We start from the raw sequence: 144179 nt of genomic DNA on the forward strand, positions 1-144179 counted from the left end.
TCAGAGGGAAGATTGCCGTAAAATAAATAAAATTCCCCCTGTGGAGGAAAAGAGAGGCAGGCAGGTGTGTAGTGCAGTGGATAGAGCACTGATGTGGAGTCAGGAAGAGCTAAGAACAAATTTGCTAGGAAACAACATACTACACCAATATTTTTGCGAGGAATACCCCACAAAGGGTTCGCAAACAGTTGGACGAGTCTGAAATGACTGAACCGCAAAAATGGGGGAAAGAGAAAGAAGAAAAAAAAGTTGAACTCCAACGAAGAGTCCTTTCCCACCCCTATAACGGAAACTGGTGAAACAACCTTGTCCTGGCCTTAAAGGAAATAGATAATAAATCCTTCGGTGTTGGTGAATTTCTGGAGATCTTCAACCCTTCTGTGGTTTCAGTTATCTGCGCTAGAAAAACAACGTGCGCTTGTGGCAGGCCTTGTTCCAGGACCTAGCCAAAGGCTTCATCTTTTTCAAGTGTAAGGGTATTTTAGAAGGAGAGGGGAAGGGGGTCTTGATCAGCTCTCTCCCCCAGCTCCCCATGGTATACTCTGGAGGTCTTTGGGACAGCAAGAAGACAGAAGTCTGAAGTTCAGGGGCCTTGAGATGTCAAGGAGCCTGAGATATAATATCTATTCATATTTCTACTGGGGGTTAAAGTTTATAAAATTATAATTTTTCACAATCATCTGGTATATCTCCTAGTAGCAGAGGGAATGTGTTAACATTAAGAGGGATTGGGAAAGACTTCCCACAGAAGATGGGGATTTAGTAGGGCTTTAAAGAAAGCCAGGAGGTCAGGAGTCAGAACAGAGGAAGAAGAGCATTCCAGGAATTGAGGACAGTCAGAGAGAATGGCCTGAACTGAAAGACCACAGTGTTTTGTTTGTGGAACAGCCGGAGGCCAGTGTCCCTGGATTTAAGAGCACAGTTCAGGGAGTGAGGGATAAGACCATGGAATGGTAGGTTGGGTCTAGGTTAATTTGAATGCCAAATAGAATATTTTATATTTGCTCCTAAAATCAGCAGGAAACTGCCGACTAGAGCTTGTTGAGTAGGGGAGGGACATCTTCTGACCTGAGCTTTAATGACTGAATGGAGGCTGGATTGGAGTGGGGAAGATTTAAGGCAGGCTGACCCCTCAGCAGGTGATTGCAGTAATCCAGAAATGAGGACATGAGGACTTAACACTAGAGTGGTGGCAGTGAGAAGTCGGGGTGTTTGAAATGTGGTGCCAGGTATATTAGGGCACCTTGACAATGAAGTGGATAGAGTGCCAGGCTTGGAATCAAAAAAACCCCTCTTTCGAGTCCAAATTCTGCCCGAGACACAAGCTGTGTAACCCTTCAGAAGTTGTTTATTCCAGTTTACCTCAGTTGCTTCATCTGTAAAATGATCTGGACAAGGAAATGGCAAACCACTCCAGTAACCCTAAATGGGATCCCAAAGATCTTAACCTTATATGACCTTATATCTTATATGACTGAACAGCAGCAGTGGGAAAAATAGTAGGATTGTCTAATAGTAGTTGAGGCTATATAGCATGAATTTTTAATGGATCCAGTCTCAATGGTTATATGAAGTTTTCTGCCTTTGTTCAGCAGCATGCAGTAGGAGCAAAGGTGGTAAATGATAGTCATGGTGGGAATAATTCAAGGCTGAAGTGTGGCTCCCAGTAATAAAGGATAGAGTTGAATTGGCTCATTGAGAGCAAGATGGGGAGAAGAGAATGACTGAGTGTAGGGGGAATGATCCGGGAAAGAATTGAGTGGTCAAGGGATTGAAGGTCACAATACAGATGAAGAGTAGAGTTATGTAAAAGGAAGGCAGAGGGAGAAGTGAAAAGCCAATAGATTATGAAGGGGAAAGGGGATTTGGAAATTTTTGGATGGAGCTGGGCTGTATTTGCGGGCGTTGGCCAGAATGGCTGAACACCCACTTTGTGAGTTGCTGATGTGGAGTGGAAGAGTTGCTCATGGGAGGCGAGTAGGGTGAGGAACAAGTCTGTGACCAATATCTACAGAGTTCAAGGGAAAGTGGGTTCACACTTAGCAAGACAAAGTTAAATGTGTCCAAGGGAGAAGTCCTTCTCTTTCTTTTAGTTACTTTAAAGTTTCTCCTTAGCTCTCTTGGTTGGGCTCTTTGTAGATATGTGAATCTAGCCCAGGATTGTCCTTGGCGCACATTGCCATGAGCTGCCGCTCTCCCCCAGGGATCAAATGAGCTAATGTATATAAAATACTTTGCACATCTTAAAGCCCTATATAAATATTTTATTTCTGAGTTTCTTTGGACAATATGATTCCACTCTCCTCTTTCTCCCTTACCTTTCTAGTTGACCTCATCACTCAACTGAAACTACCCTTTCCAAAAATATTGATAACTTTTAGTTGTCAAATTTGATAGTCTTTTCCTAGTGCTAATTCTTCTTAATCCATCTGACAAATTTGAGCTTTTGAACTGAGAAGGAGCAGTCAGATGGAGAGGAGGAGAACAAGGACAGAATCATCCCTCCTTTGGATTCTTTTTATGATACTCTTCTCTCCTGGTTCATTCCCCTTCCCATTTGACTGCTCCTTCTTAGTCTCTAGTGATCTAGAATGATCTAGTGATCTAATGATCAGGGTGTTTCCCAAGATTTTGTACTGAGCCTTCCCACCTTCTTTGATTACACCATCAACTCTCATGGGGGTTTATAACTTCCACAATCTGTATTTCCCAACCCCTTGAATTCACACCATCAATTTCAAACTCAGTGCCCTAGAGACATCTTAAACTCAACCTGTCTGAAACAGACTATTAGTTTTTACCCCAAATATCCCTTTCTTAACTGTTCTTATTTCTGCCAAAAGCATCACCATCATTCCAATGTCTCAGGTTTGTAATTTAACCTGTTTTCAATTGTGTCCACTCTTTGGGACACCATTTGGGATTTTCTTAGCAAAGATACCTGGAGTGCTTTACCATTTCCTTCTCCAGCTCATTTTACAGACAAGGAAACTGAGGCAAACAGGGTGAAGTGACTTGGCCAGAGTCACACAGTAAGTATCTGAGGCTGGATTGGAACTCAAAAATATGTCTTCCTGATTTCAAACCCAGTGTTCAATCTACTTCACCACCTGCCGACATTTAAATTAGCTATTGTTACTGTAAAAGCCTTTGATTAGTTGGTTGTGACATAATCTTGCTTCATCCTTACTCAAAGCTAGAGGAGGGTGACAGTCTATTTAATCAATCAGTCCTTACACTTGGGTGCCAACCTACAATTCTGTAACTTCGCATCTTGGAGAATGGCTGGGGGCTCAGAGTCGGATCACAGCCAGCCAATGTCAGAGGCACGGCTTCAACCCAGGCCTTCCTGACTCCAAGACTAGCCTCCAACCATCAGGCCACAGTGCTCCTTAGAAATATTATTTACTGTTTAGTGGTTTGCTCAGAGAAAACCCAGGACAATGAACTGCCCTTGTTATGTGTGTCCACCGAGAGGAAAAGCTAGTCTTCAGGGTATTTTCTGGCTATATGAAATTCCCTTAATGATCTGTTTACAAAAGGAACAGGAGTTAGGGGGTATAAAAGCTTGTGACTTTTGTGAAGGTAGCTCTGCTCAGATGCCCTGGGGTGCCCTCATTATTTCTCCTTCCTTTCCTTCTCTACTACCCCCACCCCATTGCCCTTCTGCTCTGTTTCCCCTCATCCCCCCTTCATCTCCTGGTTGTCATTTCATCAGCAAACCTGGAAACCTGGGATGCTGGAGGCTACCGAGAGGAGATGAGGAGGCTCTTTGTACTTTAGCGTTGGAAGCTAAGAGGGAAGCTGCAGGGACCTTGGGGATGCACAAGAATGATGGTTTCACTAGAAAGCCCCTCCATGCCAAGACCTGCGAGCCCCCCTGTCTTCCCCGGTTATTTCCCACTTCAGTTCACATCAATGCAGGAAATAGTGATTCAACTGTTTCTCGGAACATTATGATGTCTGCATTGTCAGAGACTTTCAATTTCATCTATTCTGACCAGTTCAGCTAGGAAGTAATGGAGTTGAATCTAGAATCATAAGCTTTTAGAGCTGGAAGTGACAGGCTAGTCTGAGCCTCTGATTTTGGACACTGAGGTTCACAGAAAGGAAAGGACTAGGCCAAGAAACTAAGTGGTGGAGCCGAGACTTCAGTCCTTTTCATTCCAAATGTAATTCTCCAACCCCTAAGTGCTTAGGCCAGAACCTCCCTAGAGATGTCACATGTGATCTCATCTCCTCCAGGAAGCCTTCCTTTATTTTGAAATCCCTCCCACTTTGCAGTCCCTTAAATTGATTCATTCAAAGATGATTCAGGACAATTCCGATAGACTTGTGATGGAGACATCCATCTGCATTCAGAGAGAGGACTGTGGGAACTGAGTATGGTTCACAACATAGTATTTTTACCTTTTTAATTGTGGTGGTTTGCTTGTTTTTTTCCCTCATTTTTCCTCTTTTTGATCTGATTTTTCTTGTGCAGCACGATAAATGTGGAAATATACTTAGAAGAATTGCTCTTGTTTAACCTATATTGGGATTACTTGATGTCAAGTGGAGGGAAGAAGTGGACAGAGAGGGAGAAAAATGTGGAACACAAGGCTTTGCATAGGTGAATATTGAAAACTATTTTTGCATGTATTTTGAAAAATAAGCTAATATTATTTTAGAAAAATAAATAAAAACTAAAATCATTCATTCATTCATTCATAGAATGGAAAATGACATCAAAGAAATGTGATGTCACAGTTTGACTCTCACATGCTCCTGGAAGCTGAGTCCTCCTTTGGGCTGTCTGTCTCTAATGTGTGTGTCCTGCTGGTCCCCTTCAAAACCTCATGGTTGATGTGGAGCTGAGGGAACAGTCAGAGAGGAGAGAGAGAGAGAAATTCCCTCCTGTCTCTGCTTGCTTCCTACCTCTTCACAGGCAGTTTCTGCCTGCGGTCTCAGCTAGTCTCAAACTGCCCTGAGATCCTTAGAGATTGTCCCTTTAAAGTCCAAAAGGTGTAACTAAGTTGTTTCCCCAGTCAAAGGTACTGTTCTCTTCTGGCTCAGTCAGAAAGGTCTTCTAGCAGGAGAGAGGGTCATCTCTTAACATGAATACCAGAGTCTGGACCTTCTGTGATTGCAGGCAGCTGGGGAGTACCATGGATGGATCAGAGTCAGAGAGACCTGAGTTCAAACCTGACCTCAGACACTTACTTACCAGCTATGTGATCCTGGGCAACTCACTTTAGCCTCTGTCTGTCTCAGTTTTCTCATCTGTAAAACAGGCATAATAATAGCACCTACCTCTCAAAGTTATTGTACTTTGTAAAGTGCTTTGCAAACCTTACAATGTGATATTAAATTCTAACCCTTATTATATCAAGTTGGGGGGGGGGTAGCTTCCCTTCCACATTCAACAATAATTTTCTATCTTATCCTTATTTTGCCCACAGTAAGTATTTAATAAATTGCTTTTATTTCATCATTTGTAAGGTAACAGCCAACCATAGTGCACTATGTAAACCTTAATATGCTATTGTCCCTTCAGAAGAAAATAAGTTCAGTGAGGGCAAGGACTGTTTCCTTTTCTGTCTTTTATGAGTGGTATCTAGGACAGTGTCTGGTACATAGTAAGTTCTTAATGTTTATGAATTAATTTATATTCCCAGAACCTAATGTATGTAACATGTAGTAGTTGCTTAATAAATGTCATTTATTTAAGAAGACAAAGCCTCTATTTTGATTTAATTCTTTCTTTCTTTCTTTTTCTTTCTTTTTTTTTTTTTGCTGAGGCAATTGGGGTTAAGTGACTTACCCAGGGTCCACATAGCCAGGAAGTGCTAAGTGTCTGAGACCAGATTTGAACTCATGTCCTGCTGATTTCAGGGCTAGTACTCTATCCACTGCCCCACCTAGCTGCCCTTCTCTATTTTCATAGCGTTTACCCTTTGTACTTATTTATGCCATCTGTAAGCATTCTTTAATTTGTATCCAAATAGACTCTAACACTTATTTCTCCTCCAGCTTTGTGCTCAGGACAGGGCTATGTTCAATAGGTGCCCAACAGCTGACTGTTGTTTACACCAAAGAAGAGAATCCTGGAGAGAAAATTCTGAGTATTTCCTGTGATCATAATCACACAGTGATAGCTCTCTCTAGTCCTTTCAATCACCCAAAGGAATTGAAGTTACCTTCTTTACCTACTTTACCTTTCTGGGTTCAAGTTCTCAAGCTTCAGAAAATCCTTTGTCCAACCCCAAACTAAACAAAATATTCTTCTAAGACCCAACTCATGGCGTTCCTTCCCTGATGTCTTTGAGAACACAGGACAATCATCACCACAAGAGCTATTGAGGAGTAGTATGGCAATGAATCTGAAAACTTGCATTTAATCCTAATGTTAACATTTACTTGCTGTGTGACCCTAGCTAGATCACTTCAACTCTCTGAGTTTGTGTTTCCAGTCATCCAAAGTTTGCCTGAAGCTTTCAATGAGGAGGACTCCTTCAGGTGCTTAAATTTTACTCAAGCGTCTTTTCTGGCATCAAACCTATTTTTCAAAGTCCAACCATCTTTCTTGGATCTGCCCTCTGGGGCAGAAGAAAACAGATCTCCAGCTACTTGGAGACCTCTCCCTTGACTCTGGCTTCAACAACATCCCCAATCTTGGGATGACCTGAGATTGAGAGATTTCATCATTCCAGGTTTTTTTCTTTTCGACACAATGTAGCTTAAGACTATAGTATAATGTGTATGGCACCAGACTTGGGGTCATAAACCTGGCTTTGAAACTTGCTTCCCATAATTACTAGCTCTGTGACTCTGGTCAGATCACTTCATCTCTCCTTTCTTCAACCTAAAAAATTGACACTTCCCTCACAATGGACAAAATTAGATATTGTATGAAAAGAGCTTGAATGAACCTTAAAGAACTCTAAAAATGTGAACTATTGCTATGGGAACTTTCAAAAAAATTTTAGATTTAGTCAAATACAGAAGAATTTCCATTTCTTTAGTACTTCCAGTACTAACATCCTCCCAGGATCCTGTTCCATTTTGATTTTGTTTTCTGTCTTGTATTTTTTTGGGGGGAGGCAATCAAGGGTATGTTATTTGCTCAGGATCACACAGCTAGAAGATGTCCGAGTATATATTTTCCCCCTGAGGTTTTTGGAGTTAAATGACTTGCCTAGGGTCACACAGCTAGGAAGTGTTAAGTGTATGAGATCAGATTTGCACTCAGGTCCTTCTGACTTCAGAGCTGGTGCTCTATCCACTGCACCATCTACCTGCCCCCTGAGTATAAATTTGAACTCAGATCCTCCTGACTCTAAATCTAGCTGAGGCTAATTCCACTTTTTTGACTGTCATATCACATCTTTTTTAATTGATAAATCCCTACATCTCTTTTAGGGAAACTTCTATAGCCATGTCTTTCCCAAATTGTATTTGGGAAATTCATTTTTTCTCCCTAATCTCAATATAACTTTACATTTATTTCCTTGTTTCATCTTATTATTCATCTTACTTTTTTTAGTCCAATATCCTAGGTTTTTTTTTTTTATTTATTTAATAGCCTTTTATTTACAGGATATATGCATGGGTAACTTTACAGCATTAACAATTGCCAAACCTCTTTTTCCAATTTTTCACCTCTTACCCCTCCACCCCCTCCCCCAGATGGCAGGATGACCAGTAGATGTTAAATATATTAAAATATAAATTAGATACACAATAAGTATACATGACCAAAACATTATTTTGCTGTACAAAAAGAATCAGACTCTGAAATATTGTACAATTAGCTTGTGAAGGAAATCAAAAATGCAGGTGTGCATAAATATAGGGATTGGGAATTCAATGTAATGGTTTTTAGTCATCTCCCAGAGTTCTTTTTCTGGGCATAGCTGGTTCAGTTCATTACTGCTCCATTGGAAATGATTTGGTTGATCTCGTTGCTGAGGATGGCCTGGTCCATCAGAACTGGTCATCATATAGTATTGTTGTTGAAGTATATAATGATCTCCTGGTCCTGCTCATTTCACTCAGCATCAGTTCGTGTAAGTCTCTCCAGGCCTTTCTGAAATCATCCTGTTGGTCATTTCTTACAGAACAGTAATTATCCTAGGTTTCTTAAATTGCGGGTCACAACCTCATATAGGGATTCATAACTGAATGTGGGGGGAGTCACAAAATGATGATTTATTATCAGAAAATGTTTTTATATTTTATATACCTATATATACAAGGTCATGTAAAAATTGCTGAGATGAAAAGAGGTCACAAGGGGAAAAAGTTTAAGAAGCCCTCATCTAGACCAAAATATTTTTGAATCTTGATTGTGGTACAGTAGGAAGTATGCTTGGTAAATGTCAAATACAAATTTTAAAAGAGATGAGCAGGATGTTTTCAGAATTACCTGGAAAGATTTACATGAAATAATGCAGAATAGAATGAGCAGAATTGAGAACATTGTATATGGTAAGAGCAATATTGTTTGAAGAGTAACTATGAATGTGAATTATGAATTTAAGTCATCTACAAAGAACTTATGAGGGAAGATGCTATCTCCCTCTTAAAAAACCTGATATATGGAATAATGTATTATGTGGTTTTTACAAATATATATCTCTGCCAAATGTTGGCCTTCTCCAGTATGGAATTGGAGTTCAAAATGCAACAATAAATAAATGAGTGACTGGAAAAAAGAAAGTATACTTGGAGTCAGAGGCCCTGGGTTCAAAGCCTCACTCTGCTTCTACCTGTATGTTATTGTTGCTGTTGTTCAGATGATCGTGTCTGACTCTCTGTGACCCTTTGAACCAACTGGTCATGGTTTTCTTGGCAAAGATTCTGGAGTGATTTGCTATTTCCTTCTCCAATGAATCCTTTTGTCAAGCAATAAGGTTAAGTGACTTGCCCAAGATCACCCAAGTAGGAAAGGTCTAAGCTGAATTTGACTCAGATTCCTGATTCCCGACTCCAGGTCCAGTGCTCTATCCACTGAGCCACCAGCTGCTTTTGGGGAATGACCTTCGTCTTTTTCTCATTTGCAAAATGGGGGCAAAATGGGCTAGCAGATAGCTAGATCTATGGCCCTATGAGTTAGTTTTGCCTCCTGTTTTTGTAATCTGTAAATCTGATAAACATGCTAAGACAGAAGTTCTTAAATATTTTAATAACAAGTCCCTTTTAAACTCACAAAATATTGAGGATGTCAAATCAATTGTGTTTATGGGGGCTTAATGATATTTATTATCATTACTGAAAATTGCAACTTGATTCAAAAATATTTGTTAATTCATGTAAAACAATAATAAATTCATTGCATAAACATTTTTAAAAAGAAAAAATAACTATAGTAGTCCACAGGTGTCACACATTGCATATATTTTTGGACCTTTTTCAATATATCAATCAGTTGTGCTGATTTGTCACATGCTATGGTTCCAAGGGGTAAGAAGGAGTACTTGGGATAACCATGGTGATGTAAGACACTGAAAAAAAAAAAAACTTTAAAAAAAAAGAAAATAACTGTATTTTCCCAAACAAAAATATGTAGTGAGAATAACATTGTTTTATATACTTTTGCAAATCTCTTTAATGTCTGTCTTAATAAGAGAGTTGGGTTCCATTCTCTGCTCCTGTATTTAGTCTGTTGCGATGATTACAATTATGTTGTTTTGGTTGAAGTATGTAAAGAAAATCATTGGAAAAGAGAAGAATATTTTAATAAGTAATGTCTTAGTATTATTATGAAAATAGTTTTGACCCCTCATATATTCCCCTGAAAGGCTCTGGGACCCTCTGGACCATATTTTGAAAGCCCATCTAAGACACTGATAAAAATGCTAAAATAGCCCAGGGCCAAGGATGGATCCCTGGGGCATTATACTAGAAATCTCTTTTCAGGTTGGTATATAATGTGATTTAGAGATCATCTCATTCAAACCTTTAATTTTAGAAATGAGGAAACCAAGGCCCAGAGACATTCTGACTTGTCCAATGTCACACAGATAGAATTGGGTAGGTCTAAAGGCAGAATTGGGATTTTAATCTAGGCCCTCTGCTTCCATGCCATGCTCTTTCTCCTGCGCAATAGAATGCTATCTCCTTGAAGCCAGAGGCCTTCTTTTGTATTTTCAGAACTTAGCCCAGGGCCTAGCACATTTTAAAGGCTTAAAAGATGCTTGTTGACAGACTAAATGACAATTCTTTGGGTTGGGCTAGTTCTGAACATACCTACTTGGAGGATCATTTAAGCCCATTGATCCATCTTTTTCTGTAAGAGAGACTTTTTCAAATGTTTGGCTGAAATTGAGATAAGGTGTATCACTATGGTCTTCCTCAGTCTAGCAAGCCTATTGAAAAAGGAAATGTGGTTAATCTAGAATGATCTATTACTGATAAAGCCAGGAAACTCCCTATGATCACTGTTTACTTTTTAAAAGATGTTCATTATTTTAATATCAGATTCTAGAATTTTGCCAGGAATCGGTCCAATTCACTGATCTGATCCACAGCTTGTATACTCTGTTACTTCCATTTTTCTTTTTGAATGTTGGGGCAACATTTAGCTTTCTTCAGTCCAGCAGGGATAATCCCTATGCAATCATGGAAAATTACTGGAAGTTGAAGGAACTTAGACTTGGAAGGGGAGAACCTGGGGCCATCTCATCCAGTGCTTTTATTTATTACTTTTTATTTTTCAAAATATATGCAAAGATAATTTTCAACATTCACTCCTGCAAAATCTTGTGTTCTAAATTTTTATCCCTTTCTTCCATTTCTTCCTCCTCTCTCTCCTCCCCAAAACAGCAAATAATCCAATATAGGTTAAACACGTGCAATGCTTTTATTTTACAAAGAAGAAATTTGAAGTCCAGAAAAGTGATATGCTTAAGGTCACATAAAAATGAGCAGATTTGAAATGAGAACTTCTAACTCTAATTCGGCAATTATCCTCACAATTTCCCCTTTTATCCAGGCAGTTGGGGTGAAGTGACTTGGCTAGGGTCACTCAGCTAGGCAGTGTGAAGTGTCTGAGGCCGAATTTGAACTCAGGGTCTCCCAATCCAGTGCTCTATCTATCTAGCCGCTCCTGCACTCACAATTTTCCTCCACCTGAGTGGATAATACTGAAGTCAGATCCAATATTGGCTCTGAAATTTTCAGTGTGAGAACAAACAAGTTTTGGTTGTTTTGTGGATTGTCTAAACCCCCATCTTCTTTTTCTGAAATGGGACTATTTAAGCAATTTACTTCCTCCTCTGTTAATCTGGGAAGCCTATGTTTTTGAAGGTAGCCATCCATTTCATTTATCAAATTTATTGGCATAAAGTTGGAAGTAACTCATTATTGCTCTAATTTCCTCTTCATTGGTGGAAAGTTCTCCCTTTTCATTTTTAAGACTAACAATTTGATTTTCCTCTCCTTTTTCTAATCAGATTTATCAAAGATTTATCTATTTTATTTTTTCATAAAACCAACTCTTAGTTTTATTAATTCAATAGTTTTTTTTACTTTCAATATTATTAATTTCTCCTTTTAATTTTAGAACTTCAAGTTTAGTATTTGATGGGGGGGGGGGTTAATTTGGTCTTATTTTAGCTTTTTATTTTGCAAGCCCAATTCATTGATCTTCTCTTTTTCTATTTTATTCAAGTAAACCTCTAAAGATATAAAATATCCCCTTATTAGCGCTTTGGCTGCATCCCACAAATTTTGGTATGATGTCTCATCGATGTCATTTTCTTGGGTGAAATTATTGTGTCTATAATTTGCTGTTTCACCTAATCATTCTTTAAGATAGATTATTTAATTTCCAATTACTTTTTGGTCTATTTACCCCTAACTTTTTGTTGAATGTAGTTTTTATTGCATTGTGATCTGAAAAGAATGCATTTACTATTTCTGCCTTCCTGCATTTTATTTTGAGGTCTTTATGTCCTAATATATGTAGACCCCCATCTACTTAAATTTTAAGAGCTCAGAAAGAGGTCTTGTAACTGAATATGGAGGGAGGAGTTACAAAATCATGACTTATTATCAGGAAATGTTTGACTTGTATAACTATTTTATATACCCGGGGTCAAGTAAAAATTTCTTGGACAAAAGAGGGTTGTGAATGGAAAGAGTTTAAGAAGTTATAAAGGTATCAAGTAAGTGGCTAACACGTTGCAAGCAAAACAAACACATTACTAGCCCAAATCAAATTAAATGTAATTGGGAAACATGTAGCAAAATTAAGAAAAATACCAAAAAAACCACAGAAAATGTTAATATGCAGTTTTCTAAGCCACTTAAAGGGTTAGTGGCTCTATTTCTATTTGAGTTTGACATCATTGGTCTAGATTTAGAAAAGTGATGGAGAAATTGTTAATGTATATTAAATTTAAAAATATGTTGTATATGACTAATATGGATTTGCATGGTATTCAGGACTACACATGTATAACCTATATCAAATTGCTTGTCTTCTCAATGAATGGGATGGGGTGGGAGGGAAAGAATTTGGAACTCAAAAAATTTGTAATAATGTTAAAATTATTTTTATGTATTTGGGGAAAATAAGATATTAAATATTCTTTTAAATGTGTTATATTGTATACCAAGATAAGGTCAAATTGTCTACATGATTTAGATATAAAGGGTGATGCCATAAGCAAATTAAGAGAGCAAGGAATCGTCAGATCTATGGAGAAGAATTTATGAGCAAATGAGATGAGAGCATTATGAAATGCAAAAGGGATAATTTTGATTACATTAAATTAAAAAGTTTTTGTACAAATAAAACCATTGAAAATAAGATTAGAAGGAAAGCAGAAAATTGGGAAATAATTTTTACAGAAGGTTTATCTGATAAAAGCCTCAGTTCTCAGATATATAGAGAATGGAGTCAAATATAAGAATACAAGTGATTCCCCAATTGATAAATGGTCAAAGGATATGATCAGGTAGTTTTCAGATGAAAAAATTAAAGCTATCTATAGTCATATGAAAATGCTCAAAATCACTATTTTTTTAAGAGAAATATAAATTAAAACAACTCTGAGGTACCATCTCACAACTATCAGATTAGCTAGTATGACAGAAATGGAAAATGATAACCTTGGAGATATGGGAAAATCGGAAAGTCTTTGTTAGTGGAGTTGTAAACTGATCCAACCATTCTGGAAAGCAATTTAGAACTATATCTAAAGGGCTATAAAATTGTGCATACTTTTTGACCCAGCAATACCATTACTAGGTCTATATCCCACAGAGCTCATTAAAAAAAGGGGAAAGGATCCACAATATTTGTAGCAGATCTTTTTGTGATAGCAAAAAATTGGAAATTAAGGGGATGCCCATTAATTAGGAAATGGCTGAATAAATTATAATATGTGATTATGATGGAATACTTATAGTGCTATGAGAAATGTTGAGCAGGATGCTCTCAGAAAAACCTGGAAAGATATCGATGAGCTCACACAAAGTGGACTGTACTGGGTACAAAGTAACAGCAATATTGTAAGATGATCAGCTATAAATTATTTTGTTATTCTCAGCAATATAATGATCCAAGGCTACTCTGAAGGACAATGAAAAATGCAAACCATACCCAGAGAAGGAACTGATTGTGTCTGAATACAGATTAAAGAATACTTTTTTTTTTTTAACTTTTATTTTTTCCGGAGTGTTTTTTTTTTTTGGGGGGGGGGGGGGAGGAAGAGAATCTTTTCTTTCACAACATGACTTTTATGGAAATGTTTTACATAACTTCACATGTACCTTCACAATGGGGATAGGGAATGGGGAGAAAGGAAGGAAGTCTGGAACTCAAAATTTTAAAAATGGATGTTAAAAGTTGTCTTTCACATAACTGGGGAAAATAAAATATTAAAAAAAAAAAGAGGGGAAAAAAAGAAAGATGAGCTGGCAGGTTTCAGAAGAACCTGGAAAGATTTAGATGAACTGATACTGAGTGAAGTCAGCAGAACCAAGAGAACATTGGACACAACAGTTAACAATAACACTGTGCGACAATCAACTTTGAAAGCTCTTCTCAGCAATAGCGATCCAAGACAATTCTAGAAGACTCATAATGGAGAACACTATCCATATCCAGAGAAAGAATGATGGAGTCTGGATACAGACTGATGGAGGTTAAGTAACTATTTTCACTTTCTTTTTTTCTTTCCATGTTTTTTTCCTTTTGTTCTGTTTCTTCTTTCACAACATGACTGATGTAGAAATATGTTTAACATGTTTGTACATATATAACCTATATCAAGAGTGCTTATTGCCTTGGGGTGGGGGAAGGAGGGTAAGAAAAATTTGAAACTCAAAATCTTATAAAAATGAATGTTAAAAATTATCTTTACATGTAATTTGAAAAAACAAAATACTATTTACATTAAAAATGAAAAAACACAAAGAGAAAAAAACGTGTTTTATACTTTTTGGTGTATATTGGAAAGTGGGTTGCCATTTCAGAGAGAACTTTTAACAGTTTGTAAAATCCTTCCCTCTATAGTGGTCTCTCTCACCAGGTAAGATATGATTAAGAACTCTAAGGTAGAGAAGTTCTAATGCAACAGTAGTAAATGACAGATTTTTCTGCCCCATTTTCGATCCTGAGAAAACATCCAGTCACTTCTAGATTTGATAGTGGAACTTCTGACTTCAAATTCCCTTTTAAACAATTCAATGGGTTCAGGTGCTCTGGTCAGAAATTAGACAAGGCCATTCTTGCATTGCAGCAGAAGAGCTGAAAAGAATGCAAAAAATAAACCTACTATAAGGAATTACTCTTTTCCACACTAAAAAACGAACCCAATTCTCAAATAATCACTGGAGGAAAACCAAAAGCTAGTAGTAGTACTTCTGGACATCAAACATCTACCAGGGGACTTCCAGTCCTTCTTATCTATTTGTCCCCTAATTTTTTTTCTGCAAAAATCTTGATTCATAGACTATAGAGTGGCACTTTGCAAAGTTTCAAGGTTTTCTTTCCATGTGGAATCCTAGAATCTCAAAGCTAGAAGACTCTTCAGGGGAGGCAAAGTGGAACGATGGATCAGAGGACCTGAATTGATTGGTTAATTAGTTGTTATCCTTTGTGTTTGAAGAGGACCAAAATGCATCACTGTGCAGTTATGTCTGACTAGCTGATCAGACCAATACAAGCTTGGAAGGGTCTATCACAAGTCAGACACAAATAGTCCATAGAAACATTTGGAGTGGAAATGGCTTTAAATTTATGCATCTCACATTTGTTTTGTGCTATTATTTTCCTCAATAAAATTGTTCCTCATTCCTGAAGAGGATCATGACATCAGGGAGGTAATGAAGTAAAAGAGGACTATGCAGTCACCTGCCTCACTTTCCCCTCCACTCACCTTTAGCCAGATATAAACCAGGATGATTGGTGATGACTCTAGATGCCTCAATAAAATAGAAGTTCCTTGAGTTCCTTTTTTTGATTACAGATGTACTTTTTTTTTTTTTTTTTCATATTCCCATATGAGTCATGTCGGGAGAGAAAAATCAGAAAAGTGAAAAACCATGAGAAAGAAGAAAAAAAAGGTGAAAAAAGTATGCTTTGATCAGCACTCTTCATAGTTCCCTCTCTGGACAGGGATGACATTTTTTATTCCGAGCCTACTGAAATTGTCCAAGGGCTTTTCTTAATTCTCCCTCTCCTTGACCTCTCTGTGGTCAACTTTTCTGATTCTAATTCCTTTCTCTGTCTCCTTTGCTGGATTCTCACCTAGAATATCCCTCTAACATAGCTATCCCTCAGAGTTCTGTCTTGGGTCCCCTTCTCTTCTTCTGTTCTACTTCACTTGATGATCTCATCAGTTCCCAGAGATTTCATGCAGTCCAAATCTACCTTGTGGCCCTCCTCTAATCAGCATCTCCAATTGCCTTTCACACATCTAGAACTGGATGGCCAATAGACATCTTAAACTCAAGCTATCCAAAACAGAACTCAATCTCTTTCCTACCAAGCCTTCCCTCTTATTTAAAATTTCTTTTCACTAAATATTTCCTATTTATAGGTAAACTTTTTACATATTCAGTTTTCAAAAAATTGAGTTCTAAATTCTTTCTCCTTTACTCCTTAAAAAGGCAATTTGATATAGATTATATATGTGAAGTCATGTAAAAGTCATGGTGCAAAAGATATATATATATATATATATATATATACATATATATACACATACACACACATACAGAATAAAGTTTAAAATGTATGCTTCAATCAGTATTCAGAGCTCATCAGTTCTGTTAATGGATAACATTTTTCATCATGGGTCCTTTAAAACTGGCTTTCCTGTTACATTCAAGGGCACCATCATCCTATCAGTCAATGAAGCTCAATGGGAGTCATCCTTGTCTCCTCTGAGCCCCCAAACCTGCTCTCCAATGTTTTGCGTCTCTCAGAAAAGCCTCCATCTCTCCTCTGACACTGCTACCAACCTCATCATTTTCCTCTCATTGCCACAGACCCTCATCATCTCACACCTAAACTATTGCAACAGCCTGCTAGTGGGTCTGCCTCCTTCAAGTATCTCCCAATTCCAGCCCATTCCCCATGGATATTCCTAAATGCAGATGTGACTGTCACATATACTGAACCCCTCTCTTCCTGCCCTCCAAGATCAAACAGATTCCTTTCTGGCATTCAAAGCCCCTCTCTTCCCTCTTCCCGGACTCCTTATGCCCACCCATTCTAGTAACTGTCCAGCTTGCAGTTCCTCAGACAAAATACTCCATTTTCTTAACTCCAGGCATTTTCTCTGGCCCATTCCTGGAATGCTCCCTCCTCTCTTCCTGACTTCCTTCAGGTCTCAGCTAAACTCCCATCTTGTCCAGGAAGCCTTTCCCAACTCTTTCCCAAATATTTCTGCCCTTAGATTGTCCACAGATGTTTGCCTCCATCAGATTGTGAGCACCTGGAGACCCTTTCTGTGGATGGAGCTCTAGCACTTACCTGTGGGTAATCCGGACTTATTGACTGTAGTGCAATGACAGGCATAGAGATGCCTCATACTTTTTGACTGATTTGAGCTAAAGCTTATTAGCCATGTAAACTTGAACAAGCATCTTCCTCATCTATAAAATAAAGGGGTGGTGGTGGGGGAAGTGCAGACCTGAATGTCTGCACTGGCACCTCATTTACCTCGACTTCCACAGGTGATCATCTAGCAATCAGTTGGAAGAACAGGGGAACCCCCTCTTTCTCCCTTGTGACCATTCTGGTTATCCAGACCTTGCCAAATGTCCTTTCCAAAATGTGACATCCAGAACTGGATGGGATCTTCCAAATGTGGCCCACCAAGAAAAGGTGGGGAAACATTTAAGTCTTTAAACCTCTTGTCTTTTTTTTTTTTGGGGGGGGGGCTGAATCTGGAAGCCCACACTTGAGTTTATTAGAGGGCTAGCCCAAATCCACCTGACTGGAAACCCTATCTGCCCAAGGAGAAAGCCAGAAGCTGCTCTGTTGGGGCTGTCTTCTAAAGGGGGTTCAAGAGAATGGCTATTTTATCCATAAAGTTAGATTGGACTAGGCTGTGTTCTAAAGGGGGTGCCTATTTTGTCTGATTAGACCAAGATGCATAAAGGACTGAAAATTATTCCGTCCCTCTGCCTCTCACAAAACAAGCCCACAAGCTTTCTCTTCTCGGAGACTAGCAACTTTCCATCAGTTACCTGTTTTACTTTATGTTCAGATGAATTTTCTTTGCCCGAAGCTATTTAGAAAGGCAGATGCTATTTTTGTTTTATTCAGATCAAAGCCCAGATCCCCATTACCTCCAGAAGCAAATATAAAATTCTCTATTTGGAGAGGTGGTGCTGGGCCTAGAGTTGGGAAGAACATCTGACCTCGGACTCTTTCATTTAGCTGGACAACCCAGAGAGCAAGATGTTTAAATTATGATTTGCCCCTGCCTTAACAGGGCTGTTGTGAAGATCAAATCAATTATAAAGAGCAAATCAATATTTTATAAATGCTATTTGATATAGCTTAAGCCCAGCCTACTTTTCTCCTTCTTACACCTTTCTGCTACTCCCCTACCCCTATTCCACCTGCCAGCTTTATGATGAAACAGTCCCTCTTTTCACAAAAGATCCATCTCCAAAGTCTACGCATTTCTATCGGCTCTCCTCCTCCATCATCTTCCCTCATACTTGAAAATTTCTCATTCCTAATTCCTCCAAGTCTTAGCTAAGACCCTGCCTCCAACTGTTTTCTGCTTCTTAGTTAACTGCTTTCTCTCTGTGGTTAACTCCAACTTATCTTGTTTTGCCTGTTATCTCTACTAGAATGTGAACTCCTTGAGAACAAGAGTTCTATCTATCTTGGGCACTCGACAGTGCCTGGCACACAGCAGGCACTTAATGCTCACCAACTCAATTAGATCAACAAACTGAGAACTTAGAATCACTGGATACAAAAATTGCTGGCTACTTCTACTTCTGTGATATTAGAACATTCTTTAAATGAGCAGAACAGGTATAGTAAAAAGAGTATTAATCTTGAAATATTGGGTTCCAGTTCTGCTTTTCTCAAATGGCAATGTGAAGCTTTGCCCTAGTAGTACTTAGTAGGTACTTAATATGTATTTCTTGATTGGATCTGTTTCCTATCAGTTTCCTACTGAGCAGAATGGGAATATTCCTTATTATTCACCCCCCAAGATGGAACTATTAATGTTAGTCCAAACGTAATGTGCTATAGAAATAGAAACCATTATTATGCCTGAAAAGGCTATCCTCCTTAGGGGCTCTTCTCAAATTCTTTTTTCCAGACCCAGTTCTCTCTCCCTTCCTCGATTTTCCTCCAAACTCTCTAGGTTGCTCCCATAGATCTCTCGATTTTGGGCTCTCCGTGTCCCAACCAGCCTGGACCACTAGCCAGCTGCTCCCTGACCACTTCCAGTCCTCTCTCCAGCTGCATTCCTTCTTTGGTTCCCATGGGCCGGCTCCTCTGGGAGATCTTTGCTAATGTTCTACCTCCCCTTTACATTTTTATGTTTTATCCTCTCAACTGTGAACCTGCGGCGGAGGCAGCAGTCTAAGAGCAAGAGTTTGGAGTCCTGGAAATCTGAATTCAAATTCTGGCCTTTGACCAATGACTTGAGCCTGGTTTCTCTTCATCATTAATGGAGAGAGCTGGATTAGATAAATCTTGGAAGGTCTCCCTTGGCTTTAGATCCACTGGTGTAGTAGATAAGCTGGGGAGGAATGGGGGCCTTTTTCCATCCAGGCTGGCCAAGAGCTCTGATGTTGATTCCTCTTTGCTCCTTAGAAAGAAGAAAATGCAGCGGCTCAGTTTCCTGAAGAAGGCGGCCACCAGCACAATGACCCTTTCTGTTAGAAAATAAAAACCCTTACAAACATCTTACCAAGATTTAATGTACATTTATTCTTAACACGTGGAACATATAGTATAAAGATTTCATACTGAATAAATGATATTCATTAAGCCAAAAAAGGAAAAAAAGGAGGAATTTACATCAAGTTTTTAGCTACATTGTTTGAAATACAAATATGCAGAATTTATCACTGAAAAAATCTCAATTGTGTTTCTTCATCAGGAACTTCAACTGAACCTAGAACTTTTTCACACCTCGATTAGAAAGAAAACAAAACGAAAACGAAAACGAAAAAAAAAAAAAAAACCCAGGAAAAATAAACTATAAGTTGATTGGCTGCTGAGACAGCAATGACTTTTTACACAGAGACCTGTACAGCATCACCTCCAAGAGGAGAGATGTCTGGCAAGAGATTAAATAATTGTGTCTCGCTTTGGGCAGGTCACCAACTTGTTATAACTCGTCATACTATAAAGGAGGAGGGAAGGGGCGTGGCTAGGGACCAAACTGTGGGGCTCCAGAGGGTATGTGCAATGTACAACGTCATCTATATACACACGCAGCCGCGCAGGGCACTGCGGCTAAAGGTTAAAACCAGTTCTAAGAGGTGATCTCAGGGTTATTCATACAATCAAGGAGGAAGAGAAAGAGGTCAGGGTGTTGTAGGTTCACACATGATACTTTGGGGGAAAAGCCTTTTTTTTCTCCTCAACGTTTAACTAAAAACATTTTTAAAAACTACAGCTTGCTGCTGATCCAGCGTTTTCTCTTTTTTCAATGTGAGACATTATTACAGTATGTTTACAGTATAAGGTGTACAGTACAGTACATGAAGGTCCTACACTCTACTGCACAGGCCTCTCCATTGAACAGGGTCTGTTCACAACTGGTAACTTCTTGGCTCCTGCAAGATTGTGAATGTACAACAAGAAACCACACACAGTTCAGCAGTCACCTTTTTTTTGTCCTTCAGAGTTTTTGTGTTTTTTTTTTCTATTTTTTTTTTTTTTACCATTAAAAACAGTTATGAAAGGTGGCGTCCCATCGATGCAAGAACTGGGCGAGCCGTTATTTTATTTGTTTTTCCCCAAACTCACTGTAAACGACAGTAACTTTGGTTAAAATAAAAAAAAGTCTTCTATGTAGGCAGAACTCTGTCTTCTTGAGAAGGGTGGGGGGAGGGGAAGAGGAGGAGGAGGAACAGGAGGGGAGGGGATGGGAGGAGAGGCAGGAAAGATTTCCCCCAGGGAGAAGCAGGACAGCGCAGGGCGGGCTGGATTCTGAGGTGGTTTTGCATAAATAAAGGACAACAGTCAGTTTCTAAGTTCTCCACGCACGCACACACACACAGGGGAGGTGTCCATCCCACGGCTGTCATGACTGGCCAATTAAAAACAGTACGTCACAAATGACTTGTGAGACCAATGAGTTCATCAACGGCGACACCGAGATGTCCAGCAGCCGTGACTCGTACAATGTGAACTCCGAGTGGTTCTCGTCCACCTTGGCCAGGGCGAGCAGTGCCCGGGCCGCCCGGCGCATCATGTCCACGCTGGTCGGCTCAAAGGGGGGGTTCTGCATGTGCAGGAGGCTGGCCTGGCTCTGCTGGAACTGGGTGGCAGCCAGGCTGTCCTCCAGGAAGCCCAGCAGGTTCCCGACACTGCCCTTCTGCACGGCGATGGCCCGGGCGGCCAGGCTGTCTCCCTGGGCCAGGTTGGCCAGCAGCACCACGGCCATCTCCCGGCACACGGGGTTCTTTCGGTCACTGAGGAAGCGCACCATGGTGCTGTACAGCTTCTCCAGGCGACTGAAAGGGGGCGTGGCGAGGATCAGGTCCACGTTGTTGTCTTGGATGCTGAGTTTGCTGAGGGTTTCCAGAACCAGTCTCTGGGGGGAGAGGACGGCATTGGGGCCCAGGGTGGGGAAGGGGTCTTGGGCCTCGGCCGAAGGGCAGACCGCCCAGTGCAGGAGTCCGTCCAGAACCGGCAGGCAGATGCTCTCGGGGTACGGGGAGAGGTCCAGTTGACCTGAGATGTTGGCGAGCGTGACCAGGGTGTTTTCCCGGAGCATCTCCAGGCAGTCCCACCACCACTCTACCTTGTTGCAGCTCACCCCTTGGTCCTGCTCCTCCTCCTTCTCGTAGGTCAGCGGCGCTTGCTTGCGCTCCGGGTGCTTGTGGTGCAGCAGGATGAGTTTGCCGAGGATCAGCAGCAGCCCGGGGTGCTTGGACATCTCGAAGTCGTTGCCCGGCACAAACGACAGGCTCCGGATGGTGTTGGAGACACAGACGCAGCGCTTGGCAAGGGAGTCCTGCCAGTCCAGAAGGGTGCACAGTGGGGTCTCGTCCTTACTGTGGGGCTCATCTTCAAGGATCTTGATGTTCCGGTGGCTCTGCACAGGATTGATGCCAAAAGGAAACTTGCCGCTCTCCTTGGGGGTCTCGGCATTCTTGGGGCCCTCATCAGACAGGGTGCTAGGCCGAGACGACAACATGTCATCCATGGTGGCAGTGATCCGCTTCTCGGCGGGGCCGTCGGGCAGGGGGGCCTCCTTATCTCTCCCACCGGAGGTGCCCTCGGCAGCGGGGAGCCGCTTCTGAGGGGCCATGGGCACCGGCTCCCGGGACTGGCTCCCAGGCAGCTCCATCTTGCTCTCAAAGTGGGTCTGGATATGCTCGGTAGTGTCCCCGCCGCCGATCCGCCAGTGCAGCAGGCCGCTGTCAAACTCCTGTACTCGCCCCAGTTTGTCCGAGCAGTCCACCACAAAGGGGTCGTTCTTCTGCACGACTTTGACAGGCAGCTTGTCAAACTTGCTGACAAGCTTCTCCTCGCTGCTCTCCGAGAGCATCTTGTCCTTGCCTGCAAATGCAGCCTCCTCCTCTTCCTCCTCTTCCTCCTCCTCCTCCTCCTCTTCCATCTTGGGGCTCAGAAGCTCCTCCTCTTCCTCCCCTTCCGCTGGGGATGGGCTGGAAGCTTTCTTGAATCTCTCCGGGTCTAGCAATGTTCTCTGACCTGGGTCACCCACCTCATACTCCTTCAGAATGCCAAAGATCTCAATCAAGCAGCGCCGGAAATATTCCACAAGGAGCTCCAACAGTCCCGGCAGCTGGAACACAAGCAAGAACAGCCAGTGAGGAGAAAAAGGGGCCCAAACAAGGAGTCTGACGGGGGGAGTGCCCTCCACGGCCTACACACACATCCCCATCCCGCGCCTGTCCCAGCTCCTGCACGTGCCCTGCAGCGCACTGCCAGGGATCTCCCTCAGAGCCCTCCAGAGGGAAAGCCCAAGTCCTCTGAGCCATCCGACCCCAGGCCATCTAGGAAGCATGTCTGCGTTTTGGGCTGGTCCATCAAGGGATACAGAACAATTGGCCAAAAGACTTCTCAATCTGCTTAAGAGCAGGTATTATGCTGCCCCAACCAACCAAACAATCCGAGCTCTGGCAGTCACTGGACCTGCTCCCTGGCTCCCTCCCCTCCCCGACTGGCATTTCCTTTCACTTTCTCTGGATCTTCTTCACGTCCTGTTGGACAGTAGGGCCCAGAATTGTACAGAAGGGGATAGATGGCCAAGGATCCAAATCACCTGCCCTCCGCCATCCTTGGTCTCCCAGAAAGGCCTCAGGAGTCTACAGAACATCAAGGAACGTCCTTTGCTCTCTAAAGGCCAGGAGTACTGGTGTCTTCACAGAAAAACAATATACTCATTGACTCTATATTCTGGGCTTTTGTATCCTCTTTTAAAGAATTTGAGGAGTAGGGGTGGAGAGACAAATGAATACAGGGACAAGATAAAACTTTAAGGTTCCTTCCATGTTAAGCATTTTACAGATCTAAAAGTGTACATTAGCAGTCTTATTAATGTGACCATAAGTCTATTCCCATTACTGGAAAAGGTCAAAAAGTTCATGTTTTCCTGACAGAAGGTCAGGGGTTTCAGCTTTGTAAATAGACAGTACTTAAAAAAAAAAAAAAAATCACTCTAACATTAATTATGACCTTTCCCTACATTCTCATAGCAGAGCTTGAAAACATTAGGAGCACACAAGGAAAGAAGCTACAGAACAAAGACATGTGGGCTTGACTAAACTAAAGGTGAGAAAAGAAGCTAAGAGAACCTGGGGTGCTCGGAGGGAATTCAGAAAGTCTGTGAGCTTGGAGAGGAAACAAATTCATGTTTTTATTTTCAACAACTATTATTTGAAATTTAGCCTCTCCTTTGACTACAATTGTAGGCAAATTCAAACCCAGGAGTGTTACAAGCCGCACATGTGACTCTGTTACCAACAGAAGTGACAGGTGCCATTGTATCACATTCCAGTTGTTACCAATGCTCAATAAAATACTTATGCTCATCACTGCTTTGAGATCAATTGTAGTTATGAGACCTGCTGCTAGATCACACATGATTACAGACTGTATTTCAAACATAATTGATTTCCCTTTTGATCCTATATATTCTATTTTAGGCATTCAAAAACATGCTTGAGAGGAGTCTGTAGACTTCAGCAGATGCAAAGGGGTTCAGGACACAAAAATAGGTGTATTTCACATGGCAATTTATTTTTACTGATTCTAGGAAGAGAATCTGCTATTTACATCAATATCAATTAAGGAAAAAAAAGTTTTTTTTAATTTATTCCTTTTCATTTGTCATATTCTCCAAACTCCTCCTATACAGACCAAGTTCAAGGACAAAATGATAAAGTTTCCAAGTTCTTTAGTCAGAAGAGTTTAGGGGGAAGATGCTAGAAGTGGTGAGAAAGATATTGCTTTAATGGCCCATTCTGGGACCTGAGCGGAGCCCCTGGGACCACCCATTCAGTGCCAAGCCTCAGGGACCAACAAATCCAGACCCTGCCCCTAATTCCAGCCCTACGTCATGCAGCAAACACTAGAGTGCTTGACTGCAGACTCAATACCTTCCTCCAGTTCTATCCCAAGGCCCTCTCCCCTAGCCACGGATGCTCACCTGGCCCAAGTTGAAGGTCATAATGCTGTTGTCATCATACAACAAGATGTTGATGGTGTCTAAGGCCCACGTACTCTCTGCCAACAAGCCCGACTTGAGGGACATCATCACTCGCCATGCCTCTGGAGTTCCTGAAACACAGTACCGCCCTCCTCCCCGTCAGTGCTTTGTGGACCCCAAGTGGTTGGTCAAGACTTGCCCAGAAGTGGGCTTGTAGAAGTTCTGGGGAAGATACCTCGAGTACCCACCCGAGAGGCTTCTCCCACCAACCACCTGCCCAGAGGAACTACTACGAGTACCACATCATTTGGCAATTACGTGCCATGAGCTCCTAGGGCTTCAAAGGGACCAGAGCTGGAACTTCTATTAGGCTGAAGAATCTCCCTTCTTCTATACGGATGGCAATCAACCCAGAGGTGGAAGCTTGAGAGGGGTCATTAAATTACTTCTGGCCAACCAAATAGAACAAAAGCCAATGGGGTGTCCAGAGGAGAGGTCAACTAGTTCTTCTGAATCAGCACTAATCAAGAATTCCCCTTGGCAACTCTCCCTTGGGTGTGGAGAAGAACATCATTTAGGCCTCTCCTCATCTAGATATCAAAGCTGATGAAGTGGGAGGTGAGGGGGTCTGGGCTCTAGAGCCCTCCTGCGAGCAGGAGCACCTCCGGTCCTCCCGACACCATGCACTTGCCCAGCTCATCAGGGAACCGACATTAGCTTGGTACAAGAATTCTCAAGCTTCCAGACCAATGACCGCTCTCAAGGCCGAGAGGGAGGCTGAACATAGACTGAGTTGAACCCTCTGTCAGTTTTGGGAAGGGTTAATCAGCCCTCATCTCCAAATGGGGAAGCCAGCTTTCAGCCAGCTCTTCTCGGGAATCTCCTTACCAATATCTTTCGTCGTGAGCCGCCTCCTGGGTTTCAACACAGGCTGTGTGGCTTCCACGGAGCCAGGAGGGAAGGTGATGTCCCGCCTGATCAGGGGGGGCTGCACGGGGGCAGGTGCTATGTGTGAGGCAGGCACTGGAGGACCTGCCTTCTGCATCTTCATCCCCGAGTGTAGAAATGGGGACTTGCTGGGCGATGTGCGGTTCTCCAGGGGCCGGGGAAGGGGCGCGGGACTGGATACCTGAGGAATGTGATTCTGCATGCTGGGCGGGGGCTGATAGTTAGACTGAGGGGGCCTTGTCATGGGGGGCACAGGGGCCGAGGGACCATACGGAGGCTGGCGGGTGCCATGGGAAGGCCATGGGCCCTCGTGATTGACCCTCTGATCTGTGTGCAGCATTTCATCTGTTCGGTTCACTCCATGGTAGGCAGGCCCCTGGGGGGCAGAGCCTGTGTTCTGCCGATTGGGGTAATTGTAGCCCATATCATTGCGCCCCTGCCACATGGTGCCCTGTTGGGGACCCTCTGTAGTTGGCTGCATGGGGCCACCCATCATCTGGGGTGGCATGCTCTGCTGGGCATTGGAGCCAGGGGGTGCCGAGACCCGGTCTCGGCCAAACTGGAATGGGAATTGGTTCTGGGGGCCTCCTGCCGGCCGGCGATCAGCACCAGCGGTGGGATAAGCATTCCCATACTGGTTGTACACGTCCTGTTGGGGAGATGGCTGCGCTGGTTGCTGTTGGCTGGCTGTCTGGGGCTGGGCCGGGGGCAACTGCTGCTGTGGCGGCTGGCCTTGTCCGCTGCTGTACGGCACGCTGTACATCTCCCCTTCGTGGCGCTTGGCTGGAGGGCCATAGGTGCCATCCATGGGCCGCTTATAATTCTAGGAAATGGACATAGAGGGAAAGGTGTATGAAGCATTCTGGGAACCAGAGGCAACGCGAGGATGTAGCCAAGATGGACACCCTGGTGAGGGGCTGCAGACCTGCCTTCAGGAACGTTTCCTAAGGCAGTTTCTGAAGATGACAAGGAGTTCTTCCTTCCCCTTGGGTTTTCTGGTTTCCCTTAACTTTTTTTTTTACTGTTTTTTTTTACTGGTATACTTTGTTTTTATATCACTTCCATTTCCCAACACAGACCTCCCCGAACTCTAAAATTCAGCTATCGATAATATATGACAGAATAAAGAGCAAGAGGAAAAAAGCAGTTTACCAAAACAAATCGATTGTTCAAACCAATGCAATATTATGGGCAATTTTCATGCCCTTAGACCCCACGCCTCCTATCTCTTAGAAAGCAAGCAAAGCAGTCACTGTGGCAGACTGATTCCAGGATGGGCCTGGGACTTATTTCCTAGTCACTGAGGAGAGCTCTCAGGAGTTTAATAGGGTAGACACAAAATACATATGTTCCTAAACACAAACTTCTACAAGAGGGTTGTGTTATCACTAAACAGTAGAGACAAGTTAAAAAAAAAAAAAATCAGTTTTTAAGAAATCAAAAACATCTATTGCTTCAAATCAGGCTGGAGGAATTCATCAAGAAGGGTCCACATTTGAAAGGCAGGCTGTTTCTCTGGACCCCTTCCTCTTCCCCAGTGGCCCCCACTCACCTGCTGCTGCTGTTGGTACATTGCGGTTTGCTGGCTGGGGAATGGGCTGCTGGAAGGGGTGCCTTGAGTGGAAAACTGATTGCCATAGGAATCGTGCCTGCAAGACAGAGAGAAGCGTGTGAGGGAGGGCAGGAGTCCAGAGCACCCAAAAGCTGCCCGACCCCGAGGTTCGGGCCATGCTCACTGACCGCTGCTGCTGCTGCTGTGGCTGTGGTGGCTGCTGCTGCTGCTGCTGTGGGGGATAGCGGCTGGGAGAGTACATCCCCGAGTCTGGGTTGGAAGGCATGAGGTTTGGCTGTGGGGCCCCTGTGCCCAGGCTTCCCTCGGGTCCGAGTCCGGACTCCGCCCTAAGTCAGACAGAAGCAGAAGGACTCTTACTCTGGGTTTCAGTCACCAGAAAGGAGAGTGGTTTAGTTCTGTGGAACCCATACTGCCCTGTTCTGTGCCAACTGTGCCCTCAGTCGCATCACAAGCTCTCTGAGGCAGTATCTATAAAATGAGGAAACACCACTTGCACTATTGACCTCTGAGAGCCCCAAAGTGCTAGAAATAAGTCACTATTATTCCCAGAGGCCTTTCATCTACTCCACTCACCTCACTCTGTCGTAAGGGCCTCCATATGGATAATGCTGCCTTTGTCCCATTGCCATATTCCCCAAACCAGGGCCTGTGGCACGGTTGTAGGGGTCCCCCATCCCACTGTTGGGGCCCTGCCCTGAGGACACGAAAGGATCATTTCCTGGAGCTAGAAGTAGAAGACAAGAAAACAGTAAGAAGGGGAGAGAGGGGAAGCCGGAGCTCTAGAGACAAGGGAGGGGTATCTCAAAGCTCAGGTTTGACTTGGTGCCTGACGGCTCCACCACAGGCTCAAAACACATGGTAAGTCAACACAAAAGTCTCAGTTGGGAGGATGAACCGAGAGGAGGCGGGACAAGGAGTGAGGATGGTGCTTGGGAAGGTGACCTCCTTAGCATGCGATGGTGGAAGCGGAAGGGGAGGACACCAGGGCACAGTCACCTTTCCTCATGCTGCCGTAAGGATCCTTATTTGGCTCATAGGACATGCGCCCCATCATGTCAGAGGTATTCATGCTGGGCTGGTACCCAGGGTTCGGAGTCATGGAATTTCGCTTTTGGAACGTGGGGTCACTTCCATCAGCAAAAGCATCCTGGATCCCCACAGAGTTGCTCCTGCTCAGGAACCAGAAAATTTGGTGAGAAGCAGAATCATCCCATCCCCTCCTCCGGCCTTCCCTGACGACTGCCAGGAAAGGCTGAGGGCAGACCTGGCACTGCCCAATCCCTGCTACCTGGGTGTGAGACAGCTTTTGGGAGGGGAAAGGAAATTCCCTTGGGACAGCCTTGCGGGGGGAGGCACCACCTCAGCCCTGGCACCGATCAGGTGCTCCCTCCCACTGTCACCGAGGCCCCACGTCCAGTGCTGTTACCTGATGCCTGGCAAAGGGGGCATCTGACTATGTGGGGTGGATGCTGGAGTTGGTGGCTTCAAGTCTCCTCCTTCTGCCATGGAACTGCTGGTTGACTGAGGGGTTTGTGGCCCCTGCATGGACCCTGACCCCGCTGCAAATAGAGACAGGGACAATGAACACTTGGCAGAAAATGCCTACTCTTTGTACGTCTTTCCACAGAAAAGTCCATGGATGAGGAAAGGTGCCTCCCCACCTGTCACCAACAGAAGAAATCGTTCCCCTAGAATTAATTCTTCCCTCTTTACTTCTCTTACCCATTAGAAGCGTCGTGAAAAGAAATGAGGGCAATTAATAGGGACGGATAACTCTGGACTTGACTGGTTCTTAGCTACTCCCTTCCCGCGGGTCAAGAAGGGCAAGGTCCCAGAGGGCGCATTCATGACCGCAGCACCCAGCCTGGAGCCGAGAGGCTGGGGGCAAACTTTTTCGGAAAGCACGCTGACCATCCAGCACCAAGGCTCCCCCTGCCCCTCCCTGGGCTCCGCGGCCCCCAGCCCCGCGCCTCCGCGGAACCTCCGCCAAGTCCCGCTGCAAGGCTGGGACAACCTGCCGGGCCCGGCTCGGGCGGCTCTCCGAGGCTGGAAAGCGGCGAACTCCTGGTAATTAATGTTTCCATTAGTTACCATTCCCAGCACCCGATATCCCATGGCTTCAGCCGGGCGGGCTGATGAGTCATTCCAGCTATTCATTAAAATCCTCAGAGGTCAGCACCAGGGCATGTTTGTTTACACCCCACCTTCCTGGCACCCTGTCCGCGCTCCCCTCCCGGCCACAGCCGCGGCTCCGGGGAGGGTGGGCAGAGTCCCTGGCAGCGGGGAGCTTCATTCATAACCCCTCCCCCGCCCTCCGGCCTCCCCATTCATCTCCATCTCGGCTCCCCTGGGAATCCCGGGCTCGGTCTGGGCCACATTCTAAGGCGCTGACATCAGTGAGCGGAGCCTCCCAGACATCCCCAGCCTCCCAGCCATTTGTTGTTCCCCCCACCCCCCACCGCCCTCCCACTCGCTGGTTTACAAACACTTGGCACCTGGCCAGGGGCGCACTGAGCACTAAAACCCGGTGGCGGCCCCGATCCTGCCTGAGCAGCCCGGAGCAGCCTCGGGCTCCGCTTCTGAGGGCCCTGGGGCGCAGAGGCCGGCAGGACTAGGAGGGGCCCTCACTGTCCCCGCCCCGGTCGCCGAGCGGCTCGGGCTCACCTGGTGACGGCGGCTGGATCTTGGGCTGGGACTTCTTGGAATCTGCGGCGGCAAAGATATCTGGGGGAGGGTCTTCTCCCCGCTCAATCTTGCACTCAAACGCGTAGAGACACTGGATGTACTGCTTTTTCAAGGAGCTGGCGGCGCTGCTCGAGGTGCCCACGTTGAGGTTGGTGGCCAGCTCCCGCCACTTCTTGTTCTTATTGACCTGCACAACCAATCGGGGGTCAGGACGCACTGGGGCCCTGCCGAAGGGCCCGGTGTTCTGGGAGGTCCCAAGGCCGGGCTACGCGCCCTTACCAGGTCTCGAGCGTGAATCCCTCCCCGTCCCCCCCCTTCCTTAATGAGGACAGCCCGGCCCTCCCTGGGATCCGAAACCAGTCAGAGAAGGAAGTACATTGTGGCAGAACTTTGAGGATAAATATGCTGGAGAGAACTTTAATGCAGACGTCCTCCATTGTTGTGACAGAGGCAGCAAGAGGGGTTGGACCTGGAGTCAGGGGAGACAGGCTCCACGAGTCACGTGACTCTGGCCAAGTCCCTTCCACACTGCGGGCATCCATTTTCTTTTCAGTAAAAACTGGGGGTGATCATCCCCAACCACTTCCGAGAAACTCCTATGTTAGGTAAGCTGTTGTTCCGTTAATGGAATAACTGCACACAGACTCTTTTAAAAGACCCCTCTTGGGGCTCACCTTGGGAGTGAGGGGATGGTCACACCCCAAACCATGCGTCCCCCGCCCCAGGAGGAGGGCTAAAGATGGGACCCAAACACAATAGCCGCAGACAATGCTTTTCTGGGGAGTCTCTTTATAGATGTTCCATGGCTGCTTTTATTTTTAAATTTGTCTCTGCCGTCTTATTTATCGAGGACTTATCATTAAGCAGTCTGGGCAATGCACAACACTGGCCGACTGGCCCTGGGGGAGATAAGGAGTAATGCAGTCCCTGACCTCACAGGGGCTTATAGTTTACAAGGGAGAAACAAATACAGACCAAGATAACAATACAAGTCCAAAAATGTAGGGATCTGAAACTCCAAGAATGAAAACTCTTTTCTGAGGAAGGTGCCAAGATATTAGCAGGAAAAGCTAGGAACAGGAAGTGGGGTCTACAGTGGCTGGGACCATTCCAAACCAGATTCCAAGATATACGCTTCGCAACCTGGAGCAGAATCTCCTTGAGAACAGACTTAGTCACTTTTGTTTTTAGATCTTCCCCCAAACCAGCTCAGAGCTCTGTCCACAATGTGTTCTCAGCAATTCCTGACGCCAACATGATTTCCCACTGCTACCCAAAGCACATCCCTCTCTGATCACTTTAAGCAGGTCTCCCAGTTGTTCGTGGCACGGGTTTCTCTCCTACCTTGTTACTTATACCAAATGTCCTCTTCAGATTACTTAAACCTCTAAGTGATATACACCCATTAGGATTTGAATCAAGTCACTTCCCATTTATTACTCTTTTCTTTGAATTACTATTGTACTTATAGTCAAAAGCATATAATCTAGTAATTCATATTCATATGGTTAGTAAGGACCTAAAAGATACTCTAGATCAACAAAATGCAAAAGTGAGGCTCAGAGGTGTGTCTTAACTTGTCCATGGTGCCCATGATTGAAGATGAGTAAGTGATAAGGCTGGAGGAAAGTGTCCAGAGACCCTGAAGACTTGCCAACAAGCTCTCAGTCTCTGATGTTACCTGGTGCTGACTTTCCTCTTTCCTCCCCCCTTCTCCCTCCACAAAACCTAAGTTCTTCAAGGATCAGAGCCATCTTGTTTTTATGTCTACAGCCACAGGATCCAGCACAGGGCCTGGCACATAGCAGGCAATTAATAAATGCGTACTGATTGATATCTCCTTTTCATAAAGAGTCTTAACATTCTAAGTATTTTGGCTTTATACCCTCAAAATATATATTCCCTTAAGGCAGGGAGACTGTCTTGTCAATAAATTCTGAATGATGCCCATCCCAGTGTTATTCATGACATCCAGATGCAAGGGAAGAAGGACCATTATGTTCTACAAGACAAACTCAATCAATTATTGTTTTTTTCTTCTGTCTGAGGGAACAAAGTGTTGAGGAGCATCATACCATGTGCAAAAAGCAGGATAATTCTCAGGTGTCAAGCAGCTGCCTTCCTTGAAAAGAGGAGGTCTAGGGAGATCACTAGAGGAAAGGATATTTGGGTTTGTGGGTATCTGGGAAGAGGGGAACTGACAGTTCAGAGGATGGGAACTCATATTCCACAGCTGGTTGACAGGTTTTGAAGAGACACTTTCTAAAAAAGCCCTCCTTCATTTGGGTCACGTATCACTCCAAAACTCACAGCTCTACACCATCCAGACACTGCTCTAAGTGATTTCAGACTCACATGAAGATGGGTATTCTGGAGGTTGTCGTTCATTGCCCACCTCCTGTTTTGTCAAATTAGATGTCAGAAGATAAGACCCAGAGCTGTCTTTTTAAAGACTAAATACAGTTTTTAGCATGGTACCTTATAAAGAGATTAGGCTCTCCTTCATTAAGCCTGCTGTGTAACTTTTAGGATTAAATGCTACTCAGGTAGTTGACCGACACTGTCTCTTCCAAATAGCTTTGAAATCTAATTGCAGAGAGGAATATTTTCTGAGAATCGAGGACATGTCTTTCTAGATTCACGTGTGACTAGAATGCGCTTTCCGCCATAGCCCCGAGCCTTCCATTTATCCCACATTTGGGTCCTCTACGACATTGAGTTTTCAGAGAGCAGGGACTGTACAAGCTTTGGAGGCTCCATCAGACCATCACTTAATAAACCCTGTGAGTGAAAGGAGGGAATCAGAACATCATGTCCTCACCTGAGTCAGACCGCCAATCTCCTTCACAGACACGTAGAGGCGGTAGAGGTCCAAGGGTTTCCTGCCCACAGCAGGCAGGTTGGTCATTCCCATTGCTTTCTCTTCCGTGAAGGCAAGGTAGCGGTCCACCCAGATCTTCCTCTCAGGCTCACCCCCTAATTCGTACAACTTGGTGATCTTCTCATTGGTGGTAGTGGAGGAACTGGACTTCTGGAAGGGGAGGGGGCAGGTCAGAGGGTCATGGGAATGAGTCCTAGATCCCAGGCCTGTTCCAAGGCTCTCCCAAGGTTCTCACTTAGGGGTGGAGAAGGGCAAGAATAAAGACAAAGAAGAATACAGGGTTTTCCCACCCTGAGTTTAATTGAGAATGGGAATCGTTTTTATTCAAGGTTGAAAGATTAAAGGAGAGCCAGTTCTTTGGCTAGAGTTTGGTGGAAAATAAGTTGCCACTGTAGAGCCCTGGCCACACATCAGTACATACTCTCCAGAGGAGAGCTTGAAAGTCCCAAGAGGATTCAAAGAATGACCCACATTCAGTTGGAATAGATTAGGTACTTTTTCCCAAGGACTTGGGACCCAAGAAAATGAATTAGATGACCTATGAATAGGGATTTCTGGAGCCCAACTTTGGGGGGCTAACTTTTTCTTTTTCCCTATTCAATTTAGATTAGGAATGGTGCAAATCCACATGAAGCTGGATTCCAAGCTGCTGTCCTATCATACCATGTTTCTCATAGCTAAAGTAGCTAAGGACCCAAGTTTCATCTTCCACGTCTCTAAAACTGTATGTGGTTAGGCACGGATCATTACAACTGCTCATAACATAGACTCAGGCTGCCCATCCTTAGATGACAGCAGGAGGCACAGCTCCAGGGGGAGCATCCACTGGATGGACTGAAATGAAGAAATTTTTGATGGGAAGGAAGAATGAGGGAGGAATAAAAATATTGCTTAGCAATATTTTTGGAAGGGAGCTCAGAGATCACCTGGTTCAATCAGCTCATTGAAAGCACAGTGAAAAGGTCACCAAGATCTCTCTCTCTCTCCTCCCTCCCCCCACAAACAATCAGGTCCAGAGGCTGGACTTTCCCCAGGTCTTCCTGCTTCTTGGTCTACTGCTTGTACTCTCTCCACCCCCCTTTAAAAAAAAAAGAAAGACAGGCCTCAATTGTTCCCAAAGTAAGAACTGCAGACTATTAGCAGCTAACACTGAAGAGTGCTAGAAATTACAAAGAAGAAAAAAGTCAACCAAAATTACCCTGAGATTTCTCCTGGAATCTGGCAAAATGCAAAGATGATAAAAAGATCGAAAGAGTCAATGATGAAAGGGCGGAGGGAAAGACAGGCATAACAACACACTGTTGGTAGAACCATGAATCAGTTCACCCATATTGGAAACCAATTTGGAATTTTGCTAAGAAATTACTAAAATGTCTAGGACTATTGATTCAGAGATCCCACTCCTAGGCACACAATGTCAAGGAAGTTAAAGACAGAAAAGTACAATGTAGAGCAAAATGTTCATAGTAATGTTTTTTATGTTGGGCAAGAAATAGGAAAAAATGAGCAAGCAATGGCCAGATAAATGTGGTTACATGAAATGTAATGGAATATCTTATTGCACCATAAGAAATAATAAATGGGAAGAAATCCAGAGAAGTATGGGAAGACTTCTATGAAGTGACGCAGAGTGAGGTAAGCAGAACCAGACAAACTATATACATGATGACTAACAATGTAAATTGAAGGGGGGGGGGGGGGGGGGGGGGGGGGGGGGGGGGGGGGGGGAGAGGGAGAAAGTTATTGCTTTGTAATTAGAATAACCAAACTTGGCCCCAAAGAAATGAGAAAATATCCATCTTTCCCCCTTGGAGAGGAGAGGAACCATGGATGCAGAATACTGCCCATTATGTCAGAATCAACACAACAGTTTTGTTCAAATGATTCTTTTCCTTCTTTCTTTGCTTTGTGTTATAAGCAGTGGCATGTTGCTAGAGTGGGGGGAGAGGAAGAAAAGATATTCAGAAATGAAGATGATGTAAAAATAAAAGAAATACAAATTAAAAAAATAATAATAAAATAGAAGGAAGCAGTTCTGACCAGTGCCACTTTGGTATGCCCTAACCTATTCATCCCCATCCTTCTGTTCTAATTAGGGAAGACCAAAGAGTTAAGAAGAAGCTTTACCTTAGATTTGGACTCGGGTTTAGGTGTTCCATCTGCCTTGTTGTTCATTTTGGTGGCTGGTGTTAATTTGACTTCCCCAAGACCCATCATCTCTGGGCTAGCTGCCATCCCTAGAGAACAAGAGAATATGTAAGCCTTGTGACACTGGCTCTGATGCCATGAATCCTTTGAATAAGCTATGACCAAACCAGGACTTACCTGCTGAATTGTTGGCTATGTTCCCACCCATGGGATAGGGGGGACCCTGAGGGTTGATCATGCCAGCCATACTGTTAAGTCCTTGCCCATAAGGAGGCCCAGTTCCCATCATGCCCCCTTGATTCATATTGGGATAACCTGGAGGCCTGAAGAGGAAAGGTAGAGAGATAAGGAAGGTGAGTGTAATTAGGAACTCTAAGAATGTACAATTGTTTTTCAACTTGGCTAGAAGATCTGCATGGAGAAAATGAATGGGTCTCAAGAAAACAGAAATGTGCAAAGGCTGACCTAGATAGTCTTATCTTCTATCTCCCTACATAGGATGCTAGAGGGTTTATAAAACCTAAACAGGAAACAGTAGCTGTATTTTAAGGCTGTCAAGACATCAGAACCAACCTCACTGAAGGCCAATAGCTCCTCTATGTCTTTTACCTCTTTTGTTCCATCTTATCTTGAGTATTTCTCTAAAATTCCTGTCTGGCTCAAGATCTAACCTAATGACAGGTCAGTGTGATGGTAACTGGCCTTCTGTTTCCCAGGGGCTGTACTGCCTCCCTACCTCAGACTGACCTGTCATGGAGACTGCATTTCTAGGACTTTGATTGCTCTAGGTATCTTTTTACCAAATCTATCCTTTACAGTTACAACCTATCCTCCTTCTCCCACTTCTATAGTTTGTACACATCTTGATAGCATAAGACACATTTAAAATCTCAGGTCCCATTAGGCTGGCTACCTAAGGGCCAAAGACCCTTGTCTACCAATGGTCAGAAAAGACCAAAGATCTGGTCTTTTTAGCCATTAAGTCCAATTGCTCAAGCCTCACTGACCAGAGCCAAGGGAACCAGAAACACCTTAGATTGTTCACTGGCTCCTCTGCCCTGGCCACCCATGGGAGACTGTGACTGCAGAAGAAATTTCGTAGTGAGCAGGACCACACTACTTATTGGGAAATCGATAATCACCATTCCTCTTAATGTTCTAGCTGCCCAATTGGCAGCTCAATTTGATACAGAAAATTCAAATTAAGCTAAACTTTATCATCACATCGCCAGCACAGAATAAAAAGTAGATTGAAAATTAGTCTTAATTCTACCCACTATTAAAAGAAAGGTCTTAAAGATTTGTTAAATAGATGATTGAGAAACAAGGAGGACATTTAGAGAAGGGAGACCTATTCATGATTGGAGGGAGGAAGCAGCATGATATACACCTAAGGAACTAGGTCCATTTTTGTCTGATATTTCCTTTTCCTGGGTACCTACACTGATCACCAAATCTCAAGTACTGAGTCTTATTCTAAGAATCAGAGGTAATATAGAAGAGTGGAGACAAAATAGGGTTCAAGTCCCCTCCCAGACACACAGATTGGCTGTGGAATCCTGGATAAGTCATGGAACCCCCTCACTGTGCTCTGAGTCACAGAGAAGGGGCCGCTCTGTACTGGAAGGAGTTTCATCTCTCCTGTCCCTCCTGCCCCTGGAATTCCTTATCACAGGTGCAGTCCTTTCCCCTCTCTCAAGGACAGGTATAAGCCAAGGGGAAGCCCTAAGTCGTACCTGTTTTGGATGGAGTTGGCAGCAACATGCATGGCAACGGCGGTTTCTTGTGCTTTCCGGTTCATACCCCCAGGTGGGGGGCACATCCCCGACCCAACCTGAGGCGGCATGTTGGCCATGTTGGGACCGTAAGGCCGACTGCCCATGGAGGCATGACTCATCCTTCCCGGGGGAAGTCCGCTGTAGGGAGGCATGCCACTCTGGCCGTGCATCTGAGCCCCAGCCCCCATGGGGTTCATGCTCCCCGCCATCCCTGCACTTGCATAGTTGGCGTTGGGCAGGGTGTTATAGTTTGGCTGCCTGGGGTAGCCTCCTGGGAGGAGATGGAGAGAAGATGCAGTTATCAGGGGAGCCGTCCCAGTCCTCCACACCAGAGCCAAAGAGCGTGTCTGAACTTGGTGGGAGGGCCATTGGAATCTGGGGGAGACCCCCAAGCCCAACAGCAGCAAAGACACCAGTCTGGGAGGATGACATGGGTGATGCAACTCATCTCAAATGACCGGGAGGGGAGTGACCTACGGATCTAGCTTTATTTCCACCCAGGTCTTTCTAATGTACATTTTTTCCTGTTGGGATCTGCAGAAAGCTTGTTTCCGGGTTCTCTACAAAGTACACGTCTTTAGGAGCCGGGCTGACTCTCTGCCCCACACACTATGGGGCCCTTGGTCACTGTTACTGAAGAACCAATTTTCTTACTCAAGACAGGACACTATCCTCTTCTCTAGGATACCAATGTCATTTACAGGCTGACAATGACATGACATCCCTTAGAATCCCGTCTGACACAATTATCCCACAATTCTGCAGCATAACTGATTCTCACTTTTTTCTGGGTCCTGCTTCCCGACTTGGGGCAAACCCCTTTATCCAACCTATAATCAAAACGAATCATGCTTGGGAAGGAGCCCTTGGAGGGAGGTTCCAGGCAGGAAACGTTCTCACCTTGAGGGCCATATTGACCCCCCTGGGGCCCATAGCTTCCCATGGAGTTCTGGTAGGAGCCCATGCCTGCGTGCATCTGTCCCGACGACTGACGAGGAGATAAGGCAGAACCAGGCTGAGGGGAACTGTACTGGGGCATCGGAGGGTTTCTCTGCATGTAGCCTGTGGGAAGCAGAGATGGTCAGCGATACAGTCACTCACTCAAGAAAGGCGGGGCCTCCCTGCTCTCTGCCCACTGGTGCTCCCCTGGGACCGCACCCTCTGTCCCTTGGCTCCGGCACCTACTCACAAGGGGAGCGGCTCCACACGGTGGAAAGACAGGCCCCAAGCCCCCGGTGGAGGGCCCTGTGCGGACACATGGCCACCATGAGGCCATGGGGATTGCCCTCTAAGGCCCACCACCACAAGCTCTCTCCAGCTCCGTGGCCACTGTGCCGATCGGTCTGGCCCCCCCACTCTGGCCCCAGATGAGTTCTGCGGGTCAGCCTCTCACCTCGGTCCTGGGCGATGCTCGACTGGTTCATGGAAGGATGCATGATGCTATCTGACTGGCCACTGGGCGGCCGAGGTGGCATCTGGGTGCCTGCTCCAGGAGTAAGAAGACAGGTTAGCTCGGGCCGCCAACCCCAGCAATGGGCCCAGGGAGGAGTCCGGGGGACTTCCAAACTCCCCAGAGGGCAGGACCCAGTGGCAAGTCAGAGGTCAATCCAAGACCTTTCCCCAGAAACCTCTGGAGAGCCTGTCTGGGACACTTTCAGCGCACCTCTGAGCTCCCCAAGCTCTTCCCAGTAAAGGGCCAAGGCCATCCCAAACCCCTGCCCTTACCTGGCACTGCAGCAGGTGAGAGTGGTCCTGAGCGAGACTGAGCAACACTGGCAGGAGAGCCCACCGGGGAGGGGGAAGGCCCTCGGATCCCAGGCAGATGGGGGGAGGTATGAGGAGAGAAAGGAGACTGAGCTGGGTTACTCTGTTCTCCTTGGCTGCTGGAAATCCCTGAAGTGCTCACGCCAGGGCTCAGAGCTCCTTCTGTCCCCATGGGGAGATCATCTATCGAGCCAGACAGATCCTGTAAGCAGCACAAAGAGACCCAGGTTAGGAACACTGCTTAGTCCAGAGCTCCGGGAGGTGGGAGGCCTCGGGCCTTCCTGGGCTTGGGCTTCTCCAGGCCCCGCCTGCTCTCAGGAGGGCTGAGCTGCTCAACAGGAATTTTGAGGAGAAAGATACAAAGAAACCAGAAGCTCCTGGTGACCTTTCTTTCACATGGAAGCCAAGCCCACCTTTAAAAGGCCGCCAGTTAAGCCCAACAGAAGCAGGGTCAGGTTTGGTCCCTGGTCCTCCGGGTTCACCAATTTATTTGGAGAGGGAGGGTCTCTGTGCAGGTCACTCTTACTTGACCACAGAGGTGATTCAGAGGTCAAAGAGGGAAAAGATTACAATGCATGTACAAAAGAACCTTAAAGAGAGAGAGGACTCCAGATTAAGAGCCCACTTTCATATGGGAAGGTCATATGCTTCCTATCCCCCCAAACTAGCAGGATTCTGTTCCCCCCCCCCCAAATTCTTTCTTTACTGATCCAACATTACTTTTTAAGTGCCAGCTGCATACTAGTTTTGGGAGGTTATACAAAGCTAAACAAGATAGGCACTGCCCCCCACAGGTTTGTACTTAGTAGGGGAGACAAGAAATCCAGATAGGAACCAGAGACATTTAACATAGCATTCAATATAAGTGAGTCAACCCCAAAGTTGATAATATAGAAGTTCTAAATCAAGGGTTTGAGGAGTGGAACTAATTTTTTTAAAGTAAAGGATGGGACACTTGTTACTTTCTACATCAATTCCAAGTCCATCCCTCCCTCCCTCCCCAGAACTCCCACTTCCACACATCCCCTGGGGATTAAGCTTCAAGGAGGTGAAGCTAAAAAGATTACTATCAGGAAGGCTTTAAGGAGGCTTTTTAAAAGATACAGGCTAGAAACAAGCCTTGGAACTTTATTAGTTAAAAAGTTGAATGACACAGGAGAAATTGTCTCGGCCAGACAGCAAACTGGTTAAAATTTCTAACTCCACTTCACCAGAACCCTATGTATACCCATCTTCATCTAGCCCCCAAGGACTAACACAGCTTTGGAAATCAAGGGTCATCTCTCCTAAGTACTCCTAAAGTCTGAAGATGGCCAAACAGTCTGAAAGTTAGGCAGATATTTGAACAAAGTGTGTTATGCTCTGGGGTCAGAGTAGGGATACTTCCACTAGTCATAAGGAAAATCAACTAGTTAAGGGAAATATCCACTAGTCAAACAAATCCTTAGGGAAAGGGGCATAGAATTCACTATAATGAGTGGCATAGAGAATGCAGAATTAGAGCTTGCTAGGATCTCTGCCTCAGGGTGTCCCCTTTTTTCTGTCTTTTCTTGCTTACAACTCATGAGATCCAAGATGAAGCTAATCAAATGAATTATGGAAAGGCTCTTAAAGTCATCACTAACTCCCCAATGCAGATCTGGTCCTACCCCACCAAGTGATGAATTAAGTTACAAGAATCTCCAGCCTTTACAGAGAAGTAAAATTGGGCCTTCCACCCCACATTCTGCATCCAATTCATCTGGGCTTTCACTGCTACTAGGCAGTCCTATTAAATCTCCTTTATCAATTCACTCTCCTACTCTCCCCAATGACTTTCCAAATCTTTTCATCCCCTCCTCAAATTTTTCATAGCTCCTCCTCCCCTAACCTCAACTGAGAACCTTCTCTTTTTTATTTTTCAGGAAAAATTAGACCATTTGCCATGAACTTCCTCTCCCTCTCCTATCACTCATGGCCCTCCTCTCCTTCACCCCAGTCTCACATGAAAAGGTGGCCCTATCCCTGTCCCTGCACAAGTGGTCCTACTCCTTTCCCATCTCCTCCAATAGACTGTCCTCTCTGTCATCCCACTTTATCACTTCTCATTTTCTCCCTATTTGTTTATTCTCTACCTCCTACGATAATATCCACATCTCTCCTATCCTGAAAATGAAACGCCACCTCTCACTTGATCCCTTCATTCCCAATAACCATCCTCCTATATCTCTTCTTCCCTTTGTGGCTAAACACACTCCAGAAGACTGCCAACAAAAAATGCTTCAACTTCCTCTCCTCTGCTTTCTTCTGAACCTCCTCATTCTTCTGACCTCTTCTGATGTCATCATTCCATCGAAACTGTTCTCTCCAAAGTTACCAATGCCTTTTTTTGTTCTCATGCTTCTCAATGATGATTGTCTTTCAGGGGACTTTCTTCTCTTTAGTTTTCGGGACAGCACTTTCCACCCCCTCCTTTCTCCATCCCACATTCTCCTCCCATCATCAGAAACTCCTCAGTTTCTTCTGCTGGATCCTCATCCAGGCAATGACCAATAACTGCTCTCTTCTCTGCTTCCCCTAAACTACTTCACTCCATCAATTTAAGTATCACCTCCAAGATGATGATTTTCAAATCTACTTTATCCCACCTTAACTTCTCTGCTGACCTCCAGCCTCCCATTTCTAACTGCCGATTAGATATCTTGAATGGAGTGTAAACTCATCATGTCCAAAACTTCACTCATTTTTTCTTCCTAATCCCAACCCCCTTCCAAACTTCCCCATTACTTGCAAGGGCTCCACCACGTCCCGGCCTTCCAGTTCCTCAGGCTCACCACCTAGACATCATCCCAGATTCCTCTCTCTTACCCCGCCACATCCAAGTTGTCATATCAAGCTCTCAATTTCTACCTTTGCACTCTTATCTCCAATAAACTCCCTTCTCTCCTCTGACATGGTCCCCATTCTGATGCAGGCCGTTATCACCCCACGCTTGGAGGCTGCTTATGGGTCTGTCTGCTATTTAAGTCAAGCCACCACCAAAATCATATTCCTAAAGTGCAGGGCCAACCATGTCACTCCTTTACTCAATAAGCCCCAGTGGCTTCCTATCCAAATCCTGTTTGGGATTCTAAGATCTTTATACCCAACTGCCTCCCTTCCATACACTTTTCTATGCAATTAATACAATCTGGTTTCCTTATTGCTCCAGAAACAATACACACTCTCTCCTTCAGCATTTTCTCTGGCTGTCCCTCTTGTCTAAAATGCTCTTCCCCATCTCCACCTACTAGCTTCCTTCAGATACCAATTAAATTTGTATCTTCAATACATCAATTCTAATGGCTTCCTTTTGATATATATTTTTACTATATAACTTTTTCATACTTATTTGCTTGCTGTATTCCTCATTAGAACTGGGAGCTCCTTGAGGGAATTTTTTTGTCTCGTTTGTATCCCTAGAACTTGGCATAGTACCTGGTACTAGTAAGGGCTTAATAAATGTTTTCTGACTAGCAAGAACTCATCCTTATATGGAACCAAGGGTCTGCATCCATATTCATCAGCTATATATTGCCAGGTATTCCTGACTCCCAAGAACAGGTAAATAAGACTTTCCAAGAAGTCTAACAACATTAATGATCTCCTGCTCACATCTGAATAGGGATTTACTGTTTCCAAAGTATTCTATGTAAGACACCCTTCTTCAACATTCATAATATTCCTGTGATGTAGCCAAGGCAGGGATGAATATCTCCACTTTAAAGATGAGGAAACAGATTAAATGAAAAATGATTTATTTGATCAAGGTGTCCCAAGGTGTCAAACTCAGGGCCTCTTTCCATGGCAAAATGTGGAAAGGTCAGAGAGGAAACTAACATTCCCAACAAATATTAATCCTTGGTTCAACAGAAAAGTTAGGAGGAAGACAGGGAGAATCACATAGACTGGCATTCTATAGAAGTCAGTCTGTGAATAAACAGAAGTTTGGTGGGATTGTGTAAGAATATCACCTGGGAGTGATGCTGGACTAGAATGAGCTGGGCTGGTGAGCAAACCCAAGGTAACAAAAAACATATTCGGTTTGTTTTTTTAAAGGATACATTTGGGAAAACAGGAGGCTCAAGTTAGGGCTAGGAGTAGCATTCTGACAGGCATCCATTCCATCCTTTCTGAGCATGTGGAGGTCCTTGCTGGCTACTATCTCCTTTAGGTTCCTGGGATTTGGCTCAGCCCTGTGCTCAGACGCCTTTGTTTGGATTACCCAGGCCTTAACCAACAGGAGACATCTACCCCCAAGATTCTTGGGGACTTCTTCTCTTTTTCTCTAAATTCTTGCAGTTGATCCTGTTGATCCTCTCAACGAAGATGATTTCTAGACCTATGGGTCCAACCCCAGTTGTTCTCCTGAAGACCAGTCTTCTTGTTATTCAGTCATTTCAGATGTGTCTGACTTTTGTGTCCCCATTTGGGGTTTTCTTGACAAAGATATCCAAGTGGTTTGCCACCACTTTTTCCAGCCCATTTTACAGATGAGGAAACTGAGGCAAACAGGATTAAGTAATTTGTCCAGGGTCACACAGCTGGGAAGAGTCTGAGGTTACATTTGAATTCCAGTCTTCCAAACTCCTGGCCCAGCACTCTCTCTCCACTGCATCCACCTACTACCTCGCACTCTAGCAATATCAAATGACCACTCAACATGTAAACTTCCCTGACCTCCAATCACCTCTGTTCTCAACTTCCTCTCCCCAGCCCCTTCAGTTCAGCACTCTTGGTGTCCTCCTCAATCATGTGGTCTCACCGCACACACCTCGTCAGGGGCCAGGCTCTCATTTCTCCACATGTTCCCTCGGCTTCTTGCCTAGAGTACGGCCAGTCTTCCAATCGCTGGCCTGGCCTTGGTCTCTCCTCCACAGCTGCCTAAGTGACCTCTCCAATGCTCTGGGTGGGCAGCCTGCCCCCATTCATCCCGTCTAACACTCTGTCTCATATTTGGTGCCGAGCCCTGGTTCTCCCCTCTCCCCTCGCCTCCCCTCCCCGAGGCTTCTTAGAAAGAATGGCTTCCGTTAGGATTCAGCAGGCAGCCTTTTTGAATCCCACCCACCTGCTAATGCCTTTCCCCTCTAAGAGCACCTTCTACCACCTACTCTGGATTTTCGATGTACCTATATATGGATGTATCTCCTTCCTTACAACACACTCCCCAGAGAGAGATTGTTGTTCTTTTTCTGTGTCCCCAGAATCGGCTCAGTGCTCGGCACACGGAAAACATTTAATATCTCATTGATTGATTCTTGTACTTTACTAAGCAGTTAAACTGGTCTTCCTTCTGTTTCTCAGACATGACACTCCTCCCAAACCCGTCCTTTGTGGTGTCCACCATGTTTGGAATGTACTCTTTCCTCAGACACCTCCACCTTTAAGGATTCCTACTTTGCTTCACAGTTCATCTCTTCCTGATCCTCTCACATGCTAGCCCCTCTCAAATTACTTCATATTTCTTTTGTACAGAAGACTAATTTTCAGGTCATGCACCAACCCGAGGAAGTTCCTCACTGGGAGTCCCTTCCACTGATGGAATGATAATTCCCCTTCTTGGAATTGTTATGCTTTTTGTCTTTTGTTTCCCTAGCACCTAGTAGGTGCTTAATAAACACTTTTTGATTGATCTGATTGCTTGAAATAGCCGGGACACAGAAGAAAGGGATTAATTCTTCAAGTTTCTGTTCTCTCTGTTAAGGAAGAAGGATCTCTGAACTCAAAAAAAAACAAACAAACAAACAAACAAAAAAAAAAAAACTAATAGAACTTGATAGCCCCTATAATAAGGAGATAGAGAGAACAGACTGATCACCAAAGTAGAACCCCAAAACAACATGGGCTCAAAACCTATGTCTGCATTAGAGACCGAAATGAAAGAATTAGGGAAAACTCCAATGTCTCTTTGCAGAGTTCCTAGAACATGGCCTATATCTGCCATTTATCAGTTGTGTGAAACCCTGAGCAACTCACTTAACCCATAAGCCTCAGTTTCTTCCTTTGACAAAAATGTATTATACTAACACTTGCAGCATCTACCACATAGGAATGTTACAAAGCTCAAATTAGATAATGTACATAAAGCATGTTACAGATATTAGCTATCACTTTCTTGAAAAAGTTATTAAACAGGTAGACCTGGAAATGCTCTAAGTAAGTGAATTTTAGCAAATTGTTTGGTGAAGTCTTCTCTACTATTTGTTTTTAAAGAATGGCTTTATTTTTTCTCAATTACATGTAAAAACAATTTTTAACATTAATTTTTTGTAATTTTTGAGTTCCAAACTCAATTTCTCCTTCCTTGAGAGAGCAAACACTGATAGGTTGTACATGTGCAATCATGCAAAACATATTTCCATATTAGTTATGTTGTAGAAGAAAACACTCATCAAAAAAACAAAATCAAAAACCAAACCCCAAGATAAAAAAATATATTTTTTTAAAGTATGCTTCAATCTACATTGACTCCATCAATTCTTTCTCTGGAAGTGGATAGCATCTTTCATCATAAGTCCTTCAGAAACGTCTTGCTGAGAATAGCTAAGTCATTCACAGTTGATCATTGTACAGTAGTACACTGCTGTTACTGTGTACAATGTTCTGGTTCTGCTCACTTCATCTTGCATCAGTTCATATAAATTTTCTCAGGTTTTTTGACTGTTCATCACTTCTCAAAGCACAACGGTATTTCATCACAAACATATATCTTTCCTCTGCAATTCTTGTAAAAAAGATGGCGAGATGGGAACTAGAGTTAAGTATTACAAGTTGGATTCAGACACCAAAAGTAGTTATTAAAAGACTGCATGTCAACTTGAGAGACCACACAATTCTTCACACTCTGCTCCTGGGGAGCTGGGCAAAAGGATAATTAATCAGGTGTTCCCCACTTGTCTTAGACCTAACTAAATGGTCCTAAGTTTCTCTTTAGCATAAATGAGGATTCTGAAGAACCTGGAGAAAACCAGGTGAGTTTCCAGAGATGGAGTCTTAGAACCTAGTGAGCATTTATGGACCCTGGGATTGAAGTCTTAGAACCTCCAAGGCTTTTATGTGGCATCATAGTCTGCTTCCTTCAAAGTGAGGTGCTGTGAGGGTGGCTGTCAGGTTTTGTAAAGTATCCTGAACTCCTTAAAGGAAAAGGGCTAAGAAATGTAAAAACACTGTCAACTGCAGCTCAGTCTGGGACCAGGACATCTGAGCAGAGAGAAGCAGCTCAAGTACAGTCACAGGGTCAATGGGCTCCCTTCTCTCTGTCAGTTGGTGTGAGGCCAGCTGCACAGCAGTCGCCTACTTTAGTAAGATTAAAAAAAAAAAAGTCTGAAACAGACCTTGGAGACCCCCTGGTACAACCCAGAGGAGCTAGATGGCAAGAGCGCTGGAAAACAGATCTCAGACCTCCTGGAGAGCTGCCAGGGCTTTCAGCGACTTCTGAGTCCAAGCCCATCAGTCTGGGGGGGGGGGGGGGGGGGGGGGGGGGGGGGCGGGGGGGGGGGGGGGGGGGGAAGATGGAGAAGGCCCACCCTGACTCAGTGGCTTGTCTGAGGTAGCTGGGCTAGTATTCCAACTCAAGTTATCCAATTCAAATCAGTTCACGGCTCTGTTCCCCACATATAATGCCTTCTCAGGAGACCCGGATGCTGATCCCAGCTGTCATTAATCAGCTGTGTGAAAGCTTGGTGAGTTACAATCTCCCTGGGTCTCATTTCCCCTCTGCAACAAGAGGGGGCTAGACCATCTACACCGATTGCCGAGAAGGCCCTTGAGACAACACCAACCTATCTTAGGTCCACATGGGGAACCACCAACTCTCCCGAGTGGAGGAGCAATCACCTCCCACGAGGGAGCAAGCTTCCCCTCCACCAACAGGGGCAGGCGGCCTCTCACACATGGGACACGCCCCACTTTCTACCCAACAAAAAGCCAGTTATTCAGGTCTTCTCTTGCACAAAAGCCGGATGTCTTGGTGTTGAGTCAGACCCAAAGGTGCCCAACCAATTCAGCTTTTCACAGCCATCTCAGTAGTGCAGACACACACAGAGAGGGAAGTGTCAAGTGGAGTCAGATCCTACTTCCGGCTCTTTTTCCTAATCAAAGGGGGTTCTCCAACAGACCCTCTGATAGGATCTTTCTAGAATACAGGCAGCCCCTTGGCAGAAAAAAAAAAAACAACACCTAAATAGATAAAAAACAAAACAAAACAAAACACTCCAGCAAATGGGGATCTCCTTTTCTATCCTGAGGCAGGCCAATCCTGCTGCGAGACAGGTGAAGGTCAGCTGGCTGAGTACCCTGCCAGCCCTAAGGAAATGGTAGGGCCAAGAGAATTTCCTCACGTGTTTCCAATGTGTTTTATGCATTTTATTGCTCATCTGCCATGCAGATCAAAAGCACTGGAGCAAGTCCAACTATTTCACACAGAATCTCACACTCCAGGCTGGCTGCAGCCCCAAAGCCTTCGTTTCTTCACTTGAAATACTGCCCAGTGTTATTTTGGGATGTGACCTGATAGAGGAAGCCCACAGGGACTCCGAGACGATAACCGTTCCAGCTGTGATTGGTTGCCTGGCCCCAGTAAATGCCAGCGTGGGTTTGTCAGCCTTTACTGACAAGCAGGGACTACTCAGGAGCTAACACCTTCTCTTAACAGCACAACAAAACCATGCCTGAAATCACACGGCCGTACTTCACGTGGGGAGGGGCTACAAGTTCTGGCACGAGCTGGATGAATTGGTTTTCAAGACAAGATGATGCAAAAGAAGGTCAGGAAAACCTTCCCTTTGCAGACTTGATACAGTGGGGGATATCAACATCCCTTTCCCACCCCTTAGGTATCACCAACCAGTAGGCCTAAAGTCTAGGCTAAACAGGGCTTTCTCCCAAGTCTTTGGAAACAAAGCTTTCATAATACTCCAACTCCACCCCCCCCCATGGCATTCTCTAATCCTTTCAGCTATGAAGTATTTTTGCTTCCCTTCATTAACTTCCTGAATTCTCCCATGTGTTGCCACACAAACAACTGTTGGAAGGTGTTCATAGGCCTTTCATTCTCTCTGCAAGTCAAACAAGTAGCCCACCCAAACCCTAGCACCTGAGAGGAAGCAAGACTCTTAAAATACACTCAGACTTGATCACAGGTGTCGAAGAAATCTGCCAGTCTCTTTCATTCCAGCCCAAGAAATTGGAAATCAGGGTAGGCAGTAATTTCTATACTATTGTGGTTGGGAAATAGGACCCCTGAAAAAAAGGCTCAGAAAAGAAGACAAGAGACTTAATTAGCATGAAGCAGAAAAGGTAAGATGAAGAGACTAGTAGGCTGCTCAGACTATTTAAAAAAAAAAAAAAAGAGTTTAAACTAGCTAGGTAAGTTCAGTGAGAGAAGAAAGTGCTTGGCTTCTGTTTTCCTCTGTACTTATGTCCCCAAGTCCATTATTTTACTGCTGGGAGCATTCTCTCCAGTGGCTCAGACTAAAAGCCACATCACCATCCAAGGAAGCCTCTGTGAATTTCTGGGGCCAAAAACTACTCCCCCAGAAAGCCTTCTAGGAATTGGTCTCTCTTAAGTCAGACAGGTGAGACCTTGGATAAATAAGTCTGTGGCCAGGACCACAGAGCCTTTTCAGCTTAGCAGGAGCTTTTCATAAATGAGGAAAACCAAAGCTAAGAGAGGCTGTGAAAAAGGAGAGCGGGAGCGGGCGAGGTACTTCTGAAGATCCTGACTCCAAACTCAGGGTTTTCCTCTCTCATTCCTGATAGCTGGCAGAGCTGATGCTGGCACAGCCGTCAAGAACATAAAGTTATTTCTACTTCACTAGATAGGTGCTTAATAAATGTAGGCTGAAATGAATTAGACTACAGCAGTAAATATTTATGCCAACTATAAGGAAACATTTGGCAGACAACGAAGTGGTTCATCAAACCTCCTTCCTTGGGAATGAACAATAGACAATGCATGCAAGTGCACACGTGCACACACACTGGTTTGCAGTCACCTCAATTGTGCCCAACTCCTCCTGATCCCACTGAGGTTTTTTGGCAGAGATACTGGAGCGGTTGGCCATTTCCTTCTCCCGCTCATTTTACAGATGGGTATACTGAGGCAAATGGTGACGTGACTGTCCAGGGTCACCCAACTAGGAAGTGTTGAAGGCTAGATTTGAACTTCCTGACTGCATGACCAGTGTTCTGACCACTGTGTTGCCCAGCTCACCCACATACTCACTCACTCTTTTGGGATGCCAGTGTCCAAGAAACAAGAGAGTATCTAGATTTGACTGAGCTAAGTGTGATCAGCACAAGATGAAAACCAATCAGGGCCTGCACTTGAAAAGTCATCTCCAAATACTTACATGCTTCTTGTGTGTCACCCCCCTCACCCCCATGGTCACTTATCTTCTCTGGGCCTATTTCTTCATCTGGAAAATGAAACTAATAGAATCTGTATCAGCTCCTTCCCTCCAAAGGGTGCAAGGCGTACAAGAATACGCATGTTAAGCACATGACAGATAAGTGCCAACTATCATTAGGTTTTTCGTCATCCCCCTTAAATTTAGGCTCCAGGGCAACTGGGGTTCAAAACCTTTCTTTCCAAGAGTGGTTTGCTCATCCTCCAGCCAGGAAAGGACTCACAAGCTTTTCTGCCATTGTGCTGTTGTTCCAAGTGGTGGGTGGTTTATTCCAACCCTTAATCACCCACCATCCATGCCCTAAAAACCAATCCAATGGTCCCGTCTGACATTCTAGGAACACTGCCAACCCAGACTTCTGGCTCTCCTCTCCTTCTGGGGGGTCCCTCCAGGTAAGAATGCTAAAAGATGCTAAGAAGGCGTGTGGCCCCTTCTGTTTGGGGCCAACCCTGGTCACTGGGGCTCTCAAGCCCTGGATTAAGAGGTATCTCATCAGTGAATTCTCCCTAAACCCCAACCATTAAAAGCTTTCTAGCACTTCCATCGTGTCCAAGAAACGGTACAAGACAAGATCACCAAATGCCCTCTTCTTTCTCTGTGGGTAGGTGAAGGGAACATTCTTTCTAGCACCTTCTGGTGATCTGATGAAGGCCCAGAAGTCTGAGTTCCTAGAATGCTGAGGGCATGGAGGGGAAGTTGCGAAGGGGGGCTTCAAGAAGCTCTAAAAGCTCATGGTTTTTATTGACTGATTAAGGAAAAGTGGGGTCCATCCTAAATTTCACTTTCCAGAAATATGAGAAAGAAATAATGTATAGAAAAATCAAAGAATAAGGGAAGTACCTTTTATCTCTTTGAACTAGACAATGCCTTACTTCCCTAGCCACATTTGGCCTGTGATCTAAGCCCTGAAAGCTCTGGACCAAAGAGAGCTACTGCTCAGTACTGCTAGGGGAAAAGGATGTACGCTTGGAGATCACAATAGAAAGTCTAGTTCTAAGATCAAACGATTCCAAACCAACATGTCATAGGAAAAATGTCCCCATCTTTCAAATTTAGTCTATGTCTTCAGTTCATCTGTAGACCCAGAAGAGCTCAGAGGGGGGAGCTTTATTTAGTTCAACCTTCTTTTTTTCCAGCTGAGGCAGTTGGTAGTACAGTGGGGTAAAGCGCTGGTTCCAGTCAGGAGGATTTGAGTTCAAATCAAGCCATAGATGCTAGTTCCTAGCTGTATGACCCTGTGCAAGTTACTTCATCTTGTCTGCTTCAATGGCAAAATGGGTATAATAATAGCACCCCTCCCCCCAGCACACTATATAAATGCTAGCTATTATCGTTAAATGAAGCAACAGAGGTCTACAGAGAATAAACGGCCAGGCCATGGTCAAAAAGGCACTAAATTAAGATGTGAACCTCAGTTCTCTGCTCATCTCTAAAGTGCTTAGTAGGGTCAGCAGTGCTTCCTCTACAGCCTTGAGCAGCCCCTCTGTGAGCTGTGGCCCACCACAGCCTACTCCAAACCATCGAGAGTCCCAGGGCCAAAGTGGCCCTCCCTAATACACTGCTTTTCCCATTTGTCCTTTTTCATCACAGACCCCCAACTTCCACAGACTCAATCTTCATCCATAGCTCAGAGTCAACCTTTAGAATTATTTTCATATTTTCATTTCAACTCCTCTTCCAATGCTCAATCATGGCCAGTTTGATTGACAGATAGAGTATGACTTAGGATACTCCCCTGGCTTATAACTAATGTGATTTATTTTTAAATATCAAATGTCCAGTTTGGCTGGATTTTAAATTTCTAGCCCTTTGGCTAGCTTGATACAGAGTGGGCAAACACTGAACTCAATGTAATTTCATTTTCAAAGGGAAGGATATGCTGGGTAGGAAGCATCAATTATCAAATCATGATCACTGCTTCTAGATTGCATCTTGCGTGGGGAAGTTTAGCTTAGGCCCCCCCTCCCCCCCACATACACACACAGAAGCTGACACATTTCTGCCACTACCTAAGAAAATTAAGTAGAGGTAAGAGTCAGGCTAATTCTTCCTGGTCCCCAGAGTAGTGCTCCAGCCAAGGGACAACAGAAGCCCATGAGCAGCACAGCTCTCTTCCAATACACTCAGACAACCAATTTCTCTGACCTGTGAGCATTATTATACATGTAGGACTGATTGCTTAGAAAAGAAGCACTATGTGAGAATAGCTTCAGATGTGAAAGTTAAAGCTTTTGAGAATCAGGGACTAAACAACTAGAAGAAATATTAAAAGCAAAAGAAAATTCTGAAATCTTGCAGACTACTAGTTCTCTGCCAGAAGTTACCCATCTTGGGTCTATGAAAATAACAGAAATAAACCTTCTAACTGACAACTCCTTTAATTCAATCTCACCATCATGGACAGCTGATTTCTCCTTCCTTCAACCTTTGTCCCTTCCTTCCTATCCCTGAAATGTCAACATTCTCCAATCCTACCAACTTGGGCAATTCTACTCACTGGGTCCTGGATATTTGAGAAACCATGGAATTCAGTTCTCACATTTAAGGCTAAAAAGTTCACCCTTCCAGATGGGTTTTAAACACACTATAGAAGCCATTGGTTCTAACTGCAGTGCAGGGAAGGAGCATTTGGAAAAGAGGCTGTTGGGAGGCGGAGCTCCATGTCACAGGAGGAATTTCAATCTAATTGCAAAAATACAAGAATCTACTGTTCTAATCTACCTCTGCAAATCTTCTGAGATGGGTCTAGTCTTTTGGGTGAAAACTGGGGATGGGACAGAGGTGGAAAAAAGGGAAAAGAAAGGCGTGGGGCTGACTACATTCCTGCAAACAGCCAGCTCGGCTGCTGTAGCAGCCATTGATTTTTCATAGGTCGATATTCTGCTCCCACAGATCTGCTCAGTGGGAGCTTTAATCACATCTAGTGCCTCTGCTCAACATCTCCCCTCCTTCCCACTCCCCAAACCAATAAAACATGAACACCAAACATAATCACGCAGGTTGGCAATGGGCAGAAAGTAGGTATTCCCCCCAACCCTGCAAAGAGAATTCTGGGCATCAGCTGCCACACAGGGAGGAAGAGACAGAACTGCACGTGGCCTGTTCATGGCTGCCAAGAGGGTGGTTGGGTGGGAAAAACCCCAGGCCCAGGCATGTCTCCTTAGTCCTAGGTGGGCTCGTAGGAGAAAGGGGCCAGTTTCTTCCCTCCGTCCACACTGGGTCATCCTCCTACAGCACCTCTTGAGAATACACTTTCTAGATTCTTTCTGTTCTGCCTTAAGATTTCCCATTGTTTGCCAGCAACGATTTCCTCCCTATGTCAGAAAATCACATCGTGGCTCCAAATGGGCAGTACCTTCTGGGGTCATACTGTCAAAAACAGTCTTAAATCTCTATGTAATAAAGTGGGTCAGGGCTGGGCCAGAGAGTGAGTGAGTAGCTTCAAAGCTATTATGTATGGAGCAAGATTTCCCCCAAGTCCCAGCAGGAAGGAAGCAGTGGAAGGGTATGTCCGACTGGACAAGGGGCTCTCCCCTGTCCCTCTGAAGCCCACGTGGCCCATCCCAGCTCAGGTATTACCAAGCTCCTTAACCCAATGGTGCTGGGCAGACCCTTGCAAACTAGTGGCTGGCTGGGCCTGGGCACAGGAGGAGGAGGAGTAGCCAGAAAGAAAAGAGGATTAAGATGAACACTTGGTGGAGAGAACTGGAGAAGGGCCAAGCATTTGTGGCGGGGGTCTGGTGGGATGAGGTGAAGCAGGGCCCAGGGCTGGGCCTGGAGTAGGAAGGCACTTACTATCTTGCTGAGCCTGGGCAAGGAACTTAGCCTCTTGTGCCCCTGGTTCCAGCTCAGCTACTCTTCAGGGCGTTTGTAAAGCACTAGCACAGTGCCCACCACATAGTAGGGGCTGTACAAAGCTCATTCCCCTCTAGGGAGTCTCACAGGTCCCACTGATAACTGTGACAACACGTTTTCTAGATGGCAAGGTTGCCCATGCCCATGCCAACAAATCTGGGCTTCACCTGCCCTTCCCCTGGAGTATGCTTCCTAGCATCCAACTCATGTTCTGGAGTAAAGGCACTGGGGGTCAGAGAAAGGTGCCCTCTAGAGAGGTTCAAGTGGGATCCTATTTGGATCCCCTATTTCTTATCCCACAGCCTGGGCCTGAGGGAAACTTTGCAGGAAACAGAAGAAGAAAAGGATGGTCTGCAGCTAGCCGGGGTGACAAGCACACCGAGAGCCTGTTGTGACCATGTCAGAACCGAGCCACGGGGCCCAGAAGGATCTATAGGCAGGTAAGTCTGCTCTAGTGCCCTAGTGGAGAAGGGAAAAGCTAAGGCTTGTATGCGGTCTCTGATTCTGACCCCTCTTCCTCAGATAGGTGGAAATGACATGAGATGGGATTTATTTTAGAGGGGAAGAGGAAGGGGGAAATCCTCTTCCCAACCCAGCAGGGAACACTTCCCAGTAGGAATTTCCCCACGTCAGTGCTGCTTTGGGGGCGCAGATCCCTCCTGACCCTCTCCCCACACTCAGTGCACATATTCTCACCATCTGTGTGACACGAGCTCCTCTTGGCTGTCTTGGGAAGGGAGGGGAGGAAGAAGGGGGAGTGCAGTGCTCAGTTCAGGCTCTAGGAACATTTGCATCATCTCAGACAATTATTACATCATAATGCCATTCCAGAGAGGGAGGGTGGAAAATGAATGAAGGAGGAAGGTGGACACAGAAGAATCCCTTATCTCAGACTTGGTCACAACATTATTTGGTAGGACAACATATCAACTACCTCCATAATTCCAAGAGCAACCCAGGGGGAATATTTCCTCTTTTAGAAATCTCCAGGAAGAAAAAAATGCTCTTACCAAAGTTTTTGGTTCAATGATTCAGAAATAAGTGCCATGTATGTTAGAATCAATGGTGTACTTAAAAGGTCCTTCTGGGCCAGAAGGAGAACAGTTCACCTCAATCTGGAGATGGGGCGGAGAACTATCAGTGTTTTCTGTGTATTCCTATGTAAAGGGAAATGGGAAGATCCTACTCCCCATTAGATGGAGTTGAGTCCATCCAACAAGGGCATCAATTTCAAGATACCAGCTTGGCAACAAGACCCAAGATTCTGCTGCTCATCTTAGAACACGTCAATAGATGAAGCTAGAATCTGTGCTTCATTGAGGAACTTTCTTTGTCAGTGTTGTAAGAATGAGACTATCAGCAGGGGAAGAAAGGGAAAGTAGGGGGCGGGGGAAGAGGTTGAGGAGGGGGGAGGATGGCTCAGCATTTCCATGGCAACATGGTTTACTCCATGTGTTGAGGAAGCTACCTGATTGCCAATCCCTGAGGTCAAAGGTTGCTAGAACACTCAAGTATGAGAAGTCATTTCTCAGTATTTTGGGAAACTCAGCATCCTCTATAAGAGGTTTTTTCCTAGAATAAAGGCCTGATTAAATATAATAATAAAATTAATCACCCACTGCTCCCTGCATTCTCTTAGGGGAGCTGGTTTGAACCCAGCCAGTTTACCTGGAATCCCTGGGGATTCCATCATGGCTCCTTGGAACAGACCCATCTGTTGCTTCTGAGGCACCCAGCAGTTCTGCTTCCAGGGACAAAGAATTCTAGAAGATCACCTTGTCCCCCTAACTAGCTTCTCTTCTAAGAAGCAACTGAGCTGAAACAAATATTTTTCCTTCAGAGTTGAGGAAGAAAGCACCCTGACATCCAAATAAAGGTGGCCACCACGTCCCCACACCTTCACAGCCCCCTCCCCTGCTCTGGCAGGCAGGAAGGTTGATTCAGCACATGCTCTCTCCCAGCAGGCTGCATTGCTGTGAAGGGCAGCACACTGCCTTTCTGATTCAAAACTCCGCTTGATGCCGATGTCCCTTGGGTTTGGGGGAGGCTTTGGGAGGAAGAACATTGAATCTCACCTTTCTGATCAAGTCCTTCTGGCTCAGGCTAGTTTTAAGGTCTCTTCTGAGCAAGCATTTTGTTTTAAGACCCTTCTGGGGTGACATTCTAGCAGGTTCCTGTAGCAGATAAAGAGGGGGGGCCCAGAGGACACAGTCTTGCTGTCCGGCCCACTTGGGACAGGCCCTCCCGCTCCTGAGCTAACGTGTGATGGGGAGGGAGCAAATTGGTGCTTCAAGTTCACAACTCTCTTCCTTATACCAATTTCCGGATTAAACAAAGAACCACCCACTGGCCCTGTACTGGGCTGGGGGCAAACAAAAGAACGCAGCCCAAACCCCAAAGCTTCTTCTTCCCAGGCACCTGCGGCCCCACCTTGGGGCTGGCTCACCTCAAAGGAGCTTCACGGGCTGATCTCAGTCACTTTTCAAACTGAGATTGTTGCTAATAAAACAAAAGGTTTCAGTGAGAGGAATCTGAGAGACACATCCAGGCAGGAAGCCGAGCCGAGCCACCAGTGACTAGAATAGAAACAGGAAACGCGCCCTGGAACAAGCAGACAATAATCTGCTGCGAGCACAAACTCAAACCCAGGCAGCAGCCAGCAAGAGGACGAGCAAGAGTGGGCTGCGGCGCCTCGGGCCTGGCTCTGGAGCACAGGGTTGGCACACAGTAGGTGCTTGGCTGACTCTCGGCTCTCCCTGGCTGAGGGGCCACAGAAGGGTGGGAGCCCCTTTCCAAGGCCCAAGTTTAAGAAGAGGTAACGCATGGCCTAACCTAAAAGGAACCTAACCTGGGAGTAAGAAAAACGCTTCCTGCACACAGACTCCCTGCTGGAGGGGGTGGGGGGACAGGAGAGGAAAGAAGGGAGGGAAGGAAGGGGAGAAGAGAGAGAGACACAAACAAAGGCAGTAAGAGAGAGAGACTGAGAGGACAGAGAGGAGAAGAAGAGAGCAGGGCAGGGGAGAGGCAAGGGTGGAGGCAGGGAGAGAGGAAGGGAAACCCTCAGTCCCAGGCTCCTTCTGCAAGGCTCTCTCCAGGAGGCAGGGAACAACAGACAGGAATCACAGCAGACCTAACTTAACTCTTCTCGGAGCACCAAATACTGCATATCTGCTTGCTCTTCCAAAGTTTTTCTCCTTTTTATCTTTAAGGGGGAAGGCAGGTATCAAGGCATAGATGGCAGCCAATAGTGAGCAGCTCACCAAGCTGAGCAGCAAAAATGCAGAGTCTCAAGAATTTCTGATCAAAGACATTGTTAGTATAAGTCATTTGACCCAACAACAGGGGGACTGGAGTTGTTAGAAGGAGCTGTTTTCTAACTTTGGGTCCAGAGCCTTCTCTATTATGTCACTACTGTCTTTAAAAAAATTCTCAGATTTTCAAAGTATCTTATATACATGATGGAAACTCATACTTGAGAAGTGATTTGACTAAGGGCACAGCTGGTAAAGTTCAAAGTCAAGGGTTTGACCCTGGGTCACAGAATCACCATTTTGGTGATTTAGCGCCATAAGGGCTTTTGAAGGCCACAAAGTGGGGGGCTCAGCCTTCCCAGAGGCCGAGTGACAGCAAGGCTTGATCAGAGGAACAAAGCTGAAGTATCTGAGCTGGGATTTGAGGCCAGGGCTTCTAGAATCAAATCTTCTCTTCAATACTCGAGGGAGTTCCTTGTTCCCACCCCCAGTGCCTAACCATGGCTGATGTTTCACTAAAGGTCACCCACTAATGAATATTGGGGTTCCAAGTCCCTAATGGGGAAGGGAACCATCATTACCAACAAGAGTATTGCCCAAGCCTCAAGAGAAGAACGGTGAGGGGCAAAGTTTGCTGTAGCCAGGTCCAAAGCTCTAATCTGATAAATTCATTCCTTTAACAAGCATTTATTAAATGCCTATCATGTGCCAAGGACTGGAAACATGCCAAAAAAAAGCAGTGTCTGATCTCAAGGAGCTCATACCCTCCCAGGGAGAGGTGTGGTGGGGACGCAGCATTTACACAGAACTGTGAAAAGGTGAAGAGAAGGGGGAGAGAGGAGAAAGGGCAGATAAACTAACAGCTATTTAAGCTCATGTCTAGTGAGACAGTATAGTAATGGTGGCAAGAGCCTTGGATTTGCAATGAGAGAGCCAGGTGTGATGTTGGTTATCTGAGTGACTGAACAAGGTCTCCTTCTTTCTTCCCCCCTCCCACCGCCAGCTCCACTTTCCTCACCTGTAAGATGAGAGACAATGCCCTTATGGCCTCAAATCCATGCTCATTTTGGACCCTTTTTTTTTAGTTGCCCTTTTTGTTGTTCATTTGATCCTCCATTAGGAGGCTGGAAAGACAAATTGTGCCTAATTCTTTAGGTTTAAAAGAAACAAAAACTATTAGCAAAACTACTCTATTGGGATAGAGAAGGACTTCCTTTACTAAAGTTCAGATCTCATTTTCAGTAGTACACCAGTACAAAAAGTAGAGTACTGATTATATTTCCCTACTTGGCCCATGATCTAACCTTTGACAGTCACAGAAGATGAGTCTTTTTGGTGTCCCTTCTCCAGACCCCCATATATAAGCTCCCTGGATATGAGAACTCTATTAACTGAAATCTACAGCCAGCTCTTCATTAGGTGGATCAAGTGCTAGAACACCCAAAATTAAGCAGGCATTTAAAACTTCAATCCCTCTTCCCTAGATCTCCCCTTCCTACAGGCAATCCTACCTCTTACACTGAGGAGATGGGCCCAATCTAAGTTCATCTCCCTTTAGTGTCTATCTTGAGCTCCTAGTGAACTCTGGTTCCACATCATCCCCTCCTTCCACACCTTCAATATTTCTCTTCATTGGCTTTTCCCCATTTAGGAATCCCCCATCTGGGAATAAGTAGAACCCAACCAAACTTCTAATTGATATTATACTGTGCCTCCGAGCTATAATTTTTCCTCTTCTCTTTCTATCAAACTTCTTATAAAAGTGATTAACAACAATTAACTTCAAGCTTTCTTCACCACCCATTCTCTTTCACTGCCCTTTATAATCAAGCTTCGGTCTCTACTACTTTATTGAAATTACTCTCTTAAGAAGATTCCCCAATGACCCACTTCTTGCCAAATCCAATAAGCCATGCTCAACTCATTCATTCTCCATGATAAGATAAAGTATGTGTTATTGTTGGCTGTCCCATCATCAATCCATACACAATCCTCTCTTGGCATTAGAGATATTATATTCTAGTGAATTCTATAAGATTGATATGGATGATCCATCTCTGTTATCTCCCTTTGACTGTTCTTTCTTTTACTATACCCTGTGAATTCCCAAAGTTCCATTCTAGCCTCTCTCATTCTCCGCTTACTAAACAATTCAGCCATTCTCACAGTTTCAACCATCACTTTCATGTAGAGGACTCAAATATTTGTATTCCTTTCCAGGAAACACCAGAGTGGGAAGGTACCTCAGAGGTTATGTATTTCAATCTTTAAATGAGCCACAGTCCCTTCTACAGCAAAGTAGCATCCAGCTTCAAAACCTCCAGTGAGAGGAAACCCACTAAAACCAATTTTCCTTAGACCAACAAACTTAGATCTGACCCTTCTCCCCAGTGTTCCTAGTCTCTGGCCTCTGGGGGCCAAGCAAAACAAGATTAATCCCTCTTCCACAAAATAGCTATTCAAATACTTCAAAGTAACTACCATTCATCAAGATGAATTTAGGAAAAATACCTGAAAATTCCTTCAACTGACACTCTTTATATAGCATAATATCAAGGCCTTCCATCAGCCTGGCTGCCCTCTTTTGGATACTTTCCAACTAATCAATGTCTTTTGTAACCATGGCGTCCAGAACTAAATATAATTCTCTAGGATGTAGTCTGATTATGGTTATAGTCTATATCTGGACTATCCTCCTAGTCCTAGAAGTTAGGCATTTCAGGCTGACATCCAATTAGCTTTTGTGTCTGCCGTTTCACACTGTTGACTCATATGGAGTTTGCCATCCATTAAAATTCCTAGATCTTTTTCAGACAAAGTGTATATAGATAGCTATGCCTCCCCTATTTTGTACCTGTTCTGTTGATCCTTTGAATTCAAATAGGACTTTCCATTTGTCCTTATTAGCAATAATAGCAACATTTATGCAACATGCTTCAATTTTCTAAACTTTTTACCAACACTATCTCACTTAATCCTCCTAACAACCCATCCTCAGAAGTAAATCTTACAGTGACTGTTATTCCCATTTTACAGATCAGGAAACTAAAGCTCAGAGATAGTAAGCATAAGACAAATATGAACTATGATCTTTTTTGGGTCCAAGTTCATTGCCCCATTAAATTTCACCTTATTAAAATTGGCCCAATATTTTAGCCTGTTTAAATCTTTTTGGAACTTGACTCCGGCATCCAAACTGTTAGCTAATTCTACTAGCTTATTTGCCATCTGTAAGTTTGAACAGCATGCCATTTATGCTGCTATCCAAGTCATAATGTTATAAAAAATATAAAGCCAAGGACACATCCCTAGAGTATTTCACTGGAAACCTCATTCTAAGTTGACACCAAACCATTAATAACCACTTTTTGGGTCCAAATATCCTACCAGTTTAGTAATTGACAAAAAAAGGAGGGAAGGTACCAAATCTACAACTACATGCTGTACATTTTTCATTTAGATGGAATGTGACCCAGTAAAAATGCAATGAATTTAGAGCCAGGGTCAGAGGACAGGTGGAAACCCAACCCTGCTGTTTACTACGGAGGACTTTAGCTAATTTACATTGTGTCTGAATCTATTTTCTCATTTACAAAAGAGATTGGACCAGATTTTCTCCATGGTCACAGTCAATCTCTAAATTCTACAATTCTACTGAGATTTCAAACTATGCAAGTCCAATATTAAATGTCTTTCCCCTAAACTAATGGACATACCTTGAATTCTCCATTTCTGTAAAAAGTATTAATACTCTCTTAAACACTAGGGCTCAAAAACCTTAGGAATCCTGAGTTCCCACTATTCTTTATGTATCCAAAGTTTTATGGATCCTTGAAGTCAAGGATTATATAAAATTTTCATCTGTGCATGCTAGTCAATGTTCCGCACATAGGAGACACTTAAATGTTTGCTGAATAAATAGTAGATCCAGTTCTTTTAGGTAAAAATATTCCAAAATAAGCTCTTACCCAAAGAGTTAACATTTCCAACTAGCCTGTCCAAAGATATAAGGATTCCTCATTAATTACAAGGAAGACCAAGGTGAAAGAGTATTTTTGTAAAGTAAATGACTGAACACTAATCAACCCTTTGTTTCTGGGGTCACTGCCAAGTAGAAAAAGAGAAATGAGATCCTACCTAAAATTATTTTGGAGACTTGTCCTACTACAAAAATCTTTTATCAGTTTAGTAATTCAAGCAAGTTGTCCAAAATATTAGATATGTAATTATTCTTTTGATAATAAAACTATTTCCAATTAGTGACTTGATGAACAGTAACTGCATGGATAAGTCCTAACTACTCTTATGATACATGAAGTTTTGATTGCTATTTTTAATTAGAGGGAAAGAAGAAGGAGATATTATTTAGGTAATATCTGAGCAAAATCATATAAAGACTCCCTCTAATATCTATGATAGAGTCAAGGTCAGGGATGATATTGTTAATCAAAGCAAGTCAACCAGATATCTAGCACAATGTCAGAAGCACAATATTATCTGAGCATAATGTCTCTTAGAAATGCAGATTATCTACAAAACTCATTTCGTCTCTTTAAAATTCTAGATAATAAGAAAAAACATCTTTGAATTTCACTTCCCTTCTTGTCTATGGGTTTTGGGAGATGGGTACTAGCAAGGTGCTCACAAGGAAAGCACAGCACAGGAACTGGTGGGCTTGGATGACTCCCTGAATAAATTCAAATTAGTCATCTTTGAGAGTAGATGCTAAAGTTAGAGATTCTCTGTGTGGTATAGAAAATCAAGGTTTCAAAAATGAATAACTTTGTATGTTGTTCCAAGGACCAGGGGGATAAAAACAAATTCAACCAACAAGATGTCAATAACCCACATGCTAGATGGCTTTCTGGTGTTCTTCCCCAATGTGGTTTCCATCACAAAGCAAATGACCCATTTGGATCAATCCATGAGAAGTCTGAACTTGGTAACATCTATTCCCTCGGACTGATATCCCAAGCACACACCTCTCCCCTTAGCTCCAAGAGGAAGCTAACATCTTAGTTTCTGTGAATGAATACAGAAAGATTATTGCTAGGTCATTCTTACCAGGACCCTAAAGTCCATCTCAATAGATATTGGTGCTGAGATATCCTCTAGGCACTGAAGCAGTTTAATTTTAAGATAGGATATAAAAGAAGCAATAAGTCTGAATTGTTTCCATTAAGGGAGGGAGTCGGGGAGGAAGCAAAGCACCTTGCCAAGACTTATGGCCACACCTCAAATAATGAGCACTTGGTCATACACATTTCTGACTAAATCAGGTTAAACACACATTCCTATAAAGTTCAGCAAGGAGAAAGTTAAGGATTGAGACATTAATTGGAAGGAAATAACTTGCCACTTAGCTATTAATACCATATTAGTCCTCATAGCAGTCAACATCAGAAAAGAATTTCTCTAGTGTCTTTTTCCTATGTTATGGTCTATATAACAGACTGTCATGTAAACTCTGGGCTATTTCTGGGGAATCGGGCCTTTCCCCCCACTCTGATTCTGTTATTATCTCCAAATGAAGTCAGGTAACTCTTTAAACTGTTTTCTGTATAAAGTCAAGCCTCCCAAACATTTGCTAAACACTCTTAGAAAAGCAAATTCTCCTGCAAAGTAATTGAAAGAAAGACTTCAAATTCTGCTGAAGCAAATAAATAAATAATCCCAAGCAAACATGGAGGACACATCTGGAAAACACTCTTAGATGTAAAGCTGAACAAAGTTTTGAAATTTAAGTGAAATAGTATTTGCAATTGAGAGTCAACTTCCCAACACTTGACTTCCAACTCTATTTTACTTTTCTCTCTTAGACATTTATTTGAGACATCAAGATTTTGGAACTGGATGAGCTCTTTAGAGCTTGGCAATATTCTACAGACTCTCAGGCCATCTAATTCAATCTATATCTGAACAGTTTATCTGTTTACAAATCCCTCCTCATACAAAGAAGGACATAAGTGAGCTCAAGTAGTCAACCCAGATCCAGGTTCCCTACTGATTCACAGCATGGGGCTCTATCCCCACTACACTATGATGTTGCCTCTCTGGCCTACTTATCAAGACAATCAATCTAACAAAATTCCAGAATACTCACAAGAATTTCACTACTCCATTTTCATCATGTGTCAATGAGATAAGGAAATAACACATGAACACAAAGACTGGGATAGAGCCCTAAAAGAACAAAAATCTATGAGGCCTTCACTGGATTCCTCCCCTTCTCTCCCCCCTACTCCTGTCCTACATATTATTTGTTTATGGAAGGCATAACTTGTACAATTCACATCTGGAGTCATAACTGCTTTTCAGCAATAACTGCCAGTCTCCTTAAAAGCTTCTTTGCTTTGGTCAGATAACCCATCAGATCTACCAGGGAACCACAAAACCACACTTTATGGAATGAAAATGGACTTCAACTGCAAATTTAGCACTGTTCAAGAATCTACAATAAGTCTCTGTGGATGATGTCAATGAGATCTACAGAAAGGGCCAACGAAGTCTACAAACCCTGAAATGATGAAATAAATTCTTGGGATGAATTAGGAATAGTCAAGGTGAAAATAAGTAAGACTTCCCAAATCACCAGCTATAATAATCTCTTAAAAGCCAACAACAAATTGATTCTCACTTCATCTCAGAAGGATAAGTGAATATATCATCTTGTCCTAGGTTCCCTTGGCTTGGCTTTCACCTTATCAATATTTCTTAAATGGAATACTCCAGATACAAGGAAAACAGGAAAGACTGAAAGAATGAAGCCTCAAAAGGGTTATTTACTACTCAATTAAGTTACTTCCTACCCTAGAAACTAGGGACAGATTTCCAAGTTACTTACAAGATACTGAACCAAGCAGAAACTCAAAACATTTCTACAGAGGCACATATGTACAAAGCTGTGGAATAAGAGGAAAAAGATATTTCTTGAGGGAAACAGGATGGTGTGTGGTATGATGTATATACACTACTCTCATTTAGACTCATTATCCACTTATCAAATGGCATCTCTTCATTTTAACCAAGCAAGATGATAGAACTAGGATCCACGAGATCCTACCCAATTTAAGTTTTGAGGTTTGTAGGACAAGTCTTTTCAAGAAATTGTCACTATTAAATATTCTCATGAAGACTGTATGTACATTTACTCATTGCCAAGTATGAAATAACACCAACTGTGTATACATTATTTTGTTAAGCAAGCATATAACCTGGGCAAGGGGAAAGCATTTTTATATCTAATCATGCTCAAAATAACAATGAATTCTGGACAAAACTTTGAACCTGCCTTTCTGAATCTGCCTTTGAACTGAAGGCTGAAGTAAAGACCACAATCAATGAGAGTAAGAAAATTGAGGGGGAGGGGAATGATGAATGAGAAAAGGCCCATCTATTTCTAGCTTATTACTTGAGCCTGTATTTGCTGTGTCTGCCATGTCTGTCACTGTGGTGGCCCCAGAGCAAGGACCAAGAACAAATAAACAACTCTTCAGACAGTCCTACAAAGTCCAGTTCCTGGGCAACAGGAGACTGGAAGAAACATTTCCCAAGATTAGAAATTGCATGTGAACATATCCATGTGTACACACACACACACACACACATGCACGCACAGCTTTTTCCATTCATTCATTTAACTAAAAGTTACCATCACCACAAAAGTTCACATAATCCTGGACTTCTGATGGGGGGGAGAGGGGAGGTGTGGAGGGAGAGGAGAGAACATTTCCAGCTTCCTCCCAGACTTTCTTCAAGAGACCTCCTCTTGTCTATCTCCATAACTTTCCTTAAACATGGGATTACTCACTGGCAAGCTAGAGGGTCTTGATTGAAGACTCAGGTTCATATCTTCTTGCCCTCCTTTACTGGAAGTCATTGAAGGGGCCGAGGATGCCTGAGACCCAAATGAGTCTTGAGATAATTCCTGAAACATAAAGGCCAAAAAAAAAAAAAAAAGCTATGAAACTTTGGAATGGTTTATATCAACCTTAGATGTTTTCATGGAGGAGAAATAATGGGCAGTGAAGTGTCTCTCATCTGCAGGGGCTTAAGGCAGCCTAAAGGGATGGAAGAATTACCTAAAAGCACAGATGGTATCAGACGAGACAGAGAATATCAAAAGTAGGTACAAGATTCCTTCTGATGGCTTTGTTGTTTATCACTACTTATGCACTGTGAAATGTAGGGACTATTTTCTAGGGCCAAATGCCATACATAGCCTGGCAACACAGGAAATGCAGCTATGAAAAAGACTGATTTTAATAAAATGGGAAGATAGAAAGGGAAGAAGAAGCAAGGAAAAAAAGAGGAGAAAGAAAGCAAAACAAAAAACAAAAAAACAAATCCATCCTCAAAGGATGAAGTTTTTGCTATACTGAGGATGCTGAAAAGACTATGTCACAGGCTTTGATGGCAATCACCAAAGAGAAGTCCCAGAGCAATAGTTGCATCATTGCAACAGGTATGTGTTCTTTCAAGGTAAGCATGACTAAAGGGACAACTAGTGTAAAAGTGAAAGTCCTGGTATGTTTTTTTTTTTTTTTTAAATCAGCCTAATTATTTTCTATTCCTTACCTTCCTGTGCAATTTTGCATTTCTCATTTCTTCACTACAATTAACTCCATACAGTTAAGGTTAGGCTTTTATTCGTCTAATCAATCCAGTTTGCATGTTCACCCAGAGTTTAATTGGTTTTTAAGTGCACATCTGAGAACCAATTTGTATGGCAAAGTTCTGATAACCAAAGCTCAAGCTATCAGGTGAGGAGAAGGAAGAGGAAGAGAAGGGGGAAGATCTTACCTGGGGAGGAGGGAAGCGCTGCTGGGAATAGGCAGTTTGTTGTGGCTGCTGTGCCTGGGACTGAGGGTATGCAGACTGCTGAGAGAGGGCTGCAGAGGCTGTCTGCTGAGGTGGCTGCTGCTGGTAGGGTGACTGTGCCTGCTGTTGGGAGTAGGGGGGCTGGCTTTGGGGGTGCTGTTGTGCTGTCGACTGCTGCTGGGGATATGGAGACGGGGACTGCTGATGAGAAGGCTGGGATGGCTGCTGAGAATAAGGAGGCTGGGATGCCTGGAGCTGTGGCGGCTGTGACTGAGGCTGTTGTGGATAGGAAGGCTGAGCATGGGGAGTCTGAGATGGTGGTGCCTGGGAATAGGGCGGCTGCTGTGGATGAGGACTTTGCTGGTTGTAATATGGACTCTGGCCCTGTTGGCCATACCCGCTGGGACCTTGCTGACCATAAGGAGGAATCTGTACAAAAAGAGGAGATGAATTTTAGCTCAGAATTGAGGAGCAATTATTCTGAGTAACAAATCAACTTTAAACTACTTGTTTACTGGAGGTCAGGTTCAACAAGTTAGATGATTTTAAAGAACGAGAAGCCCAATTTTTACATGTACGCCCTGGTTTAACAGACTAAAGAGTAAGCAATGAATGATGCTGATCCAGCACTAGATTAATGTAGAGCTGAGAAATGCCTTAGTTTTCTCCTCTATAAAGTGGACAAGTCAATCCAAAGGTCTACACCATTCTTGCAAGGCCTCTCTAAGCACAAGACAGAATCTCATAGATGAGAAATGATGGGAGAGGCAACGTGGTGTGCTAGGGTAGGGGGGTGATTTTGAAGTCAAGCAGATCATTTTCATCTATTAAGATAATAAGGCTGCTCTCGGATGACCTCAAAGGTCTCTATTCAATCTAGACTTATCATCTTCCTACAAAACTCCTGGGTCCTTCTACAACTCAGATTCTTAAACTGTGATTCAAGAACCCATAAATGTAGTGGTTGTGAAATTATGATTTATTACCATTAAATGTAGATTTGTATACCTATATATCTGGGTTGTGTAAAAACTCGGGTGAAAAGTGGTTGTGAGTGGGAAAAGTTTTAAGCAGCTTTGTTTTTACATCCCTAATAAAGGGTCATCTATTCTTTCCTTAAATCCCTTCAATGAAGGGGACCAGTGTCAGGATGTGGAATTGGAGGAACTCAATTTAAAAACACCTCTGTCACTTACATGCACAATTTCTCTGACCACCACTTCCATCATCCATTATAAAGGTTAGGACTAGACGACCTCTGAGATGGCTCTTTCAGCTCTAAAACTATGACCAAGACCTCTAGAAATAGTCCATTCCATTTTTAGATTACTTTACTTGGAAATTCTTTATGTTCATAGGACCCATTGGTCCTAATTCTGCTTTTTTGGGGCTAAGCAGAATAAATGTAACCTCTCTTCCACATGATAATTTCTTGGATGTTTCAATTATACAGTTCTAATTTTGTTAACAGACATTACTTTCCTTTCTCAATCCTTCCTTTTACTTAACTGGCCTCCTTCTAAAATGTACTGTTTTATCAAGGAGAACAAATGTTCTTCATTATTTTGGTAGAACAGCCTTCAGTCATACATTTATAGGAGTAGAGTGAGACCTTAGACCAGTCCACTTGATTTTACAAATGAGGGAACTGAGGTTCAGTTAAGTCACTTATTCAAGTTCACAAAGCTAACACAACTAGCTTTCAAAAATTATGTGATGACTCCAAATCTTGCCTTTTCTTTTAACTATACCATCCAGCCCATCTCCATTCCAAATCTTCCTCAAAGGGGTAGGAGATGTTTCCCCCTGTGGTGGATCTATTTAATGCCATCCCCACCCTTTCCCACATCTCCCTTTATAACACATGCACACATGTGCTTGGAAATAAGGCATGTTAAAGACCCAGTGTCTGTTCATAGACCAGGGTGATTCTTTTGTCCAAAGCTAGTGGTCAACATGGATGTGACAAGGGTTTGCATTTTGTTGGTCACAATAAAACTGTGTTCCAATGACGTGAGTTAATTGCTTTAAACTCTTTAAGTAGGTAGGGTCCAGGTAGCCATGGGACTCCGTGGTTTACTTCCATAGTTGCACACCATTCACCTCAATAGTAATAGAGATGGAGACAACTAAGTAACTACCTGCTGTGCATAAGAGAGGCTGCCCATTGTACTCTGCGCCCGGCCTTGCATGGTCATGGGGTACCGCTGAGGAGTCTGGGATCCATATGGCTGTCCTGGGTATCCATGTCCTTGCTGTGGTCCTGATGGAGGTCCCTGTTGCTGTGAGTATGGGTTACTGCCACCATATGGCTGAGGTCTCATCTTGCCCATCTGATCCATTGGACTGGATGGCTATAAAATAAAAAGTGTTCTATTATTAATAATCTTGAACATGTAACTAATGTCATATACAACCACCAAATCAATATACAAGGCCACACTGGACCAGACAACATACCAAGAGGGCCCTAATAAACCTGGGTGACTTCTTGGATACTTGCTAATTGGACCCTCCATTCTTTAACATCTTTTCCTTTTGTCTAAGTTCAAGAAAAAAAGTCCAATAGGAAAAATGTGGAACAATTTACACAGTCATCCTAAAGCAGGAAATGAGATCAAAGATGTCTTCAGTTGAGCAAGAGAGTTGTAAGCAAAGTCTGGGCAGCCTGGGCAGTGAGCTACTTTGCTTAAAGTAACCAATACTAACCCTATGACACTGTGGCCGAGGATTCAAGTATGTGACTGTCCTAATGTTTCCATTCCTTCAGTAGCTGCAATACCTCCTCCCCCTTCCCCACCCCATGTACATCTGTAGCCCTTCTCCACTACAGTACAGGCAGTTAAATTTATGTATCCTTCCAAATGAGCAACATGGCCCAGTTACGGTTGCTGAGGGAGCCATAACTTTGAATTTGACTCTAAATTCTCAATCCAAACTCTGTATTAATGTAGCTTCATGTCATATCCAAGTGTTTTGAGGGGTTTGGGGTCAAATTTTAAAGAAAAAAAAAGTTGGCCTACAAAGGCACAGAGTACATTATTGCCATTAACTGTGGATCCCTCTACAAGTTCATTTATCTAGGTGTTTACATGTAAACATTTGTCTTTGTTTTTGGTCCTTTATCAGGGGACAACTGACCAATGACTGCATCTTAGCATGCCTTCCCTTATTCCCACTAAATCTGCTATAATTTACAGATTATAAAAATATGTTCAGTCCCTCTACAGTAGGACTTTGGGACCAAGAGTCATGCCAAGAGTCATGCCATTTTACAATATATTAAATATATATTGATATTTTTAAGGGAAGTTTCTGCTAGTTTGTTAGAAATTTTGCCCTTGTAGGTCCAAAAAGTCTCAGCCCAATGATATATAAAATTATCCCTTAGGACAACAGGGAAGGAAGGCAAGGGAGGAAAAAAAAAAAAGTGGCAGGCAGGATATTTCAGGCCTCAGTTTCCTCATTTGTACACAAGTAGGTGAGTTAGACTCTCTCCAATCTCCATTTCTCCTTCAATTCAAACTTCTGATGCATGAGAGACCTGGGTGAAAACCATCTCCCAAGTCACGCCTACTGAGTAACCATTACACCAATGTTCTTAAAGTAGTGCTTCCATCAGCTTTTCCCAACTAAATAATTCCCAACAAAGTCCTGTCTGTGTACCAGAAGCTCCACTGATTATTTCCAATCTTAATTTCAGGGCTGCACATATCCTCCTGGGATGTTTAGGAGAATTCAAATTTAATAACAAATTAGACTAGAAAGTAATAAATAGTGCGTGATTTCCCCCAGACACACCTGGCAATGGACCCAATTTGTCACCAACCCTATTTCTACAAATAGGGGTTTCCATTGCTATATATTCCAGGCCAGCCCTTACTTCAGTCCTTGCCTTAGTGGAATTGGGCAAGCATACATACTCCACTGAAGAGAAGAGCTAGCATTTACATAGTGCTTTAAGCAACTTGCAAAGTCTATTATATGTATTATCTCATTGATTCTCACAAAAAACCAGTGAGGGAAAGGCTGTTATCCCCATTTTCTAGATGAGGAAAATGAGGTTGGGAAAGATAGTGACTTATCCATACAATTACTAAGTGTCTAAGGCAGTGTCTCCACTGTACCATCTACTGTCTCACATGCTGATCTCTAAAATCAGTCCATTATAGGCATTCTGGAAATTCCTCTAAGGTTAGAAGAGTTCAGGGAGGTCCTTTTAGAAACAGGACTAAGTGACTAAGGCCAAACATCAAGGGTAATCCTTTTAAGTCACTTTCCATTGTGGAAACATCTTCAGCATTAAAAACTGTGAGAGACTAAGAATCAAGACACTGAGCTTTTGTCTTCAGCTCTCAATTTTAAGCCAAGGACATGTCATGCCCACTCTCTAAACTCCCCTCACTAGAATGACTAAACAAACCCAAAGGTCCTTTCTGCTCCCATTTTTACAGGCTTTAATTGTTTCTGCTTAAGCACCAATGCCAATCATCACACAGCCATTTTAAAAAGGAACCCTAGAATAAAAAACTAGGGTTGGGTTTGAGATAGATGATGAACAAAACGGTTACACGCCTTTTTGGGTCTTCAATTTCCTCAACTATTATGGAAGGAATTGGGCCTGATAATAACTGAGCTAAGTTTAAGGGGAAAAAATATCATCTTGATCACCCATCAGTCCTAAACTGGTCAGCCTTACTTTCAAGACCCTTTGTGATCAGCTCTCACTTGTTCTATCCACCCTTTACCACTAAAATCATAAAATTTGAGAGTAAGACTAGCTTATGTCACTCCCTCTGTGGCCAATCAGACCAGTACCTTTGTTTCAAATTTAAGACTCTGCACAATTAAGGTTCTAACACCCCTTTTCACATTTATTTCCACAAAGTTTCCATTCCAGCCAAAATAGATGACTAGCCACTTTCCAATCCTGTTCTGCTCTCAGGTAGTCTTGGTAGCCTATCCTCATGTCGAGAAAGCACTCCTCCTCCCAGCTCAATCTTCTCTTCCAGTTCCCATACAGGGGGACCAGATTCCTGCAAGTTTTCCTACAATACTGCTTGAATTTCCTTTGCCCTTGGTCATACTTATTTGCCTATAAGATTACAAGCCCTTTGGGGCCATAGACTGTGCCACTTTTTAATCTTTGTACAGGCATTTATTAAATATTTGCTAAATTAAAATGACTACTGTGATATAATATGAATCTGCTGACTCCCCACATCCTTTCCTAGCTCTTTGCTTCTGTACATGCTTTTACTAATGTCCCATCCCAGGATGCCCAATTTAAGTAACAGTTCTCCATCAAGCCTTCTCCAGTAATTCCAGGGCACAAAAAGCTTTCTTCCCTTCTCTTAACTGTACTACATTGTACTGATGGTTGACCCTATGTATTTTAGAGCTTAAAGCTAAATTAATGGAAATGATTAGGGAAAAACTGGAGTGTAAACTCTACCTCAGTTAGAAATATGCCACATGTGTCTTCTTTATCTATCACAGTGCTAGTTTACTATCAGGCACTCAAATTGTGGTTACAAACAGCAGAGTTGATTGTGATAAATAATACTTGATTTTATCCCTAATGATAAAAACAGACTTTAGTAGATGAAAAGGATACTTTGGGTCATTTCATACAGGACTCTTGCCTCTTTTTTTTTTTTTTTTTTTTTTTTTTTTAATTTTAACATTTTCAGTCAGTGATGAAACAGAAGTTGGCTGAAGGGCTTTCATAATAGCAAATTCATGATTTCATAGAGAAAGGCCATTCCATTTGGGGATACCCTCACTGTTAAATCCTTCCTAATCTGGGAGGCCACTATCTGCCTTCCAGTAATTTCCATGCAAAGGCAGTTACCAAAACAACCAAGGGAACATTTTGGAGAGTAGAAGGAGGACCCCAATGCCAGAGAGAAAGGAGAGAAGAATACTGAATACAAAGACCTTGAGGCAAGTCTAGGAGAGAAGTTGGGAGGAGAACCAAGATAGATGATACTAAAAAGTCTTTACAAAAGAACCCTAGTGTCCCTCCCCCAATACACTGTTTAGGCCAAAACACTTTTGAAAGCCTATCATTAAGTCGCAGACTTGTAAAAAACAAGAATAGAGTTATAAGGGATCTCAGAAAATAATGCCAAAGCTAGAAGATACCTCAGAGATGACCTAAACTAACGACCTCGTTTTACAGAGAAAGGAACTAAGGGTCTCCAGGACTGGCAGTAACAAAATTACAAAGTCAGCTAATAGGAGAGGGCTCTTTCCACCTCACCAACAGCTTCTTGTAAGCTTCTGCAATCTGTACTGTTTTACCAAAGGTTTGATCATCTTGTCGGGAAAGCAAAAATTTATCAAATCTTCCATTTCTAGTATTCTGGTCCCTACCCTTTGGGAAAATTTTGAATGATATGTGACTTCAAGAAACTCATATTCTTTGAATAGGTCAAAGATTTTTCTTCCTTCTCAAACAGCACTTGTAATCTGAAGAGTTTGTAACAGTGGAACATATAGTATCAGAAACAAAAATAAATTCAATTAATACACAATTACTCTGGTACTCTGGTTTAACCTTATCCAACTATAACAGAAAAAGAAACACAACCTGGCTCAGAATTTGAGAACAAACTAGTTTACACAACATTGCAGGTATGATGATCTGTTTTATGGATAAGGAAGTAAGGCTCAGAGAATTGACTTGTCCAAAGGCAACACACCAGAGAAAGAACAAAACTGAACTTAAAGTCCAAATACCCCAATTCCAAGTCTAAGGCTTGTTCTCCAATAAGTGACAAAGGCCCCCAAATCCTCCCTAATCAGCTTGGGAACTAGCCATTATACACTAGGACAATTAAAAAGGCAGGAGGAAGTGCCTGTTGCCCGCAGGCACGAAAGGCAGAGTCAGGGGAGAGGAAGGGAAACACCAAACCAGAGCAGCAAAGAGCTGGAGATTCAACTCTGGGACTGACATAGAGGAAATCCTTTCAATGGGAAACCACAGGAGTAGATTACTGTGATTACACTTCAAAAGCAAAGACTCTGCCACAGAGAGACATAATGAGAGGAAAGCGCTGCCCCCTTGATCAGGGAAGTCCAGGGCCCCCTGCTACACACTCGCAGGCATTCATCAAAAAAGGAAGAGAACCATAAGAAAGCTCCCGATCTCCAGCTCCCGCTTATCTCCCTCCAGATCACCAGTTACTTTAGAAACAGCTCACCAAACAGAGGGAATCAAAGGCTGCCAGTTTAGGGGCATCAAAGACAAGGATGCCTCCTGAATTTGCCCTTTTTGAGATCTAACTTGTGGAAAAATATCCAAGACAAATTGCTTCTAGGTTAAGAGCTGGTATATGGTGAGTTTTAGCTCTGAGAGAAGAGATAAAGAACACAAAAGTCAGACGCCCCTCCACATCAGACTGGTTTATGGAAATACCGACACAAAAATGTAATCTTTTTAAGGGCAGGGGTGATTTTGTCTTTTGTCTTAGGTACTTAATAAATGTACATTGAGTCAAATACAGTTCTACTATTAATCTAATATGAATTACAAAAGGATAAAAAAGCAGAATCTGGAAAGGAAGCATGAACTATGCACTTAGAAGCAGGCCAGACTTGGAGTCAGGAAAATTTGGTCCTGGATACCACATCCAAGACTCCCTAGCTGTGTGAATGTGGATAAGTCAAGTAACTGCTCAGGTTCTTCTGTCAAATGTCAATTGTATCTATAACTCTTCCCATCACTGTAAGGATCAAATGGGATGATTATGGAAAGCACTTTCCAAACCTCAAACTGAGTGTAGGCTAATCCCAAGAGGTGCTGTAAGTGCAGAATTCTGTACATATGCGCTAAATCAATGTGCAATCAGACTGGAGTTTTTAAATGAGAGTTTGAAATGAGCTACACAAAAGATGATCTACTATGGAATTCAAAGGTCAAGCCCAGAGAATCAGAAATGAAAGGAATCTGCTCTGGAAGAGTTGGACTGTTTTACATATAGAAATAACGCCAACCACTTGAAGAGAGTTCAAAGTGCCCCTTTGGACCTGATCTAGAGACAGAAGTACAAGAAGAGATGGCCAGGAAGATGACCAGGATGGTGAGAACTCAGAATCATATCGTGTAAAAGGAAGTTAAAAGAAATGAGAGGATCTAGAAGAAGTATGTTATCATCATCATAATGTTATACAATAAACTCAGGAATAAAGTGGAGGGGCAGAGTGAGAAATGGCATTTAATTAAAAGCCCAAAATTCAGGGGGCGCAGTTTCTGTTTTGTTCTAGTTCTGATCAGTCAGTAATAAGGGTAACAAAACAGTGTCTTCAAATATCTCCAACGTTGGTACATAAAGAAGAAATCTGTCCCTTGCGATTGGCCTCAGAGGGTCACAGTAAAAACTGGCATGGGAGAAGAAAGGTGGGGACTGAAAAGATGCAGAATTGAGCTCCATGTAAGGGGGGGGGAGGAACCCAAACTTTGTAGTTCCTCAAAACGAATCAAATGAGTGCCTCTGTCAGAGATGCTGGTCCAGGTAGAGTTTTTCATGATGACTGAGAGAACCAAGGAGTTATAGAAAAGTCCTGATGCTAACACCTCAGAGAAAGTGGGTTTGTCAGCTGCCAGAAGGGTTGGGAACTCCTGAATACCACCCCATTATCCTGATAGATGACTGGTCAGGACCAGACCAGAAACTGCACCCCGGAATTTTGGATATTTAATTAAAGGCCACTTATCATGCTGGGTCTCCAATTTATTCCTGACTGAATTTATCGTATAACATAATAATAATAATAACAATAATAAAAAGTCCCTGGCTCTTTAACCAAAAGAACCCCCTAATTGATTCCCACAGTAATTAACCTGCATTTTACCTCCGAGAGCGGTAGTTAAGGAAGTCGGCACTGCTATTTATAACTCATCTCAAATTGAGGGCAGACTGCCTAAAATCTAACACATCCCAGCTGTACTCCTGTTTGAACTAGGGCCAAGGGAATTTTTTAAAGCAATCTTGGCACCGAATGAATGACACCAACAGTATGAGAGCGCAAGTGGTTGTGTTGTGGTGACGTAGCAGGGGAGGTGGGATGGGAAGGGGGGGCCAGGGTACTGGGATCCCTTCTCATGCACGCTTGGCTGTTCACTAGGTCCCTGTACAGTAAGCCGGGAGCCGCCCACTGAGAGCCAAACACAGGAAAAGACTTTTCCTGTGGAACGCCTTGAAGTGAGAAACACATGGCTAATCTGAATAAACGCGAAGCCACTGCCGCCCCTGCCAGGAAGGTTAGTGCTCGTAATCTCTGGCCATGAGGCTGGCTGCCGGAGAGGACTTGGACTGGCGCCTGAGAACCCACAAAGAGCTGGGAGAACAGATGGGTAAGGACCCCAGCAAAAACAGCGCCGGGCCACGTGACCCGCCACATGGCCCCGCCAGCACAAACTATTGTCTAGCTGCTGAATTCCTTCCCTTCGGTACAAAGACATCAGGCCCCTGGCTGCAATTCCAGGGATAGGCAGCAGCTGTTGATCCGCATCATCCCTTCGCCGGACCCTTCCAACTCAAGCTCTCCCCTCCCCCCCATTCGAGTCCCTGGGACAACCAGTCCCGGAGAAGGCTCCTCCCACCTTTTACAGGGACCTGCAAATTCCATCTGCTCCCCACGGCGGAACCCCAAAAGGCACGTGCCTCCCCTTTACGGCGTCCCAGCCAACCTTCCCCAACTCCCCGGCCAAAACCAGACTAACTTCTGGTGCCATCTTAACCACGAAAAACGGTTCTGCACACCCGACTCCTTCCTCTCTCCAGCCTTCTCACACACGCGTCCCCTTCCCTCTCCGATCCTATGGCCCACCCTCGGCGCCTCTGCCTTGCCTGTCCTGCCTGCCTAAAGCTTCTCCTTCCTAGAGGAAGCGCCTCCCCGCCCTTCTGGACACAGTATGCTCACACTTGTAGTATGTGTACAGGTCAGAATGTGTCCTAGGAGGGCAGGGCCCTTTCATTCAACACAATGCCCCATACATAGAAGGCATCTAATAAATAGGTGGTTACTGACTGACCTCTGAAAACATCCACTGTTCACAGCTTCCTTTGGGAGAAGGGGAAAAGTGACTGGTTTAAGGTCAAACACTCCATTCCAGATCGGCTTTTCTCCTATATCACCCCTAACAATACCTCAAAGCATTTTTTTTAATTCCTTCTTTCTTATTCCCGAGTTATTCTCCTGCTTTAAAGGACAGGTAAGAGTTCCTTCTCTTCAGTTAAAAAAGTACTTCACTGGAGCACAGGAAGGCAATTTAGTCTTAATTAGGTCTAACCCTCTTTTTAGAAGAGTAATGAAACAAGAAGGCGATGGTTTGCCCAAGACTACACATGGCAGAATGGAGACTGAGATGGGAGTGAAGGGGTACAGAGACTGCTGGAGTTCTTTGCACCCGATTCAAAGCTAATCACTAAGGGAACATAACTCAATGAAGAACTTATTAACTCCCGAACTCCACCCTGTTCTAACTGAGGAAGCAACATTTTTTTTTAAGTTGTGTATTTTTAAGACTGGGGAGAAAATGCTCCCATTATCACTTTGATAACATGCTGGATGAGATTCAGCCTTTGCTTGCTGACCTCTGATAAGACTGCTGATGCTACTTTTAGAGAGTTCTCATTATTAGGGAATTTTTTTCTTACATCAAACCTAATTTAGCTTGCTTTTTTGCAACTATAATCCATTACTCTTATTTTGGTCTACTGGATTAACAAATTTAATCTCTTCATGACAGCCTTTCAAAGATAACACACAGATGTTCCCAAAACACTCCAATTCTTTCTTTCCCAGGCTAAAGATGCCCCATTATTTCAAATCATCTCCAGGTAGCATAGGATCCTATTCTAGTTGCCTTTCTCTGGATGCTGTGGTGTTCAGAATTGAATACATTTTCCAGAGTTAGTCTTGACCAAGGCTAGAAGATAGAACTTCCCCATGAAGAAAAATCTCCTGACTCCTAAAACAACAAAAACGTCCATTTTGAGGATGAATACCTTTCAACAATCCTGTAGAGGAGGTAGATGAGACAAACATTCCTAACTGTTTTCCAGTTTAGCAAACTGAAGTCCCAAGGAGTCTTGGGGCTTGCAAGTATAAACTGGAGCAGAACTCCCAACCAAAGTGAGTTCTCCTGACTCCAAGTCCTCTTCCCTCTGTTTCTCATGCTATACACTAACTTTCAATGCCACCTACCCTCAGGTAAATACATGAGAATTGGAGTAATAGAGACTAGCACATTAAAACTGAGCAAAAATGACAAAGTCTCATTTTCTTCAACCACTTCATTCCTCCCAGCTCCTCCATCTCAATCTTCTAAGATGTCAGCAAGAGCCCCACTATTCTGAGAATGGAGATGAGGCTGGTAAAAAGGGCAGGTGGAATCCCTTGAAATGGGCGTGAGATTTCAAGAAGCATCTGAACCAAACTCCCTGAACAACAATCTGATGACAATCTGGAAAGACTCACTGGTAAGACATGAAACAAAAAGCTTAGACCTTCCAATTTACTATGTCTGGGATATGTGAAGGAATCATAAATCTAAAATAAGTAAAAGAGTACATACTCTCCTTAGGGGAAATGCAAAAGGTAAGATCTACCTAGCCCAAATTAGTGAAATAAACCAGGAGAACTATTTAGATGGCAAATGTGGGAGCCAAAGTAGAGAAAAAAGAGCACCAGCTCACTTTTCTACAGTGTTTTCAGGTTTACAAAATGCCTTCCTCACAACTCTGAGTTGGGAAGAATGAGAATTATCCCCATTTTAGTGAGGACAGGAAGGCTCAGGAAAGCAGTGGAATAGCCAGGGATGTAAAGCTCAGAGTCAGAGATGGGTCTGGAATGAATGCTTCTACCTATTAAAAGACAGGCCAGGGAAGCCCCCTGAAAGAACGAGAAGGACCCAAATGCCAATTACAGATGGCCTAACAAAAGGCTGCCTAACCACTTGGATATGCTCTAGAGGGGATCCTCGTTAAGCAGAGGCTTGACCACATGGCCTCGGAAGTGCCTTCAAACTCCAATTCTCTGAAGCGAACGCTAATGGAACTGCACAGCTGCCCGCCCCAAACAGGCATGTCAGAAAACCACAGGCAGGTGGTTTGCATTTCTTCCTCCAGCTGGGGTGTAAGCCATCAAATGGCACAACCAGAGAATCGGCCTAATGAATTCTCTAACTGATGATAAACAAAGTCTCAGCTTCTAAGTCCATACAACTTGAGTCTGATCCGCTTGAGGTGCAGCCAGCTCAGTACTTTAGGTTGAACCAGCTGCTTCCACAGCCACCTCTTCTGAGTGGGCTCACCATGCTATCATTCACTAGGTGTCAGAGAAAATGCTCTTCTTGCATGTTCAACCTCCTTACCTTTGGGTAGAGATGGAATGAATAGATTTTCCCCAATTTCTAATCTTTTCCAAAAGCAAAACTGCAAATCTTTATAGAGGGAATTCCTTATTTGGCAGAGTCAGTAAAGATGCAAGGTACCAAATATAGAATATTCTATATCCTAGCTGGAAAGGACTTCAGAAACTGTTAAAACAGAGAATGTTAAGGCTGAAATGCTTTTAAAGATCATCCAATTAAAGGGCCTCATTCTTAAGAGAAACTTGAGGACCAGAACAAGGCCATCGGTTTGTCCAAGGTCTCCTAGAAGATTACAGGTAAAGCCAATTAAAAGTCTTCTTTATATAAAGCCAGAGGATCCAAAGTCAGAAGATCCAGATTCCTGTCTGGGCTCTGACAATCACTATGTGTTGTAAGATCTTGGGAAAGTTATGTTCTCTCTGAGCCTCAATTTCAATAGCTGTAAAATGAAGGAGAGTAGATAAATGCTAAGGTCTCTTCTAATTGCTACAATCCACAAAAATTCATTTTCTAATTTTAAAGGGCTTATAAAAAGTAGAATTCCACTAGTACTGAAAAACAAGGGAAACATATCATTTTCTTAAATATTATAGACAATCATTCAACCAAGCATGGAGGATTTCCCACCTATAGCAATTTTAAAGAGAGGAAATTAATCATTCAAAATCACCAAGCCTGTGGGTGGGGGGAAGTCTGGCTCATTTTGAGCATGACAAGATCTGTATTGGATTCAGAATAGGCGCCATGATGCCCTATCCTTCTTGACTGCACTAGCACACCCTATATAGAGTTACTAAGAGTTCAAATAATAATCTCAGCTCAGCTAATGAATGATTTGGACAAGAGACCTTGTATGTTATAGGGGGTGATGCCATGAAGAGTTGGCTTCTAAGGTAGCTTCCAACGCCACAAATTGGTGATTGTGTACTGGTTTCTTTGCTTACTTAAGTATAGACACATTATATCTATTTGATATGGTAATGATATGGGCACATACCACCCCTCCATCAGTGCAGACTGAAAGGTTTTCATATCTTGACTCATGTGATACATGCTCTTATTTCTCCAGAAAGTGTCTAGAGATAGTCTATGCCGTCTTAGAGGTATTTATGTATCATTCAAGCTACTTACAGGGTTGTGGTTATCCAAGTTAGTAAACATGTAAATGCCTATTCTGTTCATAAAGACAACATGATGTAGTAAGTAGCATGCTGGGTGGTTTTAGATCCCACTTCTGACATTAAACTAGCTGTACAATACTGGGCAAGTTACTGACTGTCTCTGAGCTGCCTTTTCTCCATCTGTAAAATAGAAATAACAGTAGCTACCCCATAGGGCTGTTGTGGGGAATGAGTGAGATAAGGTAGGTGAAGCATAATATAAATGTGAGCTGTTATGTTCCCATGTCTATAAGACAGGTTGAGACCTGCCTCTCAGTATGGGGAGTTCCCCATTTGTGGATGAAATCTAGTATCCTTTGCACAGTCTATTCTGAAGAATCCACATCCTTAAATAAAAAACAAAAACAAAAGCTCTAAGTACCATGATTAAGTCCTCCACCAGGTAGAAAAGCAGATCAGACTGATTTTTCTTGTACAGCATGATGAATGTGGAAATATGTACAGAAGAATTGCATGTTAACATACACTGGATTACTTGCTGTCTAGGAGAGGGAGATGGGGGAGAAGAGAGGGAGAAAAATTTGGAACACAAGATTCTGCAAAGGTGAATATTTAAAACTATCTTTGCATTTTTTTTGAAAAAAAAAAAAACTCATTTGCAATTTAATTCTAAAAGAAAAGTAGATTAGAGAAAGGAGTTACAGACTCAATATCCAAATGCAAAAAATGATGAGAAAGGGTTTGGCTACTTAAATTTCCATTCCAAGAAACGTTCTGTTCAGTGTTCTGCCATGCTACATCATAAACATCTTAGCTATCCCAGCCAGCACACTTATTAGATGGCACCTTCATGTGCAGAGCACTGTGATGAATGAGGGAGCTGAAACAAGGTCTAAATCAGCCAGAGTCCCTGGGTCTGGAGTCTTCAGATCTGGGAAAGGAATGAGACATGCAGCCAAAGAACAAGAATTCAAATCAGAATGAGGGAAGTGCATGAGATCTTCAACAGAGAGGAAAGAGTGTTGGAAAGAAGGCTTCTGGGACAAATCATTTAGCAGGCTTTTCTTCTCCCTCCTCTGCCAACTTCAAGGTTCCACAAAGTAAGATGGCCTTGGACAAGAATGATTCCCTTTCCCACACTCCCATAATTTGTAAGCCTTGGTTTCTTTCTCTGTAAAATGTTAGAAATTAGATTAGAAATAGTATGAAAAAAGGTCCAGAATAGCCAGGTCTTTGACACCTCATTCCTTATGCAAAGGAGAATCCCAACAGGCCTGTGGATAGGACAGCACCACTATGAAAACAATATGACAGTCCCTGAGCTACAACTGTGAGCCTTCTGAAGAGAAGCAGCCAATCACTAAGGGACTACCTACAGAGGTTCTTTTCCCCTAAAATTTCTCTAGGCTTCCCAGATATATGAAAGTGATTAAACTGAAGGGGTACATCTAGTACCACACCCAAATCACCAGAGCATTCTGTAATAGAGCTTTGGATGTAGGACCCCAATAAATTAGTGTCTCTTCTGTTCCTTAAAATGTGATCTTGAACAAATGGCATTACCTTTTTGTGTTCATCTACAAAATGATAGAATTGGACTAGATCTGAAGTTCTTGACCTGTGGTCTGTGGACTTAAGATTTTTTTTTTCTCCTTGAGGCAACTAGGGTAAATTGACTTGCACAGGGTCCCACAGCTAGTAAGTATTAAGTGTCTGAGACCAGATTTCAACTCAGATCCTTCTGACTTCAAGGTTGGTGCTCTATCCACTGTGCCATCTGGCTGCCCCTGAAAAGTATTTTTAAAATAATTATTTCAATATGTTTGGTTTCTCTTATAATTCTATGAACTGTATACATTAAAAAAAATTCTTCTGGAAATGGGTCCATGACACCAAAAAAGTTAAGAACTGCTAAATTATATCCAAATTCAATTCTACTTAGTAACCATATGCTTACAGCCGATTTCCCCAGTTACTAAGTACCTACTATGTGACAAAAACAAAACAATCATTGACCTCAAGGAGCTTTCCTTCAATTGAGAGAAAACAAGTACATCGCAAAGTAAATATAATTTCAAGAGTAGGGAAAGGGAGAAAAGCTTGGAATGTCTGCCCTTCTTTTACCTGTTAAAGCTCAATTCATGCTATTTTCCCTAGGAAGTTCTTTTTCTCTGCTATTCCAGCTCTGTTATAACCTTCTTCTACCTCGGAACTTATGTATTCTGTGTTGTAACTCTGATTTAACCTGTAATTAGTAATGTAACTTATGTACAGTTGTGTATTACTACACAAAACTGTTAACTATGTATATATCCTAATCTCTCACTAGATTAGCAACAATGCTTGGCACACAAGAGATGCTAACAAGCATTTGCTTAATGAACTCTCTCCCTCTCCCCACCCCCTCTCTCTCTCCCTCCCTTCTTCCCTCCCTCTTCCTCTCCCTCTCCCTCTCCCTCTCTCCCTCTCTCTCTCTCAGGTCAAGGATATTTGGGAGGAAATGGCCACACTTAAGAATCAGGACTCTTCAGGCCAGATTTATTTAAGAGGAGACACATCCTTAAAGGCTAGAAAATTGCTGTGGATGGGCTGAGCAAGGACTTTGTGCGTTCTGTTGCCTGAAGCTACACATGGAACCAGCAAGCTTGGAACAAAGGGGAAGGTCCAGAGGGGAAAGCAGTGAATTTCACCTAGAGGGCAGAGGTGGGGGCAGGCCACAATGCAACTTTTAGCAAGCTACAGCAACATTGTTTCCAATCTCCCCTAATTTCTTTGACCTAGTTTCTCAAGTTCTACTCTAAGCCTCTGAGCAGGCTTGTAAATAGAAGCCATCTCTATATACAACCGAAATTTTGTCTTTAGTTTTCCACAGCTTCACCTATATATTCACCTATATAATTACAAAATCTCTTTTTGAAGTTTTTAAAAATACTGCCCAGCTGGCCTCTCAAATTCAAAACCACACTGGGAAGTGACATGTATGAGGATGATGGGGGAGAGAGATCACCAGCAGGGTTGATCTCTAGCACTCTCTGTAGCACAGGCAGAGAGCAGAGACGGTCAACCCCAATGTGATCCAGGAGGTGAGAAAGGTGTATATATGGAGGTCTGGTCACCACCGCCCCTCCCAAGGTAGAGGGAGCTCCAGGGTAGATTCCAATGGGTCTCCAAATCATGGCTCAGTTTAGTGGTTTCTTTTCCTTTCTACCACTCTTGAAACTGTCTCTTTTCCAATCCTCTCACACTAATCTCTGCCTTCCTCAATGACCACAATGGACAAGCAGAAACTCCCCCTCTATAGTCCATCATCGTCCTGTCTTATGTTTTTTTGCTCCTGATGTTCCCTATACCTGAATCCTCCCAAACTCTGTCTTTCCTGATCGTCCTTCCCCTAATCCCAATGTCTTCCTCTTCTCATCTCTGGCACAAGCATCTCTCATGTATGTACTCAAAGTCAACCATAAGTACCAAGGGATGTTAACCCTGTGCCAGGCTCCTTGGGGTAGAGGTGGGAAACTAGGATAAAAATTAAACTGCCTCCAATTTTAAGGCACTTAAATTTTATCAGGAGAAAAAACAAAGGACACAGAAAGTTACACATACACAAACATAAAATACATAAAAGTCAGTACAAAGTAATGTGGATGGGGTACCAGTGAGTGGGAGGCCCCCCTCCTTTTAGAAGGTGGCATTAGGGCTTAATTTAGAAGGTATTCTAAGAGACTGAGGTCAGGTATGAGCATTGGTCAGCTTGGGAGAAGGCAGGGAGGCGGGAGAGGAAAGTGGTAGAAAAAGGGCAGTGAAGGCCAATGAAGTAAGGCAGAAGCAAAGGGAGCCCCTTTGTAAACGTCTATGAAAGTAGGCTGCTGCCCAAAAGCCAAACTGAGGAGGCAACAAGGAGCCATTAAAGCTTTCTGAGCAGAGGGAGCAGCCACGATGCAAGGTGGATTAGAGAGGGGAGAGGTTTGAGGCAGGAAGCCCGACTGGAAGACACATGCACTAGTCCTAGAGAGAGATGATAGAAGAAAAATAGCATGGCAAGAGAGCTGGAGAGGCCCAGGCTTAAAACCCCATTTACTTACTCAACAAGCCTTTATCATATTGTCAGGTACTGTGGTATATTTGAAGGATCCAAGGGCAAAAACAGACCAGTCCTTGTCCTCAAGGACCTAACAATCTATTGAGGGCAAACCTCCTGTACACAATCAAAGGACATAAAGTCTACAGGTACTATGGCCGTTTGAGGATAGGAAGGGCAAGGGGCAGGCCTCAGGATAGGCCCAGTCCTAGAGTTGGCAGGAGCTGAGGCTTGAAGCAAACTAAATCATTCTGAGACAGAGGTAAAGGGGACAGGGTAGGTGTGTATTGGGTGAGGAGGTAATACAGGCCCCTGGACAAAGGCATGTAGACAGGAGATGCAAAGCCAAGGAGCAGGAATGAGAGAACAGCAAGTAGGATGTGCTGCAGCTTGGTAAGTTAAGCTGGAATCAGACTAAAATAAAAGGATTTTTAAATCAGCATTTTACTATAGAGTTTGCAAACAGGAGTCACTAGTGAATATTGATTTGGGGAGTTCCATGGTCATAACTGTGCTTTAGGAATATCAAGTTGGTTATGACCACACGCAAATCTTTTGATCTGTTTTTTCATCTATAAAACAGAGACAATAATATCTATGAGAATATAGGCTGGTTAAGATCTAGTAAAAAGCTGCAGAATGGAGCTACACAAACCTCAAAGTACCACTTCTACACAACTACTTACTTTTCTCATGCTATTTAGTGTTAGAATGATAACTATATCCTCTTTTTAAGACAAGGTAAACTTCATGAAGATCTCTATATGGGCCCCAATGTCATGCATATGTAACAAATTTAATAAAATATTTACTGAGCTCAACCAAATATAGAACCCTAAGGTTAACTATGGAGCCTTGACAAGAGATCAGACTTTGTAACAGTTAAAGATCTTGTTGAACATTGGCTTGTAAGCCAGAAGAACTTCATTTCTGTGCTAAATGTTACTTGCAAGTTCTAGCATCTAGGATAAGTCATTTCCCTACTGTCAAAAAACCTGCTCTCATCCTGGTATCTGTCTCATAGGGTGATCATGAGGATTCAGGTGAAATAATGGACATAAACCATTTTCACTTCTGAAGAGGTGCTAAAGTAACTCAGTGATGTCTTAATTCACTTATTCTCTTTGTTTACAGGATATTTACCATAAGAAAAAATTCTAGAAGGCCAATCTTAGCCTTAACATTTCCTATCATGTGAAACAGAGGGTAGCACAGGAACAGATGTTCCAGTTTGGGAGGAAGTGATGGGTACATTACATCTACAAGTTATTTTCCTAGGCCACTGCCCCCAAATTCCCTACAGCCGAGAGACATCAGACTATACCAGATACAAAGATGTTGAAAAGTGGTCCTGGACATTGATGCATTGTTGGTGGAGTTGTGAACGAATCCAACCATTTTGGAGAGTAGTTTGGAACTATGCTCAAAAAGTTATCAAACTGTGCATACCCTTTGATCCAGCAGTGTTACTACTGGGATTATATCCCAAAGAGATTATAAAGAAGGGAAAGGGACCTGTATGTGCACGAATATTTGTGGCAGCCCTATTTGTAGTGGCTAAAAACTGGAAACTGAATGGATGTCCATCAGTTGGAGAATGGCTGAATAAATTGTGGTATATGAATATTATGGAATATTACTGTTCTGTAAGAAATGACCAACAGGATAATTTCAGAAAGGCCTGGAGAGACTTACACGAACTGATGCTGAGTGAAATGAGCAGGACCAGGAGATCATTATATACTTCAACAACAATACTATATATGATGACCAGTTCTGATGGACCAGGCCATCCTCAGCAACGAGATCAACCAAATCATTTCCAATGGAGCAGTAATGAACTGAACCAGCTATGCCCAGATAAAGAACTCTGGGAGATGACTAAAAACCATTACATTGAATTCCCAATCCCTATATTTATGCCCACATGCATTTTGATTTCCTTCACAAGCTAATTGTACAATATTTCAGAGTCTGATTCTTTTGTACAGCAAAATAACGTTTTGTCATGTATACTTATTGTGTATCTAATTTATATTTTAATATATTTAACATCTACTGGTCATCCTGCCATCTAGGGGAGGGGGTGGGGGTGGGGGGTAAGAGGTGAAAAATTGGAACAAGAGGGTGTCCAATTGTTAATGCTGTAAAGTTACCCATGTGCATATATCCTGTAAATAAAAGGCTATTAAATAAAAAAAAAAAAAGAAAAGTGGTCCTGGAGACTCAACAGTCTCATTAAAAGTAAAGTTGCCCCATAGTCTCCAGACTATTATTGTCCATAAGAAATCTATAACATTATAAAAACTCTTCAGCTTTTAGTTGGAGCAGCCAGAAATTCTTTCCAGTCCACACAAGACAGCAAGCAGATTTTGGTGCTACTTCCCCAAGTGATCTGTTCTTGTGCAGAGCAGGGGTTCACAGTGTAAAATCCAGCCATTACCTGCTAATTTTAGAGCTGGACACTGCCTTTCACGATCTCTGACTGTTCAGAATAAAATCAGTAGGCCTGCTTACCCTCTCCAATCATGGAGAGTATTCTTGTGGCAGGGAAATTTTAGTCTGATATTCTGAAAAGGCAGGAAGAGGAATGTGTCAAGACCTCTTAGTCCTAGCTTCATCCTAGCTTCACTCAGGACTTTATTTGAATCGGTCTGTCTTCCCTATCATTATAACCACTCCAGTTCAAGCCCTCATCTCCCAATTGCTGGTACTTATAATAAAAACCCAACTGGCCTATGGTCTCCTCATTTAATTTTCATTAATACAACTGCCCAAATCATCCAAGTGTATGAATTTGCTCAAGTCATTTCCTTGCTCAAAAAACTGAGTGGCTTCCCTATTGCTCCTGAGAGGTAAGCAAATTTTTCACTTAGTGTGACATTCAATCTTGCCTCCAACAAACCTTTCGAGCCTTACTTCACAATACTTTTCCCTTGACTCTCTGTGCTCCAAAGAAGCTGTTCCTCCATGCCAGAAATCTCTCTCCTAATGTCTATCTTTGCTAGCTGAAATACCTCTTTTTCTTCTGGTGTTTCTCAGGCCCTACCCTCCTCCATAAAGCCTCTCCCAATTTCCCCATCCCAAATGTTTAAATGTTCGTTCTCTCGTTCTCTCTCTCTCTCTCTCTCTCTCTCAGACTGACAGTTAACAAGAATTTATTAAGCACCTATCATGAGCCAGGCACTGTGCTAAACACTGGGGATACAAAGAAAGACAAAAGCAAGATTTTTGTTCTCTAGGAGCGCATAGCTTAATGGAGAAGTCAAATGTGTACACAATTATGTATAAACAAGATAGATGCAAAATATCTTGGAGAAAATTTCAGAGGGAAAGCACTAAATTAACAGGGGAATTGGAAAACGATTCTTATACAAGGCAGGATTTTAGATAAGACCTGAATAAAGGAAATCCAAGCAGCAGAACCCAAAGAAGAAAGAATTCCAGACCTGGGGAACTGCTAAGTACAACTTCCTGGAGTCTGGAGAGGAAGTGACTTGTCTGAGGAATGGCAAAGAGATCAATGTAAATGGATCATAGATACATATATGGAGGGAAAAGAGATTATGAAGACTGAAAAGGGAGAAATGGGCCAGGTTATAAAGGACTTTGGAAATCAAACAGAAGATTTTATATTTGATCCTGGAAGTAACAGGGAGTGTCAGTAGATCTCCCCTTTGCTCTAATCACAATCAATACCATAATTATCTGCATACATATCACATACCCCCATTAGAGTATAAATTTGAGGCAAGGCTTGTCATTTTTCAATATTTGTATTATTTCAAATGCTGTGAGCCCAGAACTTTGCCCTTAATGTTTATTTAATTGAATATGATTTCACTCATGACGTTTCATTCATTCACTGAGCATTAAGGCATTTATTCTGTCCATATAATTCCACTTCAATAGTGCTTGAGAGTGTAGAAAGAGTCTTAAGACCCTGTGAATCTCACAACCATCTTGAGAGTTTGGTAGTGCTAGGACTGTTATTTCTGTTTTATATGTGAGGAGACCGAGGCACAGATCAATGATTACAAATCAATATCAAAGTTAGGATACCATCTTGGGATTTTAATTCTAGTCATAGTTCTTGCTAATATAACAGAAAGCCTCCATGAAATATATAGAGCTAGTCAGGTATTGGGGAAGAAATGAAGATGAAAAAAAATTTAGGCCTGGACCTTAAGAAACTGATACTCCAATAAGAGACTTCTCTTATACTGATCAATGTATTGAAATGACAAGTGCCCAAGTAAAGCATCAAGCATTTGAGGATATTGGATACTGAGGGCAAGAACTGTAGGCTGAGACTTGGACAATTTCAATAGGTGGATTCTGGTTCAAATTCTACAATGATTTTGTTCTATGATTTTGGACATCTATAAAGTGATGGGGATAAGCTAGGATCTTCAAGATTGCCAGCATAATCAATTCTGGCTTGAACTGTATCTGAGGGAGGCCCATGAACATTTGTGTCTAGATAGGCAAGGACATTTAGCAATCTTTTATTGAAAGATCATGAGCTGGAAAGAAATAGAAAACTCTGGATGTTCAACTTGCTGGAGCAACTAAACTCCAAACCTGAAGTGGGTCCATAAGTTTAGCATCAAGTCTTCTAAGGGCTGAGGACTGGGAACAAAGAGGCAGGAGATACTCTGAAAGGCTCTTCCATCCATTTATTAGTTAACAGGCCAACTCTAGCTACTCAGCTCCCAAGTCAAGGTAAGAATCTTCATGGGACAACAAGTTTCTCTGAAAGGGACACAAACAAACAGCTACTACCTCATTTACTTGGGTCTACAGGTGTTAAATCTTACAAAGGAAGATACAGACACTAAAAGAGGAAAGGGACAGGATAAAGGCATCTCCCTCAGGGATCAGATAGCCGAGATATTGGATCTGTTCTGTTTGGGCTGAAAGGGGCAAAAATAGTAGCAAAGACAGAAATACCAAGGAGAAAGATTTTGATCCAATATGAGGAAAGTTTCCCACCTTATTAGAATTATTTATAAGTGGGATAAGCTGTCTCTAGACATAAATAAGCTCCCTTCCAATTGGTTTGGTGGTGGAGATGGTGGTTAAGCAGAAACTGAACAATACCTTATTTTTCTATAGTGTTAGAAACTTTGTTACAAAGTGCTTTTCTCAGAACCAACCTGTGTGGTACAAGTTATCTTCCACATTTTACAGAAACCAAAAGGCAACTTGTCCACTTTTACCCAACTAATGAGTGTTAAGAGCTGCGCCTCAAACCTGTGTCTCTTGATTCTATCTGCTGGAGATTCATTATTTGGGCAGGGATTAGATTATAGGATGTAGAGCTGAAAAGGATGGTGGAGATACTATGGTACACAAAGCATGAACTTTGGGCTAAGACTTAAAAGATCTGGGTGGGGGAGTCCTAGTTCCCACTTTGCTACTCTCTTGCTCTAGGATCTTGAGCAAGTTATCTCCCAGGTTACATAATGAGAGTTGGTCTTGACCTCTGAAGTACCCATCTCTAAAAGTCTGAAATCAGAATGATCAAATGGACCTTTAATAAAATAGGCAAATTAAAATTCTCTGGTAGAATAGTAGTGGGTAACATCAAACACCCAACTCACTGATATTTTATCCAAATAACTCATGGCTACATATACAACCCTCTTTCTTCCCCCTTCTCTGTATATGGAAATATTCAAATTGTTGGGTTTGTACCAATTTGAGAATAACCAAAAACGTCTTTTTTTTTTTTTTTTTTTTAAATTTACCTGTACCATAAAGATACTTCCAAAGTTTTGAGAAAAATGCTTCATAAACTGTAACAAATGCTATGGAAATTTTATTAGTAATAATTATAAGAAACAAACTATCCCTGCTAGTGAAATATTTTCCACCAGGTCAATGAAGAAACCAACTCAGCTTCTCAGACAGATCAAAATAAGACATTTTCTGTCCAATATTATCCTCATACTGATTTCTGACAATTTTTACTCTATAAAATTCACAAATCCTCTATGCCTCTGTAATGTTTTTATAAGTTGCTATTCACTATGCTCTCCTCCACTACAAAATAAATAAATAAACGAACCAGCCAATTAATTAAATAATTAAATTGGGGAGGCTACCAGGTGGCTAAATCTCTTAACAGTGAGTCTTTCTCTGCTCTTTGCTGGTCAGTCCTCAGTGAATCAGCCTAGTCCTTCACCAAGATAGGCATTTGCTAAATGCTGTTGTGTGTGGATTAAGTCATCTGCAAGACCTGCTCCTTTCTCTACAAGTACAACCTCCAAGACGTTAGGATCACTTCTACTCCACAATGAGATATTAGAGGGGAAAAAAGATTTTACTAAGGATTAAAATCAGAGAAGTGGCCTTGGTTTACTTTCTGACATGTATTAATAGTTTGCCTGTACTCATGAAATAATATTTCATGAAAATAAAAGCTACATCAGACTTCCCAGTACTTTTAGTAAAAAAAAAAAAAAGGCATTCATTTTGACCATGGGGTCCTTCACCACCATGTGAATGAAAAGAAATGCTAAGAGGACCATTGATCCAAAGTATTAAAAAGAGAGGTACAATATATACATTTATGCTTCATTAGGAAGAAGTGCAACTTTCCATCTAAGGGAGACATCCATAGAGAGCACTAAGGTTTAAAAACACTTTGCATTTGTCAATCAGAATGCATTTATTAAGCACCGACTATAAACCAAGCATTGTGCTCAGGAATTCAAAAATTAAAATGAAGCAGCAATCTCTGCCTCAATGAGTCTACATTTTATCACAGAACTTATGCAAAATATAAAGAACGTATACAAAATAAATGGAAGGTATTGTGAAGAGAAGATGAAGCTTCTGGGGATGGGGCAAAGAGAAAAAGGCAAGTTTTATGGAGAAGGTGGTATTTAGGTTAAGATTAAGAGATGGAAGGGAGGAAGACATTCCAAAGCAAGGCAGAGAGCTAATGAAAAAGCATGGAGACAGAGATGGGAGAGACTAAAAATGATGGAGAGGATAGAGACAGATAAAAGAGAAAGGGAGAGACAGATGAGAGAGAGGGGAGGTTAAGAAAGGCAAATGCGGATGGGGAGGGAGGAGAGAACATGAGAACAGCACCAAGTACAACTGGATTCTAAAAGTGTGTGAAGGGAAGAAATATATAAGGTTGGGAGTGGTTAGGATGCTCTGAATAAGGAAGGGAAAGGCTTGGTCCTCTTCTTGGTCTTTGGGACTATTACTTTGGCTGTATGAAGGTTAAAGAGGAGAAAGATGTGGGAAACATGCATTAGAAGGCAAAAGTCCAGATGAGAGGTAAGAATTTGAAAGGGGTGGTGGTTCTGCCTCCTCTCCCCCCAGTACCCATGAGGGATGCTGTGGAAAGAATAGCATCCCAAGAATTCTCTCGTCACACCAGCTCCAAGAGGGTCCAAGTAGCACCTTGTCTTAAGAGTTGGTGACATGGAGGTTCAGAGAAGTGAGCTGCATAAGGTCACCCAGGCTAGTAAAGAACAGAGACAGAGATGGACCGTGGGGCTCTTATTTGTTCCACCCTACCTAGAAGTACCTCAGATAAAACTGGTCCACTCTCTAATAACAGAAGAGATTTCAGACCCAGGAGAAGTGGGTTTGTGATCTTCAGAATAAATTATAAGACCTCTGTCAATTAACAAAATCTCAGTAACCCAAAGATCACCTGTCGGTACACAGTCTGGTTCAACACTGGAAAGCAAACATGCCTGAAACTTAGAAACTCACCATGGTTATTAGATCCATTGAAGTGATCTAATGGATACCCGGAGCTACAGGAAGACCTGAGTTCAAATCAAGCCTCAGCGTGTGAGGAGACTCTGGGAAGTCATGTAGTCTTTGCCAGCCTCAGTCAGTTCACACTCAGAGGTGGTTGACTACACAACGCAGGAGCTAGAATTTAGGCTCATTTTTGTTCAATAAAAACTCCCTCTCCCAAAATCTGGGGTTTTCTGACAGAGAGGGATGTCAGGTCTTAAACTTTGAGATTTTCTAAGGCAACTTGCCCATCCCAGCCTCTGCTCCCCATCCGTTTCTTCTGGTCTCTCAGTAAAACTCCAGCTGCACTAGCTGCCCACCAGCGCTTCTCTGCTTCTCCAGCACGGCTCCCGCCGTTCCCTCTCCCTGGAAGGCTCCCTGCTTTTTAAAGCTCCCTCTGGGATGCTGCCATCTCCATTCCCTAGCCAGATGTGGTCGGGCCCTCTTCTGACCGGCCAGTCCACACACTGGCAAAGGAGACAATGTTATTGGGCTGCATCTAACCCCCCCCCCCCCCCCCCCCCCCCCCCCCCCCCCCCCCCACTCTGAGCTCACCAAAGGAGAAGCCTGGACTTACTCTGTGGCCACAACTCTCCAAACAATGCTCTGAAGCTCACAAACGGGGCCCCTCCTGTCAAGGGGTTCTGACTATAGGGACCAGCGCACTCTGCATGACCGGTGCTACTGGGTAGAGGCCTTTTCAGATGCTTTGCTACAACCAAGTTTACCCACAAGTCAGACCGTCTCCCCTATCAGAGCAGTCTCTTCAGTCTTTATAAGACTCTTGGGAGCATGGCCACACAGCTGTCTCCAAGCTGAAGGGAAAGGAAGGCAGGGAGCTTCTCTGGAGGTCTGATACATGCATGGCATCCCAGAACTGGAGTCTCAGAGCAAGGAAGGACCCACACATAGGGCATTTCAAAGAAATGCTTTGTAAAATGTGAAGTTCTTCACAAATGTGAATTACCACACAGGATGGTTCCTTCATTTTAGGAAGGCTCAGAGAAGGTCACACGGTCACTTAGTATAGAACCAAGATGAGAAATGAGGTTTCCTCATCCCTAAACCCCCCTACACTATGAAATGATTGCAAAACTATTTATTTTATTCCTACAAAGCCCATCTCCTAACGTGGGAAACAAAAATAGGACACCCAAACTTGGGTTAAAAAAAGAAGTCCCATCCCTGGAATGGGCAGGAGCTCTGGGACCTTATCTAATTATCTGCAAGGGGAAGAGTACCAATGGCCGAGGGCTATAAATGTCCCTTCAGAGAAGGTATAATAGGCCTGGTTGGAAAGTTCCATCAACCTCTTAGCCAGCGTGGGCAACAGTGAGACCTGTGCCCTACAGAGGGGCTTTTTGCAGGGAGGGGACAACTGGTGTAGGGCTTCAATTTTCCCACCTGAAAAAATAGGGCAATGCACTACCTCCTCTGCTTTCTTTTTTGTTCTCTTTAAATGGGAGGAAAGGAAGAGAAAGGGGAAGAGGCAGGGAATAATATTATCTGAAAATGAAGGTGATGTTAAAAAAAAAAAAAAAAAAAGAACTTAAGTAAAAATATTTTTTGAAAAGAATTACTATCCCTCCCGCTTTCACAGGCAAGCCAAATGTGGGAGTTCAAGAAAGTGGAGAAGGAAAGTTGACAACCATGAAAATATCCTTTTAGTTCTTCTATTAAAATCATTCCTTTTGCTCAAGGTCTCTGGATTCTCCTCCTGTCTGACTGCTTCTTTTCAGTTTCCTTTGCTGGAACCTCAAAATTTGCTCCTGAGGTATCTTCTCTCTCCTTTATTTTTCCTCTAAGTCAGCTCTTCCTATGGGAAGATGATTTCTTAAATACCTAGCACCCTAGCCCAGGCTCCCCAACTTAGCTTGACATCTGTCCTGGACTGTATATCGCACTGATTCAACAAGTCCCAAACAGGATTCACTTTATTTTTCCCATACATACCTCCATCTTTCCTCCTAACTTGCCTATTCTGTCAGGGAGGCAACCATCCTTTCTTCACTATCACCCCCATATTCAAAAAGCTGCCCAGTCTTGTACATTCTGTCTCCCCAGTATCTTTCACATATTTCATACCTGCCTCCTCTCTCCACTCCTACTATAACAGTCCTGACCCCCCAGACCAGGAGCTGCAACTACAGCAACTCCTAATGGGTGGAAGCATAAGGTTTTGGAGGGCAGGACTCTGCTTTGATCTTTGTTATCTCTAGCAGATGCCCCTTTTTCTTTACTTTCCCAATGTTGATCTCCCTGCCTGCCTCTATTCTAGTCCTTCCTCTTCCACTCAATGGTCAAGTTAATCTTCCTGAAGCACACACCCCTCCCAACCCATAAAACTCTAGTAGTTCCAGACACCTCTAGGATCAAATACTAAGTTCTCCGTTTGGCATCCAAAGGCCTTCAGCCTCTGGCCCCATCCTCCTCCAGTCTTTTGGGACCTCACACTACTGGCTCCCTTGTAGTTCCTCAACTGAGGTCACTCCACTTGCAATACCATGGGGCATTTTCACTGGCTGCTAGGGTATTCCTCCTCATTTCCTCTCAGTTTGCCTGGCTCAGCTCAAGTCCCAGCAAGAAGTCTTTCCCACCCCTCCTTAACGCTAGAGCCTTCCCTGTAGCAAGTGGGAATTGATTGTCCCCCATTTATCCTTCTATAGTTTGTTGAGACATGGTCATCTCCATCAAACCATGAGCTCCTTGTGGACAGGGGCTATCTTTTGCCTTTCTTTGTATCCTTGTTACTTAGCACAGTACCTGGCACATAGCAGGGGCTAAGTACTTACTGACTGACCAGCTGCCAAAGAAATATACCACCACTACACCATTCCCCTGCTTTTAGGTGATAAAACCCAAGCCCTTGCTTGGCATTTCAAGTTCTTCCCAATCTAACTCCAACCCACCTTTCCAGATAAATTTCCCATCCCATGTCCTAGCCTTTATCTAAGTTGCCCTATGTCTCTCAAGGCATTCCTCTTTACTATTCAACTTTTGGACTATTCAAATGGTCCTCCTCCAAGAAGCTTTTCATAAATTCTCACCATCCCACCACTACTTTGTATTTAAGAATCTGTGACTATGTTTTCCTCTAGTAGAAGATTTTGACTTTGGTTCTGTATCCCCAGTGTCTAGCAGATAGAGGCATCATCATTGCTTAGTGAACAGCCTTTCCCTCCTCCATGAAACCTCCTCACCTAGGCTTTTCCCACATCCCTCCAGCCTTCCCTGGGGCCTCTTTCCTCTCACAATACACAAGGTGTTTTACCAGAACCCCTTCTTTTCACAATCCTCCTAAATGGAGGTATCTCATCTCTACTCTCTAAGCCCCTTAAGCTACTGTCCTATAGTTCCCTCCATGCTTTCTCCCAGAAGAAGCCTTGGAGACTCCCTTCCTCTCAATAACTGCTCAGTCTTTTGTGATTTGACTTCTGATCTTATTACTCAATTTAAACAGACTTTTCCCAAGTTCCCTCTAATAACTGGGGATTTATTTCCCCCCTACAAACATCCGCGCTTCTCTGCTCTGTCAGGGATGCAGCTATCTTTTTTTCCTCCACTCTCACCCACTGGCTCATGTATTGTCTCCAATTGGGGAGCAATTGGAGTTTGGGGAAGCAAATGACCCATCTCTAAATAGTCAAATCTGAGGGGCTTTTATCATTCTTAGCTGATGATTCCCTAGTGATCACCTTTTCATCCTCAATGATTTTTCAGGGGCACTCTTCTGCTTTTCCAGCCTGTCTATTCCTTCTCCCCCAAGACTCTCCAGAACTCTGCTTGTCTCTTGGTGACTTCACCAGCTCTCATAGGGTTAATGATCATCTCTATATAAAACCACCAGTTCTATAAATCTAGCCTCAATCCCATATCACCAACTCCATGATTTATCAAACTCAATATATCCATTGCAAAATATTGATCTTTCCTCCTTAATTCCAACCCTCTCCCCAAGTTCCCTTTTTTCTGCAGATACCATTCCTTCTTCCCTCGGGTTTATAATCTTGGCACCATCCTCAGTTTTTCTCAGTCTTTCTAACCCTACGTACCCAATCCGTTGTCAAACAGCCATTTCTAACATTTTCTACATCTGACTCCTTTTCTCTACTATAGATAGCCATTACTTCTGTTTAGACTTATCACCTCTTGCTTAGATCACTGAAACAGCCTCTCAATTCTTAATTTCTCCCTGCCTCCAATCTCCAGCTCCAGTAATTTATCTACATAGCTGCCAAAGGGATTTTCCTTAGCCATCTATTTCTCAATAAAAAATTTGTGGTTTCCCATTGCCTTTGGAAGTAAATATAAAGGTTTCTTCTATTTAGCTTTTAAAGTTTTTCACCTGGTCCCATTCCCTTTTCTGCCTTCACTGTATATATCATTACCCCTTCTGTACTCTGCCATCGAGCTCAAGTGCCCTTTTTTCTGTTTCTCACAAACAGCCTTCTAACTCCCTTCCCCCAATGCATCTGTATTGGCCATGTGGTCCCTGTCACCCTTCCTCATTTCACTTGTTTCAAAAAAGGCCTCTTTTCCTTCAAGAAGGAAAGCTCAAGCATCACCTTTTATACAAAGCTCTTCCTGATTTCCCACCACCTGTGCTGGAAATTGCTAATACCCCCTCTCCCTACTTAGTATGTATTTATTTAATTCCTTTTATATTTATTCTGTATGTCTTTATAATATAATTTTTGTCTCCTCTATTAGACTATATACTTTTTGAGGGAGATTCCTTCATTCACTGTAGTTGTATCCAAAACTCTTAGCATAGTGCCTGAAATACAGTAGACAATTAAGAAATGCTTACTAGGTGATAAAAAAAAAAAAAAAAAAAAAAAAAAAAAAAAAGACTGTTCCTTATTTTGTGGATCATTTGGGATATAAGGCAGCTAGAGGGTAAGCACTATGTTCCATTCATCAAACACAAATCATAGAGAAGGTAACTGCCCTTTTTAGAGATCATCACAGGTATTCTGATGGGAAACCAGCCTACCTGGAACCAGGACCATTTATGTAGCCAACTTCACAGCTCAGTACTCAAATTTCTAAGGCAGGGAAAAATTAAGAAACTTGGGGAGGCAGACTCAGCTTTGAATTGTTTAGGACAATCCTATCTACTCCTTCTTCCAAATGTGTTTGAATAACCTATGAATTTCATCTCCCAGGGCCCAACACAAAAAGGATGTCCCAAAGGCAAAAAGAGAAGCTATCAGTATTTACAGAATACCGGGGGTAACAAACAACCAGTTCCCAGTGTTCAGTGCTCCCTATAAACAACAGAAAATAGAGAACAAGGCCTATTCCAGAGACAAAAGGGAAAGTCCCTGATAGAGACAAGAAGGTTGGAATCCTGGTCTGTGTTCTCTGAGAGAATTTACTCTTTAATTCTCCACCACATGGCAATGAACAGTTTTTTCTTAAAGTCAAAGTGCATGAGGCATGAGTCATTTTAGGAGAAACAGCTGGACTTGAGGATACTCATAACCTGAAAGAAACGGTAATCTCAAATATCCAAGAGTGAGTATACAAAAGTGAACTGCCAGGCCAGCCTTCATGCAGTGAAGGGACCAGTGACTTTTCTCCCCACTTCTCTTTTTTGAACGATTGACATCATGCTAATCCTTAAAACTTACTACTGAGTCCATCATGTCTATGCTGGAGCTTTCCATAGCCCAAAGAAAAAGCCAACATTCCCATTAACAGAGATGTCTACAGACAAGTATGATCAGTTGAAAGCTGACAAAAGTTAAGCTTGGAGTGGGGCAGGGGGGGAAGAAAGCAGAGGAGAGCACACAGAACATCTCAGCTGCTGTTGCTGAGCCACTAAAAATCAGAAGTGTGCCTCTGCCAAAGGAGGGGGAGGAATAGCTAACACTCCAAACTCAGGAACACACAAGCAACTGAGCCATAAGGAAACCCAAGTGTGAAAGGAAAAAAGGAAAAAAAAAAAAAAAAAAAAAAAAGGTCCATGGCACGTTTCCTTTTTACATCAGTGATGGTGGCAATACAACCCCAAGCTGCAGCAAGTTGGGAGTTTGGCTCATATGGCCCAGTGCCCAAAGCCTGGAGGGACAACTGGGTGGAGAGGAGGGAAAAAGAAGCTAGGATCTGTCCTGGATAACTGGATTTCTAACATGAACCATAAGCAATCATAGGTCAACATTTTAAGCAGTGAGATTTACAAAGATGGAGTGCCCCGTGGGTATCCATTCTTGGAACTATACTTCCACCTTCTTGTTCTAGTATACCATGCAAATGGGAAAAGTCCCTGGGGAGGAAGTCCTTCCACCAATCCCTAAAGTCGTGAGTTATAAGAAAGTCACACCAAAGGGGAGGTACATTAGTCACTTTCTACTTAACAGTGTGGTTCAAATAACACCGTGAAGAAAAAAAAACTCATTTCAAGAATATACCCCCCCACCGGCTCATACCCCTCTCCCCATTGCTTGGTTCAGCACATGGAGTCTTGAAGGTACAGACTTGAGAGTCAGGGTACCTAGGTTTCACCATTTACTAAGCAAATGACCTCATCAAACACATCCATTTACCTAAGGCAATAACACTTGTAATTACCCACAGTATAGGACTATTGGGTTGTTGTGAAAATTAAATAAGAATCAGGGATTTTGGGATTACCACCTGATCCAACTGTCTCTTTTTACAGATGAAGAAACTGAGGTATACAGAAGGGAAGGGCCTTGCCTATGTATGTGTAAGTAAGAAGTAGCTGGAATTCCAGCCTGGGTCTTCAAGCTTCAAATCCAGTGCTTGTGCCCCTTGAACATGCTGCTTCTCCAAGTTTCTGAGCCAGGGGAGCTCCACTAGGAAGGACAGAACACTGTGCCCCAGGGAGGGGTAATCCCATACTCCTCACTACCAGTGAACAGAAACCTTGGGCCCGCCCTCATATTGAATTCCCCTTGCGTCATGAGCATCCCCTTACAGATCCACAAGTACCCAACCCCAATCACATAGGGACCAGCAGGGGAAAAGAAATAGAAACTCCCCATTTCAGGAAGTTCCCAGAAGGAACCAGCATGTGGCTCCAGCGTTTATGAGCTACTTGGCCACAGCAAACCTAATCAAATGCAGTTAAAAACAATATTAAAGGCCATTTCTATGAGCATATGGGCAAATTACATATGTGCAGGCTTATCTAGCCCATCAGTCCTTGAATCAGGGTTGATCCAAGCATCTCAGCTTGATCACAGCTCCCAACTGTTCAGGAACATCATCCATGTACGAGGAACAACAAGAAGTACTTCACAGCCCGAGTTTTATTTCAGAGGGATAAACTCTGCCAAGCAGGAGAAGCCCAAGTTCTACCCAAAGCCTGGGTCCTATAGCTTGAGGGACCATCAGAGATTTGTACCAAACACACAAATGCGAGTCTAGGGACCCTCCCAATAGAGGGCTTGCAAACAGTCCCTCAAAAATTTCCTGGGCTGGTACCAGTCAACACTGCCTGTGACAGCAAGCACCCCGAGGGACCCCCAAAGGGACCTGCCAAAAGACAGTATGTGAAAACCTTACATCCCGTAGTGCAGCCCTCGAGGAACATGAAGACCCAGGAGAGGGAAGCCCCTAGTCAAGGATGTGAGAATTCCTACCCCTTAATGTTATCAGGCAGATTCGGAAGTCCTGAGACATATTAGTGACCTCAAGGAAACTTGCCACCTGACTGGAACAGAGTCTTCCTCCACCTCAGCGGGGAATCTGGAATCTCCCTCTCTAACAAACAGGGCCACCTCCCCCCAGCCTTGAAAGGCAGGGCTTCAGAAACACAAATCACTTGGAATTCAATGAAGCCCACCAAGCCCCAGGCAGACTATCTATAGAAAGGCAGGCATCCCAAGCCTTCTGCTTCTCAGTTTGGCTTGGGCACATCTTCTCCAGGAAGCCTTCCCAAACCAGTCCCAGCCCTAACACACACGCACTCATTTAGGGCTTGAACATTCCACATGCTTTTTCTAGCTTCATCCACACGGTCATATCCGCTATAAGCACCGATTCCTTTGGGACAGGTCAGAGCATCTCCCATCTGGGCAGTCACCGAGTCCCAGAGAAAGGGAAATGAGTCAGAGAATCCAGACCAAGTCCAAGTTCTGTCACTCTGAAAAGCCGCGGGCCCAGCTTCTGGCTCTAGAATGATTACTAGCACAGCCCTGGGGGAGGCCCACTCTGCCCCAGTCCCCACTCCGACAGCCTGCCTCTGCTCCTGGAGACCCCTCGCTCATGTCCTGCTTGCGCCTTCTTCCATACTGAAGAGCACACAACGCACCTGTCTGTACATCATCACCCAGCACCCTGACCGCCCGGCACAGGCACAACAGCTACGCTGGGGAGTTTACAAACTATATAAATTAATGATCTTTTTTTAGTGTGGTGGTTTAATAGGTGACATGTAAGTGGTATTTTATGTGCTCAAAGTGCTTTGTATACATTCTTTTACTTAAATTTTACTTAAATTACTTTTTACTTAAATTTTCACGATACTCAGTGAGGTGCACAGCAGGGCTGACTCCCAAGTCCAATTCTTTCTGCCTGTCTGAGATGCTACTTGCCCTTCAAACTAAGCTCAGGAATATGACAATTCACACTCCCTAAGGCAACCCAAGGCCAGTGACTCTGGAAATCCTGGGATATATACTAACCTAGAAGAAACTTGAGGCAATTTCTCTTTTCTGCCAGTGATCTCAAGGAAAGGGTTGAAAAAACCCTTTTGGGGAAGCTACAGTATTAAGCGAAGAACAGATACTTGGTCACTGTTGACCCATAGATCAAATAACTCTCGTCTCTTTAAGAAGGATGCCTTGAAGGAATCCAGAAAACCTTTTCACCTGAGACTCTAATCACCTCTATCACATCCATCCTCTACCTTTCCCTTCTAGATAGATCCAAGCTATTTCTCAAACTCATGGAGCTTCTACGTGAAAAGTCATTCAATTGTCTAATTAATCACAGAATATCATATTCAATGGGGGAGTTAGATATAAAGATAAGTCATAACCTAGAATAGTCCTCAAAGGGGTGGCAAGGGAAGACCCATATAAATGTAAAGCACGATGTATTTAATCTCACATGTCTCACTAACACTCTCTCTGACTTCACGAGGATGTGGGATGAGTACCAAAAGACCACATACCAGAGGTCTCTAGCACTGGCAGGTCTTACAAGAAGATGGAAAGGCTTAGAGTTGGTGGATGACCAGCCAACTGATTACATCTCCTGCCTGAGAATCCACTAAGATAAAGTGGGAGAAGCTCATCATCACTAGGAAGCTGGGGGCGGGGGAAGAAGAATTTCTCATATGGTGGCCACAGAAACTCCTAAGACCCAGTCCAGTGCTTGGCACAATCGCTGCCTAATAAATGCTTCCAGGAGGACTTGTGATGGGTAGTGGTGGAAAGAACCCATCTAACACTGATGAAATCAAAGTTCTGAGGAGTATTCAAGAAAAGATTTAAGAAGTACATGAGAAGAACTCAGATGAGGAAGAGATTACTGACGCCAGAGAGAACACACAGACCAGTCAGTCCCTGGGTGGTGGGCTTCTGCCACAAGTTCTAGTGGCTTTGGAGGGAGGGAGGACTTTAGAGAAGGAAAGATTTATTATCTTTTGTCTGGTCTCTGGTATTTCAGAAATGCTGACATCTCACTCAACGACAAACCCCTAAAGATGATTTGACCCCCCAAAGCATATAGCTTTTAGAAGAAGCTTGCCAAGGTAAAAAACTTAGGAAAAGAATATCTGAGGAAACTGCCATCTGGGTCCAGCCTCCTCTTTCTCCTGAGGTGTAATCTGAGGATTTAAGCAAACCCTACCAACAGTAAAGAGCAGAGCTGGATTCTATCTTGGGTCAGCTAGTTCTAAAAGCCGGTGCCTCCTAATGCCTCACGCTTATGGCCTTCCTTCCAAGCTTCAGTCCTTTTCCTCACTGTGAAATGCCAATGGATTTGGTATGGTATCCCTTTTTCATCGCCATTGTCTCTTTGGTGAGTCTTTCTCCCTTCCTCCTTTCTACTTAGTCCTATCCTTAAGACTTTCCTCCTCTTTCCCCTTTTTAGTTCTCCCCGTCACTTTCTGAAATACTATTTTTTTTACTCTACTCCAGAGAAGTAAAATGCAAGAAGACCAGAATTATCTTGGTCTTAGAACTGTTTATTAATTTGCCTGTCAAACATTCTATACAACCATTTACATCTTACTACAAAAACCTCCTGGGTACATATTGACAGCTCAGCAAGTATTTACACAAAGCTCTGAAACATTTAGTTCCTTTAAAAATGGAGAAAGTGCTGTGTCAAGCTTCTATAGCTCTACCTTTCCCTTTACCCCTTCACCCTCCCCACTTTTATAAAGAGAAGTTTCTTCCTGGCACACCTCTAATCCACCTAAATTACCCTTCCACAATATTAGGCCAAGAGAAGAGAAACGGAAAGTAAGGATGTGTCAGATGAAAAAAAAAAATTAACAATACATGTGCCTATTTTCACCACAGTTAAAAAATCAAGGATGTTTCCACCTGAGACACTCTGCTCTAACTCTTCCAGCCTCTACCACTCAGCATGTTTCTGAGAAAAAACTTTCCAGGGCAAGTCTGAACATTCACCTTTCTAAGTACCTGCTGAACCCAGACCTATTCAATAGGCCAGCCTATTCAAAAAGTCCACCCAGATAACCTCATAGACTCATAAGGCTTAGAGTCTAAGCTGAACAGGACTGGTTTAAAACCTGCTTATTCACCCCCTCTCCAATCCCCAATCTCCTCCCTGCTCCCCACCTTGGCCAGACAGAAATCCAAAGAGACTTTTGTAAAGCTGAGGTTTTAATGAGATCTGTTAAAATTGCACAAATACTCATAATTATCAGGCTCTGACTGTTGAAATTGAATTGAAAGGAATCCTTATAGATCCAGCCTACTCTTCTCATTTTACAAATTAAATGAAGTCCAGAAAGTCCCATCAACTGGCCTAAAGTCCCCCCCCCCCACACACACACACACCCAGTTAGCTAGAAAAGATAAATCCAGAAACCCATCCGGATTTGATTCCTAAGCTAGTACTCTATGTAAAACCACCATTTAGGGAGAAGGGATTCACTGCAAGAGACATCAGGGATAGTAGGGATTTAGTCCAGAGTCCCTGCCTGACAGTGCAGTCTAGCCCAGCACTCCTCAGGAGATGTGATGATGAGGGTCCTCCTTTCTCGCTGACATAAAGGCTAGAGAACTATGGTGATGATACAAGGTAAATGTGAAGTCTCTCAAAGAAAGATGTCAATGTCCCTTGTATGTAGGGAGAGAGCCCCCGTGAACGTTCTAATTGGAGAGTTTTGGAGATCACTGAGGAACTCAACTCTCTCACTTTGCAGATGACCAAATGGAGATCCAGGAACAACTGTCCAAGGTCATACCCAATGGGCCAGGGGCCAAGCAGTAATACTAGATGCAAAATCCCTACCATGTTACACCCACAACTCATTTCAGGAAATATCCAGATTATTGATCAAATAGAGGGCAAGACCTATTTATATTACCTGCTTTGAGCAAGAGGAAAAAAATCCAGCGACAAAAGCTATGGCACCTCAAGACCCTGCTTCAGATCTTAAGAGACCAAGACTGATGAGCAGGAAAGAATAATCTGATGCTGACTTGTTTGGGAAATTATCTCAAGGCTTTGCTTGCTTTTGAGTTAAGAGAGCTGAAGTCAAACACAACAATGGGGGGGAGAGTAGGGAGAGAAGTGGGATGGGGATGGGAAAAAGGGTCCTTTGATAGGCAAGCTCAGTTGTTTAAAATGTTATTCACAGAACCTCTGAAGCTCTAGAATGCCTCTGGTGTAAAAAGCACACCCTCAGAAAGGAGGCAAGCCAACAAATGAATGTTTAATATGCTCCAAGAGATCTTCTGTTACAGAAAGAGATCTTTCTACTTTTGACTAGGGTTTGCCTCACACAAAAGCAAAAAGAAGTTCAGATGAAACCTCCCTGGCCTTGCTGGAGTCACAGCACTAGAGCCCTGGTTGACTACCAGTTATGTGTAGAGCTTTAGGGCCATCCCTCAACATGGAGGGGACTCGGTGTCCTTATCTGTAAAATGAGTTCCCATGAAGCGTGCTAAGTTGCTGCAACTCAAATGAGAAAGATGTGGCAAAATGCAAGCACCATATAAATGTAAGGATTTTATCAACAGCCACAATAACAATAATGCATAAATCGTTGATTACATTTCTGCAAGCATTCTCTCTACAGATGTAAATTCTGACCTCTTTCCACCATTAAAGACATCTTTATGAGTTGTGATGGCAAAAAATAAATAAATAAAAAATTTAAAATCCTCTGGTCACTAATGCTCTGGTGTCACTAACTGCCTCTGCAATAATCGAGATTTGTCTTCATGACAGTGCCAGCAAGGTTTTCTATGTTGGGAAGGTCAGGGTTTGGTCTCCAATGATATATTCTCTGATTACTTGAGGTTACCTAGATATAATAAAAGAAGAATCAGAAGAAGACCTCAGTGAAAAATTATTTATAAATATTATTCATACCAAAATGCACGTAAGGGCCTAAATTCACTGGATGTTTATTTTGATCCCTTTCTCCCCCCCATTCCCGCCCCCCACCTTCTAAAAGAAAAGGTCTGAAAAAACAGAACTGGAATAGTGGGTGTTCATCTGGAGGTGGTTTTCCTAGTCCCTCCTACTTCTGAGAGAGCTCCAAGAGTCCTGTATTTCAGCCAGCCCAGATTGCCTGCCAGTAGGCATTCCCATGATAAAGACAGGAATCCTGGATCGGTTTCCCAGGAGTCAGATACTCTGTTCAATAATTCCATAGCAAATAGGAACACAGCAAAGTCCCTATAATCAAATCCATTGTGGTCCTCCAGGACACCCAATAGTACCTGTGAATTTGATAAGTTTGCTGGATCCCCCAGATGTTTCTCTTAGAGGAGTGTGAAGCAAAAGCTTCATACCAGGGTCTAATTCCACATTTCCCAAGCTTCATTCCAAAGAACCTTACTGGTGTTCTCTGCTATATGAATGGCAGACCCCATGAAAGTATTTTGATGCCAAAAGTATTTCCTCCTCTCTATAACAATCTAAACAAAACACATTTTTAACAGCCACTTCCCATTCTTTTAATAGATTTGATTTTCACTTTGGCTATAAAGTTTGGTAACTTGGGACTATATTATATGTATTCAAAAAAATCCAATTACTTCAAACATATTTTAAATTGAATCCTCCGTGAACATATTGTTTCTCAACAATGGAATGTAAGCTCTTTGAGGCCAGACAATTTCTTTTCTTTTTTTTTTGTCTTTGTATTCCCAACACAGAAGAGCACAGTGACTGGCCCCGAAGTAGGCACTTAAGAACTGCAGAATGAATGGGTTTCACCAATATTCAAAGCTCCTTTGAGACACTCATCCTATACTAAACTTTCTGAGGTCACTTGCTCAATGGCAGAACCTAATACAAGAAACATAGCCACGAGAAAAAAAGGACAGATAAAAAGTTTTAATTGTCTGCTGTAGAGCAAAACTTTTCCACTCCCATGAAAAAGATTCGGAACTCTGGCATTTATTTCCTTAGAGGGCCAGACTCAAGTCTGACACTGGCTGTGTGATATCCCAGGCAAGTCACTGAACTTCTCAGAGCCTCACAAGTCTGAATTTGTCATTTGCAGAAATGATACAGGTCTGCCTTCCTTCACTGGTAGAAGCAATTCCTCCATCTAGATTACTGATCGTCCCACCCCCTAATTTCCTTAAAACCTTTATCTCACTTCAATTGTATCACTCTTCCCAAAAACAGAAATCAAGAATTGTTTCAGAAAAACAAAGCAGTGAGAGTCAAATGTTTTAGGAATGCTCATTCTGTAACATGATTTCCTGGGATAGTTCCCCAAACTTTTGTTTTCTTTACCAAAAAGAAAAAAAATAAGTTACCTGTCTTTCCCTGTTTATTCTTACACAACCATTTACAAGGAGCCCACACAGAGCCCAGGAGCTCCAAAGCTGGGTTTTCTTCCACAGCTCTAATTTCATCTTTTCCCTGTCGGAGACTGCACTGTAGAGGGACTGAGAAGAGGTGGTTACACGTGCCTAGCACAATTACCGATGACGGGAAAGGTGGAACTTTTATAAATGGGCGTTTGCACTCAAAAAAGAGGCGGCAGAGACAGCATGCATCCAAACTCCCAAGGACTCAAAAATGAAAACTTCAGCTGTAGCTACCCCAACCACGAGCTACATTATCAGGCCATCCAAAGCATTCGGTCTGTCCCTGTCCTTATCCATTTCAAGGAGTTACACGTGGAGATGGGGGAAAAGACAGAGAAGACCCAAGATGAAGCCCAAACCCAATTTTCCTCCAAAATGCCAAGAGTTGGCAGGTCTTTAGATTCCCCCACTTTCTTGTCTACTGTAAAGACAGGAGTGGAATAATTTCTAGTACAGAAGAACTAGTTTAAGCTCTGTGGAGCAGCAGGAGTTAAGATTCAAGATACATTAATTAAATTAAATTTAAAAATCCGCATGTACTAGAAAATTATCTTCTCTTTACCTTAGCTACATAGATCCAAAGTCTTCAACCCAAACCCTGGAGTCAGAAAAAAGGTGAAAAGACACCACCAATGGAACATAGAAATGAATTCCTTAAAAAATGTGCTTTTGAAGCAAATTACTGGGAATACCAGAGAGGCTTACGCTTGTTTTGTGTTTTTTACTTTGGAGATGGGGGGGGGGGGGGGGGGGGGGGGGGGGGGGGGGGGGGGGGGGGAGAGAGGGAGAGATTCTGCTATAACATAAACATAGAAACATGTGTTTTGATATTCTCTTGAGCTCTATCTTAAATTGCTTATTGGATGATCTGAATTTTGACTCGAGTCAGATTCAACAACCAATACTAGAAATGCTTTATGATGTGAAGTTTTTTGCCTGGAGCAGCAAGATGGATTAAATAAGGCCCGGTCTCTTTTCTCCCCAGCACATGGCCTCCCCCTCCCCCTTACTTATTGTTTATCAGGAACACAACTAGTTTGTAGATAATGGGCAAAATAGAACATAAAGGAAATAAGTACATCAAGGCATTAAGCCTTCGAAGAGGAGAAAAGCAAAGCTCCAAGACCAGTTCAGGGAATTAAGGAGGATGGAAAAAAAGAGAGAAAGTAGGGAAAGGCTACATCAAGAAACTAGTGCTGTTTGAATTGGAGCTTTAAGAGGCAAGACGAGTCTTTTTTCCCACAAAATGGATATTAACTGTGCCCTAATTACACTATAGGGAGAGACTCCCTCCCTCAAGGAGGTCAAGTCTGCCACTAATACTCTTTTAAATAGGTTTCTTGAACTTCAATTCAAACAAAAGAAAGTGTTAAGAAGAGTCAATATGTAAAGAATAAGGTCTGGTTTCCTTGAAAGAGGACTCATTAGAAACTAATTCAGGATTTCTCAGGGTTAAAAGCTCTCACAAGTTCCTTTTTAAGTCCATTTCCCCCCTCCTCATATCCCTGTGGTCATCCCCCTCCCCCCAGGAAAAAAAACAATATTCAAAAACTAATATAAAAGGTCCATCTAAACTAACTTCAATCCTGCAAAACTCATGGGGTCAAAATTACCAAAGAGACAAATGCATCCTCAGGACCCATCAAAGAAATCATTTATACCACTGAGAAAGTCACATACCCTAAACAAACAGCAACCCCATTGTAGAGAGAAACCCAGCTTCTGTTCTGACAACACAGAATCTATTTCAGGATGCATAAAACATAACTAGCAAAATAAATCCAAGGTAGGAGTAAAATGCTGCTGCCTGCTCTTTTGTTTCGGGCACAATGCAACAAGGGCAGCCAGTCTGGGACTCTGCTCCTGCTGATACACGATTTGCTGCTGAACCTCCTCAAGGTCACAGCCAATTTCAGTTCTGGAATAAAAGGCAGATAGTGGCAGTGATGGTTTGGGTTATCACTGGCAGAAAAGCAGAGTGTAAAAGTTTATGAGCTCATCAGGATTGTTGTACCATTACATCAGAGGCAATTATAAATGGCCAAGAGCAGGAGATGGGGAGCCAATCAGATCACAGATAGGATGTCAACCTAAGACCAACTGTCTCCTGGCTTTGACAGAAGGATTTTACCTCCATAATTCAAATCCCAAACCAAAGCAATCTGCACTCACTACTCCAATCACTCAGCTGTTTACCAGCGCTTCCAGGGAGAAGCCCAGGCCACTGGGCCAGCAGAGACCAAGAAAGGAGATGGCCGGGGCCGACCTGGACACGCCGCAGCCTCGCTCTAGCCGGCCAAACGAGGCCCTTTCCCTCCCTCTAAGGGCCTCGGGGGCCGAGGGGCCCCCCTGGGCCGGACCGCAGGGAGCGAAGGGGCGGCCCGGAGAGGGCCCAGGCGCGGGGGGGTGGGGAGCGGGAGAGCTCCCCTGGAGCCTCGGCACACGCTGCCAGGGGCTACACCCCAAAGCCCGTGAGAAGCACGCGACGCCCCCCCCACCCCGACCCCGGGCCAGGCCCGCACCCTCCCCTCCTCCCTAAGCCCTCCCCACAGCGCGCACCCCCAGCCCCAAAGGCAGGGGCGGCCAAGGGTGGGCAAAAGCCCCCGACGCGGCTCTCTGCGAAGCCCCACACAAAGGCTGGGAAGCCCAGGCGAGAAAGGCAGCAAGGCAGCCATTTTAGGAGGAGAGAAGAGTGAGACAATGGCAGCTCCCCAGCCGGGTGGGCCCGGGCGGGCCGGGGGCCCCGGAGCCCCCCCTCCTCGCCCCGGCCGGCCGCTCGTTCGGCCCCCCTCCCCGGAGTCTCCCCCTCGGAGCGCTCCCTTTACCTGCGGGGTCCGGGTGAGCGGCTGCCCGGCGCCGCCGCTGCTGCTCCCGGGGCTCATAGGCGCGTGGTGGCTCCTTTGTTGGCCGGCTCCCGAGGCGGCCGACCCCCAGGCCTGGCCGCTGCCCGCGTATTGCGAGGCCAAGTCCGCGGGCCCCTTGGCGGTGCCCCCGTCCTGGGGCCCGCCCCCGCCGTAGTCGCTGCCGGGGTAGCCCGGATAGCCCCGGGCCGAGCTGGGAGACGTGAGCAGCTGGTTGAGGGTGGGGGTGGCCGTGGGCTGCGGGGTGCCCCCGCCGGCCGCCGCGGGGCCTCCTCCACCCATGGCCCCGAAGCGCTGCGGAGGAAAGGACGCGGCTGCTGCTGCTGCTGCCGAGGCCGAGGCGCTGGACGCGGGGGGTGGCTTGGAGCCGGCGGCGGCCGAGGCCGGGCCCGGGGCGCCGCCTCTCGGGGAGCCCAGCGCGTAGGCCTGGGGGGGCGGCGGGTAGGCGCTGCGGTTGGGGTAGTAGGAGTTGTACTGGTGGTTGGGGAAGCCGTGGTCGCCGTGCGAGTTCTGCGGGGGCCCAGCGTAGGGCTCCAGGCCGCCACCGCCGCCTCCGCCGCCGCTCTGCAGCGCTGCCAGGCCAGGGCTTTGTTGTCCGCCATGTTGGTGGAAGACAGCGGCGGCCACGGCGGCGGCGGCGGCCACGGCCGACGGGCTCCGGCCGTACGCCTGCCCGAAGCCGTAGGCGGGGGGCGGCAGGGCGGCCGCCGCGGCGGCCGAGTGAGGAGGCGGCGGCGGCGGCGCCCCCACCCCGTCGCTGCTGCCGCTGCCGCCGCCGCCGCCGCCACCGCCGCCGGGCGGCTCCGGGAGGTTATTGTTCAGGGCGGGCCTGGGCCCCGCGTTCCCGTTGGAGTTCTTGAGGTCCGACTCCGCGCCGGCCCCGCCGCCGCCACCCCCGTTGCTCTCGGCCCCGTCCTGGAGCTCCTTGCCGAGCGGCGGCGGCGGCCCCCCGGCGGGGCCCTCGCTTTCCGGGCCGCCGGCCGCTGCCTTCATCTCCCCGCGCTGCTGCTCCGCCGCCGCCGCCTCGCCCCCCGCCTCCTCTCGCTGCTGCTGCTGCTGCTGCTCCGCTTTCTTCAGCTCCGAGGGCGGCGGCGGCGGCGGCGGGTTGCCCAGGCTGCTGGCGGTGGCGGGGGCGACCTGCGCGGCCATGATCCCCGCTGTCTCCTCCGCCGCCCGAGCGCCCCGACCCGGGCCTGTCTTCTCCTCCTGCTCCCCCCCACCCCGGGGCCGAGTCCCCCGGGCTCCCCTCCCCACCCGCCGGGCGGGCCTCGGCTGCTGGCGCGGCTCGGGCTCTCGCTCGGGCTCTCGCTCGCTCAGCTCCTCTCTCTCCCCCCCGCCCCGCCGGCTCAGGCTCCGGGCTGGCGGCGGCGGCGGCGGAGGAGGAGGAGGAGGAGGAGGCGGCGGCGGCCGAGGGGGCGCCGGCGGCTCAGCTGCTCCTGGCTCTGGGGGCTCGGTGCCCGGGTCCCCCGGCTCATTCCCCCAAGCCCTGGCCTGGGAATGAGGGGGGCGGTGGAGGCTCCGCTCCCCAGGGCCTGGCCCCGCTGTGACTCTCCGCTTTCTGCTGCCGGAGAAAGGAGGAGGGAGGGGGAGGGGGATCGGGGAGGGGGGAGGGAGGGAGGGAGGGAGCAGGGGGGGAGGGGGACCCGGGACAGGCGGGAGGCGGCAGCAGCGGCGGCGGCGGCCGGGGCGCCGTGCGGGCAGCGGACTAGGGAGGGGCGGGCCGGGCCGCTGCCCCTGCCTCCGGGACGGCTGCTCGAGGCCGGGGCTGCTGCGGGGCGGGCGGACGGCCGGACTGAGCGGCTGGAGCTCCCCCACTCTCCTCCGAGTCCCCCTCACTCCGACACGAGGCTCAGCACTGCCATTTTACCCAGCGCCGCCGCGGCCGCCTGGCAAACTCGGAGCGGAGTGCAGGCCTTGGAACGGACTCTCCTCCGGGCCCCTCACAAAGGAGGAGGAGGGAGGCGAGAGGCGGCAGCAGCAGCAGCGGCGGCTCCAGGCCCCGGGCCCCTTCCCCGCACTCAGCAGCGCCGCCACCGACGGCGCTGGGGAAAACCCGGAACGGAGCTGTTCTCCTCCGGAGCCCGCCCCGCCTCCCTCTTCTCTCTCCTTCCCCTCCCCTCCCCTCCCCGGCCGCACCAAGGGGAGCAGGCGGCGTGAACTTTACCCGCCGAGGCCAAACTGGCCCGGGCCCGCGGCCGTCCGGCTGCGGTCCGCCCGCGGCCCCCGAGCTGCCGGGGCCGGCTCCGCGCCGCCTTCTGGTCCCTCCGGAGCACTTTTCTTCTTCCAAGCCCTTGACAAACCCGAAGGAGAGCCCTGGCTCGGCGAGCGCGGCCCCGCGCTTCCCCCTTGCCAGCCAGAAGAGAGATCATTGTTCAGCTTTGCAGACACTTTCTATTTTCCCACTTCTCTGCCTTCATTAGCCCTTCTGACAAGGCCCCGGGGCCATGGGGGCGGATTATCCCCATTTTACAGAATTGAAAGACCGAGGGGCAGGGATCCTTCCCCAGGTCACTCAAAGACGGGGGCGGAGAGGACCGCTTTAATAAAAATTAACCGGGCCCCAAGTCAGGGGCTCTGGGGCTCCGGGTCTCTGGCCAGGCCGGCTTAGCCAATTTAAAAAAAAAAAAAAAAAGTTGTCTATTTGTGAACAAACAGAACAATAGGATCAAAATGAGTTTGGGATCAAAGCGGAAGGCTCCCGACGATCTAAAATGGTTAGCACCCGGGCAGCTTCGGTGGGCGCTCGGCACTCTGGTGGTGAAGAGACCCGGCAACCTCCCTGGACAATTGTGTCCCCATTCCCCTTTCCAATAAGGCAAAAACTAAACTAAAAACATTGAACCGGAAATTTCTAAGCTCCAAAGGACCCCAGAGTTGTGAACTTGTTTAAAAAAAAAAAAAAAGAAAGAAACCAGTTTTCTCTTCAAGTATGAGAGAATTTGGACCGGCTGACCTAGAACCTGCCCCCCGCTCCCCCAGTCACATGGAATCTGTATTTCTGTCTACAAAGACAATCAGTGCTACTGAATTTGAATCTCCAATTCCACACTGCAAAGGATTGCAAAAACTTTCAATTGCACAAGGGTAAGAAATGAGAGCCCAAAACGTGGCATTCTCTGGCCCCACAGATCTCCAGTGAATAAACCACGGAGAATTTCACTTCAGTTCTGCTGTTCTACCTGGCAGGCTTTGGCATGCAATTGCCCCGTCTCATCCACAGCAACTTCTCCGTCCTCCAACTGACTTGGAATATTCTTTGAAGGAGGCCTCATTGTTTTGCTCTGTCATGACAGGCTATGAAAACCAGAGAGAATTCCAGCACACCAACAGCACTGGAATCTGCCTTTGGAGAGGCCTCTTCCAGTGTCACCAGACACCCTAGGCCCCTCTTCCATAAGCAGGTTTTGTCTGAGTGGAGGGCTACAGAGTAGGCTACAGAGCTTTGTGGGCCCCTAGAAGAATTCGTGAGCAGAGCTCATTTTCAAAGATTCTTTGTTAGAATTTCTGTTCTTCCTGCTATAAACACTGTTACTCTGAAAATGACATCTTTATTAGGTTGACTTTAGGGAACAAAAAGTGACTACAATTTAGAAATTAGACTTGTTAAATTGTATGCTTCCTGAGGTCAGGACACATATCTTATCTCAGGGAGGCAGCCCTCAACACTGGAAAAACACTGACACTGGGTTTACTGGAGCAGGGCTTTAAATCTAGTCTCTGACCACTTGCTGCCTTGTGACCTTTGGGACATCATATAACCTCCCTAGGTGTTGTGTTGGCTTGCTGGTCTGTAAGACAAGGGGATTGGTCTCAAGACCTCTGAGATTCCTCTCAGCTCTGATCCCATGATCCTCCCTCCACTGAACTTATCTGGCAAGGTCTAGTATTCCCCTATACTGACAAAAGATAGATGTATAGATTAGTAGACACTGATTGCATCTTTGTGAATGGGAAAGTGGGAGATCTCCAAATCCCATATTTATACTTTATAGCAAAAAAAAAAAAACCACCAAGAGCCATGTTTGGACATAAAAGCCAACTTACTTGGCAGTTTTTAAATAATGGAAGCCTTGATGTCCTGTGACAAGGGGAAAAAAAAAAAGCTCCCAAAGGCTTCATTCCCATTCCCACCCCCTCTCTTTGCCATCAACCCTCCAAAATACATTATGACAAATTTGAAGTCCCTAGGTCACAACCAGCACCCGGTACAGCAATCTCTTGATACTGCAGTGATCACTCTGGAGGGGGAAAATATTCAAGAGCTAAAACATTACTTCACTCTTATTTAGCATGGTTGGAGAACTTTACCATCTTCTGCTGGCCCCAGGGATCTTGGCCAATTAATTCACTGGTGGCCACAGTGAATTACAAAGTCAAAGTAGTCTAGACTATCTTTCACAAAGGAGATCTGAAGACTTCAAACACTTTCCAAAGAATCTGAGGGTGACAAATGAGACTTGAGACCAGAGACCCTGGCTCAGAGAAACCTCTGGCATTCATTAATATTTTTATTTACTTTTTTAAAAACCTAAATTACCAAATAGCCTCCAAAGTAGATTTGGAAAACTGACTAGAGTGGGCCAGTGCCCTCATTTCACTCAGAGTCCTCAGGGACTACAATTCTCTGGATACAAGAGGTCCTAGAAACCAAATTACAGGCTGCCTCATAAAGGGAGCTTGGCTATTTAATCAAGTGCCTCTAAGCTGGCAAACAGTCCAGAGTCCTGCACACAAATGAGGAATTTTTACATGCAATTACCCTGCTGTTTTCTTTACAGAGAGCTGTGGTGTAAGTAGAAACCTGGAGCTGAATGAGAATCTGGAACCCAAAAAAGATTTTCTTCCAAATTAGGCCCTCTTCATTTGCCCAGTGGCTGTGAAACACAGAACCAGCTCCAACATCCCTCATTCCAAGCAGAGGCTGCACGTGTGGGTGCTCTGTATTAAAAACAACCACCATTTTACTCAGTGAGGAGACAGGCAGCCAAAAGTCCATTCAGTTGGGTTGGAAGATGACAAATCAAGGTTTTTTCCCCTCCCACATCTCATCCCAAAGGGGGTGAGGGGTGGGAGATTTCCATCTTAAACTGCCTTCCCCCATCCTCCCTCAGCCCTGCACCCACCAACCTAGAGAGGCATGCCAGAGACTAGAGGCAACTTTCTTTGTAACTGCTCCAGCCGCCCTCACTAGGGGCAATGGCAGCTGGGAAATGGGGGGAGGCTAGCTGGGCACGTGGCTGGCCCAGGGATCCCAGTCCCCTAGCTGGCCCAGGTTGTGAAGATCCTTGGGTGGGGACTGTGGGTCCTCCCCCTGGTGGAGTCTCTTTCCTCCAGGGCCCTTGCCATTTAACCCGGCAACCTGGCAGCTCAGGAAACCCGGTGTAGATTAGAGGGCTTGGACCAGGACACAGAGGCTCCCTCATGAAAAGTGCTTCTGCCAGCAGCAGCAGCCTGATGGCAAATATGGACTGAATCGTTGACATGGAAACCGGACTAAAGTCTCTCCTCGATCTCTCTCTGTCTCTGTCTCTGTCTCTGTCTCTCTCCCTCCCCCTCCCTCTCCCCTCCTCCTCTCTTCCCATCCTCCCCTCTCCTCCTTCTCCTCAGTTTCAGACCCTCTGACTCTCCTCGTTTTGTGTGTGTAACTCCTCTCTCGCTTCCTCTCTCTCCCTCCCCCTCTTCCCATCTTTCTCCTCCCTCCTCCTTCTCTGTCTCTATGTATCTGACTCTCCTCGTTCTCTGTGTGACTCCCCACTCTTTTCCCCCTCTCTCCCTCTCTTTTTCCCCCTCTCCCTCTTCCTCTCCCTCTCCCTCTCCCTCTCCCTCTCCCTCTCCCTCTCCCTCTCCCTCTCCCTCTCTCTCCTCTCACAAGAGAGTTCTTATCATTATCCCCAACCACACAGCACCCGGCAAACGTGGACTGGATTAGGGGCCTAGAGGATCAGGCACAGTTGGACGGGTGTGGGGGGGTGATGGTGGAGAGGGTAAGTGCTAACTGCTGTACTTTCACAGTCCCGGGGAAAAAGATTGAACAAGGACACACAGATTGGAGACCGGGGAGAATGTTCTCTCCTTTTACTAAGGCGCATAGTGTGTTGGGATACATGGACTAGACCCAAGAACAAGAGAGCAACCTATTATAATCCAGAGTGTTAGCTGCAAAATGTGGCGCAGGGCTATGGAGGGGTAGCTGGAGGAGAGGGAAGCGCCTGCAGGGAAACCTCAGACCCTTCGGCAGATGCATTTTCCAGTTTCCTTTGAATGTTTGAACAAACAACTCAAGATAATTTCCTGGGTTTGCTCCTTCCTCCTTCCCTCCTCCCCCCACCAAGAGCCAGATCACGTCTTTCAGGCCCAAGGGATCTCAAGAAGGGTCAGATTCGGTTCTAGCAATAGAGGGGAATGACCCAAACGCTGAGTTATCCCCTCGCACACGTTTCCCACCATGGCAAAACAGCCGATATCCAGCAGGGCTCTCTGGAGTGAGACCCGGAGCTAGGAGTTTAAGCAAAAGGGCAACTCTGTCAGTTGACGGAAGCCAGAAGCAAAGTTCAAAGCCTGGCCTGGATTTCCATCTGGAGTGGTCTGTTCCTTAAAAGTTTGCAACTCGGTGCAAAGAAGCTGCCCCAGTGGAGGCTTCAGGATCAATGTGAAAGTCTGGCACTACCATCTGACAGAGAACTGGAAAACTTTGGGCTGCATATTAAGAGAGGAAAGTGGATTGAAGTGAGAGTCAAGGCAATTCATTATGTTACCAGCTTCTAAGTGGGAGTGGCAAAATGCGACCTGGACTAGAAGAGGAGAAAGTGGAATGGAGCCTGAATTGTACTCCACACATCTTTTTTAGCGTGTACTTGAGAAGGCCAGAAATCCCAAAGGAGCAGGACGGGAGCTTTAAAGCAAACCCGGGCCACTACCATCTCACTGATTTATGCCCCGGGACCCAGAGAAGTGACGTCTGGGAGCAAAGTCAAGAAACACCCTAACGAATTTTGAATTTTAAAAGGCCACATTTTACAAAAGGAGGGACTGCTTCTTTGGTATCTTATGCTAAAAGAAAAGGACAAGATTTCCCTGAAATGACCCCCCCCCCCCAAAGGCATTTGGCCTAATATCCCCCAGTAACGAAGCTGAACCCTTGAAAACAACTCGGCATTCAGAGCTGCTAATGGGGCAAATGTTCTCATAAAAATATTCATCTCTTTTCTAAACATACATATACTATATACAGCCACATATGGGGTCCCCAGACAGTCTCACTGGTAGCTTTCTGTCTATTCTTTTAGAAAAGGCAGAGTAAACCCATTAATTAAAAAAAAAAACATGGACTGGAGTTTTATGAAACCACTGCACTGGATCAGGAACCCTAATTTCTTATTTCTGCTGAGTTCCATTGGAGATCTGTTTATATCTAATTGATTTCCAAATGGTCCACTAGAAACCTAAGTGGAAGGTTATGGAATCAAATCCACTCTTTGCCCCGACCAGAGGGGAAAACAAACAACTTTGTGCCCTGGGTGTGTTTTTGTTTTGGTTTTCTTAATGCCAGGTTGTTTTAGGATGTGGCATCCTCAATACCAAATAGATTACCAAGTAAGGATGAAGTCCCAAATCCCTCAGCTTTCACTGTGAAGGCTAATGGCCAAAAGCTGTAACATCTTCAGCTCTGATCTCTCACACTGAACTGAGGAGAGCTACTGGTGTATTGTGTTTCAGTGACCATTCTAGGGAAATTTCTACCTTCAAAATGTACTTAAGGATAAGTTTTTTAAAGGTCAGGAATAGTGGGGAAAGTCAGGTTTTTGCAATAGGAGCTCCAGCACCCACATGGAAGGTTTTTTGGTGTTGCTCTTCCTCAGCCTTGCCTACACAGTTCTCTCAAGCTGCCATTTTACTGAGGTAGGGAAGGAGCAAGGCTGAGTGCTGGGAAGTCTTTCACAGCAACCCCGGAATGGATCTGGAATGGACTCTTTTTGCTCCAACACAAGTTCAGTAAGAGAGCATTGGAATGAGATGTGTGTGTGTGTGAACACAAATAAAATGGAAAGTAAGCAGACTTTTCAAAGAGGGAGGCTAACCCAGCAAATCTGTCTTGTCTTGTCAGCCCAGACTTCTTCAGAGGAACCCCCAAAGGGCCCATTGCAAACATTTTTTTTTTTTTTCTGGAAGTGAATAAAAAAATCTAAAAAAGAGCCTTAGACAAGTTAGAAAATGGAATGCCCTGAAGGGTAAATCGTCTGGTTGTGTCTAATGGGGTTCTGACCCATTAGAGAGAGTGGCTCTCCCTAACACAAGACAAAGTAGACAGAACCCAGTAGAACCCAATTTTCCCAAAGACACAGATGTCTTTGGGGCCCCAGTGCCCAGTTCAGCGCCTTGCCTATAGTAGACCTCACTAGTGGCACAGGAGAATGGCGCTTGGGGGTAGGGGTGGGAAATTACAGCAAGTATGGCACTTTTCCAAAACAGAAATTTCTTCCCTGAAATTTTAAAACATTGAAACCAAACTTGGGTAAGGGTGGGGAGGTAGCTTCTTATCTCTCCCATCCCCCACTCCAAATTAACTGCTAGAGGAACTAGGGCTAAGAGCGGTGTCTTTGCTCTCTTGTCTGTTTTACCGATGAAAAGCAAGAACAAAATCTTGGAAATGAAGGGAAAACGAATCCAAACCCGTGATGCTTATCTGCAAGCTGGTTCAGTCGCTGTTCTAACCTAGGCGTCTCTCTACCGCAATCTATTTCTATTAAAAGAGCACTTCCACAAACTACACCCTCCGACAAAAGCACCGGATAGCATGCAACATTTAGGTGTCCTTTTAGTCCCAAGAAACCAAGAACAGGTTAAAGGCGAAAGGGAATTCAAATAGCCCCTTCTGGTCTCAGGGTACATACAATTCGAGAGCAGAGAAAAAGGCATTTTTTAAAGCACAGGTCGAGATCTATGCAATTGCATTAAAGTGACACTTCCACAAGAGAGCTGAAGTTCTCGGCTCGCTCGGGCTTTCCTAGTTCAGTTAAGGTTGGAAGTTAGAAGGGGGAAAAGGGGGAGGGAGCATTTTAAGCAGGGGGTGTTTCTCAGCTCTCTGCAGCCACTCCCCTTAGCTGTTCAGGGAGTGCGGGCCAATCTTTCCCAGCTGGAAAGATTGGAGAGTGGCGGAATCACGTGGTCTTAGAAAAGGAGAAATCCTCTAGAGGAAAACTAGGGGGAGGGGAGGGGGAAAAAAATGAGGTGGCCCCAACCTGATTGGCTGCTGAGAAATCTTAGCAAGGCTACTGTGCATCATTTTCACATTATATGTAATTCATTATAGAGGTTACATAGTAGCCATTTTATAAGCACAACAAAACCTCATGGTCTGAGAGTATCCTTGATCCTTGTTGCATCGAAGTTAGATCTGACCAGGAGGACGATCACCCTTCACTTCATGATTCAACAGCATTTGAACTGTATATACTGATCTTCACGTCCGCCTACTCTGATATGGAGCACTTTTTAATGATCAGAAACCTTGTCAAAAATGCTATTTTTTAAAGTGAGCTTTATTGCAGATATTTCATCAAATATTTTTAGCTCGAGGATTCAGAGCTGGAGACCATCTAGTTAATCCCTAAATTTTACAGAGGGGTAAAGTGAGGCCCAAAAATAGGAAGTGGGGATGTCCGACATCCAAAAATAAATAAATAAATAAACGACAGAAGCAGGAATTGAACCAGTGCTCTTTCCACTATGACATTTATTGCTTTTACTTTTTCTACCTTTCAAGAATTTTTGTTAATCTTCATAGCATCTGGTATTTTGTATTTTTCCTCTGCATACAGAGGAGAAAGAATTGGATTTTGGAGTCAAAGAACCTGAGTTTCAGTCCCAGTTCTACTCCTTACTAGCTGTGAAACTTGAAATAAGTCATTTCAATTCTCTGGGCCTCAGTTTCTTAATCTGTAAATTATGAGAGCTAGACTAACTGATTTCTAAAGGTCCCTTTCAATTCTAAATCCTTTGACCCTAAAATTGGTAGGAGGGCCTCATTGGAGGCAATTAGGAATAATCATGCTGAGCCACAGGTTGGTGCTACCTTCCTTTCTGGACTACCTAGGGCTAATTCACATCCTTACTGATCCAGTAATTGGAGATTAAATCAGTAAGCATGATTCTCCACCACTACACAGTATCATTGGGGTTTTTTTTTTTTTTTTAAGCCTTACTCTGAAGTATGATAACATAACTTTTAAAAAAATTATTATAGCTTTTTATTTACAAGATATATGCATGGTAATTATTCAGCATTGACAAGTGCAAAACCTTCTGTTCCACCTTTTCCTTCCCCTCACTCCCTCCCCCAGATGGCAGGTAGACCAGTACATGTTAAATATCTTAAAGTATATGTTAAATACAACATATGTATACATATCCATACAGTTATTTTGCTGCCGAAGAAAAATTGGACAGAAATAAGTTAAAAAATACCCTGAGAAGGAAATAAAAAATGCGATAGGACAAAAACAGAGGGAGTGGAAATGCTATACTGTGGTCCACATTAATTTTCCAGAGTTCTTTCACTAGGTATAGCTGGTTCTCTTCATTATTGAACAAATGGAACTGATTTGGTTCGTCTCATTGTTGAAGAGAGTCATATCCATCAGAATTGATCATCATATAGTATTGTTGTTGAAGTGTATAATGATCTCTTGGTCCTGCTCATTTCACTCAGCATCAGCTCGTGTAAGTCTCTCCAGGCCTTTCTTTCTTTTTTTTTTTTAATTGTAACTTTTTATTGACAGAACATATGCCTAGGTATTTTTTTTTTTTTTACAACATTATCCTTTGCACTCACTTCTGTTCCGACTTTTCCCTTCCCTCCCTTCACCCCCTCCCCTCGATGGCAAGCAGCCTTATACATGTTAAATATGTTATGGTATATCCTAGATACAATATATGTGTGCAGAACTGAACAGTTCTCTTGTTGCACAGGGAGAATTGGATTCAAAAGGTAAAAATAACCTGGGAAGAAAAACAAAAATCCAAGCAGGTTACATTCATTTCCCAGTGTTCTTTCTTTGGGTGTAGCTTTGGGTGTACCATCATTGATCAAATGGAACTGATTTAGATCTTCTCTTTGTTGAAGAAATCCACTTCCATCAAAATACATCCTCATCAGTATCATTGTTGAAGTATATAATAATGATCTCCTGGTTCTGCTCATTTCACTCAGCATCAGTTCATGTAAGTCTCTCCAGGCCTTTCTGAAATCATCCTGCTGGTCATTTCTTACAGAACAATAATATTCTATAACATTCATTTACCACAACTTATTCAGCCATTCTCTAATTGATGGGCATCCATTCAATTTCCAGTTTCTAGCCACTACAAAAGGGGCTGCCACATAAGTTTTTTTAAATGCTACATGTGAAGAGCAGGAAAAAGAATAAAGATTTCTGAAACAATTGGAGACATGGACAACATACATGTACCCAGTTACAGATACAGACATACAGACTAAAGGAATTAGGTTTTTTAAAATGTTAAGGTCTTTACTTTCAACCTAACAACATACATTATCTAGGATATATATTTGTTTGTTGATATTGGTCAGGATTAAGGTTTCTAAGGTACCATTTTCTAAACAGAATGAAACAGAAAACAAGGGAAGGGACTATATGGGAACAGGATGCTTTTTAAAGATAACTAGAAGCCTAGGAGGGTTATTTCACCCCTTCTCCCAGCTCCTCAGAGAAGGAAGGGGAGAGACAAGAATTAAAAAAGATGAACCTCCCCAATTTTTAGTGTTCAAAAATGTGAGAGTCATATCACTTGAATTATATATTCATATTTTCAAAACTCTTTCCAAATGGTGTCTAATGCAACTGTACTAATTAACTTTCCTTAAAATGGTATAAGACTCATAAACTATTAACATTACGGACATATGTACAAATTCCACTTGTGGCACGAGCCACTATGACCTATTTTCTATGATATGAGGGAGGAGAGTTATCTGAAAGTTCTCAACTATTGGACTGTGAATGTTCCAAGAACTATAGAATTTTAGAGATGAAAGAAATTTTAGAGGTCAGCTAGTCCTTTCCCCCTCATTCTATAGATGAGGAAACAGGCCCCAAATGGCAAAAAAACAAACGAATAAACAAACCAACCAACAAACAAAACCAAACAAATAAAAACTCTTGATCAAAGACACTACCAATCAGGGGCAAAACTGGTAATCAAACCTGATATCTTAACTTATAGTCCTGAGCACTTTCTAGTATGTTGTTGTTCAATCATTTCAATCATGTCCAACTCTTTATCACCCCATTTGGAGTTTTATTGGCAAAGACACTGGGGTGGTTTGCCATTTCCTTCTCCAACTCATTTTCTAGATGAGGAAACTGAAACAAACAGGGTTAAGTAACTTGCCCAGGGTCACACAGGTAGTATCTGAATCCAAATTTGAACTCATGAAAATGAGTTTTCCTGACTCCTAGCTGACTTTCTAGACTTCCCAGACCACCTAGCTGCCTTCTTCCCTAGTATTCCATACTGTCAAAAACAGAAGGTGAAACCATATCTTATTCTCAGTCTTTCTCCCAATTTTCCATCCTTCTTTCTACCAAGATCATAATATCATTAAACTTAGATAGTGAAGGGACTTTAAAAATCATGCCATCCAACTCCTCCATTTCACAGATGCACAGAGGATTAGATCCTTAAGTATCAAGGGCCATGAAACTAGATAGGAACAGAATCAGAATTTCAACCCAGGCCCTTGGACCCTAAATTACCATGGCCATGCTGCCCATGCTCAACAAGTTACCTCTAAGTGAGATAGTCTATTGTCAGTTGGCATCCTGGGAGCTTTCAAAAACATCAAAAACACAAATACATATTATTACCCTTAGAAAGTTAATATTAAACCCGACTGAGTATCACCTAGGGGAACATTCTTCCATAATGAAATAATAACTCTCTTTTCATACATAACTTCTTCATGAATTTCTAACAGGAAAGCTCAAGAATCCTGATTTTCTCAGAAAACTGATAGTACATAAAAAAAGAAACTGAACTGAAATTTCTATTGTATGCCAAGGAGACCTAGAAGTTTTCCTTATGTTAGAAAGGATGGGAAGTCAGGAGGCTGAGGTTGCATTCCCAGCTTTCTTCCCATTAGACCATTTACCCATTAGGTGCCATCCAGCTTCAAAATCCTATAATCAGATTCATATTCTTAGCTCAGATTAGTTTGAAAATTATAAATAAGATGATGGATGAAATGCTTTGATAAAATTCTCAAAGGTAATTTTAAAATGTTACATATTTGAGTTTAAATTTTCTATGGCTAAGTCTAGAGTCAAGCACTAAAATTTGCCTATGTACCTGAAGAAAAGAGAAAATATTCCAGTTAAACCAATACAAAACAAGTCAAACCAGACAATTAGTCTTTCTAGATTATATTAATTTAATTCAGCATACAATTATGGACCAGTTATTATTTATCAGGTCCTGTACTGTTGGGCATACAAAGTCAAAAATGATTTAGTCAGGTCTTGTCCTTAAGTTTATAGTTTAATAACAGGAGGCAGTAAAGATACAATTTGTGTCATTAGGAGGAACAAATCAATTAGGTAATTCTTTATTTGGAATTTGAAATAATTTCTAGTTTCCTTTTTAATGTCTTAATACTACCTAACTTAATGTCTCAATACGACTTATTGGACATTCAATGGTGGATACTCTTTACTCAAGTATACAGTGGCAGATAGACATTGACAAAGTGTTGATACCACTTCCTTACACTCTCAGCACTCAAGCTTCTGACACATTAAAAATGATTTTGCTAAAAGTTCTTGTAATTGTGCTTGGAATGAATCCTAAAGCAGCAATGCTGAATGGTGTGGCAGTTGTACCTCACTGGCAGTTGTATCTAACTGGATCTGAGTCAGATTGGGCTCTGTGACAAGGGGAACAACTCTCCATTAAAATGAATAGCTAAGGCTCTCCTTAATTGGGCAGATAAAAATGGAAAGAGCAGACCCAATTTCGAGCTCATTTCATTATGATTCTCCAAAAAGGATCCCCATTCTAGGACAGAAAATGGAACACACTAAGACTTTTGATTTCTTTTCTAATGAGCAACTAGAATTTCTCCATTTTGGGACATTTCAGAAACAGTGCCCCTGGGGAAGGCACCAACCTATGAATGGTCCTCCTAAAGCCTCCAAGTCTCTTTGCTTGTCTTCCCTGGTTTGGGTGACCAAATTTTTAGACTTAATGTTCCCCACTTCACAAGTGGTCATTATACAAAACACAGAAGATAAACTGGCTCAGATGATGATGGAAATCCTGAGTGGAATGGCACCATTTACGACCCAATCTACCTCTTTCCTCTTCCAAATTTGCAAAGGTGTTTTCCTTTAGACCATCAAAATGGTCTAAAGAGTTGTAATCTTCAAGCCAATTTTTCCAGGAGAACATTGCTCCCTTCATCTCAAATTGCAGAAATCGACCTAAGTTGCTTTGCAAGAATACTATTAGTATTAGCTGACTTTCCCATAGCATTTTAGAATCTGTGAAACATTTTCCTCACAAAAATGTGTAAAGTAGGTGATGTAAGTACTACTATCTCTATGTTAGAGACAATGAAATAAGATCAAAAAAGTTAAGACTAACAGGCACTCAGTCAATGATGGAGTTGAAAGGCAAATCCTGATCTCCTAGTGCCAAATACAATGCTTTCCCCACTATATTGAGATGCCTTTTCTTCTTTCTGAACAATGAAAAATAAGGACAAACACAGAACAAATATATAGATGATGACTGGAATTTACCATCTCTACATATATAAAATTTTGATCAGGAAAACAACACATATGTTGTTTGCATTTTGTTTTCTTATTCATTTTTTCCTCTTTAGATTTGCTTTTTCTTGTGCAGCAAGATAATTGTACAAATATGTTTATATATATTGGATTTAACATATATTTTAACATTATAACACATATTGGATTACTTGCACCTACGGGAAAGGGGAGGGGGAAGGAGGGGAAAATTTGGAACACAAGGCTCTACAAGGGTCAGTGTTGAAAAATTATCCATGCATATGTTTTGAAAATAAAAAGCTTTAATAAAAAAAGGAAAACAACCCATAAATAAGATCAAAAGTACAAATGAATTCAGAAAAGAAATGTGGATAGTGATTCTCCCCTGTGCTCAATTCAAGCCAAATAAAACACAAAAAGAGAATGGAATGGTTAGAACAGATCATTTCAAGGCTGTCCTGATTCTGGAACATAAGAATTCTCAGAGCATTCCTTATGTCAGGAGTCCTTACTTTCCAGCCAAGCCTAAGCACAAGTAATATCATGTCATTTGGAGCAGTACAAGGAATCCCTCTTTCGTGAGGAAACTCTCGAGAGGTAGCATAGTTTCAGGAAGGGACTCTACTAGTTACCAGTCTAGATCTGGCTTCTCTTCCAACCAAGCACCAACACTGTATTTGAAGAAAAAAGGATTGGAGGACCTCTAACACTCAAGAAATAGCTAAGTTAGAAAGGCTATATCAACCAGTCTTTGTGGATTACATTAATTTAAGACTTAGGGAGAATGAATCATTCATTTACTTTAACAGTCTGTTCTCCCCAAGAGGCTTCTAGGTTAATAAAAGTGGGGAGAGAAAATACAACATGTACACAAGAAGGTTACAAAGTAGAGTATGAAATGAATAAAGAAAGATCAAGACAAAATGTTTTAAGAAAATTTAAGGTGATTACTTTCAGAAGAGGGTGGAATCAAGTGATCTAGGTGGTGATCTGGATGATCTAGGTAGTGATCTGAGGGATCTAGGAAGACTCCATGGAAGAAGTGGTGGTCCCTCAAAGGATGAGAAAGATTTCAATAAAATTATATGAAGAGATAATCTATTCTAGGCTGAGGGAAAGACTTGAACTAAATAGAAGGTGAGAGCAAGGAGTATGATGAGTTCAATTAGTTTGGGATTTGGAGTTAATAAAAAATAGTATGAAATAAGCTGAAGAGATATGTAGGCGTTAGATGGCAGAGAGCCTTGAATGGCCTTGAGAATCTTACTTTTTTAACTCTATGGCCAAAGGGAAGCCACCAAAAAATTAGAGAATGTTTGTGATCCTTGATTACTTTTATTGTTGACTACTCAAAATCAAAACTTTCAAAAATGGTAGAAAAATCCTGTCATGGATCCCTTTGATTTTTGAGTGCCTGATTCAGATGAGTAATACAATATGTTATATCTAAGAGAAGTATCTGCTTTGAGATAGGGACCAGTCCAACAATGGATATTTAAGTACTATGTGCAATGTACTGTGGTAGGCAAGGGGAAATCCAAAGATCAAAGGAATGATGTCAATATTTTCTACTTAAACATGCCAAGCATTTGTTCAAGTATATTATGTTATTCTTAAGGAAAAAATGGAGAAGGATGCAAGTATAATCAGATGGATTCAGAATTGGGCTTAAAAAATAGCTCTATGTGGACTTAAAAGGTCTGTAATTAAATCTCCAGGCTTCAAGTCATGCCATGACACTAGTAAATGTGAAAAAGAAGTATGGCACTGGTGGGAAAGCTGAATGATCCAGGAACTGTCTGCTTGGAGAAGAATAGATTTCAGGGGTAGGATGGGAGAGAGAACAAGAGAGCTACCTTTGAATATTTGAAGAGTGGTCATTTGGAAGGACTGGGCTGATTCTGCTTGATCCTAATGGATAGAACTACAAACAGTGAATAGCTATTGTAGAAAATATTTGTAATATTTTGTAAAAAAAAAAAAACGTAAAGAAAAACTTTCTCTAACAAATAAACTATTCAAAAGTAGGATGAGATTCCTCCCTCTCCCCCTCCCCTGAAATTTTTAAGCAAAGGCAAGATGACCAGTTGATAGAAGTGTAGAGAGGATTGTGAGTTGGATATGAAGTGGACTAAATGGTCTTCTGAAGTCCCTTCTACCTCAGATTCTGAAATCAATAGACCTCGCTACAAATCCTATATTTGCCACTAAATTACTGTTACTTTGGGAGAGTCTCTTTTCTCTGGCCTGTTTTCTGAGCTAAAAATATGGTAGCTGACCAGATCAACTTCATAGTCCTGTCTAGCTCTAGCGTTCTGTGACTTATACGATTCTGCAAACTGGCAAGGCAAGTTTTTAAATTGGCAGATTTTTTTAACCTCATTACAAGGGCTAGGATAATGTCAATCCAATTAAGGTTGAATACAAGGAGACAGACTAAATGAGCACTTTGGGTCCCTTACAGACCTTTGCTTCCATGATTAGATATCTGCAATTTCCAAATTATGTCCATCCCTCTTCCCCAATGAATCTAGTCACAACTCAGAGCATTGGTTATTTGATAGTGAAAACTCACTAGCTAGGAGAAAAATAAATGTAATTTTTTTTCTCTCTTAAAAAAAAAAGACTTTGTAATCTTTTCACACAAATGATTTGAAAAATTTTCAAAGGGTACATGTGTGCCAGGAAGAAAATGAGATTTCCAGAAGACACTCCTCCCTGTAAAAGGGCCAAGTACAAGCTTTGTTATCCCCCTATCATCACAATGATAGGGAGTACTACAGGAGAGTTCTCACTTCCCAGAGCAGTAATATAGGGGGAAAGAGCCCTGAATTAGGAAGTCAGGAGACATAGATTTCAGTTTTGTTCTATGTGGCTTGGAGCAAGCTTCTGTTTCCTCTTTTATAGAAGGGAGATAATAATAGTAGTGACTACACTTGTAGCATAGTTGTGAGGAACAGCTCTGTTCTAGCCAAACAGGCCAGTTTGTGGCTCCTTATACATAGCACTCTATCCTCAGCCTTTGTGTCTTTATAAAGGCTATCTCCCAGGCTTCTTTCTCCCATGCTGTTCCATGCCTCAAATGGACTCTCCCTCCTTGACTATCTTTTAGAATCCCTAACTTCTTTCCAAGTTCAGCACAAGTGCCAGTTTCTATATGATGCCCCCAGTTTTTAGTGCTCTTGCCACTCCATCTTCCCAAATAATTTGCATTTACGTGCATGTACATATGTATGCATGTGTATATGTGTTTATGTCTAGACTTATTTGTGTAAGTTTCCCCCTGGAGAATATATGGTCCTTGAAGCAGGGAGAGTAAATAACACACTGGACAATACAATACAGTCAGGTTCCCAAAATATCTTAATAGGCTAAACATATGGCTAAATCTAAGAAGATAAAATTCAGGATGGATGAATGTAATGTCTTACATTTAGATACAAAAGTCTACTTCAAGGAATCTGGAAGTCTTAGTGGACTGCCAGATTAATATGAATCATCAGTATGATATATAGTAGTCAAAAAACCAGTGCAATCTTGGAATGCATTAAAAGTCACAGCTTCTAGGAATAAGGAGGTAAGAGTCCTCCTATTTACTGCCCTCTTCAGACATCACTTGTGGTAGAGGATCAGTTTGGGGCACTACTGCTTAACACTATTGATAAACTGGAATGTGTCCAGAGGAAGGAAATGGGATGATAAAGAGCCTTGAGTCCATGCCACATGAGAATTCATTGAAAGAACTAGGCATGTTTAGCCCAAAGGAGCCTCAGGGGGACATGATAGCTACATTTCAAGTACTTGAAGAACTGTCACATGGAGAAGTAATCAGGTTTGTTCTGGTTACTCCCAGAGGATAGAATCCGGAACAATCGGTAGAAGTGAGAAAGAGGTAAACATAGGCTTAATGTCACAAAACCAAACCAAACCAAAAAACCCACCACCACAACAAAAAAACACCTTATTAACAATGAGAGCTGTCCCAAAGTGGAATGGGTAGCCTCAAGAGGTGGAAGTTCCCCTCCTCGGAGGTCCCCAAGAATAGGCTAGATTATAACTTGTGAGAAATGTTCTAGTGGGGATTCCTTGCAGTAGAAATGATGTCTACTAAAGTTCCTTCCAGATCTCAGATAACATAATTGTTTCTTTTTTTTTTTTTTAAATCTTTGCAACCCTCATATCTAGCTCATTGTAAGCACTAAATAATTTCTCATTGAATGAATGAAGTCAATTTGTAAACTAAAAATGTTATATAAACACAAGCTACTATTTCTCTTGAGTTCTCCCTGGGAGAGACCAACTCAAGTATTGTGCTCGCCTTTGGACAAGTTTTCTTCCTACTGTCTCCATAAGCCCTCCCAGTGAAGTGCCACCCTATGCCCATCTCTGGAAGTAGTAGTGAACATTGACTTTAAGCTCCTTCCTCCCTGAAAAAACTGCCAGATGTTTTTACAGCAGGCAAGGTCATGACTCATGACACATTGTGACCAGGAGAGGTCGAGGGTGTGCTTTATGATAGCACATGTTTAGCACCTTCAAGTAGCCTAGAGGCAAAGAAATAATCATAAGTAAGTGCATTGGAAGAAAAGGAGATGATTTTGCAATCTCTCTTCTTGGTTTTCTTTAGCGGTCTCTCTCCTTTCTTTATTCATTTTCATTTCTCCATGTTACTTTCTCAAAATAAGGAACCTAATATTTCTCCCTATTCACCTCTACCTCCATTTGTTCTATCCCTGCCAGGAGTTATGTTTGCATTGGTAAAAAGAAAGTCTCCATATACTCCAAAATATTCATCATAGCAGTGCTTTTTATGATAGTAAAGAATTGGAAACCAAGTAAATGTCCATTAATTGGGGGATGACTAAACAAATTGTGGTACATGATGTAATGGAATATTACTATGTTATAAGAAATGATGTGTGTGTGTGATGAATATAGAGAAACCTGGGAAGATCTTTATGAACTGATGCAAAGTAAATAAAGCTAAGAAAACAATTTATACAGTAACTATAACAATGTAAATGATGATATACCAAAAATTCAAACATTTGAGTGTAGCCTCATTATAAAGAATAATTCAAATGAAATGATATGAGAAGACATCCCCAACCCAACCCCTCATGGACATGGGAGGTCCAGGAGTGTTACACATTACACATGTTTTCTGCCTTTTTCCAGTATTTAGATCAATTATGCTAATTTTTTCCTCTTAAAAATTACTATTTGTTACATGGTAGGATGGATCTCTTGGAGAGAGAGGAAGAAGGATACTGGATAGCCATGAATTATGATATAAGAAAAAGAAGACATTTCTAAAAAAAAAAAAAAACTTAAAAAATTTCACTTGCATTGCTTCTGATCTCATCTTTCACCTGAAATTGCTCTTTCCAGAGTTTCTACTTTTTTACCTTTTTGTAGCATGTGGCACTGATGACTGCCCTCCTTTTTCTAGATATTTTTTCTTCTCTGGGTTTTTATGACACTGCTTACTGTTTATGACACTGTTCTCTTACCAATCTGACTTTTCTTCCTCTGTCTCCTTTAATGGATCATGCTCTACTCCGTAATTGTAGAGGTTCCACAAGGCCTCAATCTAGGTCTTCTTCTTCATTTCTGTCCTCTTTCTACTTGGGCTTGACTATCATCTCTGCAGGTGGCTCCCAGATCAATACATCTAGCCCTAGTCTCTCTGAGCTCTAATTCTATATCATCAACTTCCCGTTGTATATTTCCAATTGAAGGTCCCTTACTATTTTAAACTCAATATGTTCAAAATAGAGGTAATTGTCTTACCTGGTTCCTGACCTCATATATTTTTCTTTCTAACATCTCTATTTTTGCTGAGAATACCAACATCTTTCTAGTTACCCATGTCTACAACCTTGAAGTTGTCCTCAATTTATCCTTCCTCCCTCACTTTATATGTCCAATCAGTCACCAAGTCTTTTGAGAGTCTGTCTCTACAATCTATCTTGCATCTCAGAATGAACAACAATAATAAAAACTCACACTATAACTAATCTAGTTCAGGTTCTCAAACCTTCTGGCCTAGAATAAGGCAATAGTTTTCTAATTGAGCTCCTTTTTCCTTTCTAATTTGTCTTCTACACAGTTTCTAAAATAATATTCCTATAAGGAGTGACCATGTTACTTCTTGGTCTACAAAACAAACAAGCAAAACAACTAAAAAACAAAAAAACAAACAAAAAAATCTATTGTTTCTGGTATCAAATATAAAATTTTCTGTCTGGCTTTTGTGCACCTTTACAATCTGGTTTTCATTTACTATTCTAGGCTTATCACATTATTCCCTTCTTATACTCTATAACCTATTAAAACTGACTTATTTGCTACTCCTCACCCATGATATATTCTACTTCTAGTCTTCATGCTTTTGCATACACTGTTCCCCATATTTTGAATATACTTCTTTTGGGGGGAAAGGTAAGAAAACTTACCTGTGTGTTTCCCATTGATTATAAATCAGACCTAATTAGCTTCCAGAAAGAATATTTACCAAGTAGGTATAACAAGAATTATTATGGAAGCAATACACGAAAATCAGGAGTGCCACACAAGGCCCTCCAGAGACTGAGCTTAAATATATAGTAAAATGGTACTGAGGCTCCATGGAAGGAACCCATATGGTGAAGAGTAGCCCAGAGTTCCTACCTTCCATAGGTCCTTTTCTTGCTTTATGAAGCCTTCATGACATCATCCTTAGGTGTAGCTCTCTTCGATGCTACAAGGCAGCTTGGAGCTCTTATAGAGTCCTGAAGTTACCTTTTCTCAATACATTTAGTTGGTCTTTAGTGTATCTCTCACCTCCCAATTCTATCAACCATTGGTGCTTTGAAAACACTGGTATGGCAGCTAGGTGGTGCAGTGGATGGAGCACCAGCCCTCAGAAGTCAGGAGGACCTGAGTTCAAATCTGACCTCAGACACTTAATACTTCCTTGCTGTGTGACCTTGGGCAAGTCATTTAACCCCAATTGTCTCAGCAAAAAAAAAAAAAAAAAAAAGGAAAACATTGGTATGAACTCAGATGGATATTCCTACCAATCCCAACAGGACCTCTAAGTCTTTTTTCAGAGTTCACAAAATTGCAAACTGGTCAGTACTGTGTCCAGATACTCAGTCACCCTTTTCCCAAAGTCTTTGTTGGTCCTTGGCATCCCTCTCAAGTCCCAGTTGGATGAAATTATCTTCTACCAGTGCCATTTCTCCAGGAGCATCATCAATGAGGAGGAGAAAAAGGAGAGAGGAAAATATTCTCTCTTCCCCAAAAGCAAGTTCCTTTCAGGGGCCTCGAATTCTTAGTTCCCACATGTGAATCTTCTCCCACTCAACCAACTGGCTTTGATCTACCTTGCCGTGATCCAATATAGCCCAAGAGTTGTGACTCGATCTTTTCCACCAGTCTCTAGATATGTCATGTGATATTTTTGTCTCAATAACAATGGCTCAAACTATAAGGTTTCCAAATGTTGATCAGATAGAATCTGATTTGATCCTCACAGCCACCCTGAGAGGTAATGTTATTACTTTGGTTTACAGATGAGGAGACTGAGACAGAGGTCACACAGCTTGAGAGTATTTGAGGCAGGATAGGAATTCAACTCTTTTGACTTCAGGTCCAGCATCCTATCCACTTCACCAACCTAGCTACCCTTATCCAATGACTCAAAACCATTATGATTCTTTCAGGTTCATTACTCTTGATTGACTAATTTAAGACATTAACAATTTCTATGGTTAATTGGATGGAAGGAATGGTAGGGATTTAATAATTTTTTGTTAATTGATTTTTTTTTCTCCTGTCCTTGGCTATCCCTGAAGGAGACAGCCTAGGATCCAGAGTCCAAAAGCCTTGGGAAAATTAGTGACCCCCAAATCACCAGACTTGCTTCTAACTCACTTCCTATAGTTATCATTGAGGGGAGAAATCTTTATTAAGAAGGAAAGCCTTCTTTTTTATTACCATAAATGATAACTGCTGACCAACTGTCACCAAGAGGCAAGTAGGCATAGGCGCTCTGAAAATGGCAGTTACTCCCAGACCCCTGGTCCTGCTTCTAGCCTAGACCTCATAGCTCTCATTTGGAAAAACAGCTCCTGTGGAGAAGAGACCAGCCATCTCTACCCAAGTGCCACTTATAGAGCAGGCTAGCCAACCTAGTTGAAGAAGCAAGGTACCCTGGGAAAACCAGAAGGCATCATGTGCCAAAGCAAGTCAAACCACCCCCACCACTTAGACAACCATTTCCTCTCAATCTCTGATGAAGACAGTCCTGGAACCTGAGCCCAAGAGCCTTGGGAACATCGATGTTGTTCAATGGGATGCTTGGGGACACTCTCAGCCATTATCTTGGGCAGCAACTCTGAAGATTTTGCATGACAATTGCTCCTGTAGGTATTATACCCATAGCTATTGAAAACCCTGAAAAGAAAGTTCTTGCCATCAATATCCTTGATATTGTTAAATGGTTCAACATCAGAAATTGAAATATGATTTTCCATGGAAATGATATTAAACAAGAGGCTTTACCATCTGCTTCACTGTTGCACTCTAAGAACTCTAAGACTTTTCCACCTGACTTGTAGCTGAAACCTCCCATATGTGTTTTCTCCCTCATTAGAACTTAAGTGCCTTGAGAGCTGGAACTATCCCCTACATTTAGCACAGTGTTTTGCACATAGTAAGCATATTCCCTCAACTAGTTTCACTATTGTCCATATCTTCCAATAGTCCTTCATAGGAGGCCCACTTAACACCAATCAATGGTCTTCCTCCAGGCTTCTTGGAATTGATTAAATACAAGTAGACCAAGTAGTCTCTCCATTTGTTATCATGGGCTCACCGTCAAATATCTAGAGTTGGAAGGTATCTTAGACCCTAGCTGTCCGAGTCCCTCAGTTTTACAGAAGAGGAAATTACATAGAGTCACATAGGAAATGGCAGAACTGGCCTTCCAATCCAGATCTCCAAAGTCTTGCTTCTTTCCATAGCATATGCCATTCACATGGCTGGCCCACTTCCTTTTCTGATGACACAATTCCTTGCTACAAGACAAATTACTGAATCTCCCTGAGGTTCAGACAATTTTCTAAGTTATAAATGAGTTGAGACCAGTGTCAGGAAAGGGACTTCTCAAACCTGCCAATATCATCTGACGATAGTCCTCAGAGGAGATGTTTTACATCATCTCTCCTCTGTAATTCTTCATTGGTAAGATGTTGTGTCCTACACATGACATCCATTCATCTCTCTGCTGCCTTATGCTGATCCATAAGTGCAATTCTTCCAGTGTCATGGTGCTGTTGTTGCTTTGTTCTTCATTTTTTGAAGAGAACCAGTGGCATCATGGGATGTTGTCTTGACATCTTCATGAATTGAATTTAAGTGAGAAAGAGCTGCTTCTCCGTTCCAGAATCATAAAAATCAGTGAATAAAGAAGGACTAAATGGTAATGGCCAGGGTGCAGTGGATGACCTTGTTTTCTTTCATGTTGGACCAAGCTCTAAAGCACTCCACAGCCTGTCTCATGGCCATTGGAACAATGTTGTTTTTATCCACTTCCTTCCCCTTGGGAAAAGTCTTCACATGCTTTGGGTAGAGATCTCCCTAACTCAGTGACGGTTGGAGACCTGTCAGTTACTCGGGTTCAGCTCATCTGCCAAAATGGTTAACCCAGGGTACAGCTGCTGCAAGTGCTACAGCTTCTTGGAGCCACAGGTGAGAGCTGGGTGAGAGGAGGACACCAAAGATGCATGAGCAGCTCTGAAAAGAGCTTGGCAAGCCCTCACACTGGAAGTGCTAGTCCTCCATAGCACTATACAACTTAAAGTCATATCACTTCATGAGGAAAGATTTAATACATTTCATTTCAGAGAGAAGCTTCAGGCAATTAAAAAGCTTAAATTTGCCAGATAATCTAGCTTTTCTCCCCTTCCAATTCAATTCTAAAATCTAAATGTCCAAATCAGAACTTGTCATCTTTCTTCTGACACTTATCTATTTCCCAAACTTGCCTATTTCTTTAGAAGCTGCTATTATTTTTTCAGTATCTCAGGTTCTTAATCTTGGAATTTTTCTCAATTCTATACTTTCTCTCATCCCACACCTCCAACCAGTTGCCAGACCTTGCCATTTCTACCTCCACATCTCTAATTTCTACTTCTTTTTACTCATAGCAACCACTTTAGTTTAGGTCTTCATGACTTTTCACCTAGATTATTGCAAAGTCTTCCTAATTGGTCTTCCCCACTCAAGTTTCTTATACTGCTTCTAAAGTGATTTCTGAAGTATGAACTTCAACATGACACTTCTCTATTCAATAAACTTCAATGGCTCCCTATTATCACTATATGAAAGAAATATAAACTCCTTTGCTTAGTTTTTTAAGTCCTTTACAACCTGGCCCCAATTATATTTCCAGCCTCAATCTATATTATTCTCTCTCTTTAACTTCAAGATCTTTCTTTCTGTTTTCTTTCTGTTACTCACATGTGACACTGAGACTTCCTGGGAATCTCTGGGCCCTTTACATTCTGGGTCTCATTGCTAGAATGCTCTCCTGCTTCATCTATGCCTAATAGAATCCCTCTTTTTCTTCAAGATTCAGGTCAACTCTATATAATTCGAGCTGTGAGCCAGCTACACATTTTCCTGGCCTTTCCCTCTGCCAAATTCATTTGATAAAATTCTAAAATGGTTTTTTAAGATGCAGGTCAAGCAGTTCCTTCTATGCGGCCTTTTAGGATCCTCTCAAAGGGCTAGTCACTTTGTATTTATTTTGTATACAAATTTTTCTAAGTAATTATTTTTTCCTTTAGATAGTAAACTTATTCCAAATAAAAACTGTTTCATTCATTGTATATATTTGTATCTCCAGTTTCTAGTAGAGTATCTGGCAAGGAATACTTGATTAATTGATTGCTGCATAGTATCTGTCTAATGAATAGGTACTGATGGCTCTTCTCTATGGATTTTTATCCAAATGCACATTACAGTCTGAACTATGGGCATTCTTGTCCCCATTGCCAATTCCAGGCTCTCTTTTGGCCACTCAACAATTTCTCCTCTGAAGTTCTCTCTATTACAAATTTTCCCCCAATTTCCCAGGTGGACATTTCTCAAGGAGTCCAATAGCTAACTTACTATCTTCGTTTCCATCCCAATATCTGCCTTTATATTAGGAGACTACAGTCAATTGTCAACAAGTAAATAAGCATTAATTAGGCACTTACTAGATCCCAAGCATTGGGAAATACAAATACAAACAAAAAGCAAGTTCCTTCTCTCAAGGAGCTTATGTAGGAAAAAGGAAAGACACTATAGAAAAGGTGAGCTGAAAAGAAGGGGGAAGGGAAGGTACCTGCAAGAACTTGTGATGACCAACTTCTGGGGAATAAAGGATAATAGTTTAGGCTCTTCTTCAAAATGGAGGCTTTGGGAGAAATTGCCAATGGGAGAGGACGGTTGCAGGTGGAGGATAGAGACAGTTGAGTCATGGTTGTCTGTGGGACGGTGCTAGGCCCGCTTACACAAACTGACTACTCAGAGGCATCTTCAGACATAAACAGGAAGCATTTATCTGGTCCTTGCAGGGAGAGGTCCAAATGACCCAGCTGAGCAGACACAGAGACTTTCAGCTCCCATCTCCTCACACAGCATACCTGACCTACAGAGCCAGAAATAGTGAATTAATTAAATAGCAAAAGACTTGGGTTCATTGGACGGACTAAAATGAACATAATCATGGATCAATGGTCAACAATGCTGTCTACTTCCTGTGAGACATGTAACTTCCTGAAGCTTAAGCCTAGGGTCTGACCCACTCCATCTTACAGACTTTTTGAGAAATCTTCACCTGGCCCCATTTAGTCCCTCCTCTTTTTCATACGTTTGAAGATTTCTCACACCAATCTTGGTACATTTCTTCCACTAGGACATCTTTTTTTTTAATCTAGGCCTTCAGGCTGGTCCCTCTCTTCAGTACCAACTGTAATCCATACTCTCCCATTTAGAACCAACACCCACACCTCAGTGGAAGCTTTCAGGAATCACTTTAGCTAGGAAATCTTGAACTATTCTAGTGATTAAGTGCATAAGCAAGCAGGTTACTGCAGCTTAAAGTAATGAGCAGGAATCAGAGACTCCACTCCCACCAATTCCCACTCTCTGTCTTGGAAACCTTGTCATCACAGACCAACATAGAACTGGCAGCCATAGAACCCAAGCACTGTGGAGGCCTGGGGGCCTCTGGGCCATTGTCTCCTCATTCCCAGCTCAAGCAGTCCAGACCCATTCATTTGGGACAAAGGGATGGAGATCTCATCTTCAGGAGCTGCCTTCAGGCTGATAAAGGGTGTAGAGCTGGCCCTGCCTAGAGGAGTACAGACTGAAAAGAGAAGACAATGACTTGTAGGTGGGCGTCAGCAGCATCCAGTACTGAATGTCAGAATCAGGTAGCAGGTAATTTCAAGTTGATGTAGTTGGAATTTCATGACTTGGAGTCTGGAAGAAACAAATCTCTCAGGTAGATTAAAAATGCAAGGACTAAATATGAGCAAAAGAAGTAGAATAAACAAAAGGGGAGTTAATAGGGGGTTACTGGGGACAGTGACCAGGAACCTTATTCAGAGGAAGCCTGGGGCATGGGGAGAGAAGAAGATGAATGTCTCTCATCCAGATAGCTTTTCCTAGAATACCAAAGAAAGTTTTCCCCAAATTCCTGTTTTTGTTTCCTCAAAGGAGTAGGGGTAATGGGTAGAACATTGTGGCCTTGAATATGATCTCCTTTAGCAAAAACTCAAGAGCTTTTTTAACAGTCCTTTCAGAATTTACTTGCCAGGAAGCTATATGAGAGAATATAGGGGTCAGGATCTGGGGAATTAAAGGTGCTGTGGTCAGGGGCAAACAGGCAGCAGCATGGGCAGCTGAATCTGCAAGCCTATTTCCCTTGACCTGAAGTTAAATCTCCCTTCCTTTATGAAACACAGGTCCATGGACAAATTGCAGTAATTGTTCCCCTGCATACTTAATTGGGGAATGTTTAGGGTCAAAAATCCCCTTTTTCCCCATATAACCCCCATGATCATGCAAAACATGAAAACTGTATTTGAAGTCAATATAGATATTCATTCTCATTTCTTTCCCCAATTCTAAAGCTCTGATATAGGCAAAATGCTCCGAACCTGATGGGGAGCCAGTCTTTAACGATTGGCCCAGAATGAGCTTAGGGGCTTCCTCAATTAGAAGGGCTGTGGCAGTTAGCTCCTTAGAGCTAACTCCCTGCCTTAGCAGGAGGATCAACCCAAAAATACCAGGTTTCCTTGAGAAGTAAGCAAGGGGTCTAGGATAGGATACCAGAGACTGAGTTGAGAGTCCTAAAACTTGGCCCTGCCTTCCAGCAACAGTGTAAAAGGTAGGGGTAAGGCAGGGGAGAGGTCAGTTTATCTTTCAAAGTATTAAAAACCTTGTCCTGATCAGGGCGTGATAAGATTGTCTGCTTCCTCTCCTATTGAGCAAAAGGTAGGTGGGAGGTGGCCCAAATACTTAAGCAAAGTGGGCCTTCAGACAAAGAAACTCTTGCCCCAGGAAGCAAGAAAGTTAAGGGTTTTATAGCAGCAGCCAGAGAAACCTCCCAGGGTTGGGATGCAGATGAAGATAACATCTTCATACTTATACTGTACTCATGGCTTCTATTGACCACTTTGATTACAGAAATTTTCTATGCAAGGAAAAAGTAGGGACATGATTATAATGTAATATAATCGGTCAAAATGGATTCTTCAGGGCCTCAATCTGAGGACACATACGTGACAGGATAAAGCATCTAAGGATGCTCTGTTTGACAACAATCATGCAGTAACAATTCCATCTCTTAGACTCAGGAATAATCAGGTGGGAAGCAAAGAAACAGAACTGGGAAATTGAGTCAGAAGGATCCCATCTTTTTTTTTTTTTTTTTTTTAATTTAATAGCCTTTTATTTACAGGTTATATGCATGGATAACTTTACAGCGTTAACAATTGCCAAACCTCTTGTTCCAATTTTTCACCTCTTACCCCCACCCCCTCCCCTAGATGGCAGGATGACCAGTAGATGTTAAATACATTAAAATATAAATTACATACACAATAAGTATACATGACCAAAACATTATTTTGCTGTATAAAAAGAATCAGACTCTGAAATATTGTACAATTAGCTTGTGAAGGAAATCAAAAATGCAGGTGGGCATAAATATAGGAATTGGGAATTCAATGTAATGGTTTTTAGTTATCTCCCAAAGTTCTTTCTCTGGGCATAGTTGGTTCAGTTCATTACTGCTCCATTGGAAATGATTTGGTTGATCTCGTTGCTGAGGATGGCCTGGTCCATCAGAACTGGTCATCATCTAGTATTGTTGTTGAAGTATATAATGATCTCCTGGTCCTGCTCATTTCACTCAGCATCAGTTCGTGTAAGTCTCTCCAGGTCTTTCTGAAATCATCCTGTTGGTCATTTCTTACAGAACAGTAATATTCCATAATATTCATATACCACAATTTATTCAGCCATTCTCCAACTGATGGACATCCATTCAGTTTCCAGTTTCTAGCCACTACAAAAAGGGCTGCCACAAACATTCGTGCACATACAGGAGAAGGATCCCATCTTAAGGAGAGGCTAAGGTTGTCCTCCCAGTCCTTACCCAGAAAAGATATCCATCTGTAATAGTTCAGGAAGGCATCTCTGAATAACTGGAATAGTGGATTACTGACTCAATCATATCCAAATTTGAAACTCAAAACAATATTAGTTACAATCCCAAGAGTTTTCATCTCAATAGTAAGTTTCATCAATCAAGTCTATATAAAAACAAACAAACAAAAATCTTATGAACTACTGTGCATAACCTATCAAATGCATCTGCAAGACAATCAAAACTAGTGCAGGGATATCAGGTTAACATTCTGTTCTAGGTACTTCAAGAAAGCTATAGATCATATTTATTATTATATTCATTAAACAAGGAGACCATTATACACTTAAATAAATATTAGATAATTTGCTGAATGGGTTTTGAAATAACCACTTTCAGAGGATTTGCAATTAACCAGAAATCTAACAAACATCTCTTAAAAGTTCCTTGTATTGCTAAACGGTAGAACTTTTGACATAGCATCACAAATGACTTTGTCTTAAAATAATCACAGACTAGAAAAATAAAAACAAACATTCAGTTATCAACACCATGAAAATGTAAGCTATTCCTTTAAACAATAAAAGCAATTAATGTTAAAGTAATTTCTTTAGAAAGGGATGGTGGTGGCAGAAGATGGGGGAGGGGGTGAGCTCCAGTGAATGGGTTTGTTCTCTCACTTCTAAGAAGCAGCTACACCCAGTGAGGGAAGGATAAATTAAAACTTCACCTTTCCAAGCCGATAAGATCTTTCCCTTTCTCCTTCCCTCATTCCATATAGTATCTCTCCCAACTCCACCAAGCTTCCCAACCCCACTTCTCCTCATTAGAGCTAACTCTTTTAGGGTCCCAAGTGCCTTTCAGGATTTAATCTGCCAGCTAAAGGTATGCCCCAAACTTATAGGGTGTTTCCTTTCCCTTGGCAAACAGCAAGTTCCACTCAGGAGCTTGCTCTTTACATAATAAATCTACCTTTTACCAAAGATAATGGCCAATGTGAATTCCTCACATGACCGAACCCCAACTTTGGTACCTCTCATCATCTGGTGTCTAGATAACCCACATAATACCTAACAATTTTAGATTTCAATATTATGACAATAACCCCAAAAAATTTAATTAGCAATTTCACAATTTTCATAAGCAATAATCAAATAAACATAATATAGCCTATCACAAAAATGGATAGGAATCTCATGTAATTTACAATTGTTTCCAATTTTAACATATACATCAATTAAAAGGTTATTTTAAAAATCAATCATGTAATTTACAATTGTTTCCAATTTTAACATATACATCAATTAAAAGGTTATTTTAAAAATCAATACTTTATCTTGTGATATTCTAATTAGATGTTCCATTCAAATAGCAATTGCTTTTACAAATCAGTCTTTCTTGACCTTGTTTTTAAAATCACCTTTTTTAGAAAAAAAACTTTAAGATTCACAATATAGCTAATATCTAAATAACTTTGGACCAAATTTCGTAAAACTTACACATATGTCCAGCAGAGCTAACAAAATTTTAAAGCATAGCTCATAATTTTTACAAATTACCCAATATATATTTTAGAAAGCAACATACTTCATCTAATTAGGGTATACAAACATGTAACCCCCTAAGGTAAGCTACCAGAATTTTGTTTTTAATAACCTATTTTTTTAGCTTTTTAAAATTATTATAGCTTTTTATTTACAAGATATATGCATGGGTAATTTTTCAGCATTGACAATTGCAAAACCTTTTGTTCCAATTTTTCTCCTACTTCTCCTCACCCTCTCCCCTAGATGGCAGGTAGACCAATATATGTTAAATGTGTTAAAGTATATGAATAATCTATTTTTTAAACTTAAAATAAAATCAAATACAGATTTTAATTTCAAGTAGTAATGTTTCAATATTTCCACACAAATTTCTAAAATCTTGTGCTTGAAGTAAACAAACTCCCAATTCTAGCACATACCATTTAATAGTGATCATCTCATATAATTGTGATAATAAGAGATTTATCATATAAAACTTACAACTCATCTTGATATCTGAGGATGTGGCCTTAAGCTCAACATTCCTGATGTAAAAGCTAATCATTATAAGTTGTTCCTGCTTAACAGTTGTAGATTATTAGTAAACTCATTCCTTCATTGGTACCTTTGTAACGTGTTTTAGTTATTTCTCAGGGATAATAACCTCACAAAATAGTTTAAAGAAACTTAACAAATTTACAATTTAAAAGGAATTCCAGAAGAAGACTCATCTTCATTTCCTGTCTGTTTACTTTCTTTGCTTGACATCAGCTTTCTTTGTTCTCTTTTACCTCCTTCTATTCAGAGATATATACTCTCAGGTCTCTAGACTTCTAAAATGCAAACCTGATGAAGATAAGGTTTTGCTCCCCCCCCCCCCCCCCATTCCCCCATGAAAAGACTTACGGACTAGACTGTTTTAAAAGAAGCCTAGTACTTTTCTGGTTTTTCTTTCCTCAAAGTTCCCAAATTCTTCTTTTAACATAGTCAGTACAAAGAGATTACAATTTATATAAAACCACTTTTACTATCATATCTCAAATGACAAATTTCACTGAACTGATTGAACATATTTTCTCTCTCTCTCTCTCTCACTCACCCTTCCTCCCACGTGTCCCTTTATCCTATGCATTATCCTCCTCCTGGAAATCTTAATATAGTTAAATTTGCTTCCAAATTATTTTACATATATGCAAAATTCATTTATCTCACCATTGGTATTATATGTTGGTCACATCTAAAAACCCATATAAAGTTACCAAATATGAAGCAATTAAATCCAACAACGTAGTTAACACTTATATTGCATTTATTTTATGCTAAGCATTCTTGCAATCTTGAAATGACCAATTGTCAAGCATCCCAATCATTGCTATCAAAAATTAGCTAACTTTTTCTGAGCCCCCAGCTTGGCCAGAGCTGAGGTCCACAGGAAAAAGTCAGACCTTTTTTTTTTTTTTTAAACAAAATCTAGCTCACAGGACAGACATGCCACAGACATTCTGCACAAAACCACAAACAGACAAAAATTACATGGAAGAGGACCATTCCTTCTCCACACAATATTTCATCAAGTGCACTTTTGCTCTGAAGATTTGGACTGCTCCTTTCCCTTTCCCTCTGTGGAGAGCAGCTCCAATCTCATGGTTTAAGATCCTGTAATACACAGAGCCGACCTCTCAGCTCAGATCCCCAAGTCTGGAGGGGTTGTGCCCATCCAGTAGTCATCCAGAGTGCCCCTGCTTTGTGCTGTTTATCAGGACTTTCTTCTGGCTTACTAGGCAGTACCCCTTAACTGTGAATAACCAAGCTATGATGATCCCAGAATCCCCTTTAGCCTAAAGGCAGCCTAAGGACACAGGCAGCACCCTGGAGAGAGCAACTCTAATCTCTGGACTGCTCCTTCCTCTTGACCTCTGGATTATGTGCACATTGGTTACCTGACTATTTACTTGCCCTTGCACTTCTTCAGAGACTTGTGCTCCTGTTTGTATTTGTTTGCCTCTTTTCAGACCATACCTCACAGAGAGGGAGGCTGAGGATCTGATCTCAAGAATGGTCAGAGAAAACCCAACCTGACACATGTCTTGAATCAGAACCCCAGACATCTCAATGGGAAGTCACAGATCCTGGACAAGCCCCCATAAAATGTGTGGGATGGGTGCTGTACCCCCTTACCCAAATTGACTACCCAGAGATATCTTCAGATACAAACAAGAAGCATTTATTCGGTCCTTGCAAAGAGAAGTCCAAGCATACCAGTTAAGTAGACTCAGAGTCTTTTAGCTCCAGCCTCTCAGCATAGTGTACCTGGTCAGACAGCCAGAAATAGTGATATAGCAAAAGACTTGGGTTCATTGGATGGACTGAAAAGTAACCACTGACCAATGGTCAGCAATGTTGTCTACTTCCTGTGGCTCACATAACTTCCTGAAGCTTAGACCTAGGGTCTGACCATTTCTGCCCTGCAGCCCTCTGAGAGTAGGGATCATATGACTTCCTGAAAGTAAGGCCTAGGGTCTGACCCACTCCATCTCATAAACTTTTTGAGAATTCTTCACCTGGTCCCATTTGATTGTAACATTTATGTCAATACTCCCTCAAACATTCTCTTCCTATAACAACCTATCGTTTCATATTTCTTCAATTATTTATCCTCCTAAACTTATCCTTTGTCTCATTGTTATCACTAACTCTTCTATTGCTCAGTATTTTCCTCAATATTATTACCTTTATTCTTAACTTTCCTCCTTTCTTAATCTCAACCTACAGTTAGGCGGTTCTGTCTTCTACTGAATTCTACTGAATCACTTGCCCCACTATCCTGTTGCCAGTTATCCCTTGACACAGCATAGTGATCATTCTGGATCATTTCCACAACCTATTACCTTTATTCTTACTCATTTACTACTTAACAGAACAGGAAGAAGTCACAGTATTGAGTTCACTGAGCACTTCACAATTCAGTGTTATGCTATGCCCAAAGAGCTATAAAATTGTGCAAACCCCTTGATCCAGCAGTGTCCCAAAGAGATCATAAAAGAGGGGAAAGGACCCACATGTACAAAAATGTTTATGGCATCTCTTTATGTGGTATCAAGGAACTGGGAACTGAGCAGATGTCCATCAGTTGGGGAATGGCTGAGTAAGTGATGTATATGAATGTAATGTAATGTTATTGTTCTATAAGAAATGATAGAAGACTAATTTCGGAAAAGCCTGGAAAGACTTATATGAACTGATGCTCAGTGAAGAAAGCAGAACCAGGAGATCATTGTGGATTATATGATTATATGATGATCAACTATGATAGACTTAGTTATTCTCAGCAATACAGTGGTGCAGTGAAGTTAGGAGGACCTGAGTTCAAATCTGGCCTCAGACATTTAACACTTCCTAGCTGTGTGATCTTAGGCAAGTCACTTAACCCCAACTGCCTCAGCAAAAAAAAAAACAAACAAAAGAAAAAAAACCCACTCCTTTTTCTGACTTTCTCGGTCTAGTATACTTTTTAAAAAATGGTGGCTATTCAGTGAACTTCCTCTTCTCCTTTTTTCTTCTTTTCAGAATGTCTTTATATTTCCCAGTCCTCTTCTTTCCTCCAGACATAAAAAATGAAATGGCCCTTCTACTCTACATCGCCAACTCCATTTTGTGTCCCATTCCCTCTCATTTCATACCCCCTTCTCTCACCTTAATTTTCAACTGCTTCCTATATACTAATTATTTCTTTCTTGCTTTCAAATATGTCCAAGTCTCTCCATTCTTAAAAAACCTTCATTAGATTTTATCATTTACTCAAACTATAACCCTATATCTCTCTATCCTTTTTCAATTAAACTCACAGAAAAAAAAATCACACACTCCCATTGCTTTCATTTCTCCTTTCACCCTTAACTCTATGCAATATGGCTTCTAAACAAATCAAATCACTCACATGAAACTGTCTTCAGTTACCAATGACCCCCTGAGGCCAAATCCAGTGATCCTTTATCATTTTTCATTCTTTCTGACCTTTCTGCAGCATATAGCACCTTTCTCTCCTCCTTTTATTCTTTCCTCTCTGCTTTTTCATGAAATTCCTTTTTTTTTTTTTTTTTTTTGGTTCTCTTACTCATCTGACTTTTCCTTCTCTTTTATTTCCTGTGTGATTTATCTGCCTCCTGAACTGTGATGTTTAGATCCTCTTTTCTTTTCTATGTTCTCTCTTGGTAAGCTCATCATCTTCCATGGGCTTGACTATCATCTCTGTATCAAAGCCTTCAAGATCTTTATTTGAAACCCTGATCTCTCCTGAGCTCCAGTCTCATATCACCAACTGATTGTTTATTTCCAACTGAATGCCCTATAGGCAACCCAAATTCAACATGACTAAAACATAACTCACCATTGTCTTCTTTGCCATCCACATGCGAGCCCACTCTTCTACCAAACTTTTCTAGCTCTGTGGAGGATCCCACTATTCTTCCAGTTTCCCATAGGTTCATGAATTGGATGCTACCCATAACCTTTTGGTCTCCTCTATCCTACACATTTAATCAATTGACAGATCTGATTTCTACCTTCTTTTTTTTTTTTTTTTTTTTTTTTATTTTTTATTTAATAGCCTTTAATTTACAGGATATATACATGGTAACTTTACAGCATTAACAATTGCCAAACCTCTTGTTCCAATTTTCACCTCTTACCCCCACCCCTCCCTAGATGGCAGGATGACCAGTAGATGTTAAATATATTAAAATATAACTTAGATACACAATAAGTATACATGACCAAAACATTATTTTGCTGTACAAAAGAATCAGACTCTGAATTATTGTACAATTAGCTTGTGAAGGAAATCAAAGATGCAGGTGTGCATAAATATAGGGACTGGGAATTCAATGTAATGGTTTTAGTCATCTCCCAGAGTTCTTTTCTGGGTATAGTTAGTTCAGTTCATTACTGCTCCATTAGAAATGATTTGGTTGATCTTGTTGCTGAGGATGGCCTGATCCATCAGGACTAGTCATCATCTAGTATTGTTGTTGAAGTATATAATGATCTCCTGGTCCTGCTCATTTCACTCAGCATCAGTTCGTGTAAGTCTCTCCAGGCCTTTCTGAAATCATCCTGTTGGTCATTTCTTACAGAACAGTAATATTCCATAATTTTCATATACCACAATTTATTCAGCCATTCTCAACTGATGGACATCCATTCAGTTTCCAGTTTCTAACCACTACAAAAGGGCTGCCACAAACATTCGTGCACATACAGGTCCCTTTCCCTTCTTTATAATCTCTTTGGGATATAATCCCAGTAGTAACACTGCTGGATCAAGGGTATGCACAGTTTGATAACTTTTTGAGCATAGTTCCAAACTACTCTCCAAAATGGTTGGATTCGTTCACAACTCCACCAACAATGAATCAATGTCCCAGTTTTCCCACATCCCCTCCAACAATCATCATTATTTTTCCTGTCATCTTAGCCAATCTGACAGGTGTGTAGTGGTATCTTAGAGTTGTCTTAATTTGCATTTCTCTGATTAATAATGACTTGGAGCATCTTTTCATATGACTAGAAATAGTTTCAATTTCTTCATCTGAGAATTGTCTGTTCATATCCTTTGACCATTTTTCAATTGGAGAATAGGCTTGATTTTTTATAAATTAGAGTTAATTCTCTATATATTTTGGAAATGAGGCCTTTATCAGAACCTTTGACTGTAAAAATATTTTCCCAGTTTATTGCTTCCCTTCTAATCTTGTCTGCATTAGTTTTGTTTTGTACAAAACTTTTCAGTTTGGTATAATCGAAATTTTCTATTTTGTGATCAGTAATGATCTCTAGTTCTGCTTTGGTCATAAAACCTTCCCTTCCACAGGTCTGAGAGGTAAACTATCCTATGTTCCTCTAATTTATTAATAATTTCATTCTTTATGCCTAGGTCATGAACCCATTTTGACCTTATCTTGGTATACGGCGTTAAGTATGGATCAATGCCTAGTTTCTGCCATATTAGTTTCCAATTTTCCCAGCAATTTTTATCAAACAGTAAGTTCTTATCCCAAAGCTGGGATCTTTGGGTTTGTCAAAGACTAGGTTGCTATATTTGTTGACTGTTTTATCCCTTGAACCTAATCTATTCCACTGATCAACTAATCTATTCCTTAGCCAATACCAAATAGTTTTGGTAACTGCTGCTCTATAGTATAGTTTTAGATCTGGTACAGCTAAGCCACCATCATTTGATTTTTTTTTCATTAATTCCCTTGAAATTCTTTTTTTTTTTTTTTTTACATTTAAATTTATTTATTTATTTTTATTTAATAGCCTTTAATTTACAGGATATATACATGGGTAACTTTACAGCATCAACAATTGCCAAACCTCTTGTTCCAATTTTTCACCTCTTACCCCCACCCCTCCCTAAATGGCAGGATGACCAGTAGATGTTAAATATATTAAAATATAACT

At 42.9% G+C, this 144179-nt stretch overlaps 1 protein-coding gene across 2 annotated transcripts; it reads right to left on the reverse strand.

The window, feature by feature from the left end:
* Nucleotides 1-19389: 19389 nt before the first annotated feature.
* ARID1A (AT-rich interaction domain 1A) lies at nt 19390-108384 on the reverse strand. 2 transcript variants are annotated; one of them, XM_031962515.1, is made up of 20 exons: nt 106651-108384; nt 66601-66813; nt 64442-64888; nt 63450-63566; nt 38068-38308; nt 37736-37828; nt 37243-37404; nt 36301-36613; nt 34742-34887; nt 34544-34653; nt 32357-32566; nt 29515-29722; nt 28277-28409; nt 27847-28019; nt 27424-27574; nt 27018-27176; nt 26830-26926; nt 25218-26100; nt 24330-24460; nt 19390-22463 (listed from the first exon to the last, which is right to left on the reverse strand). In XM_031962515.1, the coding sequence occupies exons 1-20, from the start codon at nt 107833-107835 to the stop codon at nt 20733-20735; spliced, it is 6903 nt and encodes a 2300-aa protein (XP_031818375.1). In that variant the 5' UTR covers nt 107836-108384; the 3' UTR covers nt 19390-20732. The 2 variants fall into 2 exon arrangements, with proteins under 2 accessions (XP_031818375.1, XP_031818376.1); XM_031962516.1 differs by having other exon boundaries at nt 20733-22463; nt 37736-37825.
* Nucleotides 108385-144179: the final 35795 nt, after the last annotated feature.

This window comes from Sarcophilus harrisii, chromosome 3, assembly GCF_902635505.1.
Source record: "Sarcophilus harrisii chromosome 3, mSarHar1.11, whole genome shotgun sequence".
NCBI lineage: Eukaryota > Metazoa > Chordata > Mammalia > Dasyuromorphia > Dasyuridae > Sarcophilus > Sarcophilus harrisii.

Excerpts from the sequence above, each read along its gene's own strand:
- ARID1A (XM_031962515.1), bottom strand. The coding sequence starts at position 107,835 with ATGGCCGCGCAGGTCGCCCCCGCCACCGCCAGCAGCCTGGGCAACCCG. Across the intron at positions 28,020-28,276 it reads CCCCCTTTGCCAGGCATCAG|GAGCAACTCTGTGGGGATCC; the intron begins GTAACAGCACTG and ends GTTCCTGAGCAG. Across the intron at positions 27,177-27,423 it reads GGCCCTTACGACAGAGTGAG|GGCGGAGTCCGGACTCGGAC; the intron begins GTGAGTGGAGTA and ends TGTCTGACTTAG.